Source organism: Muntiacus reevesi, chromosome 15 (genome assembly GCF_963930625.1).
Source record: "Muntiacus reevesi chromosome 15, mMunRee1.1, whole genome shotgun sequence".
Taxonomy (NCBI): Eukaryota; Metazoa; Chordata; class Mammalia; order Artiodactyla; family Cervidae; genus Muntiacus; species Muntiacus reevesi.
Window position 1 is genome coordinate 57,898,775 of NC_089263.1, and position 144,179 is coordinate 58,042,953.

The 144,179-nt window shown below is 42.8% G+C and overlaps 1 protein-coding gene across 6 annotated transcripts; it reads left to right on the forward strand.

The window, feature by feature from the left end:
* The first annotated feature begins 11,028 nt into the window (after positions 1 to 11,028).
* VRK1 (VRK serine/threonine kinase 1) lies at positions 11,029 to 90,387 on the forward strand. 6 transcript variants are annotated; one of them, XM_065906618.1, is made up of 14 exons: positions 11,029 to 11,117; positions 37,721 to 37,835; positions 44,770 to 44,934; positions 49,670 to 49,725; positions 57,414 to 57,483; positions 58,348 to 58,435; positions 62,470 to 62,578; positions 62,698 to 62,790; positions 64,746 to 64,878; positions 65,662 to 65,782; positions 66,072 to 66,130; positions 69,748 to 69,926; positions 85,328 to 85,418; positions 89,989 to 90,387. In XM_065906618.1, the coding sequence occupies exons 3-14, from the start codon at positions 44,775 to 44,777 to the stop codon at positions 90,018 to 90,020; spliced, it is 1,191 nt and encodes a 396-aa protein (XP_065762690.1). In that variant the 5' UTR covers positions 11,029 to 11,117; positions 37,721 to 37,835; positions 44,770 to 44,774; the 3' UTR covers positions 90,021 to 90,387. The 6 variants fall into 6 exon arrangements, with proteins under 6 accessions (XP_065762690.1, XP_065762693.1, XP_065762689.1 ...); XM_065906619.1 differs by lacking the exon at positions 11,029 to 11,117 and adding an exon at positions 11,406 to 11,538; XM_065906620.1 differs by lacking the exon at positions 11,029 to 11,117 and adding an exon at positions 31,911 to 31,929.
* The last annotated feature ends 53,792 nt before the right edge of the window (positions 90,388 to 144,179 follow it).

Here is a 144,179-nt window from a genome sequence, read left to right on the forward strand (position 1 = left end):
CTCAGTGAGGTCAATAATTTATCCAACATCATGCAGCAATTAAATATAGAAAGAAGTTCCAGAATCTGTTTCCTTTGTAAAATCTACACTCCTATCACATTACCATACTGCTTCCTCCTTTTTTTTTTTTTTTAAGGATGTTTGCCTTCACTTTCAAAAAGCATGGAGTGGGAGAAAGGAGGAAAGCTCCACATCACTGAAAGAGTTTGGGGGTGTCAGGTCCAGTATGCAACATGCAGAGTGGAACAAAAAGGGGAGATGGTCTGCAGGGAAGTTCTGAGGAAGCAAACACCAAGTATCCTAGAATTTAATAAATTCTGAGTCTCCCTGGTGGCTCAGATGGTAAGAAATCTTTCCACAATGCAGAAGACCAGGGTTCAATCCCAGAGTTGAGAAAATCCTCTGGAGAAGGGAATGGCAACCTACTCCAGTATCCTTGCCTGGAGAATTCCATGGACAGAGGAGACTTGCAAACTGCAGTCCACAGGGTTGCAAAGAGTCAGATGCAACCAAGTGACTAAAACACACAAGGCTCCATCAGTTGTAAAATAACCCATTATCTTATGTGCTAGCAATAAGGAAGAAATGAAACCAATACCAGTTACAATGGCATCGATTAGTTATAGGACACACTCTGATTTTAGAGACTTTTCACATTTTAGAATGTGAAAAGCTTGCTTGTTAGAATTGATACAAGATGTCATTTATCAGGGTCAGTTCCTCTCCCACATTGACTGGAGTTTAATGCAGGATGCAATGACCATTCCAGGTATTTTAAGCACAAAGGGATTTAATACAGGGAGTTAGGTATTTATAAAATTGCTGAAGGGCTAGACTAGTGGACACTAGTGAGAGCACCACAGAACTGCTTTACCTGGGAAGCCACTAGCTCTGCTACAAGCAAAAAGAGGAAGAATGAGGAGGCGGCCATGGGGACTAGAGAGTTCAAGAACTCTGCCAGAGATCTAGTCACTGGCACAGAACACAGCCCACCACTCTCACTTCCAACAGCAATTGCAAGTTTTGGGGAGGGTTCCCCAAACCACCCTTAGTTCTTCTTTAAATTAATTAATTTATTTTAATTGGAGACTAATTACCTCATAATACTGTGGTGGTTTTTGCCATACATTGACATGAATCAGCCATGGGTGTACATATGTCCCCCATCCCGAAACCCCTTCCCACCTCCCTCCCCATCCCATCCCACTGGGTTGTCCCAGTGCACCGGCTTTGAGTGCCCTGTTTCATGCATCAAACTTGGACTGGTCATTTATTTCACATATGGTAATATACATGCTATTTTCTCAAATCATCCCACCCCCGCCCTCTCCCACAGAGTTCAAAGGTCTGTTCTTTATATCTGTGTCTCTTTTGTTTTTTCATGAATAGGGTTATCATTACCATCTTTCTAAATTCCATATATATGTGTTAGTATACTGTACTGGTGTTTTTCTTTCTGACTTACTTCACTCTGTATAATAGGCTCCAGTTTCATTCACCTCATTAGGACTGATTCAAATGTGTTCTTTTTAATCACTGAGTAATATTCCACTGTGTATATGTACCACAGCTTTCTTATCCATTTGTCTGCCGATGGACATCTAGGTTGCTTCCATATCCTAGCTATTGTAAACAGTGCTGCAATGAACATTGAGGTACACGTGTCTCTTTCCATTCTGGTTTCCTCGGTGTGTATGCCCAGTAATGGAATTGCTGGGTCATATGGCAGTTCTATTTCCAGTTTTTTAAGGACCCTCCACACTGTTCTCCATAGTGGTTGTACTAGTTTGCATTACCACCAACAGTGTAAGAGGATTCCCTTTTTTCCACACTCTCTCTGGCATTTATTGTATGTAGACTTTTTGATAGCAGCCATTCTGACTGGCGTGAGATGGTACCTCATTGTGATTTTGATTTGCATTTCTCTGATAATGAGTGATGTTGAGCATCTTTTCATGTGCTAGTTAGCCATCTGTATGTCTTCTTTGGAGAAATGTCTGTTTAGTTTTTTGGTCCATTTTTTGATTGGGTCATTTATTTTTCTGATATTGAGCTGCATAAGCTGGTTGTATATTTTTTAGATTAATTGTCAGTTGCTTCATTTGCTATTATTTTCTCCCATTCTGAAGGCTTTTCATCTTGCTTATAGTTTTCTTTGTTGTGTAAAAACTTTTAAGTTTAGTTAGGTCCCATTTGTTTATTTTTGCTTTTATTTCCATTACTCTGGGAGGTGGGTCATAGAGGATCTTGCTGTGAATTATGTCAGAGAGCATTTTGCCTATGTTTTCCTCTAAGGGTTTTATAGTTTCTGGTCTTACATTCAGATCTTTAATCCATTTTGAGTTTATTTTTGTATATGGTGTTAGAAAGTGTTCTAGTTTCATTCCTTTACAAGTGGTTGACCAGTTTTCCCAGCACCACTTGTTAAATAGATTGTTCTTTTCTTCATTGTATATTTTTGCCTCCTTTGTCAAATATAACATGTCCATAGGTGCATGGATTTATCTCTGGGTGTTCTATTTTGTTCCATTGATCTATATTTCTGTCTTTGTGCCAGTATCATACTGTCTTGATGACTGTAGCTTTGTAGTATAGTCTGAAGTCAGGTAGGTTGATTCCTCCAGTTCCATTCTTCCTTCTCAAGATTACTTTTGCTATTCAATGTTTTTTGGTATTTCCATACAAATTGTGAAATTATTTGTGCTAGTTCTCTGAAAAATACCATTGGTAGCTTGATAGGGATTGCATTGAATCTATAGATTGCTTTGGGTAGTATACTCATTTCACTATATTGATTCTTCCAATCCATGAGCATGGTATATTTCTCCATCTATTCGTGTCATCTTTGATTTCTTTCATCAGTATTTTATAGTTTTCTATATATGGGTCTTTTGTTTCTTTAGGTAGATTTATTCCTAAATGTTTTATTCTTTTTGTCACAATGGTGAATGTGATTGTTTCCTTAATTTCTCTTTCTGTTTTCTTATTGTTAGTGTATAGGAATGCAAGGGATTTCCGTGTGTTAATTTTATATCCTGCAAATTTACTATATTCATTGATTAGCTCTAGTAATTTTCTGGTGGTGTCTTTAGAGTTTTCTATGTAGAGGATCATGTCATCTGCAAACAGTGAGTTTTACTTCTTCTTTTCCAATCTGGATTCCTTTTATTTCTTTTTCTTTTCTGATTGCTATTGCTAAAACTTTAAAAACTATATTGAATAGTAGTGGTGAGAGTGGACACCCTTGTCTTGTTCCTGACTTTAGGGGAAATGCTTTTAATTTTTCACCATTGAGGATAATGTTTGCTGTGGGTTTATCATATATGGCTTTAACTATGTTGAGGTATGTTGCTTCTATGCCTGATTTCTGGAGAGTTTTTATCATAAATGGATGTTAAATTTTGTCTAAAACTTTCTCTGCATCTACTGAGATAATCATATGGTTTTTATCTTTCAATTTATTAATGTGGTGTATCACATTAATTGATTTGTGAATATTGAAGAATCCTTGCATCCCTGGGATAAAGCTCATTGGTCATGATGTATGATCTTTTTAATATGTTGTTGGATTCTGTTGGCTAGAATTTTGTTGAGGATTTTTGCATCTATGTTCATCAGTGATATTGGCCTGTAGTTTTCTTGTTTTGTGGCATATTTGTCTGGTTTGGTATTAGAGTGATGGTGGTCTCATAGAATGAGTTTGGAAGTTTACCTTCCTCTGCAATTTTCTGGAAGAGTTTGCGTAGTAGGATAGGTGTTCACTCTTCTCTAAATTTTTGGCAGAATTCACCTGTGAAGCCATCTGGTCCTGGGCTTTTGCTTGTTGGAAGATTTTTTATTACAGTTTTGATTTCTGTACATGTGATGGGTCTGTTAAGATCTTCTATTTCTTCCTGGTTCAGTTTTGGAAAGTTATACTTTTCTAAGAATTTGTCCATTTCTTCCAAGTTGTCCATTTTATTGGCATATAGTTGCTGATAGTAGTCTCTTATGATCCTTTGTATTTCTGTGTTGTCTGTTGTGACTTCTCCATTTTCCCTTCTAATTTTGTTGATTTGATCCTTTTCCCTTTTTTTCTTGATGAGTCTGACTAATGGTTTGTCTTTCTTATTTACCTTCTCAGAGAACGAGCTTTTAGTTTTGTTGATTTTTGCTGTAGTCTCCTTTATTTCTTTTTCATATATTCCTGCTCTATTTTTATGATTTGTTTGCTTCTACTAGCCCTGGGGTTCTTCATTTCTTCTTTCTCTAGTTGCTTTAAGTGTAAAGTTAGGTTATTTATTTGATTTTTCTCTTGTTTCTTGATGTAAGCTTGCATTGCCATGAACCTTCCCCTTAAAACTGCTTTTACTGAATCCCATAGGTTTTGGGTTGTTGTATTTTCATTTTCATTTGTTTCTATGCATATTTTGATTTCCTTTTTTTATTTCTTCTGTGATTTGTTGGTTATTCAGAGTGCATTGTTTTGCCTCCATATGTTTGTATTTTTAATAGTTTTTTCTTCTGTAGTTGACATCTAATCTTACTCCATTGTGATCAGAAAAGATGCTTGAAATGATTTGAATTTTTTTGAATTTACCAAGGCTAGATTTATGGCCCAGGATGTGATCTATCCTGGAGAATGTTCCGTGTGCACTTCAGAAAAAGGTGAAATTCATTCTTTTGGGGTGAAATGTCCTATAGTCCAAACCACCATTAGTTTTGATAATTTGCTAGAAGAACTCATGGAACGCACCAGAAGCTGCTGTACTCATGGATACATTGTATTGTGGGGAAAGGATGCAGATTAAAATTACAAGGGCAAAAGCAGAGCCCAAGAGGTTTCTTTTTTTTTTTTTTTTATTTTATTAGTTGCCAAGAGGTTTCTGAACGTGGAGCTCCTCTCCCTGTGGAGTTAAGACAGGTCTACCTTCCCAGCATCAACGTGTGACCATGCATGTGGAGTATCACCGACCAGCCACCTAAGCCTCAGTGTCCAGGGCTTCTACTGGGGCTCCATCACAAATGTCTGATTCATCGTCCATGTGCTGATCTCAGTCTCCAGTCCCTCCAGAGGTTAACCAACAGCATACGACCCAAAGAATCCATGTAATTTGCATTACTGATCCTTCTAGCATGGCCAGCTACCACACTAAGTCATATTGTGGGACAATCTGGTGACCCAAGGCTCCCAAGCAAACATAGACATTCCTAACTGACATTCCAAGGTCTTGGAGATCACCTTGCTGAGGACAAAGACCAGAGCTGTTTTGGGGCAAGGTTAAATTCTTTAGGATGCACTCACAGTTGTACCCACCACCCGTCAACCAGGAAGCTCCTACGGCCACCAGCACAACAGCCTTCTGACATGCATAGCATTACACACATGGCACTGGAACACTGCTGCAGAAAAACCCCAAGACTCCATGACTGTATTGACACTTCACTTTGCCTCCAAATCTTCCTTGAGCAATCTCATGGGAGGAACCTAATTTACATCCAGAATCCTAAGCACTAGCATGCCTGGGAAACACAACTTTTAGATTTGCAACCTCTGCAGCAGGAAATGACAGTAGAAGGCAGTAGAAATGTGTGTGAGTCTCAGTACCATTTCGGTCACTACTCCTGACAGAAAGAAACCCGTCCGCTGGCCAATCACATCATTCCCAGTTCAGGGAGTTTCACCAGCACAGTGTGAAACATTTCAATCACTCAGAGTCTCACACATTAAATTTTTCTGTACTATTAATCTCTCAAATCTCGGGGAAGACAAATAACTATGGCATCTTTAAAACCTGTTCAGGAGATACAAACACATGAAATGATGAATGGTTGGTGCACGGCATGGAGAGCGATTAAATGTTTGGTCTTCTGGATCAGTCTAAATCTTGCCTTAAGGCCCAAATGTATCACTCACTAGCTGTGTGACCTTGAGTGAGTTACTTACCTTCTCTGAGCTTTAATTTCTTTATCTCTGTAGTCAGGGAAGGGAAAATATCAAACTTCAGGGGTTATTGTGAAGATTTTTGGAAATGTTTGTAAACTATTACACAATTCCTGGAAAGTGATTAAAATTTAATAAATGGATGCTGCCATCATCATTATCATTATCATCATCAATGTCATCATTATCAGGATGAAAGAAAGGAGAAGGAAATATTTTCCTAGGACTTTAAAGCCTCTTTCATCCACTTCTGACCTCAATGTGTTAGTTGCTCAGTCATGTCTGACTCTTTGCAACCCCATGGACTGTAACCCTCCAGGCTCCTCTGTCCATGGGATTCTCCAGGCAAGAATACTGGAGTGGGTTGCCATTTCCTTCTCCAGGGGATCTTCCTGACTCAGGGACTGAACCATGGCTCCTGCAGTGGCAGTCAGGTTCTTTACCACCGAGACACTAGGGAAGCCCGTAATCATTGATTATTGTATCATTAAATCCTAAAGAACCTATCTCTTCTATTGTGAGAGTTGCTAGATTAGTTCAGCTGAGTAACTAGGTCAGTGTTACCTTGACTATGAGGTCTGGCAGAACAGTGTGCTCTTCCTGCATTATCAGTGCATGGAGTCTAAGTGCCACCATTCTATCTCATTACATTTTCTAAGAGTCGCAGCTATGATTGATACCAAGATGGATTTAGAGTCAGCCAGCCTTATTGGCTGCCACTAGCAGTACAACCTTGAGCAAGTCATTTCATTTCTCTGGGATTTTGTATCCTTGTCTGGACAATATTACTTACCTCTCAGAGTTACATGGGATAGTTTTCCCAGCATATAATAAATGCTCATAAAAATCATAGTTACTAGAATTTGTTCAGTTCAGTTCAGTTCATTCGCTCAGCCATGTCCCACTCTTTGCGACCCCATGAATCGCAGCACGCCAGGCCTCCCTGTCCATCACCAACTCCCGGAGTTTACTCAAACTCATGTCCATCGAGTCGGTGATGCCAACTAACCATCTCATCCTCTGTCGTCCCCTTCTCCTCCTGCTTCCAATCCCTCCCAGCATCAGGGTCTTTTCCAGTGAGTCAACTCTTCGCATGAGGTGGCCAAAGTATTGGAGTTTCAGCTTCAGCATCAGTCCTTCCAATGGACACCCAGGACTGATCTCCTTTAGGATGGATTGGTTGGATCTCCTTGCAGTCCAAGGGACTCTCAAGAGTCTTCTCCAACACCACAGTTCAAAAGCATCAATTCTTTGGCACTCAGTTTTCTTCACAGTCCAACTCTCACATTCATACATGACCACTGGAAAAACCATAGCCTTTGTTGATCATGTCTATAATCATGTCTGGATTATAAATCTGTAAGGATACTGTAGATTGTATCATTGTATCAACCACTGTATCAAGTGTTTGGCACATGGTAAGTGCTCAAAAGTACTTTCTTAAATGGAAATAGGGGCTCTGGACCATTGGGATGAGATCAAAAGGGGATGGAGGAGTAGGAACCTGGGCCAGGGCACTCAGAAGACTTCTGAACATATTCTGTTCCTCATTCCTCTCCTTTTTCCCTCCCCCCAGGAGTTAATAATTTCTTGGGTTGTTGTTAGGATGCCTACACTGAGCAAGGACACCCAGCAGCTTTGTTTCATGATCAAAGCCCTTCTCAGACACAAGCTCGCCTACCGCTCATTGGCCTTGGGAGGTGCAGAACTGGTTGGTCCAGGATGATTGTGCCCATTCTGCAGATGAAAACAACAAGGGCAAGGACTCATAAACTGACTCATTGTTAGGGCCAGTATCTGCTGAAGCCTGCCAGGGCAGTGTTGCTTATTAATGACATTCACGCTTGTTTGAACTTCACAGACTGAGCTTCAGTTATGATCTAGTATTCTTGCCTGGAGAATCCCAGGGATGGAGGAGCCTGGTGGGCTGCTGTCTATGGGGTCACACAGAGTTGGACACGACTGATGTGAAATTAGCAGCAGCAGCAGCAGCTACTACCAATCTCCTCTCCCTTTCCAAAAGTTCCCTGTATTATTGTTCCCCGTCTGTGTCTTTATCCTCATGTTACCAGGGTTGGAGTGTGCCTGGAAATAAAGGAGGGTACTCCAGAGCCTGACTATGCGGCAAATCAATACAGATGCCATGCATGGATTTTCAGCTGGTCTGCTCTTGCAAGGCAGGTGGAAAAAAATTTATTCATCAGGCCGAACCCACTCATGACTCACCTTGCTTTATCTACCATGATCCATTGTCTAAGAATCTCTTTACCCAACTAAAAGCCAGCATCTTCCATAAATCTCTATCACAGCATTGAAATTATTTCCCTCTAAGAAGTATCCTCATGTACTGAAGCTATACATAAAGGGGCAGTAAAAGAAAAAAAAAATTGGAAGCTGGAAGTAGATTCAGGCAGCCTGGAATCAGGTAAAGTTTTTTATTTTTTTTTCTCTTTAAGAACAGAGATAGGGCATGTGAAAAGGTGCAGTGCCTAATACATAGTAAGACCTCCACAAACAAGTTGGAAACCCCAGAGTTCCCAGAGGTTAGTCCAACTCTTGGTCACACCTGATGTGAAGAGCCGACTCACTGGGAAAAATTCTGATGCTGGGAAAGACTGAGGGCAGAAGGAGAAGGGGATGATTTTAGCATGACAGAGGATAACATGGTTGGATGGCATCACTGACTCAATGGACATGAGCCGTCCATGGAGTCGCAAAGAATCAGATACGACTTAGTGACTGAACAACAACAAACATTTGTTTGAATGGCATATATATTTTTGAATATATGGCAGGACTGTACTCATGAAATTTTCCTCTCAAGTTCAATTCTTAAATCCTAAAGCCCAGACCCATCAAGTCCTCATGGGTCATCTTCTGCAGAACCCTGATCTTGATACCAAGGTATCAATGCATAAACATCCTTCGAGGGCTCCTGTGTCCCAGGGCTGTAACTGTACCTGTAGCAGACACACAGTCAGACACACAGTCTCTGTGATAGCAGTGTGGACTGATGTCCTGCCATGCACCGGTAGGACATCTAAGCACCTGTGGGTGCTGTTGAAGATGTCATCAATTGCCTTGGTGCATGGCTGCATCTAAGCATTGTTTAACAGCAAGTCATCTGAGTGAGGGTGAGGGAGCCATGAGCTGCAGAATAAATACATTCCATTCTCACCTTGGAATACTCCAGGCCCTATTGATTTAAGTGTGTTTCGAGGCCAGCCAGTTTTCAACCCAGTGTGAAAGGAGGGACACTTTGCACATGTATAGTGAGGTTAGGGGAACATGGTGATGGTGTGACAAATAAGTCCTGTTCCAAGACTCCTTAGTATGTGTGTGTGTGTAAATATGTGTGTATACATGTATGTGTCATATGTGTATATATGTGTGTGCACACATGTGTATGTGTGTGCATATGTAGACTATCTTTCTCTCAATGGATTTTGGCCACAGATTCTTGCTGGGGAATTCCACACCCATGAGATGTGTGAATCTTGAGACCTCTTTGCTGACAAGAATTCATTGAGTGCTCACTTTGTGCATGTGTTTCCATCAGAGTCTCCACAAGAAGCAGATGCCACATTTAAACCAGAGTTTATCTGCAGAGGGTTTATTTGCAATGAGACTACTGGCAAAAGTGTGAGGGTAGGAAACCATGGGGATGGAGCACTAACCTTGGTGCAGCAGTGGTCCTGGGGTTCTCAGCTGCAGGTCTGAGGCACAGAGGGAGGGGGCTGTCACTGCAAGCTGGAGAGGGGGGCCAGGCAGCAGTGGCCTTCAGCCGAGGGCCCAGCCGGCTGGAGGGGATCTTGCCAACCAGGATCCAGGGGAATACGTACTTTCAGCAACATCTCTCTTTTCTTCCAATCCTCTGTGGGGTTCCCTACCGGCCAAATCCACCAGGAGCCTGGAGCACAGGAACCTGGTAGTGGCTTAGACAGCTCAACCTCCAGGGGGCGGAGGGCAGGCTGGAGGAGCACCTGGAGCACTGGAGGGTATCTGGAGGGGCAAATGTACCTCTACAGGCAAAGTACTGCACCGTCTAGTGGACAGGGATTCCAGGTTCTGTGAGGCCCGAAGTTCACACAATTTTGGGGGTCTGCTTAAAGACGATCATACAGAAATATCTTACCTTGGAAAAAAAAAAAAAAACCCCACAAAACACAAAAAACACAAAACCCCACTAAAATGGTTAACAGAAGGTTTTGGATGAGACATGTGCTTAAGCCTTATTAGTTTCACTGTAAATCTCCCTCCACCTATGACCTTGGGGAGATTGACCTAGAACAGCATCGCTGCCTTCAATAAGCTTACTGTCTCATGGATAATCAGTTTAGACAACTGATTAGAATTACAAAGCAAACTGTGGCATAAGAGAATTACGGGTGGAATACAAAGATTAGGTAGTCATGGATATAGGCTTTGCCAGACAGGATTTAGACTCATGGCTATGAGTGGACAGAATAATACTCTCTGCTGTTTATTGAGCATCTACTACAGACAAAGCCCTATCTCTAGGCTATCTCATTTAATCCTGACAAAAACAAGATATTGAGACTCATAGGGGTTAAGTCATTTAGTTCACAAAGTTCCAGAGTGGAGGAGCCGGGATTTGATCGCGAGCTGCTTGCCTCCAGAGCTAGGCCCTAATATACTGAATCAAGCGGCTGCGTGACAAGCATGCAGGGTGTGAACCAGGAGGTGGGAAAACGGAAGCACCCCTTGGCCAAACGGGAATATAGGACTTCTTTTACATCCAACTCTTTTCAACACATCATTTAATAAATCAAGCTACTGCGAACACGAGCGATGTTTATTTCGGTTCCTAGGGCTTTGACAGGGACAGCATCTGACCAGAAGAACCGACTCAGAGGCTGTAGACCGCATTTCCCAGAGGCCCACGGGGGCCGAGCCAACGCGATCTCGCTTTGCCAGTGAAAGACTCCATTTCCCAGCACGCAGTGCGAGGGCCGGCCCGCGGCTCCCGGCATTCCTGGGGGGCCGGCGAGAGCCTACGCGGGCTCCGCCCACCCCGCGCGTTCCCGCTCGCTCCGCCTCTCCCTCTCGCTGGAGCCAATGGGAAGGCCCCATACTGCAGGGTGTGATGGGGCCGGCGCCGCCGCGGAGTTGCGAGTCGGCGAAAGCGGCGGGAAGTTCGTACTGGGCAGAAGGCGACGTTCTGCGGCTTGGGGTAGGGCGGCCGCGCGCCCAGCGGTTCGAGGGCGCCGGCGCCGAGCGGGGACCGCGGAGGGGGCGGCCGGGAAGCTGGGCTAACGTGGAGCGGCCGGGCGCCCGTGCTCTCGGGCGGCGTGGAGGGCTGCGGTCGGCGCGGCGCCGGCGTCCTCTACCGCCGGGGCTCCCTCAGGTCCCGCTGCGGCCTTGGGTTTCCTGCACCGGTTGGGCGGGTCCCCGAGGCTCAGTTTCCTGTTCTGGACGGCACGTAGGCCGGTCATACTCGCGCCGCGTCCTGGTAGCTCGAGCCGGGTCTGGGATGGCCCCTGTTAGGCCAGCCTGGACCGCCGGGGTCCTTCCGCCCTCTTGGAGCTCACACTCTGCAGGGGAAACTGAGGAGAAGCAAATAGAACCATCTGCAGATGCCGAAAAGCTCGCTGGTAATAGGATAGGCAGCTGTGGGCCAGAGTGCTAGGGTGACGGAGAGCATCTCAGAGGAGGTGACGTTGGTCCTGAGACCTGAGATGGGGGAAGGAGCCTGCTCCCCAGAGGGTCGCGTTCCAGGCGTTTCTAACCTTTCAGTGTCCGGCTGAGGCCGGGTAAGAGCTTGCTTACAGTTGACCGCAAGGTTCAAGGCTGTGAAGCTCCGTGGGAGAGTTTTACAAGGGACTTTGGCATCCTTCTGACGGTTTTTTGTTGCCCCTCCGTCGCTACGGGGTGGCGTCATTTGCTGATGTAGCCGTATTCAAGGGCAGCAAGTAGTTTTTTCCTTCTGTCGAAATAAATTTTGGCGCTGGTGTCAAAACTCATAGGTGATTTCTTTAAATTAGACAAAAAGCACCAGAGTCTCTGGGTTGAGAGAGAGAGGGAGGAAGGCGACGCAAACACTAGGTTCCTATTGAGGCCACCCGTTTTTCACCTTCCCCCATTTTCTCCCCCTTGCTTTGTGTTGACTCTTGCTTCACCTCCCCCATCTCCTTTTCTTGGAACAACCAGGAAATAACCAGTTTTGCTATTGGGAGGGTGGTGCGTTTAAGGAACTGTTGAAGAGCCTCATTAATTACCGTTTTTTCATTTCTTTCTTTTTTAACTGCAGTTGCCTATCTGTGGAGTCTGAACTTTGCAAGAATTAAAAATAAATGTAGGGCAGCATTTGTTTTTAAGAGTTCAGAATAAAGGCACCTTACTTTTCATGACATGCTGAGTGTGATACTTTGGGGGAAGAATTTAATCTACAGTTTAAAAGAAGTTTCAAAGGGCGGCAGGGGTTCTTCATGTTGTTGTTTAGTCCCTGAGTTGTGTGCGACTCTTTGTGACCCCCACGGACTGTGGCTCCCCAGGCTTCTCTCTCCATGGGATTTCTTTCCCCGGGCGAGAGTACTGAAGTGGGTTGGGTTGCCATTTTCTCCTCCAAGATAAGATGATGTTTGTCAGCTGTCTGTAGAAGGGAATTCAGTAGTCACTTAACTCAAACTTCTCTGCTGAAGCTGCTACAGGTGCTGTTCTCTGTGCGTGTCAGCATTGCTCATCCGATTCCGGGATAATGATAGTAACACAGCTTGAATCTAGTGACAATAAACTTGTGTTAAGGATTACTGCCCATTTCTTACACTAGTATCTAGTGCAAAAGGGCTTCCAGGTGGGTCAGTGGTAAAGAATCCTCTGGCCAAGTAGGAGGCACAGATTTGATGCCTGAGTTGGGAAGATCCCCTGGAGAAGGAAATGACAACCCACTCCAGTATTCTTGCCTGAAAAATCCCATAGACAGAGGAACCTGGCGGGCTACAGTCCATGGGGTCACGAAGAGTCAGATGTGACTTAGCGACTAAACAGCAACAACAGTCTAGCGCAAATACCAGGTTTAGAGTGTAATGGCTTATGTTAAGCACAGCAAAAATTGTGAGAGGATATTTGTTAAACAAATGAGAAAATGAAGGAATGTGACATTCGTAGAACCTGGCATATAATAAGTTAGTAAATGCCCAGGAAATGGTTATATGGAAAGCTTACGCTAAGTTTTATTCCAGGATGCAAGTTGTATATTTTAAAATTAATAGTAGTGCATTCAAAATGTTGACAGACCCTAAAATTAAATTTCTTAAATAGACCAGGCTTTTTCTTTTTTTTTTGAGAGCTAACGTGAAATAATAATAAATAATGTAAGTGAGGGTCCCAGATGTCTTGGAAAGAAAAATAGGATTTTTATTTTGACAACTATATACATATTTTTCCTTAAAGCCATCCCTAATAAGATATGATGTGCTATGAATAGAATTTTGGTTTAAAAAATAAAACTTTGAAACTATTTTTAATTTGATAAATAAAACTTAACTGGAAATGAGGCAAAGCTTAAAAATTTACCTTATATCAAAATGAAGGATGATTCCTGAATTTATGCAAGTGTACAAATGTTAGTATCTTCATAGATCAGCTGTTGAAGCTAATGGAAATTAAGTGCTGCCTCTGTGTGTGTGTGTGTGGCTGAGGCGTTCCTGGAAATTGGTCTTCGTGAGTTTTAAGAGTGGATGGGTTACCGAATAGGCCTGGAGAATATTTTTCAGACTGGTAGTACATTTTGCGTGTTTTCCGAGTTTATTTTTCAGAGTGAGCGGAGATAGACTTGTTTGTTCACCAGATGTCCTGTGCCTACTGTACGTCAGGAACTGTGCTGGGTGCAGAATCAGCTCGCGGTTGTAGTGTCTTGTTGAAGCAGCTTTTCTTTTAAGCTAATAGAGGTCATTCTTTTGAACTTTGGTTATCTAGCACCCAGCACACAAGAAGTCAAGTGTGTATGGCACATTCGAAAAACTATACTGTTAGTTGTAAAGTGTAGAAAACAGGAAGTTTTTAATAAGAGTGTAAGGTTGATATGGAAAAGTAATGGAATCCTGCTTAAAGCATTTAGCTGGGTGGTGTAACCTAGATGTGTTTATACTCTGATACATTTGACCCTTTTGACACAAATTCCTGTGAATATGTTCTTAGTTGCCTTTATAATGATGTAAAGATTCAAATGTTGATGTATGGCGAAAACCACCACAATATTGTAATTAGCCTCCAGTTAAAATAAATTAATTAAAAAAAAAAAAGATGTGAAAAGGGCCATGCCCTTTAGTATCTTGCCCCCTTAGCTTCTGGATGATATTTAAGTACCTAACGTTCCACGGTGGTGGTTTTGAACTGATTACGTGCAGTGCCCCATCTCTCCCAGTGTCACCTTAAACCTTTGCACTCAGACTCAAACGCCTACTCTTCTTTTCTGGATGACATGTGGACAACACTTGAAGAAAGAAAAGCTCTCTAGCGTCTGGATAGGTGTGAAATCTGCCCTTCCCCAGTAATTGGAGTTTGAGTTTTAATATTCACTGATAAATACTAACGACAGGAAACTGCTTCTGGTAACATTCATTGGGAAATTTATCAAGAATTTTATTAGCCACAGTGTCTTTATTAACTTGGTTTGGATTGTATTGTTTGTTTAGTCTTCATGGAGGTACGTGGATTTCCATGATTCTTTGCAGTTAGTCCTGTCTCTCCATGGGTCTCTGACCCAAGAGAAAGGAGCCATCTCCGATTTGAAAATGAGATGCTGTCCGCACTGCCCAGTGTTTGGGGTGAATATTAAACATACATGTAGACTGAAGTGTTGTTAAAGAGGCCGTATATATTAAGTGGGAAGATACACTAGATGGAAGTCATGTAGGTGAAGTCATGTAGTTAAGTTGCAGGGTTTTTAATTTGAGATTTGGGATTATTCTGGACACAGTTGTCTTAACAGAGCTCAGTCCCCAGTCTGGATGAGAACTGGAGAGCCAGTGGGCATAGGGCTGCTCCATCCTTTTCTTTTCAAGACTTTCTAGTTTTCTTCTGTGCGTTTGTTTAGTCTTCTCTTTGCAGACTGCCGGGCTTGCTGCTGTTCACGTTTGGGGCAGATCGTTCCGTTAGTGCTAGCTCCTCGTTTCAAGAATCCCAGAGAGGCTCCATTATCTCTGTCAGTTAGATCCAAAATTTTTTAAAAAATCACAAAGTTAGAAATCTTAGAGCTAAGATAACTACAGCTTTATTTCAGATTAATTGCTTTCCTCAAATTGTCTTACCAAGTATTAATAACCGCTGAACAAATGCCATTGTTTGATAATACTTTGTATAAATGCATTGTGATCACATGGTCTGTTAGAAAGTGCCATTAAGCCTTCAGTCTTCAGAGACTGTCAGGAACATAGAGAAACAAACTTTTGCTGTTTCTGTTGGAATTGTTGCTTTTGTTCCACTTGTTATCACAATTTACTATTTAACATGGTAGCAGCTCGATCACTGTACAGATTATATCTAATTATGCATTCTTTTTTAGAGGTAATAAGGAAGAAAGTCTTTCTTGGGAATCAGGGGAAAAGTTTTAGAAATTCATTAAAAAACAAACAAACAAACAAACAAAAAAACCAAAGCCAGGATGTAACATTTAAGAGTCTTAACCTTACTGGTTTTACAGGCTTTTAGAAAATATTGTAGAAATGGTGACTTTCAAATGCATTACTTCACATGTTGCAGCCCATGTGAAACCGTGCAGCCACTCTGGGATTTAGTTTGATAGTTTCTTAAAAAGTTGAACATACACCACACACATGACCCAGCAGTTGCACTCCTGGGCATTTATCCTCAGAAAATAAAAACTTACGTTCACATGAAGACCTGTATGTGAATGTTCTAGTGGCTTCGTTTATAAAAGCCAAAACCCAGAGACAGCCCCATGCATCCTTCAGTGGGTAAATGGTCAGATAAAATGAGGTTTAGCCATATAATGGAACACGAAAAGAAACAAACAAAACAAAAAGCCATAACAAGAAGGAGCAAACTACTGACACAAGCAACAGTTTGGATGGAGTTTAAGGTGCTGAGTGAAAAGAACCAATCTCAAAAGGTTGTGTGATTAGCATTCCATTATATAACGTTCCTGAAACGATAAAGTTATAGCAGTGGAGAAGAGCTCAGTTTGGTCACAGTGAGGGTTGGGAGTATGATGTTACTATAGCGGGGTAGCCTGAGGGAGTTTCTTTGGGGGTGATTGAACAGTTTTGTGGCTTGGTTATTGTGATGGTTTAATTATCTTTGCATATGATGAAATGTCACGGGATGGTACACACACACACAAGGTAAAAACTGAAGTTTGAATAAGTACTTAATGTTACTAATACTGTATCAGTGAGTTTCCTAATTTTGATCACTATTATGCTCCATGATGTTGGTTTGTAGGATTAAGTATATGTTTTATCCACTAAGAAACTGCAAACTTTCCCAGAGTTGTACCATCGTACAGTCCTGTCATCACTATATGAGTGATCAATTTCTCCATATTTTTACCAGCATTTGGTGTTAGCAGTATTTTTTATGTTAGCCATTTTAATAGGTGTGTTTTGGTATTTCAGAATGGCTTTAATTTATATTTTCCTAGTGGCTAATGATGTTCAACATCTTTCCATATGCCTCTCCTTTGAAGTGGTTCAGAACCAGCTTCCACAAAATGTGTGACTATGGCAAGTGGATTACTTAAAGCCAAAGACAGTGAAGACCCAAAAGATTCTAGAGCTTTTTACCGCCCCCTCAACTGCCAGATTAGTTTAGATAAGGTTCAGAGAGAGCTGTTACCAGAGATAACTTTTAACTGAAAGACCTAACTGTGTGGCATCTAATAACAAACATCTGATCACATGTCTGAGTTACCTTCCTCCTCTTTGAAGTTCCAGCCCCCTGTCCCCATCCTCTGCTCAGGATGGCAAATAAGCCTCAGTGGCCCGCCCTGCCCTTGGGTCCCATATTTTTATGGAGGTACAACTGAATTTGTTTTTCTCCTGTTAATTTATCTTAGGCCAGTTTAATTGGTACAGTAGCAAAAGAACCTAGAGTGAATGGTAGAAGAAAGGTTTTTTTCTCTCCCACGCAGTCATATCTTACTTTGTTCAAATCATTTTCCCGTTTTCTAATTAGCTTTCTTGCTGTTGCATTTGGAGTATTCTTTATACATTCTGAATACCGGTCCTTTGCCAGATGTGTGATTGTAAATGCCGTCTCTCAGCCCGTGGCTTGTCTTTTCCATTCTCTTACAGTGTCGTCTGCAGCACAAAAGGGTTTAATTTTCATGAAGTCCTGCTCAGCAGTGTATGGATCGTTTTTGGTGTCATGCGCGTCTCAGAACTCTTTACCGAACCCTAGGTCAGGTAGATGTTCCAAATTTTCTTCTAAGTGTTTAATAATTTTATGTCTTACATTTAGATTAGTGAATCCATTTTGGGTTAATTTTTGCATGGAGTATGACTTCTAGGTCTTTGTTCTTTTCCTTTTGTGTATGGATGTCTGCTTGTTCCAGAACCATTTGTTGAGAAGACTATGCTTTCTCCATTGAGTCTTTTTTTTTTTTTAAATCTTTATCAAAAATTAGTTGGCTGTAAACTGCAAACAAAATGAAGACAGGAGGAAATGAATAAGCAATTAAGTATGAAAATTAATACAAATGTTTGAAGGTGTAAAGACTCATGGCCTGAGTCTTGAAAAAAAAAATATAGATTTGAGAGGAAATGGGAAAACATTTTAGAGAATAGCATGTGCAAATTTAGGTCCTTAAGAACATAAGAACTGGCTATTTTGGGGTGTCGTGGGAGTGAAGGGGAGGAGGGACATAAGGGGAGGATAATTTGTTCATGTGTCTAGGAAACTGCTGGCTAGTTTATAATCAGTTTATTGGCTGCTAGAAGGTACTGTAGGTTCTGGAGCAGGAAGAAGGATATGGTAGAAATAGTCTTCAAGAGAAGTGTTTTTAGGGGTATGTATGGCAGTGATGGGGCTTCCCAGGTGGTGCTAGTGGTAAAGACCCCGCCTGCCAACACAGGAGACTTAAGAGACGCAGGTTCGATCCCTGGGTTGGGAAGATCCCCCGGAGGAGGGCCTGGCAACCCACGCCAGTATTCTTGCCTGAAGAATTCCACGGATAGAGGAGCCTGGTGGGCTCCGGTCCATGGGGTCACAAAGAGCTGGACACGGCTGAGCTACTAGGCAAGCACTCAGATGGCAGTGCTGCGTTAGTAGGGAGAGCAGGATGCAGTCATGACCCTGACAGTGTTGTTACTTGATAACAGTAAGTCCTTTGTATTTCTTAGAAGGCTTTTGGTAGATTTCAGACTTTTGTCCTTAGTGATGGCTACTGAGAACTCTGCTGGACTTTCTAACTCCTTCATATTAATGCTTCCTTTAGTAAGTTGTGCGTGTTGGCTCATTGTTGACTTTGGATGACATTTGTTATCAGGCCTAAAAAGAGTCCAAGCGATGAGCAGCTGAAATGATGAAAACATAAAGAGTTGAATTGGTCCAATGAGAAAAAGTTAATGGAATCTCCTTTATTTATCAATGGCTAAGAGGAGACTCGGGTTATTTGATCAGAACGTCCTGATACTTGTATTTGAAGAACCACACGGCGAGTGGTGATGACCAACTGTTCTTCAGAGTCACAGAGCACTGAGCAAGGACAGACAGCTCAGATGGCAGGATTCGGGTTTTAGTCTGAGGAGAGACTTTCCAGGCAGTGAGAACATTAGCTACTTCCTGCCAGTGATGGAAGGGTCTTAAGAGGGGGAATAGGAAACCTAGATGTAGTCCAGGAACATTTTTCCTATAGTTGGGGAGGTGACAGGTGACAGCCCTTGAGTCCTAATTTATTAATTTGTGACCAGAAATACTCAGTTTCTACTGTTTTCTTAACAGCCACTTCCTGTTCTTGATTTCTTTCCGTGAACAAATTATATTTCTTTTTCTGTTTACCTTTGGGCATCTCATTTGGTTTCTGCCTTCTCTTGTGCGTTTAAAAGATTATCTTGGATGTAGATTAGACTTCTGTCATTAAAAAAAAAATAGCTTCTCAATAAATAGAACTTTTTTAATGTCAAACTGCTAAATATCCATGCATTCCTACTTTTTAATTTAGAACATGGAAAAGCGTATCATTCCATTTTTATAAAACATCAGTGATGACTTGTTGAGCAAAGGATTTTACTGCATAAGAGATTACCGTGACGTGTATTAATGAAAGATTGGCAGTGTGAGAAGCTTTCGTGCAATCACTTATTTGCCTTCAGAGCAGCTTTTCTCTTTGATTTAATTTTCTTGGTCTGATTCTTTTCTACAAGTCTAGATCTTTTCCCCACTGAAATGTTTAGATTGACCAAGACTGTTTCACTCGTGATTGCAACCCTTCAGTATTAAAACGGATTTTTTTCCCCCCGCAGAAGAGCAGGCTCTTACAGTGCTATGCAGGCTGCCCATTTAAAACGATCACTGCTTGGCACCTGTGCCCTAGTGACAGTCTGACCAACATGTGAGCAGGCGCACTGCCATCCTGCCAGATGGGCGTGCGCAGAGGCGGCCAAGAAACCATGTGTCTGCATCTAGTGTATTTGTTAGGGGCAGGATTCCCAGTCGGGGATGTTCAAGCGTCTGTCCATCCTGAGCGTTCACGCCTGTGGATAAAGGGATGTCATCATTAATCTCAGCCTCTGACTGAGATTCCATGGGTATGTAAGAGCTTCTTGGCGCTTACAGAAGTAGGCAATTGGGGACAATCAGGATAATTGTCCTCTCCTTCATCCCAAGACTACTTAAAATAATCCTTTCCTTTTTTTCCCAGCCAGCTTGGTTTGCAGTGAGTACAAAACTGTTCAGACATGGTCCCGATACTTCTAGAATACATGCTGTTGCATTTGTTTTCTAGAGTACGGAAGCTTTGAAGCCATAAGTATTTATGGTTTGGACAGTGATGTACATAATTGGTTGGAGTCCGGTAGGCCTGAGTTCACAGACTGTTAGCCGTGTGATATCAGGGTAACCTAATTTTACCATCACATCAAGGTGAAATAATAGCTGTTTCATAGGGTGGTTGTGAGAATGGCCTGTGAAACATGTACAGTGTATCGCCTGGGATAATGACCGGTCCACTGTATGTGTTCAGTAAGTGTTTATCATCATCATCAGTATTATCATCGCTGTAATGTACCTGAGGGCATTTTTCTCTGGAGAGTTATCTGAAACAGGAAGTCTTTTTAACACTCATTTCCTATTAATACCATTCTTGAAAGTCATGTATTGGATATCGTCACATTGTTTAGTCTATAATGGAATGCCTGCAGTGACAGGGCGCTCACTGCCTCTAGAATAGGGGTATTCAGTCATGGGGCTGGTGACATTGTAGACGAGTTGTCCCTTGTTGTGTGGGGGTGTTATCTGAATTGTTGGGGGTTCACTGTCCCCGGCCAGGGGGCCCAGATTGTCCCTGTTTGGGAACCACTGCTCTCTCCTGTTCTTCAAATGAAGTATTGACTCTTAGTGAGTACTTTCTTAGATTGAGTGGGAGTCTGTATTTTTCCTACCCAGTTCTGTCTTTTGGAGACATGTAGGACAAGCTCAATTCCTGTTCCACATTGTGGTCTTTCAAATTCTTGAAAATGGTCATCAAGTCTTCTCAGTCTTCTGGAGTTGAAACATCATCTAGTTCATTAACTCTTTCTTACAAGTCTTGATTTCATGTCATTTCACCACATTAGCGACTTTCCTTTGATTTAAGGGTTTTTTTTTTTTCTTTTTCCTTTTTATTTTTCAGTGAGTTTTGTCATACATTGATATGAATCAGCCATAGAGTTACACGTATTCCCCATCCCAATCCCCCCTCCCACCTCCCTTATTTTTTTTTCTTTTTTAAATGGTAGTGCTTAAAATTGAATGCAGTACTTCATGCAGGGCTTGATAAATTAAAAAAAAATTGAGTTGCATCTCTTACTTTAGATACAACACTTTTCTATTAGGATAGGAAAGATTACCTTTCATCATCTACGTACTATCAGCTGTATCTTTTATTAGCTGTATCCTTTTAATGACCACATATGTGGAACCTAGAGTTGAATAAACCCCCTAGATCTATTTAAGCCATGTCTTCTTTAGCCTATTTTTATGCATTAGTTTTGGGGGTTAAGCAGGATAGCTTTTGTTTATCCTGTTAATTTTTTTTTTTTAATTTAGCTAACTGCAATCCAAATTCTTGGTCAACTCTGAAGTTTTTAACTTAAAAGAACAAGTAAGTGATAATGATGCTATCAACTGAGATTGAAAATATGGGAGAATGGTATGTGTTTGTGTGTGTGCACGTATGCATGTGCACATGTCTGAAAGGGGAATTGGGGATGGAAACCTGGGAATCCTGATACTAAGAGGCACCTGGACACAAAGGAGGCAACAGGAGACCAGGAAGGGGTGGGCCAAAAAAGTATGGTGAAAATGAGTTTATCTTGGAAGCTGGAGAGACTGTGTTAGATACTGGGGTAGATCCTTGAATACAAAAGGAATAGGACATCATCTTTGCTTTCTGCTCCTGTTTTATTTGCCCCGTGGTTTAACTGTTCAGTTAATGATATTACCTAGTCAATTATGCCTGAAAACTTAAGAGTTATTCTTTACCTTACCTTCATACCCTCCCTGGTGGCTTAGACGGTAAGGAATCTGCCTTCACTGTGGGAGACCTGGGTTCGATCCCTGGCTTGGGATCCCCTGGAGGAGGGCATGGCAACCCACTCCAGTATTCTAGCCTGAAAAATCTCATGGACAGAGGAGCCTGGTGGGCTGCAGTCACAGATCTGAGATTCAGTCATGCTGCGTACACACATCTGAGATTCAGTCATGCTGCATGTAGTATGTTGTGTGTGTTGGTAGTAGCTAATTCTGGTTAACTGTTACTGTATAATACGTTAGTTTTTTTGGTTATTGATTGCTACCTAACACCAAACTTAGTGGGAGTTAAACAACAACCATATTATTACGCTTATGGATTCTGTGGGTTAGGAATTTGGTTATGGAACAGCTTGCCCTGTTCCCTTACTCATGTGTATGGCACTTTGGCTGAGATGTCATGAAGACCAGGACCATCTGGGATTGTTGACTGGAGAACTTACGTTTTGTTTTTTGAAAGTGGCTGTTTGTTTTTCTAGTGGTATATCTAAAGCAATTTGAATGGAGGCAAAAACTTCTACTTGAAACTTGCTTTGCTTCTTTGCAACTTTTGAGTAGATTGTTTGGAGGGTGTTCAGATATTGCTGCTGGAAAGGGTGCAATGGGGTCAGTGATGGTCTTTAACCGGAGGGAGGTCATCGTCTGTATCCAGAAGCAGAGGTTTCCTTTGAGGCGGAGAGTTGGTCACAGGATAGTGGTTGCTGTAAAGGTGGCTGTGCCCTGGCTGCAGGCTCTCCACGAGGCATTGACTCTTCAAGCATATAGACTGGGTTCCCAGAGGAAGCCTGCTGAGAGTGATCATCCACAGAGGTCACACAGCATCACTTCCACTGTACTCTGTTGGTTGAAATGGACACAAGTCTGCCTGGATTCAAGGGGAAGGAACTTAGACCTCACATCTTTATGAAAGGTGTGTCAAAACTTCTGTGACAAGTTTTAAAAACCACCGTAAATTGTAGCCTCAATTTATCCATTCTGTTGTAATTGTCGATGGATATTGGAATAGTTTCTACTTTGGAGAAGTTTTGAATAATGCTGCTGAAATCATTCTTGTTCCTATCTCCTGGTTCACATGTGTATTCATTTTAGTTGAGTATACTAAGAGTAGAATTGCTAGTCCCAGTGTACATGTATCTTTAGCTTTGATAGTTACTGCCAGTTTTCCAAAGTGGTTGTACCAATTCATGCTTCTACCAGAAAACAGAGTTCCCATTGCTCTTCACCTTCACCTATGCTTAGTACTATCAGTTAAACGTTACAATTTTTTTTTAAACTATTCTGTGATTGTGTTGAAGATCTCAGTGTGGTTTAATTGACATTTTTTTGTTAACTGGTAACTTGAGCACCTTTTCATTTGCTATCAGTCTTTTAAATATCTTGTGTTATAAAGTGCCGATTCAAGTGTCATTTGCCTATTTTAAAGAAATCGTCTTTTTTTATTCCTTATTGAAATGTTGGGATTTTTATGTCTTCTGGATATGAAATCTTTATTGAAAATATGAATTGTAAAAATCTCTTTCCATCCTGTGGCTTGCCATTTCACTCTTGTGTCTTTAGATGAACTGAAATTCTAAATTTTAATCAATTTCAGTTTACTGATCTTCTCCTTTTTTTTTTTTAATATTATTTTATTAGTTGGAGGCCAATCACTTCACAACATTTCAGTGGGTTTTGTCATACATTGACATGAATCAGCCATAGAGTCACACGCATTCCCCATCGCGATCCCCCCTCCCACCTCCCTCTCCACCTGACTCCCCAGGGTCCTCCCAGTACACCAGGCCCGAGCACTTGTCTCATGCATCCCACCTGGGCTGGTGGTCTGTTTCACCATAGATAATATACATGTTGTTCTTTCAAAACATCCCACCCTCACGTTCTCCCCCAGAGTTCAAAAGTCTGTTCTGTACTTCTGTGTCTCTTTTTCTATTTTGCATATAGGGTTATCGCTACCATCTATCTAAATTCCATATATATGTGTTAGTATACTGTAATGTTCTTTATCTTTCTGGCTTACTTCACTCTGTATAATGGGCTCCAGTTTCATCCATCTCATTAGAACTGATTCAAATGAATTCTTTTTAACGGCTGAGTAATATTCCATGGTGTATATGTGCCACAGCTTTCTTATCCATTCGTCTGCTGATGGGCATCTAGGTTGCTTCCACGTCCTGGCTATTATAAACAGTGCTGCGATGAACATTGGGGTGCACGTGTCTCTTTCAGATCTGGATTCCTCAGTGTGTATGCCCAGAAGTGGGATTGCTGGGTCATATGGCAGTTCTATTTCCAGTTTTTTAAGAAATCTCCACACTGTTTTCCATAGTGGCTGTACTAGTTTGCATTCCCACCAACAGTGTAAGAGGGTTCCCTTTTCTCCACACCCTCTCCAGCATTTATTGCTTGTAGACTTTTGGATAGCAGCCATCCTGACTGGCGTGTAATGGTACCTCATTGTGGTTTTGATTTGCATTTCTCTGATAATGAGTGATGTTGAGCATCTTTTCATGTGTTTGTTAGCCATCTGTATGTCTTCTTTGGAAAAATGTCTGTTTAGTTCTTTGGCCCTGATCTTCTCCTTCTTGATTAGTGTTTTCCGTGTCTTATTTACAAAGTTTTGCTACTCTTTGGTCGTGAAGATATTTTCTTATGTTATCTTCAAGAAGTTTTATCCTTTGACCTTTCACATTTGGGTCTCAGTCTCCAGGAATTGATTTTTCGTGTGTGGTGAGGTAAGGGCCAAGTTTCCTTTTCTCCCCATTTGCTCATGTCCACAGCTAGTAGCAGGTAGCACTGGGTCAGGCGAACACCAGCCTGAGAGTTAGCTTTCTTGCATTCTCAGCCTTCGTCTACCTTTAATGCACCTTCTGAACTTGGGCACGTTATTAAAACCGTCTGGCTTCAGCTTCACCTGCAGTATGAAGGATCTGAATGAAATGTTTCTGGTCTTCCTTCTGGCTCTGGTTCATTGCATCATTCTGCCCAGTGTGCAGTTTTATTTAGGCCTGTAAGAACCTTCATGAATCTGCTTTCTGGGACCTAATGTGTCCCCGATGTCCCCCAGCTTAATGTGATCACGAGCTGTGGTGAGCCTGCCATCTGGATTTTCATCTAAGTTACTGGTGAAAGACAACTTTCTTCATCACGTTGGCAAGTCCTTGCCCCGCGTGCGTTCTTCTGATCTTGTACTCTGTCGCTTGCCAGGAGCTCATTGTCCTGTTTTAGTAAGCCGTGGTGCAGGACACCAGTTGCAGGTTTGAATGTCATTCACATAGACACAACTTTTCATTTCATTTGTCCTTTCCTTCAGTTTCCTACTTGAGCTTCTAAGAATCACAGATAACAATGTAGAGTTTCAGGGATCAGCAGAAGTCATTTGTGATCAAATGAGTTTGGTCTTGGTGAATTCTGTCTTCCATGTGGCATTTCCTGCAAATAGCTGTATACTATACTGGCGCCCTTCAGTGAAGCGGTCAGGAACCACACTGGTGACAGAGCAAAATCTACCTTTAGCTGGTTCCTCAGTGTTCTTGGTAGTCTGTGTTGGGGTGATTTCTAACCTTCATTCAGAAAATAGAATGTCTTTCTGCAGAATGTCATTCTTGATATTACATTTTCCCTGTCGTTAACTTTTTTTAAAAAAAGCTTTATTGGTACTTCCCTTGCAATCCAGTGGTTGAGACTCTGCGCTCCCAGTGCAGGGGTACGGGTTCAATCCCTGGTCGGGGAACTAAGATCCCGCATGCCACCTGGCATAGCCAAAAAAAGAAAGGCATTATTGAGACACAGTTCAATTATCATATAGCTCACCCATTCAAAGGGTATTGTTTAGTGTTAGTATAGCCACAGGACTGTAACCATCACCATAATCTAATTTTAGAATATTTTCATCAACCCTAAGAGAACTCCCCCACCAACTAACTAGCAGTCAGTCTTCATTCTGTCCCATACTGCCCAGGGCCCTGCGTGCGTGCTCAGGGTTGCTGAGTCCTGTCTGACTCTTTGTGATCTCATGATTGTAACCCACCAGGCTCCTCTGTCCATGGGATTTTCCCGGCACTGGAGTGGGTTGCCGTTTCCTCCTCCAGGGAATCTTCCCGACCCAGGGGTGAAACCTGTGTCTCCTGCTTCTCCTGCATTGGCAGCAGATTCTTTACCCCTGAACCACCTGGAAAGCACCCCCTGGAGCCCTAAGAGACTACTAATCTGCTTTTGTCTCTACAAATGTACCTATTTTTGAAATTATACATGATTGAGGTCATACAATCTGTGGTGTTTTGTGCGTATCTTCTTTCACCTAGCATGTTGTTAAAGTTCATCTGTGTTGTAGCAGAATCTGTGCTTCATTTCTTTTTATTGCTGAATAAGATCCCAGTGTTTGGGTGTGTCACATTTATCCATTCATCCACCGAAGAACACTTGAGTTGTTTCCACTCGTGAACTGTTACGAGTAATGGTGCTGTGAACATGTATGCACCGGTTTTTCATGTGTACGCATGTTTTCATTTTTCCTGAGTACATGCTACTCTTGGAACTGCTGGGTTACGTGGTAACTCTGTTTAACTTCTTTTTAGGAATTGCCAAACCGTTTTCCAAAGTGACTGCATTTTTTTACATTTTTACTAGCAATTGTTTGAGGGTTTGGATCTCTCCAAATCTTCACCAGTTCTGGTGATTTTCTGTCGTTTTGTTTATATCCATGGTAGCATGTGTGAAGTAGTATCTCATTGCGGTTTTGATTTTTATTCCTCTTAATGACTAATGAGGTCAAGTATCTTTTTGTGTGCTTCTTGGCCAGTTGTTTATCTCTTTTGGAGAAATGGCTATTTAAATCCTTTGTGCGTTTTTAAATTGGTTGCCTTTTTCTTATTGCGTTTATTAACCTTCTGACGTTGACCTTGAATCACCTTGATGTATTTGCAACCAGAAGCATTTTTCCCTCGATTTTCCTTCCTTTATATTTCTTTCCTTTTGTTCAGGGACCGTTTATTTTCCTGAAGTAAGCAGGCAGGTCAAGAAGGTTCTCTAGCCCTTTTGCATTCTCTTGGCAACAGATTCCATTGGCAAAATATGTAACTGTGAAATACCTTAGAAGGGAAATATACATCTGCTGGTTATTGGAATAGATCCTTTTGTAGTTCATCCTACTTCTAAAATGAACCATACGTCTTCCCTTACAAACCGGTAGGTAAAGCACCTGGTTAAACTTTAATTCAGGTCATGTTAGTTAAGGAAAAAGACCTGGAGAAGTTGGGCCTTGTCTCAGTTCATAGCAGGTGGCCCTGGACCATGACTTCATTCAGCCTAGTTTTAGGAAATAGCTGTTGGTTTCTCACCAAGTGATATGTCAGACTCAAGGGATACTGGGGTAAGATGGACTCACTGACGTCAGATTCTCATAAAATACATCAAAAAAGCACAGCGTATATGCAACTCACGGTGACACAGTGTCACAGGCATTGTGAGAGGTGTGCAGGGGGTCTGGTCTGGTGCTCTTAATTCCACTCAGTGCTGAGACTTTCATTTTTCTTTTGCATGTAGGTTTTTGAGTACTTGATTTTATCTGGACCACTCAGTAAGGAGTGGTAACAAAAATGCCATCATCCAGATGCTGAGGTTGCAGAAGAAACTGACTTTATAATATTCAGCGTTTTTCACTGGAATCTAGAAGATAGTTTCTTCGTACTATTTTTATACGGTATTTTCTTAACTATTTTATCATATATTCTGCAGTAGTTTATCACATAAGTTTTTTCAGCTGAATTTTTGTCCTGTTTTGTATTAGTAAACTGCAACTAAAAGCTTTTTTCTGGCGAGTTCTACATCGGTTATTTTGTTACTTTTGTCCTCTTGATCTTTGAAAGTCATCGTTCTTTTAACAGTAGGCTCTGTATTTGTAGTAAGGTGGATATGTTTCTGTTTTGTCTTTTATACTGTTTTTATGACGTTTATATTCTTAGTCATTAAAGCAAATATTTTACCACCTAAAAACTTTTCATTTTGCAAATGATTCTGCAGTATGCACTCTACTGTCTCAGTGCTTCTGTTAATTAACAAAAAAAAAAGGCATTTTTTACAAAAAAATTCTACTTGCCATACGTATTTTTTGCTTCTTAGCCCTGTTGACGTACTGTCCCAGGTTGTGAGACCGGGAAACTATCCAGCGCTCTTGGGGTCGAGTCAGAGGGACGACGGGGTGGCCAGCTGGACGGGCTTCGGTGTCGAGGGCAGAGGAAAGAGAGGAGTGGCCCTGCATCAGAGCCGGCCTGGGTCGCTTGGCCCCGCGTCCTCCCGCTCAGCAGCCAGCCCCACCGAACGCCTCAAGCCAGGCTTCTCCGAGAGCGCAGAGCAAGGAGACAGAGCACAGACACAGCCAGAGTCGCTGCCCTCCGAGGAACACGTGGCTAGGATGAGCGACCACAGCTCTTTTCCAGTTACCGCTCTGTTCTTGTCTCCTCTCAGATAAGCTTGATTGAGATACCCAACATAGAATCCCCCTACTTTCTAATTACATCTAGTTTAGAGAAACTCTGGCTTCCCTGAAAAATGAAAGTCGCTCAGTCGTGTTGACTCTTTGCGACCCCGTGGACTGTACAGCCTGAAATTCTGCAGCCCAGAACGGGTAGCCTTTCCCTTCTCCAGTGGACTTCTTGACCCAGGAATTGAACCGGGGTCCCTGCGTTGCAGGCGGTTTCTTTACCAACTGAGCTATTAGGGAAGCTTCCCTCCTAAACCCTCCCCCGGTTTACCCAAGTACCCAAGCAAAACCCAAATCCTGTCAGATTCTTTTTTTTTTTTTAGATTAATTAATTTATTTTTGGTTGCGCTGGGTCTTCGTTGCTGCGGACAGGCTTTTCTCTCGTGGTGGGCGGAGGCTGCCCTTCCTTGCAGTGAAGCAGTGGCTTCTCGTTGCGGAGCACAGGCTCTAGGCCCACAGGCTCCAGCAGATGCAGCATGCAGGCTTCAGGTGCCCCCAGCAGGTGGAATCTTTCGGGACCAGGCATCACACCCGTGTCTCCTGCGTTGGCAGGCAGATTCCTGTCCACTGTGGCTGGGTGTGCTTCCAACTCACACAACTCGAGCTGTGTGCTGGTGGTCTCTTGCTGGAAGGCAGACACCACAGACAGAGCAGTTTTAGCAATCACAGTAACAAAGACTACAGGGGTAAAGTTTGACAAGGAAAAGATAAATCAGCAAAATCCAAAGTGGGGAACACCAACAAGGGAAAGAAAAAAAAATAGGTGGCACTTGTCTGCTTAAGAGATTCAGAGACATATCAGCCAGTTACAGTGACTAAAAAGTCAACTACAGGCAAAGACTTTTTTTTTTGAGACACTTGGGGATATTTGAACATTTATTTATTAAGTGATATTAAGGAATTGTTAATTTTGTTAGATGTGATAATGTTGATGTAGAAGTAAATACTTCTAACACATGAAATGATATTATGTCTGAGGTGTGCTTTAAAATACTCTTGGGAGGGGCTGTGGATTGGGTCCCCAACTGGTGATGTGCGAATAATTGTTGAAATTGGGTGATGTGTACACAGGAGTTCATTATATCACTTTTCTACTTTGTATGCGTTTGATAATTGCTCTCATTTTTTTTAAGGTTATTTGTATTTCCTTTTCCGTGAATTTGCCCCTCTCTGTCACTTTGGCGTTTTTCTGTTGGATTTTTGTCTTTCTTATAATCTATAGGATTCTTTAATATGTACTGAGAAAATTAGCCTGTTGTCACATATTCTGTAGATATTTTTCATTTGTCTTTTGAATTTGTTTATGGTGTTTTTAAACTGTGGAGAATTTTTATTTTGTCAAATTTATTAATTTTCTTTAGACCTGTGTGTTTCATTTTGTGTGTTGTATAGAAAAGCCTTCTCTGGGATTCTGAAAAGTTTATTATATTTTCATGAAGTATTTTTTAATGACTGTAGTCCTCTTCTGATTTACTGTGACTACTTGGTCATCTTAATTTTCTTTAGAGTATTTAGAAATAGTCTTCCTTGGAGCCCTGCTGCAAGAATATATAAGGAAGGGTGTTGTTCAATCACTATCCTGTGGAGATTTAATAGTGAACACCTGGAGAGTTAAAAAAAAGTAAACAAAGTTTGGTAGTTAATATTGCACCCCCCCCCCCCACTGCCATAGCAGAACTAATGGGAAATCTATCATTTAGCAAGATCATCAAAGTGTGCTAAGTATTATTTAAAAAATTAGCAATATAGTTCAAAACTTCTAATTTTGGAAAAGTTTCAGTGTTTTCTTTACATAAAGAAGCATTCCTTTTAGCTCTTTTTTGTAGAGTTTATGGGTCAAGGAACCAGGTGCCTCCTCCCTTTGATTTCAGCATTTTCACGCTTGCCCCTTTCTTTTGAGTTGATGCCTTCATTGGGGCAGAGCAAGTTTTCCAGGTACTACTGTAGTGTCTTCTTCACGGCTGATTCATGGGGACCTACTTGGTTCTTTTAACCACAGCATCAAAAGTTGGAAGAAGTGCAAAGCAAAAACCGCATGAATTGTTCCTTTTGGGGGGAAGTGGTGGCAGTGAGGTGTCTTGGGCTTGTGTTTTAAACTGTACAATGCTGTATATTTTCCGTTAAATTTAGTTCTGCAGTTAATGTTCCTCTTTTAGAACTTTTGGAAATCATTTAAAGGAAATAACAGTTGATGTATATCTGATACTGTATTTTAAACATTTTATTCACTCTACCAAAACTGTTTATAAAAATCTAATGTTAATCACGGTTTTAATACAAGTTTAAAAAATCTAAATAGGAGGAAATTTTTCTCCTATGAAGATAATCTACTTCATTTTTCCAAGTTAAAAGTTTGAGTCTTCACCTGGTTCTTTGCAGCTTAGGTGTGAAAACACGACTAGTATGACAATTGTTTCTAAAGATTGTGTCACAGTCTTAAGTTTAGCTTAATGTTTTTCAGGAATAAATCTATGAATTGATAGGGTCATTATCTATGGACGTTCACTTCTAAATTTGCATGGATTGTTGTGTTACATTTGACTCAGATAGTGAAGAATCTGCCTGCAATACTGGAGACCTTGGTTCAGTCCCTGAGTCGGGAAGATCCCCTGGAAACCCACTCCAGTATTCTTGCCTGGAGAATTCCACGGACAGAGGAGCCTGGCGGGCTGCGGTCCATGGGGTCACAAAGAGCTGGACACAACTGAGTGACTAACACTAGCTTGTTAGTGTTGCTGAGGGTACCATAACAGCCATGATTAGTTTTCATACTTGTATTGATATGCATGGTTCTCTAAGTGAAACTAGGAGATTGATTGAAAAGTGAAAGTCGCTCAGTCGTGTCCGACTCTTGGTGACCCCAAGACTATACAGTCATGAAATTTTCCAGGCCACAGTACTGGAGTGGGTAGCCTTTCCCTTCTCCAGAGGATCTGCCCAACCCAGGGATCGAACCCAGGTCTCACGCACTGCAGATGGATTCTTTACCAGCTGAGCCACAAGGGAAGCCCAGGAGATTGATTGGGTGTCCCTAACAGGAAGTCAGAGGAAACCTTCCTACTTCTCACTAGTTGATGGTAAATGGTATTGGTAGTAACTCTGCATTCATTCCTGTGGTCATCCTCACAGTCTGTCTCAACTGTAGGATTTGGGGGGATAAAATGAAGTAAATATATGAAAGAGACCCTGTATATTGTTGGGAAGGGTATATAAACTCAAGATTCTATATTTTATTTTTCGTATGATTTCTTCGCACTCATCAGATGCATTAATCAACTTCTGATTAGCTGACTCATTTGTAAGAGAATTGTCTTTAGATGTATTACTTTCAAATTATTCTTGATACAATTTAGCAAAAGAGGTGATGAAGTTCTTATTGACTTATTATCTTCTAGTTGATTTTGTTCTTTGACTTATTGTAGACTGGCAGGAAGCCATTTATACCAAATATGTAATTATTTCTTAATTTCAAAGAAGTTTGAAAGATGAATGAAGGTTTTTGGCTTGGGGTGGGATGGGAAAAAGGTGATTTGGGTGGGGCAGGGGGACTCCTTCTGAATCATTCATTCACTCCTTTATATTTTTTACCTAACTTCTAAAATGAAGGAGACTTTTATTAAAATTTTCTGATGCAATAGAGTTGTATGTAATAGAACCCTTAATTGAAAATGATTGACTTAGTGAGGAAAGGAAGATATGCCAGAACACAGTTGACCTCTATATCCATTGGTTCTGCATCCACAGGTTCAATCAGCTGTGAACTCAACTAACTGTGGATCAAAGATACTCGAAAAAAACTTCCAGAAAATTCCACAAGGTGAAACTTGCATTTGCCATGTGGACAGCTGTTGACATAGCATTTGCATTGTGTTAGTTATTATCAATAATCTAGATATTATTTTAGTATATGGGAGGATGTGCATAAAATATATGCGAATACTGTGCCATTCTCCGTAAGGGACTTGAGTGGATTTTGGTTTCCAAGGGGGTGGAGGAACCAATCCCCTGAGGATGCTGAGGGATGATGTATATAGACCAGTGGTCCAGTTTGCATTTCACAACTGCCTGTGCAGGATTAAAACATAAGACACTGGGGCTCTTGTGAAACAGGGCCTTCAGTGTTTCAGAGTTCTACCGGTAATCATGATGCGTAGCCAGGATTGAGAATTACTGCCTCCCACAATGGTAGTTATGTAATCGAGTTTATACTTTTCTTTTCAACTTCCTGCCACTCAGTGAAAGGGGGGAAACAGGAGTTTCATAGCTCTTAATGGCTTAAAAACTTCCATCACTGGAAGAGGCACTTTTTTCCCACCGTGAAACTAATAAAGGTTGATCTTGTAGATGTCTGCAACTGCTCACTTTCTTTAATAAATAGTTTTTATCAAAGAATTGAGAAACATTCTTTACCTGGCGAGCTTTTTATTGATCCTTGTTTGAAGCTGATGATATAATATTAAATCCTATGTGATGGTGTTTCTGCATGAAGCTAAGTGCAGCTTCTTGAAGTCAAAGGTTGCATTTTATTTGTGTTTATATTTGTAGCCCCTAGCACATTTTCCAGCACATATACTGGAGGTGTTTTATAAAGGCCTTTGGAATAAATGAGTTCAAATGTTTCAGTTCCTGGTGAATTAACTTGCCATGAGATAGAGCTTAGAAAATCTAGAGTAAGAGATGATTAGCATGTTTCCTAGACCATCTGTCACTAATATTGATTGTTTCGACTTGGCACTAGAGACTTGTTTTTTTGGGAGTGGGTAGCTTGTATAAAGTTAAAAAAAAAAAGTTGGAAAAGCCTCCTGTTATTCTGTATCCCTCTCTTTGGTGGCTTAAAATCAGTTTTTAGAAACTTGTCATTCTCACTAGTCAGTCAGCATGAAGGCAGGCCTTGGTTATTCCAGCAGCCACACTGTTCTAGTAACTGGTAGCGGTTTCTGCCTTGCCCCCTTCCAAATCTGTTTGACGTGCCTGCCAGAGTGGTCCTTTGAAAACCTCCGTCAGAGCACACCACTCCTCTGCTCCACACCTTGCTGTGATTTCCTGCCTCGCCGAGGTGCAGAGTCAGAGTCCTCGCAGTGGCCTGTATCCTGGACGTGGTGGCTGCTCCTGGCCGTCTTCCGTGTCTGGCATCAGCCAGCGCGCTCTCCGCCAGCTGCGCCGGCCTCCCTGCTGTGCCGGCGGGCCCTGGCCCTCGGCCTTTGTGCCTGTGGCCCCCGCAGCGTGAGATGCTGCTCCTCTCCATCACCGCCTGGCCGGCTTCCCTTGCTTTACCTTCCAGTCTTTGCTTGTTGTGTAGTTGCTAAGTCGTCTCCGACTCTCTTCGATGCCATGGACCACAGCCCGCCAGCCTCCTCTGTCCGTGGGATTTCCCAGGCAAGAATACCAGAACGGGTTACCGTTTCCTTCTCCAGGGGATCTTTCTGACCCAGGGATCGAACCCACATTTCCCGCACCGCAGGCAGATTCTTTACCACCAAGCCACCGGGGAAGCAGCAGTCTTCGCTTAAGTGTCACTCTCTCGTGCTGCTTTACCAGATCACGTCTCAGTGTCAGCCCGCTTCCCCACCCCACCCTTTTCCCCCCTTTGTTATTTTTTCCGTTAGTATTTGTCACCATTGGACATGGCACATATTTCAAATTTGAAAAAATTATCTCTCTCCTCAAATAATGTATAAGCTCAGTGAGGGCAGGATTTTTGTCTGATTTGTTCACTGCTTTATTTCCATCTGCTGGAGCAGTTCCTGGCATAGAGGTAAGCATTTGTTGAGCAAATGAATTAGTGAAGCAGACACTGTATATTGTAATATAGAGTTCTGTTGGGACTCAGTATTATTTTCATTTTAAATTTTAAGGGAGGTGTAGCATAGTCAAGTTTTGCATTTCCCGAAGCTGTACCTCTTACTGGGGTAGCACTGCCACGTGACTTACGTGCATGTTAAAGGGAGGATGAGGTCTCGTCCTAGTCTGTTCTGTTGAGAAATGAATTTCGATCCTTTATAAAACCAATCCTACCTCGAGGTGACTTTAATGACAAAAGCACTTAAGGTTTTAGATGTATATCAAGTTCAGCTTATTGATGAGATAAATTATGAGGGTGGAATAATTCACAATAACCAGAAATATTTAAAAAATGTAAAAATTTTGGTGAGAAATTGGTCAGGGGGAGAATTCTTGACTTGGGTAATCAGAGTATGATTTTCATCCTGACTGATATGAAGGATTGTGAATCAAGGTGCAAGTATAATACCTGTTCCTAGTATCATGTTTACCCTTTTGCTAAAGTCAGAAGAGTCTTTACAGTGGCCCCTGGGGCCCCCCTTGATCTGATGCTCCTGTGTTCCTTCTCTGACTTCTCCTTTCCCCTTGCTCACACCACACCAGCCTGCTGGCACCCTTGCTCTTCTCTGCTTGCATGGCACACTCCTCACTTGGGGGCTTTGCACTGCTCAGCCGTCTGCCCAGATACTTGTGGCCAGCTCTCCACTCCCCTCCTGTCCTTGCTCGGATCTCCCCTTCTCAGGGGGGCTGACGGTGACCTCTCTGTTGACACCACATGCTGCCCCCAACCTCCGTGCTCTCCCTGTCCTCGTCCCCTGACATGCTCTTCTTCTCTTTAAACATAGTGTGTACCTCCTCTAAAATATTAGATGATTTTCCCATTATGGTAGGTTTTATTATCTTTCTTCTAGAATGTAAGTGTCAAAGGCAGGACCTCTGTTTGGTTCCTTGGAGAGCAGTGAAGAGCTGGAGGAGGACTAGAGCAGTGCTTGGCATGTGGCAGGTGATCAGTGCATGTTTGCTGAGTGAGTGAATGAATGAGCAGATCATTCCTCTCCTTCACAAGTTCACATCATTCAGTTGACCTTTATTTACTGCTGTGATAGTGGATAGATTTGTGTAATTAACATCTATAGGAACAACCTTTGAAATAGTACCACTGGTCTTTGTACCTCCATGTTGTAACTTGGGTTAGAATTCACTTCCTTTTAAGGCTGCAGATATCATATGTTTACACCACACTGTGTGTATCCACCCATCCGTGGGCAGACACCTCAGTTGCTTCCACATTTTGGTGGTTATGAATGGTGCTGCTTTGAGTATGGGTGTGCACATACTGCTTGAAGGCTGTAAACTCTCGAGATCTGTTAGCTTAAGGAAATCACATCAATCAGTTATATTTTCTGTATATGCCTCCATCTTACTTAAAGTTAAACCTCTTAACTTTATTTCCAGAGGTCTTAATTTTACTTAACAGCATGTCTTTCTTTTATGTAATCTATTCTTATAAAATTTGTATGGTGGTGTAAGCTGTGGAAATATAGATGGTCTGCTTTTTTAGAGTGATACAATCCTGGAAAAATATACTTCAAAAAGTGGAACAAGTTCCTTGAAAGAATGAGCAGGTACTCACTGTTGTGTCTCCCAAATTATCGAGGCTGTGAGGGCTGGAAGCAGTAGAGTGAGAACCAGGGCAGTGTTCTGTTGAGAAAGCAAAAGCAAGAGAAGGAAAGCAAAATGCAAGAAAAGCAAGAGGAAGCAAAGAAAGGAGGAACTGCAGTGTTGAGCGCTGCTGGGGAATGGGCGGGGCGATGAGGTGATTTGAAGGGTACTTGGGTGTAGTACCCTGAGGTGAGAGGGGTCGGAGTGGACTCGTGGTCCAGATGGAGTGAGTTGTGGTGACAGGGAGGAGAAAGGGTACATTAGTAAGTACAGATGAGTTTAAGATGGTTGGTACTGATGACAGCAGAGGGGAATTTAAAAGGTTTTGGTTTTTTTTTTGTAGGCCTGCCATGAGCATATTTAAAAGCTGATGGGAAGGCTCTAGTTGAGGGAGATGTTGAATATTTGAGAGAAGGGTTAATTAATAGTTTTAGTCAGGACATAGGAGGGGATGGGATACAGGTGAAGAAGGAGCTGGTGTTTGATGGAGGAGGAGGATGGGATGGAGGCAAAGTTGGACTTGTAGTGGATGCAGGTGGTTTGTAGGTTTGAGTCTTGGAAAGATAGAGGAACTCCCACTGAAGTTTCTGGCTTTTTTCTCTAAACTAGGAGATGAGGTCATCTGTTGAGAATTGCGAGTTAGGAAGGGGAATTACAGTTTTGAGGAGACTAAATAGGGTTTGATATGGATTTCAATTGCTGGGCTTTTCGAAGGAGTGGCACTGTCCACTCCATTTGGATGTATATTAAGCATAAAGTTAGATGTCAGATACTTGAGGAAAGAATAACTTATTAACCTTTTGCTGTATAACTTGACATATATATTGAATTCTTACCAAGTGCAGTGTATTGTAAGACAGGTTTCATACTTAGGGAGCTCATAAACTTATAGAGAACATTTATCAAATGCAATAAACAGTAAGAATAGGACTGAAACCTGAGAGGTCATGTCTGACTGCAGAAGAGCTAGATCTTTGTGTATGGAAAAGATTTTCAGCAAGTGTATATGGGGAGTGGGGGCGAGAAAGTGCTTCCTGCTGCAGAGTAGAGCTAACAATATGTTGGTACCATGTTAATGGCCTGATGAATAGCCCAGGTTGTTCAAAATTATCCTGAATCAGTGTGTCTCTGTGCAGTTTAAAAGCGTCAGAGAACTTACGACTTGAAAGAAAATTTCATAAAAATATATGACCCCCCTCAGAGAAACTCAAGTACATACCTATTTTAGGGAAAATGTATGGCTAGCATCCAATATGTGACAAGCTTTATACAGCATTGTAATTTCCCAGTTTGGGTGATGAATTCAGAGCTCATTGAGTGTAAGTTGCATTATTGGATTCATTCAAGCTTTTTTTTCTCTATTCAACAGAGGATTAAAAAAAATTGCAAATTTGAATCCAGGACTTGGAAAATGCCGGTTGTCTAAATACAGTACCATATTGTGATAAATATAGCTATTGAAATTTTAAGAATCTTTTCACAAAACTTTTAATATTCATAGCAGAACTTTTTTTGGAATGTTATCTGAAAAACAGAGGACCATTTTATTATCAGAGCTGACTATTAATTAGGGTATTGTTTCAGATATAAAAGTTGATCTGCCACTGAGATTCTATTTGAATATGTATAGTTCCAAGCTTGCTTTGTGTATTTAATAACTTTAGTACCATAATTACTCTGTTTACAATTAAGTTTTGGTGAATATGCTAATATGGAATATACCAGCGAATGAATTCAGTAAAGGGCGATGTTGATTTACATTTTCATGTGCTTTTTACTTGAATCTGAATTTCATTTAATGTCAATAGGAGAAGAAGTGGTCAGGTTATGTAATGGTTAGTGACAGTAAACTTTCTTTTCTTTGAAATCTCTCTCTTGGATTGGCCATCATAACTTGGATTTGCTTTGCTCCAGCTGGGCAGAAATTATGCAGAAAGATTTAATTTGGTGGAGGTTTGTTCCCTCTGGTTTATTCTTTTAATAGAAACCTTAGTGTAGGTATTGGTTTCATTGTTAGGAGAAACCTACAATATACTAAGGCAATTGTTTAATTCCAATGAGTATTTTAAGTTCTTTACTGAGGCAAATGCTTATGGTCATGTTATTTATTACAGTTTTTGACCAGAGACTTCTGATTTTAAGTACTTCTCCTTTCTTCTTTTCAGAAATCCTCTTAAAAGGACAAGGAGATTGAGACATACAGACTTCATATTCTCTGAAGCTCGGAGACGTCTTTCACTCTGAACCAGAGAATAAGAGGAGTGACCAAGTGGAGCAAAGGTCAGACAGGGTGCGGGGGTGCCAGGAGGGGGCTCCCTCAGGTCTGAGGCCCGATGAGGTCTCGGGCAGAGCTGGCAGAGTCGGGTTCTCCAAAGGAAGCGGCCCGCCCCGAGGGCACGACCGGTAGCCTTTGTTGGGAAGCACAGGAGTGGGTGGTGGCAGAAGAGGGCCCAGGGACACTTGATGGTGTGAAAATGTTCCAGTGTGGTTGGTGCACAAGTGTGGATGCGCGTGCAGAGATCTGTCAGCCTTTGTGGAACATTTATGCAGGTTATCAATTTATTGCCTCTCAGTTCCATAAACATCTTTCTTTGCTCTATTGATGATGCTTGAAGTAGACCCGGTAAGCCTTTTTTCCTCTCCAGCACGATGCTGGCTGAGTCGGTAGAGGCTGAGGGAGGGACACCGCCGGGCGGAGGGGAGGGGCCTCTCTTGCTGTTGCACTGTCCTTGGTCCCCCCCCCCCCCTTAAAGAGCGGATGAGCAAAGCATGCTCATCCTCCATGGCTTTGTTCGGCCTCCCACTAGCAGTTATCTGGTGTCCACCAGCACCCCAGCAGGTGGAGTGCTGTGTCCAGCAGGCGCCCTCGCGAGCTCTGCCGCCCAGTGGGCTGCGGCCACAGCCCGTCCAGGGCGGGGTTCCTTTCCGTCTTCTCTCCTTTGATCTTGTAGATTGTTCCCGCCCCCTGCCTTTGCTCTTGCTTAGGGTTCTCTTACTCCTTTTAATAGTCAGCTACCTTTTACAAATTAATGATTTTTTATTGTAAGTTTTTTTAAGTGATTTATGCATTTTAACTCCTGATTGGATCCTGACTGTTGTAACACTTAAGGTTTGTGTAATCAGCTGTTAATTTTACATAAATTTAAAAATAGAATGAAATAAATCATGTGTATAACTTGATTAGTTTTAATGATGTGAACATACAATATAGACATTACCCAGACTGGGGTGTGGGACAGGACCAGAGCCCCAGAAGCCTTCTAACTCAGTGATCCTGCTGTGTGACTTCTGTCATTATGGAGTGGGCTTCGCAGGTGGTGCTAGTGGTAAAGAACCTGTTAGCCAGTGCAGGAGACTCAAGAGACGCGGGTTCGATCGCTAGATCGGGAAGATCCCCCGGACAAGGAAATGGCAACCCACTCCAGTATGCTTGCCTGGAGAATCCCATGGACAGAAAAACCCGCTGGGTTCCAGTAGCACATGGCGTCAAAAGGGTTGCACATGACTGAAGTGACTTAGCACATCACGGATTAATGAGATGAACCATAGAGTATGTTGTCTTGTGTCTGGCTTCCTTTTATCAGCATACCATTTGGGGGGGTGGTGTTACTCAGTCACTAAGCCATGTCCAACTCTTGGCAGCCGCATGGGCTGTAGCACACTAGTCTCCTTTGTCTTCCACTGTATCCCGGAGTTTGAGCAAATTCCTGTTCATTGAGCTGGTGATGCTGTCTAAGCACCTCATCCTCCGCTGCCCCCTGCTCTTTGCCTCCAGACTTTCCCAGCATCAGGGTCTGCCAGCGAGCTGGCTCTTTGCGTCAGGTGGCTAAAGCGGAGCCTTTATTGGAGTCTTAGCTTCAGGATCAGTCCTTCCAAAGAATATTTAGGGTTGATTTCCTTTAGGATATGGGCTTTTCCTGTAGCTCAGCTGGTGAAGAATCCCCCTGTGAGTCAGAAGACCCCCCGTTCAATTCCTGGGTTGGGAAGATCTCCTGGAGAGGGACAGGCTACCCACTCCAGTGTTCTTGGGCTTCCCTGGTGGTTTAAACGGTAAAGGATCCTTCTGCAGTGCGCGAGACCTGAGTTCCATCCCTGGGTTGGGAAGGTCCCCTGGAGAAGGAAATGGCTACCCACTTCAGTATTCTGACCTGGAGAATTCATGGACAGAGGAGCCTGGCAGGCTACAGTCTATGGGGTCTCAAAAGGTTGGACACGACTGAGCGACTTTCACTTTCCTTTAGGATTCACTGGTTTGATCTCCTTGCAGTTCAAGGGACTCTAAAGAGTCTTCTCCAGCGCCACAATTCAAAAGCATCAATTCTTCAGCACTCAGCCTTCTTTATGGTCCAACTCTCACATCAGTTCTCACTGAAAAAACGATAGCTTTGACTATATTGACTTTTGTTGGCAAAGTGACGTCTCTGACGGTTCATCTATTGTATTGTATCTGTTTTCCTGTTGATGGACATGTGGTTTCCAGTGTTTGGCCATTCTGAGTAAAGCTGCTGTCATCCTTTAACGTGGGTTTGGTGGATGTGTTTCTGTCTCTCTTAGGTGTGTGCACAGGAGAGGAGTTGTTGGGTCGGGTCGCAGCTACGGCACAGCAGATTTTCAGTGTGGTTGAAACGTTGACTCGTGTGTGAGAACTCCGTTTGCTCCGCATCCTTACCAGTAGCTGGTTTTGTCAGGCTTTCACAGTTCAGATCTTCACAACTTTTTAGGAATAGATAGTTTAAAAGCTGTTTAAACTCTTTATATTGTGGTAAGAGAAGAAAACCTTCTAAAGCCTTTTTATGAAGTGAGCGTAACCAGCTGCATTTGTTTCAATCTTTTGTTTCTCCTCACATTTTAAAAGATAGGTTATTCCGTGTGTAAACTAGATAGCCGGGGGAATTCGCTGTGTGGCTGAGGGCACTGAGACTGGGGCTCTGACAGCCTGGGGGGTGGGATGGGGTGGGAGGGAGGTTCAGGGAGGAGGGAACAGACGCACATCTGTGGCAGACTCATGCTCATGTTTGGCAGAGACCTGCGCAACATTGGAGAGCAGTTATCCTTCAATTAAAAGTCAATGTTTTAAAAAAAGGTTAGTGACCAGACGCTTGTTTATTAATCCACTGCCATTGTCAACCCTCTCACACCCAGCAGAAGCCAGCTCTGCGCACTGACATGGCTGTTGGTTGTCTGTGGCCCACCTAAGATTGTAGGACTGGCTGGAGGGGGACCGCAGTATCTTTTTCCACAAAAAGCCACTGGAGGAAAGGAGTTTCAGTTAGGATTATTCTAAAGAAAATTCTGTGTTGTAGTGGCCCCTTTCTGTCAGAGCAGCAGAGTATATTTCATTGACTTCTTCACATTCACGTGGAGTATCTAGAGGTGTGAGGGAAGTTTTAACCCAAGGATAAGGTTAGTTTCAGATACTAACTAGTAACCAACCTTCCATTCCATTGCATTCCAAAGCAACTGGTGATACAAAGGACCTACATTATACAAGTTAGATGAATTGTTTTCTGTAGTTAGTTTACTTGGATTCGTTTGATATATATGGTGGTGGTTTAGTCGCTAAGTCGTGTCTGACTCTTGCAACCCCGTGGACTGTAGCCCACCAGGCTCCTCTGTCCATGCGATTCTCCAGGGAAGAATACTGGAGTGGGTTTCTCCAATACTTGTGCATCTTCCTAATATGTATGGATGACTAAAGGGGAAAAAAAGCTGCGTTGCCACCTCTTGTCTTATACCAGTATAAGTGTAGACGGACAGAAGAATTAGCAAAGAATTTTATGAAACCATAAGATAACTAAAGGAAAACATGGGAGATGTTTGAAAAAAAAAAAAAGTTTTACTGGGAGAGGTCTTTCTAAGGATGACATAAAACTCCAAAACTGAAAGTAAACGATGTCAAAGGCGGATAAATTGGGAAGACTAGTTGCAATGCCAGGAGCTAGTTTCTCTAACGTGCATAGTGTGTAAGGGGCACCTGCGAATGAAACAGCAGAAGGCCGCCAGTACTTCACAGGGAGCGAAGTATGGGTTTTACTGTGGAGTCTTTTTTTTTTTCTTTATTGTGTGTGTGTGTGTGTGTGTGTGCGCGCGCGCGTGCGTGATTGGACCAAGCTCACGAGTATGAAAGGATTTCCAGTTTTGATCTCTTGGTGATTATTGTTATAGGAACAGTCATTTTTTAAAGTTTAAAAACCATAAAATATGTCACAATTCAGAAAATCTTATCATGCACATACAGATATAATGAATCAGAGGAAACTTCTATTATAATCACCACTTGTGTCAAGAAAAATGTGCCCACCACGGGCCCCATCTGAATCCCAACTTTCTTGTGCTTCCCCAAAGTCACCTCCAGCTTCTATGCTAATGGCTTTCTTTTCTTTATAGTTTTATCATTCAAATGTGTATCCCTCAACACTGTGGTTTAGATTTGCCAAATTTTGCTAGGTACGTTTTAAAGTCTTTTAAAATCTAGTTTTCTTCTCCCCCATGTCTTTTTTCCTCCTTTATCTGTTGTAGAAATGGGATCTTATGCACCGTAAGAGTTTCCTTCCCAGAGTTAGAATTCTGCTGATTGCATTCCTGTGTCATAGTTTATCATATTCTTCTGGTCCTTTCATATCCTGTGAATTGATTGGCTGAATCAGATGCAGGGTCTGTTTGTTTTTTGTTTCTTTTTTGGCAGGATTTCTTCATGACTAGTGGCGTGTTCTTTGATCAGGAGGCATGTACTGTCTGAATAGTTCTCTGCTTTGGATGTTAGTGTCTGTCAGTGGTCAGTGTCTGGATCCATTAATTCATTAGGAGGTGGAAGTGGTGTTAAGCCAAAACCATCTTTACTATTAGCTGAGATTTTTCCGTGTAAGGAGAGATTTCTCTTCATCTTCTATTTGGTTACCTGGTGGTGCAATTCATATACGAGAGGAAGGACAGATGCTTGATTGTTCCCCTTTATTCACCGCTTTTCAAGTTTGAGTGGTGTCTTGCTATCCTCTGGAGGTGACCACTTAAGTTTTCTTACCGTTATAAACCCTTCGATTTACCCATTTTGTGTGTTTTAATCCATTATGGTTATTATCTTCATTGACTCAAATTGACTCATCTTTGGTTAGTGGTAGTATCTTCCAGGTTGACTCCTTAGACATATTTGACGTAACTCTAGTAGTTTTTGATAGCTTCCTTGACATCTAGAAATGACGAGATCTCCCAAGATTATCTTGTACATTTCCAGCTCCAGACCTGAAATCAGTAATTTGTTCAAGGTGCCGTTTTAACAGGAAATGGTATTCCAAGAATACGGTGTGTATGCTGTGTTTTCTTTTTCTAAGCTTTTTTATTTGTGAACGGGGCTTGGGAACACAAAGGTGTGTGTCTGTGTGTGTTTATATATATATATATCCTTTTTGTAAAAGATAAAATACCTTCTGAATTAAAAACAATGCTTCCAAATATAATCCTGCCTCTTCTTTCATCTACATCCCCTTCCATATTTGAATCCTATTTTTTAAGGCCACAGCGATGGTAGAATTAAAACATCACATAATTATTCATTTGCATTATTCCATGTCTGTCTACAATATCCTTAGTTAACAAAACCAAGGATCATCACAATATGAGCGAAAGTTGATTTTTTTAGCTTGTTTTCCCGTTTTTTTGCAGTTGTGCAATGTCTGCATTGTCAGAACATATCAGAACATATACCTGTTGTATACTCTATCATCTCCTTTGTTACCCTTGTTGAGACTCAGTTCTGCAAATAATTATCTATTTACTGCTCACTGTCAGTTCTTACAGTGACGTTTCTTTAGTCATTTGGGATATTTGAAACTTGTTTTCTAGTAGATTCTTACTCCTTTCCCCATTTCCATGTTGATAACACTTTGAAGTCCTTAGACTTGAAATTTAATTGAATATAGACTCTTTGGTTTGTATTTTCATTCCTTGAATCTTAAATATGTTACTTCCCTTTTTTCCTGGCATAAAGTGTTGCTGTCGATATCATGACAATATGATTTTGCTTTCCTTACAGAGTATCTTCTTTTTGGCCCGGAAGCACAAAGAATATTTTCTTTATGTATTAATTTCAGTAATTTTACCAGAGTAGGCTGTGTCTTAGAGCTGGTCATCCTGGGTTGATTAGTATGTAGGTGTGATCTTTCATTTTGTAGTTTCACATTTTTTTTAAAAGTTCAGGAATCTTCTCTAATTTTAAATCATTTAAACTGTTTTGAATGCTATAAGGAAATTATCGAATAGGAGATTACTCTCGTGGTTTGATTAAGTTGGATAAAGTTTAGAAGGCATTCCTTTTAGTATTTGACAGTACTGTGTGTTTTAGTTATTATACTCTATCTACTTAACTGTAGTTGTCAGAATCACCTTTCTTTGGTGTTTTGAATGTGGGCTATTATGGTTGCACTGAAATTCCATTCAGGAAACTCTTTCAGTGATTACAAACACATTAAGAGAATTAATTGATATGAAGAAATAACAAGCACATTCATTTATTTTGAAGTTTTTTTGTTAACTTAGGATATAGACAATGAAGATATATATCAATACCCGGTCGGGAAAAGTTAAATTTAAAAATTCCCAATAAATTAATAAAGAGCATTTGCATAAATGGAGTTTGTGTATGTAGAATGATAGTGGGTAGATACTTGCTTAAATTTTCCAGTCTAATGTGATGTGTATGTATTTAGAATATCTAGGCTCAAAACCAAGCTACTTACATAAATTGTCAAATCTTAACAGACATCGTTTATCTGAATAGCCATTTCAGATGTTGCATACTACCTTACAGCTTTTTATCAATCTCTTTTCTTTCTGTACTGTATCTATAATATAGTTTTAAGGAACTATAGAATCCTAAAAACTGTTTGTTTTAAATATTTTTCAACTAGTAGATTAAAATAGGTTATTCTTAGAGTTTGAAATCACATACCACCCCCATACACTGTTAGCATTAAATAGCATTTTTAGTCATTGATAATTTTATACCACTGGAACTTGAAATATTTTCTTGCAAGTAATTGCATGGATCATGTTACTTATTGCTTCCTCTTCCAAGTTAAGAGATAAATAGAATTGAACGCTTATTAGTCCTTTATTTAAACTTTGAAGTAAGTATGAATTTGAATAGCATCTTTGCATTGAAAACATTTTCAACACTTCCAGGATTATAATTTTGAGTGTGCTTTGTTTTATATTATAGTGAAAATGCCTCGTGTAAAAGCAGCTCAGGCTGGAAGACAGGGCCCTGCAAAGAGACGTCTTGCAGAACATTTTGCAGCTGGGGAGATAATCACTGATATGACCAAAAAGGAATGGAAACTGGGGTCTCCCGTTGGCCAAGGCGGCTTTGGTTGTATATATCTTGGTGAGTATACCACTACTTCTGATTGTCAGTCCAAAGATTTACAAGTTTGTCATAAACATATTTTCTTAATTGCAGACTTTTATAGGATGCTCCTAATAGTCTACATCAACATAATATTATTAGGCAAAAATGCCTCTCTGACATGTGAGTGGAGAAGATGGTTGATTTAATCACAGTAGAAAAAGAGGATAAAACATCTCTAACATTGCCACTAGTGAGCATAGGCTTTAGATTTCTTAGATATTCTGTGTGATGTTAATCTCCTTTGAGACTCAAAGAAAGCCATATCTTTCTTTCTGCACCTCCACCCAATTAGGATATATTCCCTTTGTTTTGTGTAATTTGGAGGTTTTTCATATCTTTAATAGGTAGGGCTATTTCTTCTTTCTATGCAACCTTAATAGTCATCATGGTGGAATTTAGGAGAATGACCTAGAAATTGCATATTAAGTCTGAAATGTGCTATTTAGTTAGCACATTATTTAAATTTTAGGGGACCCACTGTGGAACCCTGAGATACTGTAAGTTAGCTAATTTGTTCATTTGAAAAATATTTTACCTGATTGCTTCTAAAGCTATTTCTCTCAGAATGTTAGTATTGATACAGTGCATTTAATGATTGCTTTTACTATTTCTCTGACTTTTCTATTATATATTCTTACTCCTTCTCTAATCTTTAATTATTAAATTTCTGTATGAGGTTTATAAAATTTTGTTTTTAGTAGTGAACCTTTCTTTTGAGCAATGTCTTCCTCACAATACTAATGTTAATACTAGATTAGCATCATGTGAAAGCTTGTTAGAAGTGCACACTCTTGGGTCCCACCCTAGACCCACGAATCAGCAGCTGGAGGGAGAAGGTGTAGCCGTGTGTGTGAAAAAGCCCTGCAGGGGGTGCAGCTAGACGCCTGGGAAAGTTTGAGAACCACTGACGTAGATGAAAGAGCAGCTGTTCTTAGTCAAGAGGAGTCTCACTGAACCAGGACCAATGAGTTGTAGTTGGTCAGCTGCAGTCTCTAGATGTATGTTCATGGAACATAATTTGAAAACCAGCACTTTACTGTATTTTATAAATACAGTGTCTCTAGATCAGTGGCACCTGTCTTAGGGGAAATAAATTGATTCTTTAGTTTTGTTTAGAACCAAACCCATCCCAGCGATCTAGACTATCTGACTTAAACTAAAAGCCTTCATAAGTCATGAAAGGTTAGTAGCTATACTAGCCGGGTCTATATTTTTGACCTTGTAATTTAGAAATGGCAATTCTGTAGGCTCACTCTACTGCAGAATGTGTATACTGAAGACTTCCCATATTAGGAATGGGAACTTGTCTTAAAGCAAGTAAATTCTTCACTTTGTGTTAGTTAAGTTGCTTTTGTAACCTTTGGCAAATTTGCAGCTTGCTTTGCATGTGTGCTAGCTGTTTTATCTGTATTGGTATTTCTCATCAGAAAGTGCCATCTAATAGTAAATTTAATATCCAATGGTTTGACAGATTTTTGTAATAAAGTTTTCACTTTTTAAAAACTAGATTGATCTGGAAAAGGAGTTTTCTTCAGTATTGTGGCTTTATCTCTCTGTTCCCACTGACATCAAAACAGCCATTTTCAAGATCATCAGCAGTTTCTGCTCACTGATGATATTCTGCTGAAAGATTGCTTTTTTGTTTAGATACTTCCTACAGTGTTTGATAGGGTTTACCTTTCCTCCTCATGAACATTGCCTCCATTGTCTTTCATGATACATACTCTCACCTTTGGTTTTCCTCCTGCCTATTGATGTGCTAAGTCATCTTTGTAGGCACCTCTGTGCTCTCTAGCTCCTTTTCTCAGCTTACTTTTCCTTCTGTGTAGTCTCTCTGAGTGATCTCATTGAGTCTCTTGGCTTCTGTTGTCTCTTTTTGTTGATTTCCATATCTTTTATTAGTAACCGAGGACTTGGTCCCTTGAGTTCAGGCCCATAGCCAGTGACCTACAACGATATCTGTTTGGATGACCCACAGGCATTCTAAAATTTATATCATCCTTTTCCATCTTTTGATTTTGTCAGGATCAGGAGAGGATAATCTGATATTCACACCCCTCAAACCAGACACTGGAAGCCATTCTCAAGTGTTATTACACTGATATTCCTGGCGTTTCCTCTGGTGTTGTTGCTTTAGCTGTGAGACTTCTCAGATACATTCATTTCTCCCTCTCTTGCTGGTCCTACCTGGGTTCAGGTCAGTTTCATGTCTTGTCTGGAGTCTCACGGTAGCAGTGAATTTTCTCTGCTCAGCCCTGCCCCCTTGCATCCTGTTATTCACATTATGGCTTGAGTGATCTACTCTATTTATTACCCTTCTCTGATGGCTTCCCCAGGGACCTCAGGATGAAGTGCCAGACTTTGAGAATGGCATCCCAGACCTTCCACTTAGTCTGGTCCCTATGTTAACTTTTTCCTTCATCCCTTTTATTTCCTCAGAATCTGTCTTTGACCATCATGCTGCCCTTTGCCTCTTGATCTTTGTATGTGATGTTTCTTTTGCTTTATTTGTCCAAAGCTGAACTTAGGGCAGGTGTTATCTGATTATAATGCCCCTCTGTTAACCCTTTCGTAGTATATTTCATGCTGCACTGAAATTACTTTTGTTTTTTCCAGAATAAATATGTCCTCCTTGGCAGTTAGACAACTCTTCCTATTGTTTCCTGGTATCTGGCATATTTTTCAGTATATGTTGTTTGAATGAATTATCAAACTTCCCTTTTCCCCTTTCCTCATTTGAATCATGCCGTGTTACTGGGATACTATCCTCATTGTAATACTTTGTGCATTAAATGCTTATTTTAAAAAATCTAACTTTGCTCTGTTGTTAGTTCAGCGTCTGGGTGATGTCATCACAGCAGTACTGTTCCTTAAGGAGCTCAGGCTTACTCTTTTGCCCATTTAGCCGTTTTTATGACTTGGTGTTCCTTCTGTCGTCTAAGTGTTCTAGCTACAGCCTTTTCACAGTCCTGCTGCTTCCCAGCGGATGGGCGTTTTCTCCGTTTCCTTCGCCTGTCACTCTTCATCTCTTCAGCTTCTTATGTGAGAAGGCCTTAGGACCCAGTCCTGGGATTTCTTCTTTCCTCTGTCTACACTCATTCCCTCGGGGCCCTTCCAGTTTCATGATTTTAAATGAATAGCATTTCTGTGTTGATGACTCTCAAATTTCTTTATCCAACTTGGACCACTCTTCTGAACTCGACTTGTACGTCAGCTGCCTGTTTAACACCTGAACTTGGATGTTCAATAAGCATCTCAAACTTAAGACACCCCAAAACACCAGCTCCTCCTGCAGTTTTCTGTCATGGCAAGTAGCAACTTGCTCTTTCCGGTTGCTCAGGCCAAAAACCTGGAGTCCTCCTGACCTCTCCCCTCTGACGCCCCCTTACCCTCTGTATCTAATACATCAGCAAATCTTGTTGGCTCTTTAAAAACATGTCCACAGTCCGACCGCTTATCTCCGCCTCGAGTGCTCCTGCCCTGGTTCGCGCTGCCGCCATTCCTCACCCAGAGGGTTCTGATAGCTCACTTACCTCTCTGCTCTGCTCTTAGTGTCTGCCTTCCATTCTCCACAAAGCCGCTTGCAGAGTTCTTTAGAAAATCATTCTGAGCTTACCATTTCTCTTCTCAGAACCTTCCAGTGGCTCGCCATCTCATTGATAGCCACAGCTTTGGGTCACCTATTTTTGTATTTGTTCTCGGCTGCTTTTCTGATCTGTACCCTGTTACTTTGCATCACACTTGTTCTTCTCCGGCACATGTAGGCGTTTGCACTGGACTGCCTGGAATGTTCTCCCAGCTTATTTCCATGGCTCCATCCCTCACTGTCTCCAGACCACTGCTTCAGTGACACCCTATCACTGAGGTTCCTCTTACTAACTTGCAACTCTCTATCTTCCTTTCCTGCTGAATTTTTCTTTCTCTTGTACTTACTGCCATCAAACACACTTTATATTTTAATCGTTGTCTGTGTCCAACTACTGAAATGTTAGCATCATAAAAGTAGAGATTGTTTGCTCCTGTTCATTGCTAAATCAATTTCTTAGAAACTGGCATGTAATAGTTACCTGGTAAAAAAAATATGTGTTTAATGAGTATGGGAAACTTTATTTTCCTAATACAGCATTTAAGGGCAACTCTGCTTCTTATTTGTACAAAATAATATGATAGCCACATTAAAATTACTCTGGATGGCATTTCAAAGGTCTAGTGCCAGTCTCCTGAACCATTGATCTAGAGAAGTTATCTTTACCCCAAACGAGTGCTTTTTAGAACTTTAGCTCCCTCTCTTCTTACCTTCCTACCTAATGCTACTTCTTAAAAGGATTCCCTAGTTTGTTAAATTTAAGAAATTGTATCAGTTATCATCCTCTTGGGAATTCAGAGCATATATTAGCATATCAAAGACCGTGAGTACTTTTGAATTAAATAAATCTTTAACTCAGTTTTCTATACTTAATTGATGATCACATTGAAGATAGCAGCAATTGTACAGTGCCTTCCAATTTCAGACATGTTAACTTGTGGGAAAAAAGTCTTAAAATTGATGAAATATGCAGTAATGATATCCTGAGACACATATTTGGGAACTGAAATTTATTCTATGAAGAGATTATAGATATACAGATCTAAATATTAATAAAGGGCTAGTAATAGGCTATAATAGTGCTACTTCTTGTTCTGATATTATATATGTCACTTTTTCAAACAGCTGATATGAATTCTTCAAAATCCGTGGGCAACGATGCACCCTGTGTTGTAAAAGTGGTAAGGAAATGTTTCTAGCTGATTTTTTCTTTTCTGTTGATTTAGTTGTAGTATTTATTTTGTAAAACATTCTTTTTAATAACTAGAATTAATTAAACCATAAGGTACTGCATTTTTAATAATGTTTCATAATTATTAAATGAGACAAAACATAGATTTATACTTTTAAATTATTTGAATTCAAAAATTCTCTCTCCTCTCTTTTGAGTTTGAGTGGCAATAGTATTTGTGGAGAAAATTAATGAAAGGCTGGAGGTTTGCAGGTGTGGAATAAAAATACTCAGCTCATTCTTTTTATAATAGCGAGGTGCTTTTTTTATATCCTTTTATGTACTTTAATGAACTTTATTGTATTTTGTCATGCATTTACTTCTGAACTTACACTTGGTCAGTTTTTCTTTTCATTTCCCGTTATCTTTCCTTCCCCTTTCATTTTAGTAAATATAGTTATTTATTTGTGGTCACTTTGAAACTTCTTTTTGCTACACTGACGTTGAAATTAGTTTGTAATGAGTAAAGGTAGACAATATCTTGTCTAACACAGACATACTCTGAATAGCCAGGTCAATTTATACATTGGCACTAACAAGCACTTTAACTACAATTTGTTAGTAAGTGAGGTTGTGTGCATCTTTTTGGTTACCAACATTTGTAACTCCCCTCTCAAAATTCTTTATTATGTATGAAGAACATGTTTTTGTTAAATAGAAGAAGTAACAGGGTCTGTTATTTGGGCAAGTTACCACAAAGTCCCCCAGCGCTGCTTTTTTTCCCTAAAGGCTATAGATTTCTGGAATTAGAATTACCTCAAGGTTTTTTGGCTTGTTTTATTTTACTCTCTTTTTTAAAATTTTTTTTTAAAAAAAGAATATATTTGATCCCGTTTGAGTTAATAACGCTTTTGGATCTGAACTGCTTTTGTGATTGTTTTCACCAAGTTTTTATCCACGTGTAGTTTTTATAAGGAAATAGCTATGAAATAAAAAATTTGAATCCTTTTTGACAAGTGCATATGCCTGTATAATCCTACCTCTGTTAAAATACAGAGCATTTCTATCACTCCCAAAAGATTCCTGGTGTCATTTTCTGATCAGTGTGGAGGAAACCACTTGTCTGAGTTTCCTTCCTCACTGTGGAGTGTTTCTAGAATGTCCTATAAATGGTGTTTATGCAGTGCGTTCTGTTTTGTCTCTTGACTGCTTGTGCTCAGCATAGTGTTTTAAAGGCTCTGGTATATTGTTGGCATCTCAGTTGTTTAGTCAGTCTTTATGTTGTAGTATTATATGGTAGCCATATTAGAGTTAGTTTCTATTTCCTGTTGATAGACATTTGGATTGTTTCCAGTTTTGGGCTCTTATGAATAGCCCTTCTGTGAATACTGTGGTCACTGTTTTTCTTGGATCAGTACCTAGAATTACTGGTTTATAGGGAAGGTGCATGTTTAAATTTATAAGAAAGTACTAGCCAGATTTCCAAAGTGGTTGTTACTGTTTTATACAGCCACCAGTAACATGTGAGAATTCCGGCTGCTCTGTGTCCCCTTTAGCACTTGAAATTGTCAGGTATGTTGTTGGTTTATTGTGACCGTGATATCAGAAGTTTAGTAGTGTCTCATAGTTTTAGCTTATATTTACTTGCTGACTGGTTTTGAGCACTTTTTCATTATGATTATTGACAATTTATATATTTTCCTTTGTGGAGCCTCTTCAGTCTTTTGTGGTCTACTGGCACCGCCCTCCCCCCTCCTTTTTTAATAACTCAGTTTTGCTTTTTATAATTCAGTGTAAGAGTTATTCTGTGTACAAGTCCTTTCTTAAATATATGTGTTGTAAATCTTTTCTCCTACTTTGTAGTTTGCCTGTTTATTTTGAATACTTTTTCTGCATCTTTTGAGATGAATCATAGGATTTTTTCTTTTATTTTGTTAATGTGGCATTTATATTGATTGATATTTGAATAGTAAACTGACTTTGTATTCTTAACATACACTCCAGTCAGTTACGGTTGTATTATGCTTTTTGCATAATGCTGGAATTGATGTGCCAATATTGCATTAAGGGTTTTTGCATCTTTGTTCAGGAGGGATATCAGTTGTTAATTTTTCCTAGTACTCCTGCAGTGAAAGCGTTTCTGGTCTCGTGTGGGTCGGTGTCAGGCTTCTTGGCGCGCTGAGCTTGGCCTCCTCTGCTGGCCCCACGGCATCTCAGGTGTCCTGTCCTGGGGCTCATTTGCTTGTCTCCTGTCCTGTAGAAGTCACAGTCCTCTACTGCCTGTTTTGTCTGATGTCTGAGAATAGTAATTTTCCTGTTTTGTCCAGTGTTCATATTTGTTTATTGTGAGAGGGCTAATTGGATCCCAGCTATTCCGTCATGCCTGTGAGTGGAAGCAACGTGGGTAACTTTAAAAGTGAGTGTGATTGGTTTGTGTCCCCTGCCATTTCACTTTTCTTTATGCCTTTTCATTTTGGATTTTTCTTCTTTCTCGTGTATTAAATTCCTTTGAAATACTTAGTTTGCTGCTATATCAGAGGAACAAAAGTTTGTACTATTAAATTGGGTCATTTGCATGGAATTTGCATGGAATATTATCTGCATTTATCTTTGATATGACAAATTAAAATATTAAAATCTATGGGTAAGATTAGTTTCTTCTTAGGATCTTTAAATAGTTTGCACTGTGGAAAGAAAGCAAGTCCCCTTAGGAACTTGTCATAATAGTGAGGTTCAGAAAATGCGATTACCTCTGACCACTTGGCATCTGGTTCACCTGAACGGTTATTTCTGGGTCTTGGAGGAAATTCCCTGAGCCGTGGCTTGTAGGTGGGGCTGCTGTGTAACCGTGTCTTTTTTTGTTCTGTATAACTTTGGCTTCTTTAAATTATGTTTTATTTTAGACTTATAATATTCTTCTTCATTATGAGTAGTTGTAAGAATTTTATTTGTTATTCAGTATCTTTTTCGCTTACAGAATTAGGAAAGAAAATGGATAGAAACAAGTATTTCCTAACTGCGTAAGGTGGCAGATTACACTTCTGAGTTAAAAGCCATTTGTTACCAGCCCTGGTTAGTAGTCTGTGTCTCCTGTCTCCTAATTTAGTTCTACTCCATTAGCCTATATTACGTCTTCTCTTTGTAATTAGGACGATAATAAATATTCAGCTGATTTCTTTCTTGCATTTAATATTTCAGTAACATTTTCAATGTCCTGGTTTGTCTGTGATCCTGGAAGAATGCCATAAGCAAAATAATGTTGACTTTTTTTTTTCCCTCTCTAAGAGGTGGTTTAGTGGCTGCCGTTGGTCGTTTCTCCCCTCATACCTGTCTTTCCTGAACTCCTTTAAACCCCTGTAGCCCCCGTTCTGTATATTTCCATTTGTTTTACAGTTTCACTTGCTCATATCCTTCTTATGGCACTATTGTTTTAGCTTTTTATGTGTTAATTTTATCTCTCTAACTAGATTTTAAGGACCTTGTTTTAAAGTTTATGTCACCTTTAAATGTCTATTTTATCCTTTTCAAAAGTTTCTGGCCATAATTGCTTACACTTTGCAGCTTGCTGATTCACCTGTTTCTGCTCTTGTCTGTGCCTTTCAGCGTAGGCCTGTCTGATTTGTCTTCACTGGTGCTAGGCAGCGCCATAGCTCTGTTCATTACTTATCTGCAGTTCTTTTATTCTCATAAAGCTTTGTAGAAGTCAGAATGGTTCATCAGATACAAACATGTGAAATGATTATCACCTCTTTCCAGTATTAAGATCAGAACTGTTTATAAACATTAGCTGTTTAAACATCAGGAGCTATTAAATATCATTTTTTTCAAAGAACAAGTACTATTCTTTAGGGAAGCTTCATAATTAATTACCAGAAAAAGCAAGATATAAAACTATAATATAGAGGTAACTTTATAAGATAGCTATATATAGAAAGAAAATATAATATTTCCAAAATTTTCTAAAGTGAATTGATATTTTATCTTTAGAGAAAGGAAAAAGATTATTTAAGAAATATTCAAAGACAAATTGATTTTTAATGTGAAATTAGACTTAATAATTTAATAGCATATCAAATAAAAAAGTGGTTTTCAGCTCCGGTTACATAGGATGATTACAGTCTCCAAGTGCAGGGCTGGGTTATTGGTATTTTTAGTAAAGTCTCCCCAAGAAATTCTGTTGTGCATCAAGGCTGAGAGCCACTGGTGGGGTCTGGCACCTAGAGCACCGTAGTTCTCTTCAGTGGAATCCTGTGCGCATGCTCCTGCTTACCTTTGCCTGGGGATCCTTTTATTCACGGGGGCATCAGGTTCCCTGTGCTTTTGGTAGGGTTTCCATCTCCCTGTGGAAGACTGGTTAGAACATTTGATTACTGCACTTGCAGTGTTAATGGGTATGCACAGGAGCTCCAAATACTAATCCACGCATTTCTTACATTTGGTCTTGAAGCGAAGTTACGACTAACATATTTAAGATAGATGTTTAGGTGTATACTAGGTAGTCTCCATCCTCCTCAGTGACCGTGTCTGGTTCTGTTTAGGACCTTGATCCTTATTGACTTACGGGGGCAGTCTTGAAGTCATGGTGCTGGGTCACCAGTGATGGTGAACTTGTATTCTCTGCCTCTGGATAACTGAGAGACACTCTCTGTATTTTATTTCAGGAAAGGAAATGTGCAGAGAGAAATGGTAACTTGGTTTTGTGTGTGTGTGTTTTTTAAAATACGTATTTATTTGCATGGGGTCTTAGTTGTGGCCCTCGGGCTCTTCTCTTGTGGCAGGCAGGTTTCTCTGTGGTTGTGGTGTGTGGGCTCAGTTGCCTTTCAGCATGTGGGATCTTAGTTACCTGACCAGGGATTGAACCCATGTCCCCTGCATTGAAAGGTGGATTCTTAACCACTGGACCACCAGGGAAGTCCCTCCTTTTGTGTTTTCTTGTTAATAGATTGTATACTGGATTACTTCCTTCAGTGCCCCTTTGTGGTCATGTCAGTGAGCTCGTAGCAGAACTGGGGGTAGAGGTCAGGCTTTAGGATCTTACGTTCTAACAGTTCTGTATGTTACAGTCTGTTTCCAGCATGTACTGATAGATATCTGTAGTCCGAAGTTCTCTGGAAAGAAGTTGAAGACTGATGTTTAATTTCCCACACTGATGTTATGAGAAGTGACCTGAATTTTCAATTCATATATCATAATTTTTTGGTAGGAAGGAGAAACTTTATACAGCTTCATTTTTAAATGGCAGCCAGTTGCTTTTAGATGGTGCCGTTGAAATATATCACATTTTAATTTTTTTTCTGTTGTCATCTTCATTTTGACACTTAGAAGTCTTAAAGAAACGTTTAGTGATATTCTAGTTAAAATGTCAGTCCCAATTTCTTTTCTAAATCTTGGCTATTATAGAGTTGGCAAAGTATTTTAGATTTGAAGTATGTTAATAAAATTTTTAGTTATGAGTTAAGGTATTTTCTTCAACAGAAATAGCTAGCTTTGGCTGGAGTGCAATGCCAAGGAAGTAGGTCCTTTATTTTGTTATAATGGAATTTTATTGAATTAGAAAAAAGGATGAAATGAGATCAAAGAGTCTTTATTGTAATGGGACTTTCAATATAATAGCTTGATTTATATAGGTTGATTCTTATTATTATAAGTTTAATAAATTATTGCCTGAAGGATAGCTTGAAAATTAAAGTTGATATGACATAGGTTGAAACTGAATAAATCAGAATTTTATACAGATAGTAATAAGCCAGGAATGTGTCTTAGGAAACTCCTTTCACACCTGAGTTATGAGCTACTCTAAAAGTTAGCCTTTGGAGAGTAACTTCCCAAAATTCCTCTCCTGAATTTCCATTTCTTACACGGAGTCTGTTGCTCCTGCTGCAGGCCTGTTCTCAGCCATGGGCTCTCAGCATTCACAAGTGTCTGTCTGGCTCCCATTGCTGCAAGGGAAGGAACTACAGCTTATGGCGAAACTTGCGGTTGTGAATCCACAAGGTAGTGATTTGGCACACCTTAGTATATTGGTTAGTTTCTACTTCTTAAGACGTGGTATACAACCCTTGTATATCATGCTCTCCCAAAGCTTGCCTGTGACAAATAAGGCTAGCTTATTTTCCGATTCTGATCCCAGTGTTGTATATGTTGCTCGTTTGGTGTGGAATACTTATTCTTAAGTACTTTAACTAGGGATTTCTGTTCTTCTGAATAACAGGAAGTCTGAGATACTAAACTTTGTATTTAGAGTAGTTTTGTTTAAACTTTAAGGAGCAAAATTAACTTCTGACAGTGAGTGTATCTTGAATAAAGAAAAAGTGAGCATATATTAAGTATTAGCTTATTTGTGGAGATCTACATATTTCTACAAATTTTCTCTCAGATAAGGTAGTAGACTTCTCTTAGCGCTTCTTCTAATGCTCCGCTGACCCTGAAACTCCAGTTACACAGACACTCTGTCTGAAAAAACTTTCCTCTTGAACTCCTCCAAAGGAAAGCAGCCCTAGAATTAGTTTAGAAATATTAACCTCCTTATTTGAAAATTTGGTACTTTTCAAAATTTTTCAGACTCTTAATAATTAAGATAATATCAATGTAAACTATCAAACATTAAATAAACACTGATCAGTTTTATTAGACAAAATTTACTGTTTAGAAAGTTCACAAAATTATGTTTCCCACTATCCCAGATTTATGTATTTAGGCACAACTCCCAACAAGCTGATGCTGACGTTGCTTATTTTTCAAGTACTTTTTTGTGAATATAAGCCTCTTTACAAATAATTTTAACTGTTCATATCCCTTAAAATATGAAATGAGTATAGTTCACTAACGTTGGTGGAAAACAGTGCTTGTTGAGCCTCATTTCCCTCTGAACTTTAAATTTATCATGCGGGGAATAAATTGTAGGGTTCCCTCTTTGAGAATCATAGGAATCAGTGTCAACAAAGGATCTAGTCACGTGGACATGCTTGCTTGCTCTGGGGTTCCAGAACACTTGTCTTTGTGATAAGATTGGTTTCCTGCCAGTTTTGATGCTAGATATAACTGTAATGAGAAACAGGAAAGGAATGGGATTTTGCCACTAATGGGTTAAATCAGGTGCTGAAACTTTTGTTAAATCTCAGAAATAATCTTATAGCTCCTTGGTGAAACAGTTAACATGGTTGTTGATCTTTGCTTAAGAGAAAGTTTAATAATGGTTGAAAATAAGGTTAACAATTTTTCTTAAATTTCTGCAAAGATTAAGCTGTATATCTGATTTTGTATAGTTTACCACATGTAGAAATGAACCTTGAGAAATACAGGAGAGAAATACAAGACTTATGGACTCTACTGAGACTATCTGAAGCATTTCCAAGCGTTTTACTTAATCTCAAACATAGTTTATAAACTGAAATATCAAAATCATATTGTTGGAAGAGGACTTCCTAGATGGCTCAGATGGTAAAGAATCGGCCTACAATGCGGGAAACCCAGGTTCGGTTCCTGGGTTGGGAAGATTCCCTGAATAAGGGAATGGCTACCCACTCTAATATTCTTGCCTGAAGAATTCCACGGACAGGGGAGCCTGGTGGGGGAATAGTCCATGGAGTCACAAAGACTTTGGAAAGAAAATTGATTTATTAGTGTTTTTGAGGGTTCATTGAAAATTACTCAGTAATTTTAACTACTGTGTGTACTAATGAACTCTTTTATTTTAAGGAACCCAGTGATAATGGACCTCTTTTTACTGAATTAAAGTTCTACCAGCGAGCTGCCAAACCAGAACAAAGTAAGAAATACAGTACACATGTGTTTGCACTTTTAAAATTAGCACTGGTTTTGTTGTTTTGTTTTAAGCCAAGATTAGAGCACTATGGTTTTGTTATTTTTTTACTTTATAGATAGACTGTATTTAAATGAGATTTGTGTGAAAGAATTTTGATCTCTTAATGGATTTGTTATGGTAAGATTTCACTTATATTGATAATACAGAGTTAATAAATAATATATGATTTAGGACATAGTGTTAAAAACTGAGAGTTAGCTCTAATCCATGAGGATGGCTCAGGTATCTCCAAATCTGCTTTTGAGTGTTTTCCTAAGTTCTGGAGACTATGACTTGCAGGGTTGCCATCACGATGCACTAGAACAGGCTGCCAAGGGAGAGGGCAAGATCTCTGCGGCTCCCCTGACCCTGCCTGTCCTCCTGTTCCATCCCCTCTGCAGATCCAGGGAGTCTCCTGGTAGGCTGGTATTGGGTTTGGGAATCTCTCTATAAGCTCTGTTTCTCCTCGAGCTTGATTTCCTGACGGAGGACCTTTAGAATGAGGTAAAAAGTAAGACTCTGTGGAAACAAGTAGACACTTAGGTAATTGGAGATATTAATCTTAATTGCATTACTGTGGTTTGACTTCTTAAAAAAATGTCTTGCAGATTTTTCATTTTAAAGACAATGTTTAGGGCAGGATAGCACAATTTTGTAGGTTAATAAAAATGTTTCAGTTGTAAAGTACTTTCATTTATTGGTTATTATGTACTGTTCACTTGTTTTTTGTGAATTAAGGTGGAATCTTACACATTCTGTTCTTGAAGATATAAAAACCTGCTTATGTATAACAAAACTGAAATCACAAGCATGTGTTTTAACTTGTAGTTCAGAAATGGATTCGTACCCATAAACTGAAGTACCTGGGTGTCCCTAAGTACTGGGGGTCTGGTCTACATGACAAAAATGGAAAAAGGTAAAAACATGCGTGTTTCGTTTTTCTCCTTCCATTTTGAGCGTTTATTGTTCAGTTTGTGTAGTCGAGAATTGTGTACAGAGCACCTGTCTCAGTGCTGCCTGGCCTTCACCTGCGTTGCGTGGAGTGTCTTCTGCCGAGATGAGCAGGGTGTTCGCCCTCGTCTGGGGGGCTTGTCCCAAGTGGTAGCAGCTGCCTGGAACCCAGCTGACGAGTAGGAACACAAAGCCAAACGTGCCTGCCTTATTTTTTTTCCCTTAACGAACAAGCGAAGAGAAAACTTCATGTTGCGTATGTCAAAGGGAGCCCTCGGGCTTCAATATGGCATTTCCTGTTAGAGACATCTGTATAATCTGCCCACCTTGATGAGGTTTCAGTCTAGCTGATGAGAAAAAGCAAACTTGTTTGAAACAACCAGAGGCCAGTTTCCTAAGTGCCAAATTATGTAATTCTGCCTCGTGTGTGTCTTAGGAATTCAGAGAGGAGAGGACATTGCTGGCAGAGTTGAGTTGGAGGAAACCTCCAATGCTTTTGATGCATAATTTGACACTAAAAAATATTTGATTGAATGACTAGAGTGTCATTCAGGAGTGCTGGTAGCTGAGATTTGGAGAGTCGATTTGGTTGGAACTGGGGTGGACTGGTTAGGATGCTCTCAGCCGCAGGTAAAGAGCAGACTGACGCAGCTCTCTTTAAGTCACCCATCACGTGCTCGGGCTGCTTTACCTTGGCTTTGTTCTCTGTTAACTCTCCACCGTGCAGTCTCACAGTGACTGCCCGTTTCTAGACTTCGCATGCAAACAGTCCCCCGTGCAAACAGCAGAAAATAGGGTTGCTTCTCGTGAGTTTCAGTTTGCTGGCAGGAAAGCCATTCCCAGGGGTCTTGTGGCCGACGTGTTTTCTTTGTTGGAGTTTTATCAGTGCTCATTCTTAAACCAGCCACTGGCAAGGGCAGGGTGGTCACAGCCATGAGTCGGGGGAAAGGATAGAGAGCCTGAACCCCAGCGGGGCTCCGCCGGACACGACGGAGATCACAGGAGCTGCTGGTGGGCAGCCAGCACCCTGCATCGGGACGTTCCGATCTGGAACCCAGGCACCGCCCAGGGAGCCCGGCAACTCGGGAATGGTCAGATAACATTTTGTTACAGTTTTGCTGGGACAGGCTTCTGTAGTTTTCATGGATTTTTTAGACAAACAGTGTAGAGCGGACTAGAGGCAGACCCTTGGTTTCACATCTGTGTTTGCCTTAAGATGGTGTGCCTGGGTGTGCTCCTCCCGTCTGCCCGTGGCGCCACATGGGTGAGGCGGAGTCAGGCCTCCCCACGTGATAAGACCATTGAATGTGACGCTGTCAGAATATGTGTAAGTGTTGGCTTTACTGTCACAGGGGTCTTTAATCTCTCAGATATTAAGGACTGCTGGTTTAGAAAAGCCCTGCAGACAAGGAATAGCATCTCAAGCGGGGAGTGACCTGAACACAGGGGCAGAGTAGGCTTCTGGCCTTCGGGGTGGCCTTGTGGCCATCTTTCTTCAACAAGGAAAGGGTGATTGTACACATACGAGGAAGAGAAGAAAATGACTTGGAGAAAGAGGCTGAGGCAGGTAATGAAGACACAGATGAAAGGGCTGTTTGGAGCCTGTGTGCGGTAGGTGGCTGGAAGCTACTGCAGGTGCTCAAACAAGGAACAGACACGTTTGAGGTACAGCTGACCTCCCATTGGCTCCTGGTGACCTTACCACTGAACCCGTGTCTTCTGTGACGTAGAGTTGGCTGCAGATATCTTGTAAATGGGAAGGTTCATCACCTGTAAGGTAGTGATTTACTTTTTAGGTTGAAACTTTTAAGAAATAATCATTTTAGTTCTGACAAAAGTAAAAGACTCCTTCCCACCCTCCTCCCCTGCCAGAAATCCTTACTTCCTCCTGTAACTCATCTGAAGTGATGTGAATATAGTGCTTAGCACAGTGTTAGGCTCGTAAAATTGTTAGCTGCTATCGTTAGCTGCTATCGTTATTAAATCATTTATGCTGATTTATAGATTGCCATTATTTGCATTGTTTTATTCAAGTCCCCAGGAAAGTATACATCAGTGGTTTTACTTGAGAGAAGTTACTTGGAGGTACCTTTTCTTTCAGTGCTCAGTGGTAGAAATAATTTTGTGGAAGAACGTGGTGAAGATTTCTGTGCAGTGCACAGAATCTTGCTTCATTTGATGTGGATAGTTCAGACATGGTGAGAAGATGGAGGGATTGTTGAGAGTAGTGGTGGGGTGATCTGGGAATAAAAACAGAGCCCCACGTCCTGTGATGTGTTAATAGATCTCCAATGGAATTAAACCACGTGTGCTTCAGCTCCCTTTCAGGGTGTCAGCAGAGGCTGTAGTTTTGTTACCTATGTGTTATTTTATAATAATTATACAATCCCATCACTTATTTGTAAAAAAACAAGCACATCCATGTGTCCTTGGTTTCCTCCCTCACCTCTCAAAACCTATTGTACAGAGGAAATCAGGAAGCCAACATTACTGTTCCCTCTTTATTATGTTTGAGGTTGGGGTACTGAAGGTCTTAGAAAAATGAAGGCATTTTGCCACTGACTAATTACATGACTTTGGACAAATAACTTTGCCTCTACAAATGTTAATTATTTTATTAAAAGATATTTAGAAGGATCTCTAATTCTTTTTCAGTTCAAGAATAGGTAGAATTTTGGATGTTTTTTTTGGCGTACTGCCTTTTAACTGTTAGCTCTTCCTTTCCCTGTAGAATTGTCATACTGCATTTTTATCTTAGAAATCTAAAATATGTAAGTAAGATTTTTGTGTCCTACTTATGTTTGTTTATTTTGATATATTTAGTGTGGTGGTCAAAGACGTAGATTCACCACTTCCTAAAGGACAAATTACTAATGATCAGTTTTCTTCTGCTGTAAAACGGGGCTCATGGGGGTGCCTGCCTCATCAGGGTGATGGGAGGTTTAAATGCACTGACATTAATACCTCTAAAGTGCTTAGAATAGGGCCTTTCTCATATTTCAGTAAATGCCAGCTGCTGTTGTTACAGTGATTATTAATCTTATTCCCATTAGAAGATAGCTTGATAGATTTTGAGTGTTTGATACATCTTGGTTTTTTATTGATTTATTGAATGGTTTAACTAGACAGCTCAGAATGTGGAAAGCTCTGAAAAGGTAAAAGTGGTTTACAGAGCAAAAGGTGAGCCAGTCGCTGCGGCGAGGGATGCTTTTCAGCGCCCTGAGTGCGCTGTGCACTGGATGCACAGTACACGGAAACACACGCACAGTTCCTGAAGTGGAGAGTTGGGTGCTGGAAAAGACCCTAGAAAGCGTGAGGCCCTGCTGTCTCGTTTGACACCCGTCTACGGAAATTGGGGCCCAAACAGAAAAGTGACTCGGCCAAGGTGACAGGGTTGGTTTTGTGGCAAAACTGAAAATCTTTATGTTTTTCTGGGACATTTACTGTTCCCCAAATCTTATCTGTTGAGTACTTGGTATACAATTCTTTTATTCCATTTAAGCAGTTTTATTGCATTTAACTATTATTATAGCATCTCTTGACAGTCTTGAATTTAACAGAATGTTAATACTGCTAAAATGTCCCTTAAAAATAGAGAACAGTCACAGATTCGAAGCTAATATCCAGAGGCATAAATTAACTTTAACTATGACAAAAATCAGTGATATCAATCTCACTCAGATTATTTATCTTTATTATCTTTACTGTAAAGCGTCTGTTGTCTTCTCTCTGGCTGTTTTTTCCTTGCATTGAATGCTGTCTCATGTGACTTGTTGAGACCAGGAGGCCCCTAAGATAAAAGGCGAATCAGGACAGCTCTTGCAGCTCTTGAGATTTTTCATTGGAAGAACTAGTTTCAGATGTCTTTCTTTCCTTTTGCTTTCTACTTTCTTACTAAACATTGCCTTGAAAAAAATTCGTTTGAAAGGAGAGTGCTCATGGCAAAGTAGGTTTTCCTGAGTTACATTTTGTTCATTGACTTTTCTTATTTGTCTTTAGTTACAGGTTTATGATAATAGATCGCTTTGGGAGTGACCTTCAGAAAATATATGAAGCAAATGCCAAAAGATTTTCTCGGAAAACTGTCTTGCAGCTAAGCTTAAGAATTGTATGTGAGCTACATTCTTCTCGTTTTTAATCCAGTAAAGGCTAGTTGTGTTGACGCTTGGTCCTCTGCTGGTTGGTGTCAGGTACTGCATTAATTTATTGTATATGATGCTTTCATAGCTGGATATTCTGGAATATATTCATGAGCATGAGTATGTCCATGGAGATATCAAGGCCTCAAATCTTCTTCTCAGCTGCAAGAATCCTGACCAGGTAGCTTTATAACTTTAATTTCTACTGTTTAAAACCTGTTGTTTGAAAACAGACACAGTTGCTCTGAACTTCTGAACCCATGCAGAAGTTTTACTCTTTGAAGTAGATATGGTAATAATAATGTTTCTTCTTGACACTTTTATCTAGTTAACATTCTACATTTTTGATGCGATTTGTTGGCACTTTATCAAGTTGGCTATTTTGCCCTAAATAATATTCAGAAGACATACTTGTGATACAAAATGAATTTCAAATAGCTATTTGGGGGTGGAAGCTTAAAATTACATAGTGCATCAATGAATTATGTTTGCCTGTCTGCTTTGTCATTTTTTTTATTTCCTTTGTTCAAGAAATCCATCAAATGTAAGTGTTCTGTTACTTGGAAAATTTGGTCTTTAACATGTTGATTATTGAAATCAATTGGTTTACAGAAATATCTTAGCTGTCTAAATTTGTATAGGGTTTGGAATTCAAATATGCATGTTTTAAGCTTATTACATTCACTTTGTAATTTTCACTTTTTAAGGAAAAGAGAAAAGCTGATGTTATTATACCTGTATTTGGCTCAATTTAATTGGAGTTAGAGGGGTTTATAGTTTTCTTGAAGCTGACTCCATGATTTTGGTAAGAGTCAGGTTTAGTTGAAGTCATAGTTGGGCCTCTGTATTTAATCCATTTTATGTATGTCTCACTTCTTAACTTGAGCTCATAAAAGAAAGGGATACTTAGGTATTTTATGTTTGTTAAGTCAACATACTGTACTTACTTCTTCCTTGTCTTAGGCCTGACTTTGACTTCCCCTTGCTCAGCTTCCCCTTTCTCCTTTTGCTCCCCTTTCTTTTCCCGTCCTCCCCTTCCCTGTCTCTGTAAGGACCTCTGTAGGTTCCCCAGAAGGAAGTTGCTGGTTAGAGCAGGCTAATGGAGCAATCCTAAAGGCAGCCACAGAATTCCCAGCCAACTTACTTTATTTGCATTTAGGTCAAAAATAAGCAAGCACACAAACAATACACAGCTAAGAACCTGAATGGTAAGGATTCCGTTAACTGAAGTCAACCAGACTTATATAATAAATACAAATATAATTTCTTTTTACAGTTGACTAAAACATGCTGCCTTTTGTTCAGGTGGAAATATTTTTGCAGCTTGGTTGTCCTTTGGGCATACGCTTTGGATGGGATAATTTTTTTAGTATTAGATGTATGTGCTCAATCCAGACCCATATTTTTACTTCACTTCCCTCCTGTGACCAGATGCATACATCTGCGAGACAGTTACCCGGAGTTGGAGATGTAATATGTGGCTCTGGAACAGAGTAAAGCCAGATTTATTAGCTTTGTATGCTAATCAGATGTACATGTACATGCCCACAGATGTGTGTATGCATTATATTAAAATTTAGTTTCAATTATGAAGACTTGACTTTAACATATAATATTTAAATGTACCTAAGAGTGTCATCTAAAAGTTCTTCAGGTCATCGTTATAATCTTGAAACTATTTCTGTGAAGTGAGTTGACACTTGATCGCCCTACGAGTAAAGAGCAAGAACTAGCAGGCGGCGTGTCCGCTGAGTTAGCGCCTGCTCGCAGTGTGGCAGGTGCTCCGCGGCCAGTATTGATGGTCTGCTCCGCTCAGCTTCCTTTCCGATGCCATGAGAAAAAGTGTATGATTTAGGACCCGTGCTCAAAGGGAGGAGACGAGATTATCACGAGTGAAGCGCATACTTGTGTAAGGAAGTCAGGTGGTATGATCTGCACTGTAGCTACGTGGTCATTTAATGTTTTTCTTTAAATAAAAGGCACTGCAGACCTAAGTACCTGGTGGTGTTCGCGTGCCGGATCAAACTTGTGTGGGGTGTCGTAGTGTGGGTTTGTGGGTGATCTGCCCTCCAGGGACGGTGTTCTGGTTCTGAGCTTTACAGGCTTTAATTTGTCTCCGTGCTTGGACGTTTATAGGTGTACTTGGTAGACTATGGCCTTGCTTATCGATACTGCCCAGAAGGCACTCATAAAGAATACAAAGAAGACCCCAAAAGATGTCACGACGGCACGATTGAATTCACCAGCATCGATGCGCACAACGGTGTGGGTACGTCCGAGGCACCTGCACTAGAGCTGCGGCCACAGCGCTCTCCGCTGAGCTCCTGCGTGGCTCTTCATCCGCGTCAGGAGATAAGCGGACGGGTCAGAACTGAGGAGGCAGGACGGGGCCGGGGAGGAAGGGGGCGCTTAGGCTCCTGCATTTGAGGAGCGGGCGCCTGTGTCTCCCCGTCTTCCTCTCACCCTTCAGAGGTCATGACGGGCTGGTGGCAGAAGTAGTTTGGTCAGCTGCCCTGAGGCTTCTTTTGCTTTTCTTTAGCTTAATTGGAATGCTAGGGCCTTCCCCCTTAAAGGTCTGTGGTTTCTTATGCAGCTACAACTTTGTAACCAGTAGACTTACTTTGTCACCCATTCAGCTGGACTGTTTCTTCAGCTGTCGTTTCTTTTTTTTTTTTTCTGTGTCCAACACTGGAGGAGCTAAACACCCCAGTTTTCAGGGCCTCTTAGTAGCTTGTGGCATTTTTAATATCTTCACATTTTCCAAGGGCGCTATTAAATGTATCATTGCTTTATAATTTATTTCATAGACTAGTAGTCTCAGTTTGAAACTGTAGAGTTTTGCCATTTTGGGTTATTAAGTAAATTATTAGCCAGAGGTAAATGAATTCTTTGATATTGCCCAGTGTTCAGTGCTTTTTTCCAAAATGGAGTCAAGATTGTCTGATGAAAAAGAAGACTTAGACTTGACTCTTAGCTTATTGCTTTAGATAAACCTGAAATTCTGCCTTAAACATCATTTCACTGTGCTGAATCCTCTTCTTTTGCTTCACAGCCCCATCAAGACGTGGTGACTTGGAAATCCTTGGTTATTGCATGATCCAGTGGCTTAGTGGCCATCTGCCATGGGAGGATAATTTGAAAGATCCTAATTACGTTAGAGATTCCAAAATTAGGTAAAGGAAAACTTACAGTAAATTATTCTGGGCAAAATGATGAGGCAGATGTTTGGTCAGAACTTCTTCACAAGGACTATAGCTTTAAAAAACTGACACTAATGTAGAGATAAGAAAGTACTTGTTTAACAGTAAGATTCCTTGGATTTCTTTTTGCTGAATTTATTTTAGAAGCATGTTCGTAAGTGTATTTAGGATGTAGCACAGTGCTGCTTAATGTGCTATTTACTGATATTAAGTATTAATGACTTTCCATGGCATCAAACAATCATTCTTTAATTTTTAACAGATACAGAGAAAATATTGCAAGTTTGATGGACAAATGTTTTCCTGAGAAAAACAAGCCAGGTAAGAAAAGGCTTCTTTAGTGTTCATAAGGATTTTGTTTTCTGAGAGGAAAAACATCCTGAGGTCCATAGACTGACAACCCTTCATGTAAGAGCTTTGGAATTGCTGGGTAACCATCTCATTGGGGCCTGCTCGAGTAGGCCTTTCCACAGGTGGGCCTTGCTCAGTTGGCATTCAGTGCTTTCAGTCAAGGAACCAAGTTTCATTCAGTAATGCCACTGTTTTCCTAGTTGAGGCTTTATTTTGTGCCTCAGACTCTTACTAGGCACTAGGGATACATCAGTGAACAAAATAAATAAAATCTCCTGTCCTCATGAAACTCTAGTTGGGAAAGGTAGACAGTAAACAAGTGAGTAAATTTCACAGTTTATTGCATGGTTAGTACTGTGGCAAAAACGAAAAACACAGGAAATAGAATTGAAGGGATGGGGTGGGTTGTTACTGTAAATCGGGTGGCCTGGGATGGTCTTCCTGCGGAGGTCCACTTGAGCAGCTGTGGGAAGGAGACAGCGAGTGAGCTTTGGGGAAGAACGTGTCCATGCGGAAGGAACGTGAGTGCCCGGTGATGCCTGCTCCTAGGCCATCATGGGCTTTGGACTTTTACTTTGAGCAGGAGCGCGTGAGGTGTGGAGGAAAGGAGGGACGTGAATTGTCTGTCTTTAAGGGAACTCTCTCCAGTTCCTGTCTTGAAGATCGACTGCTAAGGAGGCAAGGCCGGGTACAAACAGGAGCCAGTTAGGAGCCTCCTGCCATGATCCGAGCAAGGGAAGTAGCAGTGCAGGTGTGAGCAGCGGTCAGTTTGGATATTTTTAGAAGTCTTTTCAAGCCTTGGCTCAGTTGTCTCCTTTTCAGGGAGGTCTACCTTGAGCTTAAGCTGTTTAAATTTGCAACCTATCAACCACATCTGGAAATGGAATGTTACAGCTTTTTTAGATTCGCTCCCTGGTGCCTTCTTCCAGTCACTGGCCTCTCCCTCTGACCTAATGAATCTCTACCACGACTTCCAACATCAAGGATTTCTCTTTGAGCTATATGGAAGTAGAATCACAGAGTGAACAAAACAGATAATTTCACGAAGGCAGGGATTTTTAATGTTCTAGTTTCTGGTGGCTTTCTTTTTCTTTCATTCAATACTGCATTTGTGAAATTCATTCCCACTGTCACATTTTTTAAATGTTTTTATTTTTTAACTTTATTGAGGAATAATTGACAAATATAATTCTGTAATGTGATGATTTGCTATGTAGGCATACCTCATTTTATAGCGATTCACTTTATTGCACTTTGCAGATGTGTTTCTTTTTTACTAATTGAAGATTTGTGGCAACCTATGTCGAGTAAATCTGTTGGTGCTGTTTTTTCCAACAGCATTTGCTCACTTCCTGTCTGTGTCAAACATGGTGGTAACTCCTACAATATTTTAAACTTTTTCATTATTATACTTCTTATGGTGATTTGTGATCAGTGATATTCTTATTGCAAAAAATTATGACTCACTGAAGGCTCAGATAATGGTGTTCTAGCAATAACGTGTTTTTTTAATTAAGGTATGTACATTTTTAGACACTGTGTTATTTCACACATAATAGAGTACAGTACAGCATAGACATAACTTTTCTGTGCACTGGGAAACCAGAAAAGGTACCGTGACTTGCTTTATTGTGATACTTGCTTAATTGCGGCAGTCTTGAGCTCACCTGCGATGTCCTCCAAGATCTGCCTGTACATGTAGACTGGCGAGTGACTGCTAAGATGAACCTGATTTAACACCCCTATCACCTCGCATAGTTAACAGTGGCGTTTCTTGGAAAGACCAGCCTTGCTCTGTGATGCCCCCTTTGTGTTTCATGTGCGGATCTGTGAGTCTGTTTGCCACACTGTCTTAATTACTATAGCTTTATCTGGTAGTTTAAGTCCTCTGGCACCTTTTCTTCTTTAAACTTGACTTTGCTGTTTTGCTTGATCCTTTGTATATTTGTACACTTTAGAATCACCTTCTCAGTTCCCACACATATCCTCTCCCTCTGCAATGTGCTGAAGTTTTGAGTGGGATCGCGGGGACTCTGTCGACTAAATGGGGAGCATTGGCATCTTTATACAATCGATACTTTATAGCTTCCATTTAATTTGGTGTCAGTTTCTCTCACCTGTGTTTTATAGTTTTCATTTGGAAAAAATCTTGCCCATCTTTCATGATATTGTAGGTATTTGATGCTTTTTGATGCTGTTGTATGTGATATGTTTTTATTACTTTTCTAATTGCTTGTTGCTGGTGTATAGAAGAAAAATAGGTTTTTAAATACTTTATATCCTGTGATCTTGTTAAATTTACACACTGGTTAGAAGTTTTTTGGTAGATTTCTTAGGATTTTCTGCAGACACTCGCGTGCCTGTGAATAAACTTCTACATCTTCCATTCCGCTCAGTGCCTGCTGTCTGTTTCCTTGCCTTACTGGACCAGCTGGAAACTGCAGGACTTTCAGGCAGCACAGGCGTGGTGCAGATGGACGTCCTTGCTGGTTTCTTCTCTCAGAGGGAGGTCTTCAGTATTTTACTACACTTGGTGATGTTTGCTTTAGGTTTTCTGTAGATCCCCTTTATCAGATTAAGAAAGTTGAAAGGATGGATTTTCATTTCTTTTTTCTCAGGTACCCAAGTATTTAGAATCATGCTTGACATGTGGTGGATACTTAAAATGTCTGAATGAATGAATGTGTGTGTAGCACTGACATGATCTCTTGATTTATTGGATGTGGGAAGAGGATTTGAGGAACTGGGAGAATGGGATTTTCTATAATTGAAACAGAGAAAACCACAGTGTGAGCAGGTTTTAGGGGTTGGTCAGGAGTTTGGATTTGGTTGGGATGTGAGATGCCAGTTACAGAGCCAGTATATGAGTCAGTGGAAGTCAGTGGATCTACAAGTCTGGAGGTAGGTGGAAAGGTTGTACTGGGCATATACACATATGAGTTATTAACCCAAAGATGGATTTTTAGATGGGTGTTGAGAGGTGTTGATCTTGACTAGTAAGATTTCTTTTTATGGGTTTGGTTCTGCCTCAGTGTACAGTAGACCTTTTATCATTCACAAGTTACTTTTTCTCTTTTATGGGACAACCAGGCCTTGCTTGTGTTTCTCTTTTTCAACCTGTTTTTTGTGTTTCATTTTTCATTTACCCAAAAAATGCAGCTGTATTCTCTAGAACTAATGGCTTCTGTGGCAAAAAAAAAAAAAAAAAAAAATTCTGGCTATGATATTTATTGTACTTAAGCACATTTTACTTCATAATATTTATTCTAGGTCCTTTTAAAAGGTAGTTTTAAAATTATATTAGTAATTATTTTTATATATATTAAAATTTTAAGCTTGTCTTCTTTCTTACTGTCACAATTAAAAGATATTTTTTGCACTGTATCTAAAAATACATTTTTTTATTTGACTTATCTGACAATTCCTGAATTCAAAAGCATACTTTCAATGAAGACGTGATAGAAAGACATATTTAACAAGCTGTATATTTGCATTCTAATGTTACTGTAGTTGTGGATCATTTTCTTAGAAGAGATAAGTATGCTGTATTTATGATAAAAACTAGAAAATAATTGTCATTCTTTTAGATGAAATTGCTAAGTACATGGAAACAGTGAAATTACTGGATTATGTTGAAAAACCTCTTTATCAAAAGCTACGAGATATTCTTTTGCAAGGACTGAAAGCTATAGGAAGCAAGGATGATGGCAAGCTGGACCTCACTATTATGGAGAATGGAAGTTTGAAAGCAAAACCAGTGGCAAAGGTGAGTTTTGTTATTGAATTTTCTTTTGGGTTTCCTGTAACTGTTTGCAACAAATATAGACAAGTAAATCAGTAGCTCAGTAAAGAAAATAGCAGATTGCTCTGCAGTTAAATATTTATCATCATTACATAAAAGCAAACTCTATGATATGGAAAAATACATAGAAGGTTTTAGAAAAAGGAGTATGTATTTCTTATGTCTGGTAGCAAGTTAAGAAATTCCCTAAAAAATTCTAACTTGGGAAACTAATATCTAGCAGGGGAATTTTGGGGTGGGGGGGGTGTTCAATTCACATACTGTCTGTCCTTTTCTGCCATGTTACCCCTTTTGGTTGATCCCATGTTTCACTTTTTCCTTGTTCATTGGTGTGGTCCAAGTATTTGCCATTTGAAAATTGGTTTTGGAAAATTATCATTTGAAAATTACATTTGAAAGTTTCCTTATCTGTTGGTGTGGTATATTTCCCATTTGAACATTATTTTGCTCTTTACAGAAATGTCACTTCATAAAGCTGTGTGTATGTATATAAGAGGATTAATTTTTTGGGAAGAAATGTTAAATAATAAACCTATGGTAGAAGTATTGTTAATTTTAATTGGAGAACGAAACGGCAACCCATGCCAGTATTCTTGCCTGGAGAATCCCATGGATAGAGGAGCCTGGCAGGCAACAGTCCTTGAGGTTGCAAAGAGTCGGACACGACTGAAGCAACTTAGCAGAAGTATTGTACAGACTTGTAGATAACCTCTGGTATTTTAAAATTTAGATTTTAAGGTATGCATTATCTTACTGGTTATTTTTAATAATTATTGATTAACTTTGTCCTTTTTTAATCTGAAATTGTGTTAGTTTTATATGAAAAAGGAAGACTACTTTTAGAAGAAAAAGATGTTTTTACATTATTGACTTTTAATTATCATTAACTGTATATTCCAGTAGATTTTTTGGAAGACTTATATTGCAAACTATGAGATAAAGAGTTAAAAACAGATTTTCTCCCTTTAAAATAAGCAGCATATTAAGTCTTTCATAATTTTTTTAATTTACAGAGGAGATAGGAATTTTGAAATTGGATCATAAATTTGACTTTTTTGGCTAATAGTAGATTTCTTTATAATTTCATCACAGAATCTGGAATTATACATATACATCTATGTATACATCTTCTTGCTTTCATAAATTTTGTCTCAATTGCACCTACTCCATTTTTGTGGTCAATGACCACGAGGAAAACCATATCCAGTTTTATGTGAAGAGGATAAATTGAAGGCTGAGTGGAATTTTTCAGGAAAGTGGTAAACTTAGAACTTGCATATATGTATAAATATACAGCTCACATCTTGCTCAGGACAGATTTTTGTGCATTAATATTTATAGCTGGCTTCTGTAGTGTTTTGCTCTAAAATTTTGCTGATTGAAAAATAAAGATCTCTGTTGTCCTGAGAACTTGTCCAGTGCCATCTCCCTTCCCTTTGCAAATCACTGTTGTTTGTAACTACATGCTGGAGAAAATTTCGTTTCCCCAGGTTGGCTGACTTTACAGCTGAATAGGTCAGTCTGCTGCAGAGCTAACATCTGTGACCTTATAATTCTCTTGTGTCCTTGGATAGTTCAGAAAGCTGGAAATTTCTTGTTAGATCATCCCCTCCATGAATAAAGCTTCATTTAGGGGAAGAACATGAATAAAAAGCCGAACTGTTAGGTTTCCTTCATTGGCTTGCTGCCTTTCCCCCCACCCCCCCACCTCAGAACTGGCACGGGACTGTTTTTGTATTAAAAAGAAATTAGTCAAAGTTAAGATTAGGTAAGATCCTGAAGCTGCTTGTTAGGCATTTAACTGTAGATTAATTGTTGATTTTGTTAGCCTTTTGTTTTTTATTTGTAAAGTGAAAGAGTTATTTTTTGTTTTTAAGCATCAGAACACTTTCTTCAAATAAATTGTAAATATACCACATCTAAAACAGATAAAAGCAGAGCTTCATCCAACTTTTGAGTCTGAGGACTTCCAACAAGAGAAAGCTTTCTTCTCTGAGAAATTAGTATATCCCATCTCTTTTTTTAGGAATGTGTATTTAGTTGAAATTCCTCTTTTCTTTTTTTGCTTTGGTTTTCAGAATTTCAGAGAATTTCAGAGTTGAGTATAATGCTTCGTCATAGAAACTGTATTAATCCTTATAATTGCATATTTATTTATTCTTTTCCTCTGTCATAGTTTTTTTAAACACTTAAATAAAAGTGTACATTCTTTGTATTTAGGACACTTAAATCTCTGAAAGGGATGAGTTTAACCAGTTCTATGTATATTTCTCTTTATATTCCTAAGAGATAAGGGTTTAAAAAAAAAATCTGTAAAAATTGATCAGCAGTGAAATGAAGCAAGGCTTCTATCTAGTTTTTTACAGCCATGCTTGATTGTGGTACAGTATATTTGGAAACTAGTGAAACATGAATGTATCCACTTGGAACTGTTTTTGGTCTCAGTAACCTAAGGGTACTATTTAAAGAACAGAATTTGGGTTTGACATAAAGCTGAAGTAGAAAGATACTAAGTATTAGTTTCTCCTTAAAAAGTACTGCAGCCAAAGATTTCAACTGTTGATTAGAACTTGACACTTAGAATCTGTCAGTATAGTTCCAACAGTTATTGGATTCACTGTGTACTCTTAAAATCACTGTTCAGCAATTACGTGTAAGGTCTAATTTATGTACCTGATCTTGGCTAGGTCCCTGGGGCTACAGGGATCAATAACATGTAGTTCTGTCCTTAAAGAATTTCTCCCTGTCCCATCTGGGTTTAGAACAGCTTAATTTACTGGAAAGAACTCAGCAAGTTAAAAGACATTAATACCTCGATTAGCTATTTTTTTTTTTATAAGGTTTTGATTAAGTTGCTTGTCCAAGCCAACGAAAAGAGCTGTTCATTAGAATCTCTTGAGTCTCATCCCTGGAGATCTGCTGACTAGGTCTAGAGCATGGCCCTGCAATTTGTATTTTTTTTTTTCCAAGCAATATTATATTGTTGCTCCCTGTACATGATGTCCAAGTACCCTTTTTTCTAGTTTCCAATTTTTTGTTTTTCTAAGTTATGTTATGCTAGTTGACCTTTCCATAGTTCCTCTGAAAAATCATTAACCATTGTTAAAGAAATAATAAATTCCTGCTGGCACTCAGCCTGGAACATGGTACGGAGAACTGAACTAGAGCAAAAAAAGGTCTTCAAGCTCCCATCAGTGGTCTGCAGCTGCTCTTGTGGACAACTTCCTGTCTCTTTGAGGTGACCACACCTCAGCATCATTAAATTTACACCGTGTAGCCTAAAATTGAAGTCAGATTGCTCCAAATATACCATCTAAATTTGGTGAAGGTCTGTCTAGCTGTTTTTGTATGATAGAATAGCAGAAAGTGAAGTTGCTCAGTCGTGTCCAGCTCTTTGCGACCCCATGAACTGGGGCCTACCAGGCTTCTCCATCCATGGGATTTTCCAGGCAAGGATACTGGAGAGGGTTGCCATTTCCTTCTCCAGGAGATCTTCCCGACCCAGGGATTGAACCCGGGTCTCCCGCACTGTAGGCAGACGAATAGCAGAAACTGTATTTTAACTATATAAATTTAGATTGTTGCAGTTGATACATTTCTTTGGTTTTTAATGGTAGTTTGCTCTTAAAGCTATATCTAAATGGATTTGGTGTTTACTAAGAATTCCTTTTCCTATAAATGCCATTCAGTTCAGTCACTGAGTCGTGTCCAGCTCTTTGCAACCTCATAGGCAGCAGCACGCCAGACTTCCCTGTTCATCACCAACTCCCAGACCTTGCTCAAACTCAAGTCCATTCAGTCGGTGATGCCATCCAACCACCTCATCCTCTGTTGTCTCCTTTTCCTCATCCCTTCTGTTTTTTCCAGCGCCAGGGTCTTTTCTAAGGAGTCAGTTCTTCACATCAGGTGGCCAATGTATTGGAGCTTCAATTTCAGCATCAGTCTTTGCAGTGAATATTCAGGAATGATTTTCTTTAGGATTGACTGATTTCATCTCCTTGCTGTTCAAGGGACTCTCAAGAGTCTTCTCCAGCACCACAGTTCAGAAGCATCAATTCTTCAGTGCTCAGCCTTCTTTATGGTTCAACTCTCACATCCACACATGACTACTGGTAAAACCAAAGCTTTGACTAGATGGACCTTTGTCAGCAAAGTAAGGTCTTTGCTCTTTAATATGCAGTCTAGGTTTGTTCTGATAACTTTTCTTCCAAAGAGCAAGTGTCTTTTCATTTCATGGCTGCAGTCACCATCTGCAGTGATTTGGAAGCCCAAGAAAATAAAGTCTGTCACCATTTCCATGGTTTCCCCATCTATTTGCCATGAAGTGGTCGGACCAGATGCCGTGATCCTAGTTTTCTGAATGTCGAGTTTTAAGCCAATTTTTTCATTCTTCTCTTTCACTTTCATCAGGAGGCTCTTTAGTTCTTCACTTTCTGCCATAAGAGTGGTATCATCTGCATATCTGAGGTTGTTGATATTTCTCCCAGCAATCTTGATTCCAGCTTGTGCTTCATCCAGTCTAGCATTTCTCATGATGTATACTGCATATAAGTTAAATAAACAGGGTGACAATATACAGCCTTGACATACTCCTTTCCTGATTTGGAACCAGTTTGTTGTTCCATGTCCAGTTCTAACTATTGCTTCTTGACCTGAATACAGATTTCTCAGGAGGCAGGTCACATGGTCTGGTATTCCCATCTCTTTAAGAATTTTCCAGTTTGTTGTGATCCACACAGTCAAAGGCTTTAGCATAGTCAATGAAGCAGAAGTAGATATTCTGCTGGAATTCTCTGCTTTTTCTATGATCCAACAGATGTTGGCAATTTGATCTCTGTTTCCTCTGCCTTTTCTAAATCCAGCTTTCACATCTGAAAGTTCTCAGTTCATGTACTGTTGACGCTTAGCTTGATGAATTTTGAGCATTACTTTGCTGGCGTGTGAAATGAGTGCATTTGTACAGTAGTTTGAACATTCATTGGCATTGCCCTTTTTTGGGATTGGAATGAAAACTGACCTTTTCCAGTGCTGTGGCCCCTGCTGAGTTTTCCAAATTTGCTGGCATATTGTGTGCAGCACTTTCACAGCATCACCTTTTAGGATTTGAAATAGCTCAACTGGAATTCCATAACCTTCCCTAGCTTTGTTCATCGTGATATTTCCTAAGTCCCATTTGACTTCGCATTCCAAGATGTCTGGTCTGGCTCGAGGTGAGTGATCACACTGTCTTGGTTATCTGGGTCATTAAGATCTTTTTTGTATAGTTCTTCTGTGTATTCTTGCCACCTCTTCTTAATATCTTTTGCTTCCCTTAGGTCCATACCATTTCTGTCGTTGATAAATCAATAAATCCCATTATATCAATAAATCCCATTATTGATTTCTTTACTTTGAATATTGTCTTATTTGGATTTTGTCAAGTATCTTTGTCCCTAGTTTTTTTAAAAATCCATTAAAAATAAGTGAGATTATGATATCTGTGCAGTGAAAGTCATTCAGTCGTATCTGACTTTTTGTGCCCGCATGGACTATACAGTCCATGGAATTCTCCAGGCCGGAATACTGGAGTGGGTAGCCTTTCCCTTCTCCAGGGGATCTTTACAACTCAGGATGGAACCCAGGGCTCCCGCATTGTGGGTGGATTCTTCTCCAGCTGAGCCACCAGGGGAGCCCTGTCTGTGCAGCACAGTGCACAGATCAGTGGGAAATTTGAACTTCACAAAAGTGAACACATGCATATAAATGTCCCCTAAATCAAGATGTGGGTCATTCATTAAAATCTCTCTCAGCCGTGTACCCCTTCCTTAAGCATTACCAACATTATGACTTCTAACATTGTGAATTCATTTTGCTATTTTAAAAAACTTAGCAGTAGCACCGTATGTTTTGTATTGTACACTTTTGAGTCTTTGATTCATTTGTATTTCAAATTTCTGTGCTGTTGCAAGTAGCAAGAGTCTTTTGGTTTTTGTTCCTGTATAGCACTGTGTTATATGACTGTATGATGGTTCATTTGTTTCTGCTGCTGTTCATGGATGTGTGCATTGTTTCCAGTTTTTGGTGTTTGCAGTTATACTGTTAAAAGCACTCATAAATTCTTTTAGGAAACACGTATAATCTATTCAGGTTGGGTGTGTACACAGTAGAGTTGCCAGGGCGTAGGGTTTTGTATGCTCAGTGGCTTTAGCAGATCCTGCCAGGGCTCTTCCACTCTGCTCTGCCACCAGCAGTTTGGGAGGGTCTCAGTTGCTCACTGACACTAGTAATTGCATTATGTTAATTTTATCTACTTTGGTAGATGTTCACTAGTATTTCTTTATGGTTTTAATTTAATATCCTTGGGAATATTGATTTTGAACACCTTTTCATGTGCACATCAGTCTTGATTAACCTTTTTTTTTGTGAAGTGCATTTCACGTCCATTAAAATATGTCTGGGTTGTCTGCTTTTCTTTGATTTGCTGAGTTAAGTACTTTGTATATACACAATATACGTATTGCACATTTTTTTACAGTCTGTGGTTTTTCTTTTCACTCTCTTAATATCTCTTAACATCTTTTGATGAACAAACGTTCTTAACTTTAATGAAGCCTAATTTATCAGAGGATTTTTTTGTGTGCACATTTGTTTATGGCTAGTGCTTTGTGTATTCTAGTCTAGAAAGATTTTGTTTACTTCACAATCATTATTTTGTCAAGAAATTTTATTTTGTCTTTTTTGCTCTGGTCCGTAATTTAACAAAGTTTGATTTTGTGAATGCTGTGGATTGGTGTTTGTTTACCCTCTGGTTGTCTAGCTGATCTGAACCGTTTGCTGAAAAGATCATCATGTCCCTCGAGCAGGAAGCTGGTTCTCAGGGGGCCACCCGTGTTTGAATTGGCGTCTAGAGGCTCTGTTCCCTGCCACTGGGCTGCTCTTCTGCCTGTCTCAGTGCCACAGTGCTTGGACTACTGCTTTGTGGTAATATTTGATAGTTAACTTCTACAGATTTGTTCTTCTTTGAAATTGTCTTTCTATTTTTGGCCCTTTGACTGTACCTATAAATTTTACTAATTTCCACAAAAATACTTCTGGGATTTTGATTGAGATTGCATTGACTTTTGGGAAAAACTGACATCTTCACAATATTCTTTTCTGTTCCATGAATATGGTATACCTCTATACTTATTTAGGTGTTCTTCCACTTACCTCAGTGATGTTTGTAGTTGCATCTGACTGTGTAAGAATATACGCATCTTCCATGTCTAACTGCTTACTTAATTCTTGGTCTGTTTCTTTTGCATCATCTGTAATCATCCCAGCCTTTTCTTCATGTCATTTAGTTGTCAGCTCTGTGGTTTTTGAAATTTCTAATATACTTACAAATTCTATAATGATTATTTTTCTGCTTATTAGCTATCTGGTTTCCTCATTATTTCTTTTTTTTTAAATTTTCATCTCTCATTTCTTTAATCATTAAAATCTTTTGAGCCTCTGGTTTACTTTACAGGTTTTCTTTTTGAGGGGAGGACTATGTTTTCTTTCGCAGTGGAGTCTCCAGCAATGTACTGCATGCTATGATCTGGGAGGGCACCGTACCACAGGTACCTCAGGTGATTCTAATGGAAATGAAAAGGCAGGGAGTGGCCTCCTTGACTGCATATTAAAATCACCTGGGAGCTTTTAAGAATTTCACTGCCTGGCTTACACCCCAGACCAATTAAACCAAAAGCTATGGGAGTGGACCTAGGCCTCAGGAATTTTAGGTGATTATCTTGTGCAGGCATAACTGAGAACCACTGCCAACCAAAATTTGAGTATCTTAGTAGCTTCCGTGTGGAAAGCATTCCTTTTGCGAATAGACAAAGCAGATATTGGGCATTTAAGTCTAAGACTTTAAATAATAGCACTTATCAGCCTCATGACCAGTTTGTATTCATAGACAGTTATTCATACATGCCATGTTTTGATTTTTATGGAAGAGATAAAAAAAGGAAATTTGGCATCATATAACTGCTTTGAATGGTATGTAGGGAGATTTATTTTTGGACGTAATAAACAGATATGCTTATAAGATATGTTCAAAACTTAGATCTCAAAAGACAATATTAGACTAAGATTCCATTTTTCTGTGATATCATGACTAGTTTTTAGTAATTATGTTAAACATTTGTGTGAATTTATTTTTAATAAGGGATGAGTTTTTTACGTTATCTTTCTGTGGAAATAATAATATTGCCTATCTTGCTCATAAGATTGTTGTGTGGATTAAATGAGATTTAGAAATTGCTTAGAACAATGCTGAACACATGATAAATTAATCAGTAAATGTTAACTGCAACATTAATGCTGTTGTTTCACTGACTACATTTTCTCAAGTCTTTCTGGTGTCTGTATGTCAAGAAAATAAAGATTCAAATGAAATAATTTTTATTTGAATCGTTCAACACCTTTTGAACTAAGATCATATATCATTAAAGTTCAGTTTATGCAATTAAGTATATCGGGCAGATGTGAATGAAGACTGGCTTACATTGACTTGGTGAGTATGTGTGTTCAAGTTGATTGTTTGGAATAGTAGATAATGGGGAATGGGTAGAAGTTGATTTTGCAACAAAGACAAGATAATAATACTGTGAAATAAAGGTTCCAAAATGGAGCTCCATAACTCACTCATGTTAAAAATGGTTAAATTAATGAGTTTAAAGTTAACTTTCTTCCCTAAAGCTGTTGATTGATACTAAAGGACCAAGGCAGTTGATGTAAAGCAGAGGACTTCTGATGTCAGAGGATTCTGTATTCACCCATGTTGTTTAGGGATTAGAAATGTTGTGGCATAGATGTATTGGGGGGAGGTCAGTCTGTTTTTAATTGGAACGCTAATGCAGCCTGGTTTATCATTAAGAAACTTGTTCATGAATGCCTTGAGAGTGTTTAATTCCCCACCAGTACATAGAGAGGGTTTGGTTTTCATTGAAATATGTATTTTTATAAATATTGGCCCCTTTAGTTTGCAATATTACAGTTTCAGAGTCTTGTGCTTTTAATTCTTAGTTTGAAATTTACCCAGGGGACCTGAGAGTGCTCAGTGCTGGTTATATCAACCGTGGGTCTCCTTGGAACATTTATGTAGTACTCTGTAGTCTGTCCGTACTTTTACGTTATCTTGCATATACTTTACAGCACTGATATGAGATATATCTGCTTTCAAATGATGGAAGTGAAAATCAGAAGTTAGATGAATTGTCCAGAGCCATACAACCATTAATTATTATTATTATGCATTTATATAGTTTTTTTCCTCATAGGAACTCAAGGCACTTGAAAATCTCCTAGTGGTTTTAGATATAAAATATTAAAGACAATTAAAGCATGACTAGCTATGCATTTGCCTCTCCCTGTAAGTTGCCCTTGAAACACCGTGACTTTGCTGGAGGTTTTGACATTAATGGTACAGGCCATGGAAGCCTCAGGTCATATTGATTCCAATACAGAAGAGAGTGCTGTCATGCGTTAGTCTTTAGACCTCAGCTTGTTGAATGTCTGGACACAACTCTCAGTTGTTCAGTGATCACAAGTTCGATCACATTTGTGGTGGTTGTGATGTGAGTGAAGACAGAGTCTCAGAAAGACACTGTTGCCAGCACGGTGGGAGATGGATTTACTGTTTCCCAAAGTGCTTGCATTGGGAGATCTTGCCAGGCTGTGATTGCCGTTACTCCTTGATGAGAGTAAGTTCTCAGTTACGTAATATTCCTGAAGATCACGTGATCAGATTCAGCTTGTTCTTCAGCTCGTTATCTGCTCAGTGGCTCAGTATTTCCCAGAAGCGTGGATGACAGTAGGTCCCTAAAGCAGCTTGTTTCTAGGTCTTCAGAAGTAACACACATCTGCTCCAGATAAGCAAGTGGACGTTTATGCCTACTTTGTGAAAGTGATTTTTGTGAAAAAATGTGTTGCAATCGCGTGTGTTTGCCATCTAGATGCAAAGTTTTCACTTGTTTATTTATTCTGACAGAGTTTACAGCTGCATTGGTTTTATTTGCTAACTCATGAGTTAGCAATGATCTTTGCTGCACCATTTTCATATAATTACAGGCAGTGCTTCATTCTTCTTGGCATAAGAAGTGTGGTAGCTTGAACTGGTGAAGGACGTAGATATTCCATCTTTTGTTAGCCATGTAAGGAAAATCAGGGTTTGGCCATGTGGTGTTGCCTGTGTCATTTTACCAATGGATTAATACTCTCCAGAGTGAAATTCTATATATGTGGGATTACATTGGACTCATTTACGGGACTCTGAAATGACTTTTCTTATCAATGAAAGTGTTAGTTGCTTAGTCGTGTCCGATTCTTTGTGACCCCATGAACTGTAGCCCACCAGGCTCCTCTGGGGATTCTCCAGGCAAGGATACTAAAATGGGTTTGCCATGTCTGCCTTCCAGGGGATCTTCCCAACCCAGAGATCAAACCCAGGTCTCCCACACTGCAGTAGATTCTTTACTGTAGTTTCCATCCGAGCACCAGGGAAGCCCAAGAATATTGGAATGGGTAGCCTGTCCCTTCTCCAGGGGGTCTTGCCAACCCAGGAATCAAACTGGGATCTCCTGCATTGTAGGTGGATTCTTTACCAGCTCAGCTACCAGGGAAGCCTGGCATGCAGTAGGTGCCTAGAAAATACATGATGGGGTTCCTGCTTCTTTTCCAGTAGAATCAGGGTTACCATGGAAGGAAATTATAGCGTGTTTTATACTTATCACAGCCTGTAACACACAAACTCATTTAAAATAATAAATCACTTTGATGTATTATAACATTTAGACCATTCTTTACATTCATCTGCCCTTCACTTCAGTCACTGACTCACTTCCTAACCCACCTCCCATCTTTTCATCTCTTCTCTTCCGTTATGTCTGATCTTTTCCTACTTTTTCTCAAAACATTTCTGTAACTACTTAGTGTCCATTTACATGGGTTTTGAGGGGCTTGCGTTGTCAGCTCTTTGCTTTTATTGGAGTGGTGGACTAGTTGCTCAACAGGTGCAGACCCCCGGATACGTGCGCGTGTGTAACATGCATAATGGCAGGTGCTCTTGCCCCCAGGAGGGTCCAGGCTGGGAGGGCAGCGTGGGCAGCGGCTGGTCAGGGACACACGAATGTAAGTGCTCGCTGGCTCTCCAGGAAGGGGTCTGTTACAGTGAAAGCACCGCATTGGTAACCATCACGTCAGTCTAAGAAGTCCTGTGGAAGAAAGTTCTGATAAGAACCACGAGCTCTGAGTCCTCCTGGTCTCAGCCCCACCAGATCAAAACACAGAACAGGTTCTCCCAGCTTTCTTCTGTCCCAGCCTTAGTTTTTTCTGCCTAGATAGTGAAATTTAACGAAGATCCACTGGTTTTATAAATATTGTGGTGTAGCACATAGGTTTCTTTACGGTCATAGAAGATACATTCTGTCTTTTTCCTTTTAGTTACCACTAGTAACAAATATTCTATTTCTGGCTACTATTAAGGAATATAATAGTAATTTGTTAAGTGTCTACATTTGCCTGATGATTTCAGTGGGCTTCATCAAAGAAGTCCAATAAGATTAACTGTGTGTTGCAATGTCATGTTTGTGTATAGAGTTCTTTGACACATGTGCAATACCAAACATTTAAACATTTTAAGCTGGGCATTCTAAGTTTATATAATAAACACTTTTTTAAAATATGGTTTCCTGTGAGGAGGGGAGGGAACAGTAATTTTTAAAAAAATGTTTCTATTTCATTGCACTGTGTCTTCATCACGGTGCATGGACTTTCTCTAGTTGCAGCGAGCAGGGACTACTCTGTAGTTGCGATGCACTGGCTTCTCATTGTCATGGCTTCTCTTGTTGCAGAGCGCAGTCTGTAGGCACGCGGTTTTAGTAGTTGCAGCAGACGGGCTCAGTAGTTGTGGCTCGCAGGCCCTAGAGCACGGACTCGGTAGTTGTGGCACTTGGCCTTAGTTGCTCTGCAGCATGTGGAATCTTCCCCAACCAGGGATCAAACCCGTGTCCCCTGCATTGACAGGTGGATTCTTATCCACTGTACCACCAGGGAAGTCCCATATAATAAACATTTACGACTTTTGTAATAAGGGGGGGAGCCCGACAACAGTCCTTGAGCACGCATCTCCTTTGCTGTAACCATGAATCTGATTGGCTTCTCTTAGATGCTGCTGAAAGTATTTAGAGGTGATCTTTGGATGTTTGAGTTGGGGTGCAAAGAATTGGTCCTTGGTTTTTGTCTCTGAAGACTTTTCTTCTCTTTTCCCTTAAAACAGCTTTAAGTCTGTAACTGGCCTTCATTCATTTAGACTGTTAGTAAATTATCAGTTCAGTGCATCTAGCTGATTTGTCTTCCTGTTTTTAAATTAGAGGTGAGTAGCTGCTAATTAAGTTTTAGCCTAGCATATCTAGGCACTTCAGAATTACAGTGTGTAATGTATGCATTCATGCCCTTTGAAATAAACCTAATTTTTAAAAGATATTTTAGCCATGCTGAGTTAAAAGAAAGGTTTATCCTAAGTTTATGAATTACTCTTGTATGTCCTGCAATATTTTGGTTTTGAAAGGGACCTGTGAGACCTGATATGGAATATGTCAAAGTCAGAGCTCAGCACACTTTGTGAAGTTGCTTTCTGTTCACTGAGAACCAAATAATGCGCTCTCTGAAGCCCAGGGTGCTGTCGGGTGACACAGTGAAGCACTCGGTGATATCAGGAGAAAGAAGCTGGCAGCACACTGTCAGGAAGTTTACTATTTGCCTTGTAAAATGAGTAACATACTTAGATATTCTCTAACGTGAAGGTTGTTGTTGCATTAATTGGTCTTAGTCTGTAGACTGTTGGTCCTTTCCATCCTCACTTCATGCATTGTCAGAAGAGGTGGGCATGAGACATCCAACTGGAGTGTGGATTCATGAAATTCAGTGCTTTCCCCAGTGCATCCTGCTCAAACACAGGTGTTTCTTTTGTGGGGTGAATACTGTCTGATTTTCATGCCTCTGTAATTTACCTGCATGGGGATAAAGAAAGCTCCTACTTATTAAATAAGCTTGAAAACAAGATGAATGCACTGGGTTCTTGGGTAGAACGTACTGGATAGCTCCCTTTATAATGAGCATTTAAAAATCTGCCCTCCTAAAACTGGAAAATGCATTCTCTCCCGTATGGGAAGCAACATAGTACTGAAATATTCCTCCTTAATTTTGGTCCGAACGAACAAAAGTGTCTGTGTTTATTCCTGCCTAATGCATCACAAATCTGCTGACATGCTAACCTTGGAGTCTTGGCTGGCGTTAATCAGGCCTGTGCACCGGCAGGAGAGAGGTACCTAATGCACTCCATCAGTGCAGTTTGCATATGGAAGTTCTCACAGGGGAGCTGCCCTGTGCCAGCTGAGGGTTACCTGCCCACTGCAGTTATTGTATGTAATTATCGAACCAATCTGTTCAGCCCAGCAGGGTTTAGATGGTAATCATGAAGCAACACTTTGGAAAAGAAGGATGTAAGGCACTCTCCCCTTCTCTCATCAGTTATATGAAGTTACAGCCACTCTTCCAGCAATTTTTGAGAAGCAATACCTCCATATACAAATCTGCTAAATGAATGACTTTGAAAGTTTCTTAAGGTTTAGTCAAGATATTCTTTTTATATTTGCGACGCATTTTCTTCAGGACTGTGGCGGGTATGTCTGAGTTCTCGTCTTTCCACAGCCACCCTCAGCGTGTTTTGGGACAGTGGGATTAATTGTGATGCGTAGATAGCAGCACCTCTGACCACTGGGCGGTTTTAAGGTGCTGTCGTTTGAACAGAGTCGTGCTTTCCTGTGTCTGGAACAGAGCCCAAGGCTGCCATTAGGAAGAAGAACTGTGGCCCGTCAGCAGGCGTTATGTTCTCTCAGAGTGTGCACAGTGTGGCCTAAAGCGGGGAGAATTCTTTTTTCAACAAAGCTTAGCTAAAAACTAATTGTTAGGAAAATATAAATGAGGACCCATTGATATGTTGTGATCCAAGAAATTTGGGAGGTATCAGATGATTTTCTAAATGCTACAAACTTACTTTAGGAAGCTGAGAGAAGCTCTGAGTTCTGATGTGGATTTCAACACATTTATATTTGAGACTGCATGGGATAAAGCTGTATGAAAAATACAGTTTTCGGTTCATTACTAATGTCCTTCCATAGGTATACCTACATACAGAGATGTTACGAATTTTAGGGAGGGGATGTGTGTGTGTGTGTGTATATGTATATATATATATGATTGGAGAAGGAAATGGCAACCCACTCCAGTATTCTTTCCTGGAAAATCCCATGGGCAGAGGAGCCTCGTGGGCTACGGTTCATGAGGTCACAGAAGAATCACTTAATGACTTAGTGACTAAATAATAAAAAATGTATATAATTATGACTGATTTGTGTTGATGTGCAACAGAGGCCACCACAACATTATAATTTTCCTCCATTTAGAAAAGATAACCAGATCACTTTCTGTATACCTGAAACTAACACAATATTGTAACTTAACTGTATTTCAATAAAAAATAAGATTAAGAAAGTAAAAAAAAAGAATTTAAAAATGTTTTACACAGTATTGAACTAGTTAGAAACTATAGTTGTGATAGAAAGTAAGAAAAATAAGTTATATCAACATTTGGAAAGAATGGGTGGTGAGAGAATGTAGGCATTAGCTCCTAAGTATTAATAACACTTGACTAGAAAAGTACATAGAAAACAGGAAAGGCCTGAGAGAGTATTAAAAATCCCAACCTGTTTCTGAGATTTTAGGAGCACTGTATACTTTTAAGATTCTTCCTTTACAGTAAGGTTTAAGGCCCTCTTAAACTTAAAAAAAAAAAAACAAACCACGTTTATTGGAAGTCCAACTTATAGGGTATAACCACTGATGCAATACATGGGCCAGGTATATATTTCCCTATTAAACTAATTTACTCACCCCTGACCCCGCACACACAGTGTAAAATGGCGAAAGTAAATATTGGCTTGAGCAAGTCGTGGTACCAAATTTGTAGAACACTTTGCTTTCAAAAAGGGTTTTTGTATAATCAGTCCAGGGTGGCTAAAACATGACTTTCAATGATAAATTACATGAAGCATAAAAAGGATATGGCAAATGTGCCCATTCCCAGGCTGACTGTGTGGGTAAAGTTTCTCTTTACCGCATTTTCTCTCATCCCTCACCCCTTCCTTAGGTGACCCCCACCCATGAAGTTGTGTGTATACTCCTGTATGTTTTGGCACACCCAATCCTGTATAGATACATCTATGCTAATACCTGGTAAGCTTGTATATTTATTTAACCATTATGCCACATTTCTTTTTCTTTTATTTTTTATATGTAAGAAGAGAAAGAAAGAAGCTGAGGAAAGTGTAGAATGTAGTGTTGAAGATATGGAATGCTCGGATAAACAGACTGAAGAGGCTACACAAACCCGTAAGTTGAATGGTCTATTAGTTCTTATATAATAAACACAGGTTTCTTCCCACTGAATAAAGGGTTAACTGTTTGGGTCATACATTCTCATTGTATAATTTAAAAAAGGTAAGAGAAGGTCTTATACGCCATCTATCAGATTGTCCCTTGTTCGTGCATTGTTATTTATTCTCATCAAATTTCCAGTAATCCTGAAGTTGGGAGCAGGAGTTGGTCTCATTTTGCAGACACGGAGCCCAAGACACAGAGCATTTCCATGACCGAATGTTGGGAAAGGGGTAGACCTGGAGACCAGAACACTTATTTCTCTGGCGGCTGTCTGTCCGTCTCCCCACACTTAACCACAGAACTCTGGGCTTGAAGGGGCATGTCGGGTGAGGTGGTTAGTACATGACTTACTCCCGAGTCTGCCAGCTCTTCTGTCAGCAAGTTGGGCTGCAAGGAGTTAAAGCCTCGAGTCATCACTTTGCCAAGCTCTTTGCAGGAAGCAAGGTATAGAGTCGTTTCTTCAGAGGCTCCACGCTGGTGCTGAGAAGTGACGGCTGGAAGCGTGGCTTGCAGAAGTGAGCGTAGCAAGGCGGCACCTGCACGGGGCAGGGCGAGGCTGCACTGGGTCTGTTAGCCAGTGACCGGCCTGTGGTGTGCCGGTGCACCTGTGGGGCTTAGAGAACCGGGATGGTCCAGGGGTCAGCGGAGGTGGGTTACCTGCCCCGCTGAGGAGAGATTCAGAGCTGGCTACGGCTCCACTCTTCACCCCCGCAAATCTCTCTCCTCTCTGTCTGCCTTCTATTTGTTAGTTTGTTGGCCCTGAAATGCTTCTGATTTCTGAAAGAAAAGGCTTATTTGGGGGAAATGCCATCAAGTGTCGGCGCCCTGTAGAGCCAGGCCAGCGCTGTGTCTTCCCTTCCCTTTGACAAGCAGCCCTGGTGCGTGTTTGTGGACGGCAGAAACTGAGAGAGAGGCACCTTCACCCTGATTTTACCACCATTTTCTTCATTGTACATTGTGGGTAGTTCGTCCTTAGGCTTATCTGAACTTACCCGAGAGAATTCTTGAGACATCCGAAGAGGGAGTGTATAACATCACTCTGGAAGCTAAAGGCTTTGAAACGGTGCCTCTCACCTTTCTGCCGCCGTCTTCCATTCCCTCCTGCCTTTGTTTCCCCCTCCTCCCCTGTCTTGTCCATTTTGTTACTAGGAAGTGAGGAGTCCCGGGGAGCAACACAGGGAAGTATGTCTCAGCCAGAGGCTAGTGGCGACAGCTATGGTGGTGACTGGGAGCCAAATTAAGGAACATTTATAATGATCGAGCAATATTTTTACCTAAAGAAATCCCTTACATTTAAAACAGGCAGTTTTAGTTTAGGAGAGGGCCTGCGTTGTTGTAGTGAGGTTGATACCCATGTAGACCGAGGCCAGTTCCTAGCTGTGCCGGGGAAGCCTCCTGCCTCCCTTCATGCAGAGGATCGTTAGTTCTCTGAACTTTGCTTAATGAACGTCTGAGATATTTGTTTTGTTGCTGATTTTCAGTTTGACTGTAATTATGAAAAGTGTTTTTTATACCTAAAATTTTAATTTAAGATCCTTATACTGATGGCTTTTTACTATAAAAAAAATATATTAGTATCTTTGTTTTATTTATTAATGACAAAAGAGAATAGACTCCATAACTAATTTAAGAATAATCCAGATTTTTTTTGATGTTAAAAAAGTGAAGATAATAGATTCTCTTTTATTCATATAAACTCTGAATTGCTTTAATTAAATGTTATTTTCCCATTGTAATTCTTTTTCTCCATTAAAATATAAGGCTGGTTAAGGTATTTTGCTATCTAAATATTCATAAATGAGAGAAATTTTACCTGAGATAGTAACATGTTCTTACTTCTTGCAAAGAAAAAAAAACCATCCAGGGGTTCATGAAAATGTATGTATGTGTATTCATCAATTTAAAGTAACTTGAAGGAGAAGGCACATTATTACATTTGAATTTTTTAAAGAAATACATAATACGATTCAGTGAATTCTGTGTTTCTAGAGCTTTAAGATTTTGTGTAAGAAACATGTTTCAAGAATGGTTACCTCTAACAGCTGCTTTAGAAATGTCAGTTTCTTCATTAACAATTTTATTTTCAAACACAATTTATGGTTTACAATATGGTAAGAGATTTTTCTCACTGTGTGATCTTTCAGAATGCTGTGCCTAGCAAAATGGGAGCAACTTTCCTTTAATATCTATTTAGACCATTTTAAAAATGTGTATAATTTTCTTGATACACCTAAACTCATTTTGACTAGCTGGGGGTCTATTGTGTAAGAACACTTTCTGAAAGCTTTCAAAATGTGTATTGTGTAGGTTTTCTTGAAGAAAGAGAGGGGGTGACGGGGTGGTTTTCAGGAAGAACAGAGGCCTCTAATCCTTTTATTTTTATGCAAGGCATAATTTTTACCAATTGAGGAAATTTGGTAATTTGCTGCAAGTAATTTTTTTCCCCCACAAAATGATAAACCTTTAAAAAACCACATGTATTCTGGCATTTCAAAACCATGCCAATATTTCAGAATTGCACTAAAAGTTAGTTAATATAGCCATGATATTTATGGCTAGTCTACTTTGTCCCTACTGTTCATACACTAGACTACTCAACAGCCTACTCTTGGTAATGGTATTTTTGAAGTACCTTGAATTTTGGACTATTCCTGAGGTTCTTTGAGGAAAGCATGACATGTTTACCCCTTGAAGAGTTATGGTCTAGTAAAGGAAGAGATATTTCTAAGGCACCTTGCAAAGAAATTTCCCACTTTTTTTCCCCTTCTGCATCATGAAGAGTATCCCAATCTTGTATATTTAAGTTTTCAAATATTAAATTTTACACATTAGTCTTATGATTGGGCCTTTTACCCATAGTAAAATATTAAGAAAGTGAGTATATATTTTAAAGGGATTGGAGGAGAAATAGGTTTTTTCCTGCAACAGTCAGAATTGATTATTAGGAAACATTTTGGATTGATACCTGTAGCAAGGTGTCTTAAGTTGCATAATACTTATTATAGAATAAATTCCAGGTGGTGATGGCATTTTTAGTTGCAATGAAAAACTTCAAATTGAATGGGAATAAGCAGCAGTGGTATTTAATCTAAGAGTAGAATGTCAAATTAGGACATTAATGAGAAAGTAGTTATAATTGTTAACTCTAGTGTCCTTTGTAATGTGGCAGTAGATTCAGATTTTATTGAGGGAGATGTATTCCCTTTGACCTTGATTTTGTGGTATTCTATTATGCCAGTTTCAGACAATGACAGCGGTCTCAGTTTTCTATGCAAAATTAATTTCAAAGTTGTTATAGTAAAAACCTAAAAATCTGCCATGGGATATTTTTAAAAGAAGCCTGTATCACAAAAATTGAAGAAAAACTCTTAAGCCCACCATAGTATGTAGGCTGAGCACTATGAGTGGTGGTGAAAAAAAAGGCATTTATATAAGATTGAAGTTTGCATGATTTGAAATGTATGGCAACTGAATAGAAACTAGAACCTGGAAAAATTAAAAAAAAAAAAAACAACCAACTGATCTTCCAATTAAGTACCTAAATAAACCTATAATCAGAGAGCCTTTAGAAACTGTGATTAGACACGTGTGGTAGATATTTTGTCCCAGATTCAAAGGATGTTTTGTTCACTTCAGAAAAGAAGTATTGATCTCTTTGTTGTTCCGTGCGCTCATTGATCACTTGTGGGCCCCTTGCCGCCCTCGCCCGGTCCCGCTGCTCTCTCCTGGCGGAAGGCCGCCCGAGGCCTGGGAGGCACACTCCGCCCGCCAGCACGGGCGGCTGCGATGGGGCCGGGCTCGTCCTCTGGCCTCTGCTGTGTGCTCTGCTGTGCTCGAGGTGGAGGGGCCTCGGGTGTAGGGGCCCAGAGTCTCCTTGGGGAGGCGGATCCGCGTGCCCTGGGTAAAGAAGCGCTGGTTTCTCCCAGCCGAGGAGCTGTCCGGAGGCACGCAGGCCAGTGTCAGATGTGATGCTTTTCTAGAAGGCGACTGGGTTGGGATCTACTTAATCCCTAGTGGACAAGACTTCGCATTTCAGAATAGCCCACTGCTCTCCTGCCTGAAGAGTAGAGGGAGCAGGCTTTAAAAAGCAACGCATCTAGGCAAAATTCCTGGCTTTTCATAATATGCAACTCAGTGCTTTCCCCCAAGGAACACCTGTCTCGTTGGTATAATTTATATTAGGAGTTAATGTTTTAAATTGTGCAATAAAAATTTGGGGGAGAAATAGTTCATGACCAGTGTAAATGGGGTATATTTTACCAGTGGATGCATTCTCATATGACCTCAAAGTAGAAGGTGGACTTTGTTAGCTTGTCTTTTGACGCACTAAAAAATGACACAATTTCCTGAGATTTTCAGGGTATTAAGTTATAAATTGGTGTGTGAATTTCATCTCCACAATTTATCGTAGTCAGTTAGATTTTAAATATTAGTAACTGTATATGGAAATACCTATATATCTGTTATTTTGCTTTTGTAAATTAATGATTAATGATTTAAATCTCTTTGTTTTCTCTTCAAGGTTCAAAAACCAGAAAGAGGGTCCAGAAGTAAATACTGTGAACTGGCTTTTCTTTTCTTCCTTTCATTTGGTTTTCCTCCTTTCAATTTGACCTTTTCCTCTTTTTCTGTATTAAGTGTTTTATTTTCATGTGAGTCTTATGGAAATGGGGGTAACAATGAAGTACCTATGTGTTTGAAAAGCAGACTTTTTTTAATTAAATAAATACTTTATACAATTTATTAAAGCCTAATTTATAAAATTTAACAATTTTAAGGTTTTATCCTTTCAGTTGTCCCATGCAGTTTGTTTGCACTTTTTAATTGTTGTATGTTTTCCAGAGTATAAATGTCTGACAAAAGCCTTACTTTTAAGGAAATACACAACTTAAAATAAAGGTCTTTTCTTGCTTGATACAAATACACAGTTTGTTGTGACCATAAGATTTTAGTTTGTATTGATTTTATTCAGTTTCGCAAGCATTTATTAATCACCTGCTATATGAAATGAGAGGTACAAAAAGAAGGGAAAGGATTATGGAAGAAAACAGTAAGTATATCAGTGAGAAATGAAATATGTATTTGAAAGATTACATGAGAGTTAGTTAAGTGTGCAAGCTGTATGATAAGAAAAGAGTTACTGCATGGTGGCATGATCAAAGATTTTATAGACTGGCTTCCTTTAAGGAAATACTGTCAAATATATACATATGACTTATTGTTCATTTACAGGAGATTATTTTTCTTATAAGTTTTTTATTTTTTGTAGCGTTATATTTGTACAGAAAACCAAACACTTCAGAGTTTTAAGTGATTAGAAATTTTAAAATGTGAACTTTTTATAGTTGCATTAGAAATAAAGCTTGGAATTTAAACATAAACAATTTCAAGATTGACTTCATTAGAGAAATTGGAATCGGATTGGATTTTCTAAGGGTGGTATGCCTTACGACTTGTAACCTATACAGTGTTTTTAGATGGTCTTTTATTTAAATTTTTAAGCACTTATTTAATATGTATTCAGAATATAAATAGCACATTAAACTGGCAATTTCTCTTAGGACAAGGCTAAAGTAGGTATTAGAGTTTTTTCAAAGAGTTGATCTGAAGAAAATATTAACTAAATAATAGTACAGGTGGATGTAGACATACTAGAAATTGTTAGGGTTGTACCAGGTTTGAGCCACTCCGAGACAACACAAAGACTTTACCCTTTGCTCTCCAATGTGGGTATTTAGTTGTCACACAAAGCGTTTTTCACTGTGGAGGTTGGATATTGAAATATGCAAAGCAGATCTGCAACTTTCCTTTGAAGGTTAATCTTTTAAATGCCTCCTGAAGTTCTTGGGCTCTGTGTCTTTACAGAATAGAGAACTAGATTTTGGGCAGAACCGCCTCCAGTTTTCTGTAGAGTGCTGGATTTTAGTACTCATCAGTGCTATGGACTCAAGTTTATTTGTAACACCTAAAATCAACTCTCGAGTTCTGTTTCAAACACATTGACGCTTAAAATAGGATAAAATGTGTGTGGCGTGTTTTTGTGTATATGCCTTAGCCTTTTTTATTTTTCAAAACACAAAAACATAGCAAAAACCTGTTGGTTAAATATTAAGAAAACAAATATTTCCTCACATATTGTTTCTAACAAGTGCTGGCATTTTCTCGAATGCTACTCTATTGGCAAGGCTGCAGAAATGAAAACCCAGTAGCCGCAGTAGCCAGTTTGATTCCTCGGCTACATCCCCTCGTTCTGCTGGTCTTCTGTTCCTACCTCTCTCTGGTTTTTCTTACCCCATATGTTTTTCTAAAACGTGGTTAAATAACCTCCTTGTCATTCGGGGCTAGGCTCTTTATCCTTGACTTTTTCAGTTCCATACTTGCTGTTTTCAGTCTTGTGTTGTCTTTCCGGTCCCTGCATCCAGCGGGTTCACCTTTCTTCCTTCTCCCTTCACCGTCCAGCGTCCACGTGGGTTGTGTTCCTGTCCCCACCGTGGCCTGCCTTCCCCTCTGTTTTCTTAGGTCCTTAGTGATGAGCGAGGGTTTCAGCTCTGTTGAGGACCCACACCTGTGCCAGGCACTTGCCTTCAGACAACGGGAGCTAGAGGTGCTCTGTATTTTCTAGAAAACAACCGATAAATCTTAGATAGCCATAGAAGCCCTGGTGTAAAGTAGCTCCTAGGTGTTCTTCAATAATGATCTTTAGGACAAATCAAACGCTGTTGGCCAGAGCAGCAAACTCCACCCCCGCCCCCGCCCTTCACCCCCCAGTTGCTGCTTTGAATTTCTATCTTAAATGTGCTTATCAAGAGCTAAGTTGCGTAGCAGTAAATAATTGGTGGAAATGTAAACACTTCATTGTATTTGTGTGTCTGTGTGTGTATGCTTGTTTATTCTTTAAAATTCTGTTTTTAGTGCTCTATTTTCTGGTCATCATAGTATGTGAGTAATACATGATCACTGTAGAATATTTAGAATATACAGAAAAATGTCTAGCCATATTACTACCACACACAGGCAACCCACTGTTAATATTTTGACACATCTTTTCTAGCCTTTTCTATGCATTTTTAAATATCATACTTTACAAATCTTGATATTCTGCTTTGTAAAGTGAACATTAAATACTTACCATGTTATCACAGATACTTTGTAAATACGGTTTTTGTGCTTCCATAATACTTTTTTCTTACGAATTCGTTAAACTTTCATGACCATTTCCCTCATATTGGACATTTAAGTTGTTTTCACTATTATGATATTATAAACAATACTCTTGGATAAAATTGGGCAGAAGTCTTTGTCCGCATGTACAGGTGTTTCCTTGGTGGTGGTGGTGGTGGTGGTGGTGGTTTAGTTGCTAAGTCGTGTCTGACTCTTTGTGACCCCAGGGACTGTAGCCCACCAGGCTCCTCTATCTAGGGGATTCTCTAGGCAAGAATACTGGAGTGGGTTGCCATTTCCTTCTCCAGGGGATCTTCCCAACCCAGGAATTGAGCCTGGGTCTCCTGCACTGCGAGCAGATTCCTCACCGACTGAGCTATTAGGGAAGCCCTAAAGTACTCACACAGAGTGGGACACGCCTGAGCGACGTCACTTTCACTTTCGAAGGCCTGACTCACATGTCAGGGTCTGGCTCGGCCTGGCAGTGTTTCCTTAGATTTTCAAAAGGCAACTTCTGGGTGAAGGACTAAAAATGGAAGGTTATTGGTGCATGTTGTCAGCTTGCTTTGCAAAACGACACCAGTTAACACTTTACCCAGTAAATCAGTGCTCAACTTAACGTTTTTGTCATCCTACTACTATATTTTTTACACTTTACTACTCATTTCTACACTTTAAGGTAATTTTTTTTAATTGCTAGTGAACCTGAGCAATTTTTTATTTGTAAACTAATCATTCTGTTCACTTTTTGAATGTGTATGTTTGCACTGTTTGTATAGTAATGATCTTAACTTTTGTCATGTTTGTTGCGGACTTTTCCTTTTTTTTTTTTAAGACTTAAGTTTTGTGGCTTTCATCTGTTGATCTTTTTCATCGTAATTTCTGCCACTGTTTTAAAATATTTCCCATCCTGATATCAAATGTTTACCAGGGCTTTTTTTTTTTTTAATGCTTCTGAATTTTTAATCTTTATGAAATTTAGTGTGGTATATGTATATCATGAGATGAGGATCACCAAGGATTTTTTTCCAAATAGCTAACCAGTTGTTTGACTACCATTTGTTAAATTCTCTTCCCACCCCCTTCCCAGTCTGGTCTGTTTTGCCTGTTTCATTACGTGTTAAGTTCTTATACCAGGATCTGTTTCTGACTGTCAGTTCAGTTTCATTGATCTGTCTTGTCTGTTCTTATGCCAGCACCACACTGATTTAATTAGTGCCATTTTACTTATTAATTCTTATTTACTGCCCAAACCACAGTAACAGAAATCAAAATGAAAGAAAAAAAATTCATTTATGATCTCTCCACTGCCACAAAAATAAAACTCTTATCCTTTTGTTGTAGTATTTTTCAGTCCTGTTTCGCGTTTATATAATTTTTCCAGTTGTACTAGTTGGCACTGGTGAAGTTTTGCGTATGTGTCTTTTAAAGTCCCACAGTTTATTCTATATACCCCATTCGTTAAGCTCTACTGATATAAAAAGTACAAGATATACTGAAGAATTAACATTGGAAAGGGGTTCTTTAGGTAAATACAGTCATACCCACTATATTAGCGATTCTGTGTAGTATATTGTTGCCCAGATGGTTTAGGCAACTCTTACCACTTGGTTGTTATTTTACAAATAAAATAGCTACTGTTTCCACTGTATTAAGGCTGTGTTATTCATATATTGGTGAGCTTTCTTTTTTTATAGCAGTAGCATTTTGCAGCTGATGAGTAGTAATCCTGAATTTTTGTAGTCTTGACTCGTCTTGAAATTACGTGTAAAATTTCTCCGTTGAGCAAAGTACAGATTTATTTGTGATTTGCAAAAGCCTCTTCAGAAAAACTCTTTTCTTCTTGTCTTGGTTAGGTCCACCATTTGTCAGGATCTGAGTCATCAGTGGAAAAAAGATAATCTTTGTGGTTGGAGTACAGAGGCAAGAAGGAATTTTAAAGGCACGAGTCCAGCCTTGGGGAGGAGGTGGGACAATCATCTGAAATCTGTTTCCATTTTTCTGTAGGTTGTTTTCTGCTTTTGGTGTCTTTTAGAAGCAAGTGGTCATGATTTAGAGATGTGATCTCAGTTATGTAAATAAGCATATTTTAACACCTGGGCCTCAGTTTGTTTAATAACTAAAAAATTGCTGCATTTTACATTTTTTCTGACCTTAACACAAAATTCATAGTACAGAAGTTCATGGTGCATCTTCTTGGTATTCTCAGATGTGAGAGATGTCTCAAGCTTGCCTCACATGGGTTGTATTAGTACTTAAAATTCAGAGTGAAGCAACTGAAGGGTCTGCTAACACTAAACACTGTGAAGTTCCAGGGCTGTATATCTTGGAAGATTACAACTGGAAGAACACATTGTTCTGTTAGATTGGCCAAGAGAGTAATGGTTCATTTCTTGAACTTTTCAAGGTAGAGACCTGTGCCTTTAAGATCCTTAAGAAGACATTCATGTTCTAGGCACTTTAGATTCCACACAGCACTGCCCCCACAACCCCTGGGGGGAAAAAAAGAGCTTTTTTTTTTTTTAATCTGCCTGTTTTTTTAACTCCTGTAGAATATTTTGGTGCTGACCCATGAGTCAGTCTACCTGGAGGAGTGCTATGCACCTGTTTAGAACTGGTTGCCAAAGTGTGTGATGTGGTCTACATGTAAACGCTCCATCACCTTCTACCAGCCACCGAAGTTGTTTTGTTTTTTGTCCCAGTTTCACTGAGAAATAATAGACATCACTGTGTAGGTTTCATAAGGTGAAAAGCACCTTTTAGGTTTCTCCTCCAAAAATTCTTGGCAGATGTTTAAAAACTTAAGACCAAATACATAACTTACCCTATGATTTTATCATTTAAAATAGGATCATTTAGACATTTCTTAAGAAACACACGCAGTCACAGTGGATCCCCCCCCACCACCCTTTCTTAAAGCTCCTAACTGTACTTTTGAAGAAGAAGTCTGTATTCCAGGTGCTGCAAGACCCCAAATAAGTCTTTGATATGTCATGCAAAGTGTTCAGAAAGCAAAGGCGGCTGAAATTACATCAAAATGATTTCCAAGGCCCCTTCTGTTCGTGTGGAGGTCAGAGGAACCGCAGCCTGCAGAATCACAATTCAGGGTCAAGAATCCGGAACCCCCGCTGTTCCCAATGAACTGTGTGATGCTCACAGAAGATGTTTGGAAGAGAGGGTCGCGCTAAGGGAACAGTCCTGATAATACCTGGTTGGTCTTTTAGCAGCAAAATTGGCGGGGGGGGGGGGGGGGGGGGGGGGATGGGAGTGGAGGGGAATATGAAACTTAAAAATGGTGGTTGTGGGTTGTTTTTTTTTTTTTCCTGGTGTTATTGTTGATGTCCCTATTTGAATGTAAAGTCCCTAACAAAAGAAGCAGACTGCCTTTAGACTGCATTTACTGCTCTTGATGACTCCAGTTGTGTGTAAATATTAGAAAACAGCGGGGTCCTGCATTCCAAGAATCACTTGAGCAGTGCCACGAAGACAAGTGTCCTGACTGGTATTGTAGTCATACTCCCCGGCTCTCCTGCTGTTTCTAATCTGTGCGCACAGCCGTGAAAAAACTGGACTGACATTTACAGACGCAGCAGGGAGACACTTGACTAGGGAATGTTAAAGACTCCGGCACCTCCGATTCAAAGTGGCCACCACACACGGTAAATCTTCACAGGAGAGCTAGTCTGCACTTTCCCGATGCCGTAATGAGAGTTTCTGTAATGAAGCAAAGAAGTGGAACATTCACCACCACCACTATGTTCCGTCCACCCGCTCCGCCCTGCCCCCAGCTCAACTTTTTAGCAGTCAGATATTTATTGTTGTCTCTTTCAGACCTAAATATCTAACGGGAGAATCTCATTCCATGTCATGAAGGCTCTTTTCCTTTTGAACTGCTTTCTGGAGTCTGTTTGCTTTCGTCCTCACTCCTCACAGGGTTTTACCGGGAGATTCCTCAGGAAAGACCACCTCCCCATCAACCAAATAAAAATAAAATTTCCCGGAACCTGTCGTAACTGGTATGGAGAGAAGGGTCAGTTACTTTCTGCCTCGGGTTGAATAGACTGCCTCTTCTGCTGTGTCCCAGCGAGCTGCCAGGTTTGTATGCCATAATACCAGTAATGCAATTAGGTTGGCTGCACCGTCTCTGGTTGACTTCAGTTAAGAGTTTCTTTCCCTTTGGGAATAAGACCAGACAGACTGTCATTTGCTATTACTAATTCTGCTTAGCATTATCACTGGAGCTTTTTTTTTTTTTTTTTTTTTGTAATTAGCTATCTTAGTTGGCTCTTAAATTTTAATAGCCAATTGAAGCTACGTTTTAGCCAAGTTCCATATCTAAATTGCATTCAGTCCATTAACAAAGTTGGTTAAAAGGCTATTAAAACAAAAGCCAATATATGGTGGTTCGCACTTGTGTCTCTGAGGTAGGAGCAATGCCAGCCTCCCCCAGCTCGCTCTCTAAAGGAACTTTCTCTCCCTCAAAGTTATACATAAGCTGGACTCCCACTTCCTTCTGAGTGGCAAGAAATCAACATCAAGATTTTTAGTATGTTAACATACTAGAAAATGTCACTGTCGACCCCCTTTTCCTTTCTGTGAGTGTTCTTTTGGGATTTGGTTTTATTTGGTTGGTGGTGGAGGAAGAAAAGGGGCATTTAATATTCCAACTTAAAATTGACAGGTTTTGAAAAGTGAATAATTGAAATGATGCTTTTCTCCATTTCAGCTGATCAAAATTATTAGCAAAACCATCTGAGGCACCTTCTGGTAGAATTGTAGTCTTGCTGGGTTTTAGTTTGTAAAACATTCTGCCAGACATTTAAAAAAAAAAATTGTAGACGAGCCAGCACATAGGCTCAGAGCCCTCGTGCCTAATTGATAGTCGCTATTGTTTGTGTTTTTTAATTCAGACCATTTCTAACACTGACACCCCCAACCCTTTGCAAATTGGTTTGCCACAATTTTACTTTCTATGTGGCCTGCCCCCTCCCTCCATACTGGGACAGTGCATCTGTTTTCCATTTTCAAAGATCCTTAATTTCAAAATTTTTTTATAGTTTGTGAAACAGGCTGTCAAAAGAAATTAGACTAGCACAGGCACATTCAGTTGACATTTCCTCTGCATCGTCAGGACCCTGGGAATGAAGATGTGGGGAGAAGCTAGCAGGCAAATAGGTCCTGTCACCCTGACTCAGAGGAGTGCATCCAAAGCTCGTCCCCACCCCCAGCCTGCCCATCTTGCCCATGCCCTGTTTTGAAATGAATAGTTGATCCCCATCAAAAATGTACAGGTTTATTATTTTTTTTAACTCCAAATGGTGGCTTTTTTAATTTCCCCATTCAGAAGGTATTAGAAATTGTAGTTTAATCTTAATTTTTAAAGCAGTAAGCATGTTTGAATACTTTCCACTCCCCAGTGTCTGGCTGTTACTTGGGTTAGCTTTCACTCTCAGAACTGTGAAGCTGCAGCTTTGCTGGTGCTATCCTCCCTACTGAAGGCCACCTGGCAGACAAATTCTAGTGAAACCGAAGCATTCATTATAGTTACATTTCCACTGTAAGTGTGTTTAGTAGTCCACATTCACAGACGATCTTTCATCTAGATTTGCTCCTGTAGCCTTTGGCTAGATGACTGGGCTGCCATCTGAGAGAGTGGCCTCCTTGACTAGGGTGAAGAGCTTCACCTGTCTTAGCAGAGGACCAGAAATGCTGGAGGGCCTCTCTGGTGGCTTCTGTCCTCTGCTAGAAGGTGACAGAAGAGGGCAAGGTCATTTTATCCTGTGTTAGATTATATACAGTCACATTTTGTTGTTGAGGCACTCAGTCACGCGCAACTGCAATCCCATGGACAGTAGCTCGCTTGTCCTTCCCTGTCTCCCAGGGTCTGTGCAAACTTATGTCCGTTGAGTCGGTGATGCCATTCAACCATTTCAGCCTCTGTTGCCCCCTTCTTCTTTTGCCCTCATTCTTTCCCAGCATCAGGGTCTTTTCTAATGAGTCAGTTCTTCCCATCAGGTGGCCATAGAACTGGAGCTTCAGTATCCTTCCAAAATAGTCAGGGTTGATTTCCTTTAGGGTTGACTGGTTTGATCTTGCTATCCAAGGGGCTCTCAAGAGTCTTCTCTAGCACCACAATTTGAAAGCATCCATTCTTCAGCACTCAGCCTTCTTTATGGTTCAACTCTTAAGTCTGTCAAATTAATATACTATTAAAAATGTATATGTAACTAATTGACTTTTGATAAAAATAGAACTGGCTCTGAAAATCAGGTCAAACTCTTTAGAGGTCAGGGCTTGATAATGGTTTCTCCTGCAGCGACTGAAGGCAGAAACAGCCCTCCTGTGGTTTTTGAGGGGACCCTGTAGCTGTGGATGGATGGCCTTTGTGGGCTTTAAGTGAATGTCTGCAATATATGTTAGACCTCCCTTATCCATACATCATTTTAAACTAATTTTTAAGAAATACTCATTTTGAATAGGTAATACATGTAATGGTACATGATACTAAATAGAAATAATAGTAATTATATAGCACTTCTGTAACTTAAATAATATTGTATGTCAGCTATACTTTTTGAAGCTGTATAGAGAGGATGATGGGAAAAAGTGATTGGCAGGAATTTTAAAATAGCACACCATATAACATTTGGGAACCTATAGTATATTACATACATATGCTAAAAATTAACTGCAGCCTTCCTTCTTGCTGTGTTGAATGCCAGTTAGTCCCTGGGTTTCTGCAGAGCGCTGCATGTAGAGCATCTCCTGGTGGTAACACTGAACTCCGTATCACTTCGCTGTCATGTCTCTTCTGTTTTGGTTTTTCAGCTCCTCTCTTGATACTCACTCTTACTTTGCACTAGTAATCCTCCGGAAGCTTCTTTAAAAACATGTGTGGGAGGTTATTATAAATTTTTAAAAATCCTTTCATGTCTGAAAAAGTATATATTTAATCTGTCTTCATATGTAATAGATATTTAGCTAGGTATAGAAGCCTAGGTTGAAAAGTCTTTTCCTTCAGATTTTTTAGAATTTTGCACCACTGCCTTCTGGCATTTAATGTTGCCAAAGGGATGTCCAGTGCGTTGGTTCCCTTTTCTCTCTCAAACGCTTAGGATCTTCTAACTTTGCTGTTATAACAGTTCACGGCTCATCGAGGCAGCTTGTCATTTGCTGTATTAGGAAATCAATTATCTGTCAATTATTGAGGATTTACTTTGTCCCAAGCACTGTTCAGAACACTGGAGATGATGTGTGAATAAAACAGATGAGGTTTTCCCTGTCACAGAGCTTATAATCGGGTAGGGGAAACTATAAGAAATACACAGATAGCTATAATAATTTCACATAATGACAGAACAGTGAAGAACGTAGAAGAGAAAAATGAATTTGGAGGACGTCTGTGGGACAGTGGGCGCTCTATGAGTCAGGGTGACCAGGGAAGATCCCTCTCCTTCTGATGAGATGACGTCATCTCATCAGCGGAGACCTGGGGAGTGAGGAGGAGGAGGCCATCCGGAGAGGATGGTTCTCGACTGGGGGCGAAGGGAAGAGTGCAGGTCTTGGGCTGAGCGTTTCTGACGGGCAGCGAGTAGGGTGGGCGAGGGGTGGACGGCTCAGCGGATGCCACACCACACAGGGCTGTAGGAGTGAGTCTGGCTTTTATTCTTGAAACGAAAAGTCCTTGGGACGTTACACACACAAAGAGGAGTGGTCGGCGCCACTTACCCCTTTAAAAGACCACCTGAAGCGCTCTGGGCGAACAGGCTGCGGAGCAGAAGCCGGCAGTGACCCCCGGGGAGGCCGTCTCAGACTCATGATGTGACTTGGAACCCACGGCCTTTCTGACCAGAGGCTTTGTTTCTCAGTTCTGAGAAGCGTTCTTGTAGTCTTTATGTCCTTCTTTCCAGTTTCTCTGTTTTATGTCTTAGCAGTTACTTGTCCATGGAGATTCTCCAGGCAAGAATACTGGAGTGGGTTGCCATTCCCTCCTCCAGGGGATCTTTCCAACCCAGGGATCGAACCCAGGTCTCCTGCATTGCAGGCGGATTCTTTACCAGCTGAGCTACCAGGGAAGCCCCTAAATACAGGATACCTAGTTATTTCTCTAAGGGATGCTCAAAGCTCAAGAGAAGTCTAGAGTCAGGAGTACACGTCAAATGAACCGAGCCATCCATGCATTGATCTGCACCCTAGGGGACAGCCAGGATGTGCTAGTATGTGATGCTGGGAACGTTTGGTGGTTTTTGAGTAACCCTGAAAAAAGTAAAAAAATAACAAAATGGGCAAATCTTCAAATGTCATCGTCACACCATATTCTGGGGTTATTTAAACATGATGCTGACGTAAATCTTTTTTTCATTTTAAGCCTGCCTTCTTTCCTCCCGCCCTTCCTCTCTTCCCTTTTTCCTTCCTTCCCCCTTCCTCTCTTGTATATTTCCTATGCCAGTAGTTATGAGGAATAAAAAGAGTGAAACTTTATTTCAGCCAAACAAAGGGTCCTGGGAAAAGTGCGGAACTGTGGACATTCTTATCATCAGGTGGAGTCATGCCTGGAGGGCAGAGACCCCGACAAGTCCTCACGGTCCGGCTGTCATGCTCAGTGCTTCTCTCCACATTTCCTTTGTCTTTTACGTAAAGACCTAAGAACCTGCTTATCACGTCTGGCGTTGAGTCGCTCAGTCGTGTCCGACTGTTTGTGACCCCATGGACTGCAGCACACCAGGCCTCCCTGTCCTTCACTGTCTCCCAGATTTTGTGCAGACTCATGCCCATTGAGTTAGTCATGCCATCCAAACATCTCATTCTCTGCCACCGCCTCCTCATTTTGCCCGAAGTCTTTCCCAGCATCAGGGTCTTTTCCAGTGAGTTGGCTCTTTGCATCAGGTGGCCAAAGTATTGGAGCCTCAGCTTCAGCATCAGTCCTTCCAATGAAAATTCAGGGTTGATTTCCTTTAGGATTGACAGGTTTGATCTCCTTGCTGTCATTATTTCTTCTGTAGACATGTTATTTTTTTGGAGCCCCCAAAACGTCATGTCTACAGATGAAATAAGTTACTAGCAACAGCAGCTTATACTTTGGATGATATCAGGAGTCAGAAGAGTCTGGACAGTCTTTCTGGTTATCAGTCCTTCTTCAGCAGCCCTTGAGCCTTTGTAGCCTCAGTTCTCAGCACAGCATCTGGCACATCATTGATGGGGGATAAATATTTGCTGAATGAATGAATGAATGAATGACCGGCTGGAAGTTGAGGAAAACTGGGAGATGAAATTAATCTGCCAAGCATTAATACTCAGGGGAAAAGTATTGGTTACCAAAGAGTATCAGCTTTCCAGGTGGCTCTAGTGGAAAAGAATCTGCCTGTGATGCAGGAGACCTCGGTTCAGTTCCTGGATTGGGAAGATTCCCTGGAGAAGGAAATGGTAACCCACTCCAGTATTCTTGCCTGGAGAATCCCGTGGACAGAGGAGCCTGGCAGGCTACAGACCATGGAGTCACAAAGAGTTGGACATGACTGAGCAACTAATACTTACCAAGAGCAGGATGAAGAAGACATGGCCCAGCAGCAAGTCATAGGGGAGGGAAGGTAAGATGCTGACCGTCCCCTGGGCCAGGACAGTGGGAGGGCAGTGACCAGCCAGAGAATGCTTGACTGATACACTCTGCAGCCAACAGACCACACCTGGGTGCCCCATTTGCATGGACCCAGACAAAGGGAGGTGCTTCCAAAGAGGGTGGGAAGGAGAGAGGATGGTTAAGAAACCATGCCACATCAGGAAGCAGTGGAAAAACTGGGATAATTTTGTTTGGAGAAGAGGATAGAAGTGATCACAGGGAGTATGGTGGAGAAGGTCTGTGTTGGCAAAGAGCTGAAAATCTGTCTTGTGAACGAACAATAGAAGTCCTTGGAGACTCCACAACCCAGCCTGCCATGGGAAGAAGAACTGGGAATACTTGGTCAGCAACATGAGTGGCATTCATTCCTAAGCAGGAGGGAGTTGAAAATAACAAGTTACTGGCATCAGATCATGACATAGCAATATTAAGTAATGAGAGCTGAGTTTCCTTGTAGCTTATGGAAGGCAATCTTGTTTTATAATTACCAACAGGCTTCCAGGACAGCCTCAGTCATTAACTCCCTTGGGTGCAAGCCTTGGTGGCCAAAGGTGAGCCATGATAGCACTGATCCTATAGTCAACAGAAGTGCAGAAGCTTTTAGATTCCTGCCCCCGCCCCACCTTTCTTTTGGTGTTTGGTCCAGGAATGCAGGTGAGACTCCATCAAGCATTTTCTCTGGCTCTCAGTCTCCTCTCCCCTCTCCTCTCTCGTCTCCCCACCCCCCACCAACTTTTCAGATAGAACGTGGCCCTCTGCCCCTGTTTGGAAATCAAGCATCAAACCAGAAGTAAACTTAGAAAAGGCAGAGGTTCTTAACTCATAGCTCCCCTCTGTTTCCAGAAGAACGTGGACATGATGGGCAAAGTGGCAGGATTTGTCACGGGGCAGTAGTTGAGATCACTTAGAAGATGTTCTAAGTGATTGCTAAGAAAGTGTTTGTCACTGTCATGTCCACCTCTTTGCGACCCCATGGACTGTAGCCCACCAGACTCCTCTGTCTGTGAAATGCTCCAGGCAAGAATACTGGAGTGGGTAGCCATTTCCTCCTTCAGGGGATCTTCCTGACCCAGGGATTGAACCCTGGTCTCCTGTGTTGCTACCATCTGAACCACCAGGGAAGCCCTCCAGATGGCAAAGCCATGTTCAATGTGTGTGGAGCTTGGGGGGGGGTGGGGGGGGGACTCTTGCCTCCGCTTTCTCCCCACTCCAGCAGCACCTCTAAAATCTGTGCTGTTGCTAAGCTGGGAGTTACTTGTTTCAGGCCCTGCTCCAGCTTCACTCATAAACTGCCCTCCCCTGGTCACTGCGGACAAGGAGTTAAGAGTTGGCCAGGAGAGGGGATGGACGTGACGCATATCTTCCATAACCCAGAATTCAAAAGCTGGCTGCCGCTGTGGCAAGTTGAACCACAGGTTTCTCTTGCTCTTTTTGATTTCTGAAAGTTCCCTAACATTATGGTTGCTGGATAAAATATAGGACACATGCTTAGTCACTCGGTTGTGCCCAACTCTTTGCAACCCCATCGACTGTAGCCCGCCAGGCTTCTCTGTCTATGGAGATTCTCCGGGCAAGAAAACTGGAGTGGGTTGCCATACCCTCCTCCAGGGGATCTTTGCAAACCAGGGATCAAACCCAGGTCTCCTGCATTGCAGGAAGATTCTTTACCAGCTGAGCTACCAGGGGAGCCCCCAAATACAGGATACCTAGTTATTTTTGAATTTCAGATGAACATGTAACTTCTTCGTATGAACATCTCCCCATTATTGCCTGGGACATACTTTTTCTAAAAGTGATTAATTATTTATTTGAAGTTCCCATATAACTGGGTGTCCTGTGTTTCTACTTGCTAAACCCCACCTGAGTTGCACCTGCTGCTAATTTTCAAATGATGTGAGACCAAGCTTGGGAAAGCGCCCTGCCAAACAGCCAAGCGGAAGCAATGTCTCAGTCTGTCTTCCCGAACACATCATTTGGGAACCAGTGAGGTGCACGACGGAATGCTGAAGACAAATGGCTTTCATCTGCTTCCAAGAAAGGCCTGAAACTGCGTCTTGGGTTACTAGAAATCCTCTTGATTAGGCTCCACAAGGAGAGACCCACAGCAGCGTGCCCACTCCAAGGGAACAATTACCCCTCAACTGTAGCTGGATGCAGATAGGGGAGGGTAAATCTAATCCGCTCTCTGCTACAAGAGCGTGATGCCAAAAGCCAAGGCAGACCTTTCCACCTACTAGCGGGTAGTCTACAATGGAAGCAAAACGGAGTGGTTCTAAAGAGGTGGTTGAATTGGACTCATTGGTCATTGAATACCTCTCCTAGAATTCTCTGTCTTATGTTTCTGGTGGCAACAAAGAAGAAAAACTGGGAGTGAAAGTCTTGTGTTTGGATTGGCTGGTTACCTGTTTCTCTGTTTAATGTGGCCTATTCCATCTTCCTTTGTGGCTCAGCTGGTAAGGAGTCCGCCTGCAATGCGGGAGACCTGGGTTCAATCCCTGGGTTGGGAAGATCCCCTGGAGAAGGGAAAGGCTACCCACTCCAGTATTCTGGCCTGGAGAATTCCATGGACTATGTAATACAGTCCATGGGGTCGCAAAGAGTTGGACACGACTGAGCGACTTTACTTCACTCTGTCTAATCACTTGGCATGTTTTTGAGCCACTGGGTTCTGGGGAAGTAATCCCGTTCTCACAGACCACCGTCTGAGAGCCCTTTCACTCATGCAGAGAGATGCTTTGGGCTGGGCGCTGGTCTCCTTCATTCTTTACAATAACCTGAGGGACTCATCCCCACTTACTAGACGGGGACCCTGGGGCTTAGGTCCCAGGCTGTTCTGGGAAGAGGTGTCCTCTCCACCACGTTGCAGATGCCCTGGGCATCCTGAATTCCATGTAACAACCCAGAATGCATTTGAGAAACAGAAGGCTCACTGTGATCAGGTGAAGTGCCTGAAGTCCCCGTGTCAAGGTAGGGTTAGTGTGCACCCACCTAAAGTCACCCGGTGTCCAGGAAAGGGACGGGGTCTTGAGGCAGGAAGCGCACTGAGTGTCTGGGGACCGACAGTGGGGCACGCATGTAGGTACTGGTTTAACAACCACTTCCTGGTGGGGAGGAGTCTTGATCTGCAGTTTGCTAATTTCCCTGGGGTAAAAGTCCCCCCATGGCTGATTTCTAGCCGCTGATGTGACCGGAGGCACGGTTGGGAAGAGGTGCCTAGGATCGTACATCAGCGCCCATGGGTACTGAAGGAACGAGCCAGGCGAGACAGAGGATGAGGTTAAACCCCGGTGTGGTCATAGGCAGGCCGCGGCAGCTTCCCAAAGCGAGGCGCTGGCCCAAGCCTTTGTGCTCTGCTGCACGCCCTTCCCTGGATCACCCTGTGTTTAAACGTGGGTTGCCCTTCCTCTGTCTCCACAGCGTGGGGGTACAGCCCTCCCAAGCCCCCTGCCTACAGCGTGGCCACGTCTTCTCACTTGATGCTCCTCACCGGCAGGAGATGCTTTGAGCTGGGCAGGTCTCTGCTTCACCTTGCATCTCCCATGCCTCTTGGCATCTAGAAGGTACTTGACAAACATCAGACCATGAAGCAGTGGATGAACCTGTGATGGAACACGTGTTCAGTAAAGGTCTGGGAACCACAGTCCCAGTCCAGCTCACATTTCAGGCTCTTGGCTGCATTTTTTTTCTTTCACTTTTTAAATTAATTTGCTCCTTTAGGAAGATCCACATTAGAAAGACAGGAAGTATCAGCTGCCCAATCTGCATCATTAATGTGTGTGTGCGCTCAGTCATGTCTGACTCTTTGCAACCCCATGGGCTGTAGCCCGCCAGGCTCCTCTGTCCGTGGGATTCTCCAGGCAGGAATACTGGGGTGGGTTGCCATTTCCTCCTCCAAGGGATCTTCCTGACCCAGGGATCGAACCCACATCTCTTGTGTCCCCTGCACCAGCAGGCGGATTCTTTACCTCTACACCATGCTACATCATTAGTGGAAAGTAGCTATCTGAAGAATATTAGAAATATTAAGACCATGAACTGCTTCCTCGGATTTTTCATCCCGCTCCTGTGTGCCGCATCCACAGAGGACGGCTGGTCCAGGGCAGGACTCCCCAGGAAGAATCTACTCTGACTGTGTGCCTTGCTAACTACAGGGGAAGGAGCAGTGAGCTCCGTCTGTGCAAAGTTCCTTGTCTGACATGAGGGACCTTCTCTTCATCTGTTGTATGAATCTATTCAACCCTTCACCTAAATGACCCAAGAGCCACCACAGATGACCCTTTGGTGTGTGTGTTCACACATCCAGAGAGGGAAATGGGATTGCAGAAACCAGCATCTGCCATTTTTCCTGTGATGGTCAGAGAGGTGCTTCCTGTGACCCCTGGATTCTTGTTTCATCAGCACTTCTTTTAAAAAAATAAAATTATTTATATGGCCATGTAGGGTCTTTGTTGCAGCATGCGGGCTTAGCTGCCCAGAGCACATGGGATCCCAGTTCCCTGACCAGGGATTGAACCTGTGTCCCTCACATTGGAAGGCAGACTCCTAACCACTGGACCCCCAGAGCAGTCCCTCACTGGTTCTTCCAAAAGCTTCACTGTTTGCTGTCTTTCAACTGCTATCCATCTCCCTAGAAACCTCTGTTATCCTGACTTCTGTATTCTAATCGTGGCTATTTCATAGAAAAAAAAAACGGTGTTGACTTTTAACACTGATGTCACCATCATACCCTCAAGGGAAGAAGAAGGAAGACTCAAGAAGGAGCTCTATTTACCGCACAGAAAAATGAACTGGAAAGAAAGTGTTTGCTACTCACAGTTCATGACAATGTCATGCATCTTAAAAGGCTGGCAGTTATTCAAATGAGCTGCTCGGTCAATCTCCATGTCTTTGCTCAGGACACTCGCTGCCCCCAAAGCCCTTTCTTCTCTTTTGCAGGGAACTAATTCTTTAAAATTGAAAGATAAAAACCATATGATTATCTCAATAGATGCAGAGAAAGCCTTTGACAAAATTCAACACTCATTTATGATTAAAACTCTCCAGAAAGCAGGAATAGAAGGAACATACCTCAGCATAATAAAAGCCATATATGACAAACCCACAGCAAGCATTATCCTCAATGGTGAAAAATTGAAAGCATTTCCCCTGAAATCAGGAACAAGGCAAGGGTGCCCACTCTCACCACTAGTATTCAACATAGTGTTGGAAGTTTTGGCCACAGCAATCAGAGCAGAAAAAGAAGTAAAAGGAATCCAGATAGGAAAAGAAGAAGTGCAACTCTTGCTGTTTGCAGATGACATGATCCTCTACATAGAAAACCCTAAAGACTCTTCCAGAAAATTACTAGAGCTAATCAATGAATATAGTAAAGTTGCAGGATATAAAATTAACACACAGAAATCCCTTGCATTCCTATATACTAACAATGAAAAAACAAAGAGAAATTAAGGAAACAATACCATTCACCATTGCAACAAAAAGAATAAAATACTTAGGAGTATATCTACCTAAAGAAACAAAAGACCTATACATAGAAAACTATAAAACACTGATGAAAGAAATCAAAGAGGACACAAACAGATGGAGAAATATACCGTGTTCATGGATTGGAAGAATCAATATTGTCAAAATGGCTATTCTACCCAAAGCAATCTATAGATTCAATGCAATCCCTATCAAGCTATCAACGGTATTTTTCACAGAACTAGAACAAATAATTTCACAATTTGTATGGAAATACAAAAAACCTCGAATAGCCAAAGTAATCTTGAGAAAGAAGAATGGAACTGGAGGAATCAACCTGCCTGACTTCAGACTACTACAAAGCCACAGTCATCAAGACAGTATGGTACTGGCACAAAGACAGAAATATAGATCAATGGAACAGAATAGAAAGCCCAGAGATAAATCCACAAACCTATGGACACCTTATCTTTGACAAAGGAGGCAAGGATATACAATGGAGAAAAGACAAGCTCTTTAACAAGTGGTGCTGGGAAAACTGGTCAACCACTTGTAAAAGAATGAAACTAGAACACTTTCTAACACCATACACAAAAATAAACTCAAAATGGATTAAAGATCTAAATGTAAGACCAGAAACTATAAAACTCCTAGAGGAGAACATAGGCAAAACACTCTCTGACATAAATCTCAGCAAGATCCTCTATGACCCACCTCCCAGAATATTGGAAATAAAAGCAAAACTAAACAAATGGGACCTAATGAAACTTAAAAGCTTCTGCACAACAAAGGAAACTATAAGTAAGGTGAAAAGACAGCCCTCAGATTGGGAGAAAATAATAGCAAATGAAGAAACAAAGGATTAATCTCAAAAATATACAAGCAACTCCTGAAGCTCAATTCCAGAAAAATAAATGACCCAATCAAAAAATGGGCCAAAGAACTAAACAGACATTTCTCCAAAGAAGACATACAGATGGCTAACAAACACATGAAAAGATGCTCAACATCACTCATTATCAGAGAAATGCAAATCAAAACCACAATGAAGTACCATTACACACCAGTCAGGATGGCTGTTATCCAAAAGTCTACAAGCAATAAATGCTGGAGAGGGTGTGGAGAAAAGGGAACCCTCTTACACTGTTGGTGGGAATGCAAACTAGTACAGCCACTATGGAGAACAGTGTGGAGATTTCTTAAAAAACTGGAAATAGAACTGCCATATGACCCAGCAATACCACTTCTGGGCATACACACTGAGGAATCCAGATCTGAAAGAGACACATGCACCCCGATGTTCATCGCAGCACTGTTTATAATAGCCAGGACATGGAAGCAACCTAGATGCCCATCAGCAGACGAATGGATAAGGAAGCTGTGGTACATATACACCATGGAATATTACTCAGCCGTTAAAAGAATTCGTTTGAATCAGTTCTAATGAGATGGATGAAACTGGAACCCGTTATACAGAGTGAAGTAAGCCAGAAAGATAAAGAACATTACAGTATACTAACACATATATATGGAATTTAGAAAGATGGTAACGATAACCCTATATGCAAAACAGAAAAAGAGACACAGAAGTACAGAACAGACTTTTGAACTCTGTGGGAGAAGGTGAGGGTGGGATGTTTCAAAAGAACAGCATGTATATTATCTATGGTGAAACAGATCACCAGCCCAGGTGGGATGCATGAGACAAGTGCTCGGGCCTGGTGCACTGGGAGGACCCTGAGGAGTCGGGTGGAGAGGGAGGTGGGAGGGGGGATCGGGATGGGGAATACGTGTAACTCCATGGCTGATTCATGTCAATGTATGACAAAACCCACTGAAATGTTATGAAGTAATTAGCCTCCAACTAATAAAAAAAAGTTAAAAAAAAAAGTCTGGCTTCACTTCCTCCAGGAAACCCTCCCTGATCCCATCAACCTGGCTTAAATCCCATCAACCTTCTATTTGCTCCCTGTTTTACCTTTATGAACAGCTATTTTTATAATTATGTATCTGCTATGTGGTCTTTTTCCAAAAAGTTCACAGAAATACGGGAGCAATGCCTAATGTCTACAACATAAGAGACATTTAATAAGTGATTTTTGGTGGGATAACTGAATTATAAAGTTGTTTTTAAAAACAGAATGGTATTGCTGCAGAAGAGACTTTGTGTTTGAACGGTAAAGAACATTTATTTGCTGAATTGGGCCACAGAGAGACTGGGTACCCAGCAGAATAAAAGGAGATTGGGGTATGCCATGTTCACCCATCTTATTTCGAAATCTGACTGAAACAGACACAAGTCAACAAAATGTAATTCATTCAAATAAGAAGCTATGTGTGCTCCCAAACCTAATGGTGAAATTTATACCTTTTGAATCTTCATAACGAAAACTCAAGAGCAAAGAGTAAAAAACAATGATTGGTCACATCACTTAAGTATGAAATGAAAATAGAAGATTTGCATATGCGTGATGTTCCCTTCTATTGGTACAGAGGTTGCTTTATATGTAATAACGTGGTGGGGATGGTGGCATGAAGAATTTTGGCATTTTCTGCAGCTAGAGGAAGCATGAAGTTCTCAGCATCCCGAGACGCGCCCCCTGACTCCTGCGCAAGCCCTGAGGGTCCGCCACTCAGAGTAATATGTGCTCTTCCACATCTTCCCAGTAATTAGGCAATTTTTATGTACGAGATGGTTTATAACACGCACGCCTACATCATTCTGACCTTTCTTGCATTTACCTGCAGCGTGTGGTATTTTGGGAAGTGAACTTTTCCTGGTGAATGACGGTGTCACCCTGCTCGTCGGCGCCAGGGGAAAGCGGGGCAGCCACCCACCTGGTTGCCCTCGGGAGCGAGGGGGACCAGAGCCCCCACCCAGGGACCTCAATCTGGAATTCCCAGGCTGGAAATGCCAGTCCTTCTCTCTGCTACCCTCGGTGGTCCCGGCGTTTTGTTTTCAGTAGTTCACAGCATGTAATTCCGAGAGCCAGACTGGGCATCCTAGAACAGCAGTATCCTCCTGGGGATGGGGGGTCCGGGCTGGAGGCTCACACACCAGCCTGGAGCAGGGGGGCACCCCCACGCTTGACAACACAGGCAGAATCTTGTGACTCACACACTGGCCTAGAAGTGGGCTCTGGGTACACCTATCTGGATTCAGGATCCTGTTCCCTGGAAAAAGATTTTGTCAACATTTTTTAATGGAAAATGCTTAGCTACTCTTCCCAGCATTGTCTGCATACAAACTGTGTCTTTTAAGCACTCATCAGACTTTTGATAACAAACATCCTGTATTGTCTGTATCTCAATAAGTATGTTGTCTGTCAAAGTAAGCAGAACCTCTTATAGCTCTCTGAACCCCAAACCAAATCTTGGGGTCCTAGGCTCCTCTGACTGGCCTTGAATTGCAAATGAAAGTGACCTGTTTAGGCAAGAGTGAATAAGTTGGCTAACTCCCAAGGTGGGGATGAGGATAGGACCAGCTTAATAATCCCACTAAATGAAAGACAAGAGCCACTGATGGATACTCAGGGTCATCAGCGTTTGGGCACCAGGTCCCCTGCCCATTTCTTTGAACATGCACAGTGCAGAGATCATCATCATCAGTCTCTGAGGCTGGATTTAATGTTTGGAGACAGTTCCAAATTCTTTGGAGCCAAATCTAGCAACAAAATGGATAGTTGTGCTGAGGAATATAGCACTTGGGATCAAAAACGTTATATTACTATAAAAACAAAACTGTTATATGGCTTACAAATGGACTCCAATGGCAATTTGAAAACAAGACTCCAAACATGATTGGAGTGTATGCTTCCCCAGAGGATGTCATGGGATACTTGCATGAGGAGCCATGCGAGGAGAAATGGATAACGTGTTTGCAAAACAGTCTGATAGCACGTACCTACAAAACTGGATGTTGTCCAGGCCAGACGCTTGAGGTCAGTCCACTCTGCATGCCCTTGGCATGTGGGTCCTGGGGAATTTCTTCCTTTCCCTGCAATAGACAGCACATTTGTTTGCTGCCTTAACTGGGGTGCCTTACCCCTCTCCACCAGGTTGATTCCTGGTCACCTTTTAAGACCCCACTGGATTTTTACCTCCTTAGTGCCCACAGAGCTCCTCTCCTTTCAGCCCCATCTTGCATTTGTATCAATCCTTATCGTATAGACATTCCTGCTGCTTTAATACAGTTTGTTTCCTCGCTCTCTCTCCTGACCCACGTCCCCATCAGCATTGTGAACATCGTACCTAAGTCGTGTCAGTATTTCTGGCTTGGCATACAGTAGGTGTGTAATAAACTGCATGGGGGAAGGACTGATCCAAATTTGAACCTCAGTTTCCTCATTTATCACTTGTCCTTCTGAGCTTTTTACCAGATGTTGTAATGTGGGAGGAAAGCCGTGGGGATTCTGTTTGTGGTTGCGACGTGGATCGTGCCATGATTTCTGTCCACTGATTACTGTGCGCGTGTGGCTCATGGCTCATGTTTCTTGAGCACTTGCGTGTGGCAGGCACAGTTGGGGGTGGCCCAGATCTGCAGAGTTGGCTCCCCTAATGAAATCCACTTCTAGACCCGTTGTGTAGCTCAGCCCTGCCATGAACACTCCCGCTTAAGTGCGATAAGTAACTAGTATTTGAAAGTCAATTACCAAAAGGACCCCACTGCAGAATGAAAGGGAACTAACTGTAGAAAATTAGAAAGCTGCACAGAACAGTCTTTAGTCTCAATTACCCAACGTTTCCCCGTCTCCCAGCAGCTGAACTCAGGGTGCCATTTGAGCAGGAGCTGGCGCCTGGCAGCTCGAGGCCCTCCGTTGCTACTGATGTCCTCAATTATGCAATAACGGTAATCATGGATCGAGGGCTCAGTGGAGAATGTCTGTTTCCCTGTGTCTAGATCTCAGTAATCATGGGGGCGGAGGACGTTAGAGCAGGATTCGTTGATTTCAAATTATTGTTTGAGCAGGCGTTGAGTGAGACTGGGCTTTTACAGCCTGGATGATGTGGACTGAGGATGAGAACGCCACCCCCCACCCCAGAAGGATGCTGCAGGCAGAGGCAGACCATCCCCTGAAAGAGGGTCTGCTCTGACCTGGCACTCCATCCCCCAAAGTTTAAGGACCATTTGAGACAGAGCAGAAATCAACCTCTCAGAATAACTGATTTTTATGGCAGAGAACTGGGAAGTAAGGTGCAGGGGAGGGGAGACGGGCTGATTTCCCATTTCTCACACCCCAGAGGGCTCCCAGTCTTCTAGCCAATCTGGCCATCAGCAAAGGCTTTCTGACTTCCCTTTAGATGCCTCTGGCCTTCCTGGAAGAGTAAGGGCAGCAGTACATTTCAAAATCAGCCCCAAATTCTTCCCCTCCCATCAAGAAGTATGGTCTCCCTCTCTATTCCTTGAAGCTGGGGTGGCTCTGTTTTGGTGAGTAGAATATTATTAAAATGAGGCAAGCAGGGGCGTGGGAAGTGCCTCCGCGTGGGGCCTTGCTTTCTCTTTCTCTCTCGGGAGCTCTACGGCTGCCTCCACATAGCGAAGCCTGAGAGGGCCTGCTGGAAGAGAAAAGAGACACACACCCAGGTCCCCCTGTGAACAACATGTGATCGTGGTCTCTGATTGCCAGCACACGCACGAATGAGTCCAGCCAGGCCAAGCAGAAGAACCTCATAGCTGACGTCCATCCAAATTCCCAAAGGGCAGAATCATGCCTTATATAAACGATGGCCACTTTAGGTCACCCCTTCTGGGAGTCTGTCACAGAGTAAACACTAACAGATACACAACTACCCTTCCCCTGTTGTTCAGTCACTAAGTCATGCCCCCCCCCGCCCCTCCCCCCCCCCCCCCCCCCCCCGTGGACCGCAGCACATGAGGCTTCCCTGTACCTCACTGTCTCCCGAAGTTTGCTCCGTCCATTGAGTTGGTGATGCTATCCAGCCATCTCATCCTCTGTCACCCGCTTCTCCTCCTACCTTCACTCTTTCCCAGCATCAGGGTCTTTTCCGATGAGTTGGCTCTTCACATCAGGTGGCCAAAGTATTGGAGCTTCAGCGTCAGCATCAGTCCTTCCAATGAGTATTCAGGGTTGATTTCCTTTAGGATGGACTGGTTTGATCTCCTTGCTGTCCTAGGCACTCTCAAGGCTCTTCTCCAGCACCAGAATTCAAAAGCATCGGTTCTTTGGACTTTCCTAAGTGCCAGGCACTGTTCTGGTCACAGTGCGTGTTAACTCATTCCCTGCTCACAGAGCACCACGAAGGACACGCTATTATAATTCCCGTTTTGCACATGAGGAAGATACGACTCAGTGACCTGCACAAAACTACAAAAAAGGGCTGGCCTGAAGTAGGATCAGGAATCACATGCTGGCAACCTGACTCCTAACCATCATCCACTCCTGCACATCTGAGCATGTCCCAACTTGGCTCAGACCCTCATGCGGTCGCCACAGTGCCTCGGGAGTGAGTATAAAAACTCTAAGTGATAAGAAAACATTTTGTCATTGTTTAACTGGCAGATTTTGCCACCCTTTCTGGGATGCACATGAAACAATGGTTTTTGTCTGTCTGACTTCCTTCACTCTGAATGACATCCTGTAGGTCCATCCACATCTCTGCACGTGGCACAATTTTGTTCCTTTTTGTGACTGAGGGAATATTTGAATACCTTGGGCTGATTCACTTTGCTGCACAGCAGAAAGTAACACACATCGTAAGACAACTGTATTTCAATAAAAAGTAAAAAAGAAACTTTGGGGCTTCTCCCAATGAAGCAAGCCCTCTTTTCAGGAAACCCTGTGTTGACATTGTAACACTGCAGTGAACCACCCAAGGTCCCTTCTGGGTCAGAGTGAGAATTCCTTGGGTCTATAAAACCAGGAGTGGGGTTGTTGGAGTCTTGGGCATCTAATTTGAGTAAGTGGTGCCAGAGTCCACATCACTGCCAATACCTGGGATTACTCAGCTTTCTGACTGTTCCCAATTTGCAGAGTGTACAGTGCAGGATAATTAGCATCTTCCTGATATTAGGGCTTCGCTGGTGATTCAGACGCTAAAGAATCTGCTGGCAAGGCCGGAGACCCCTGTTCAATCCCTGGGTTGGGAAGATCCCCTGGAAAAGGGAATGGCAACCCACTCCAGTATTCTTGCCTGGGAAATCCCATGGACAGAGGAGCCTGGCAGGCTACAGTCCATGGAGCTGCAAAGTCTGACACGACTGAGTTACTTAGCACTTTCACTTTCCCCGATATTGATACTTATGTGCCTGAGCATGTCTTCATTGGCTTGTTGGTCCTTTCATTTTCTTCCTCTGGATGTTGCTTGTTCTTTTCTCTTATCTGTTTTTCTGTTAGGTCTGCTCTCCTTTTCTTACTGATTTGCAGGAGTTTCATGCCCATTCTGGATACTAACTAACCCCACACTAGCCTAGGCCTTTCAAATGTATTTTTCTTCCTGTCCTCCAGAGCTCTTTGTAAATGGCAACACGCCTGCCAGGAGTTGGTTAATTAAAGGCTCTCCAGGTGATGCGGAAATGATGAGATTCACCTTTCCAAAGGACCACTCAGCCATGACCTGGCCCTTGGATGCACCTTGCCTTTCTCTAAGTCAGTTCTTCAAGGAGCTGTGTTTCGAGAGAGCCCTCACCCTGAGCTCAGAGGACTCGCTGCTGCAGAGGCTGGCGCTATTCAGCTTTATCTTTACCTGTGTCTGCCCCTAACTTTCTCGATCAAGTCAGTTGTGTCTACGGCCGTACCACCCTGAACACGCCTGAGCTCATCAAGCAAGTCAGCTAGTATTTTCTGAGTGTTGAGTAGAAATTAGGCTCTGCAGGACTTCTCTGGTGGTCCAGTGGTTAAGGCTTTGCTTTCTAATACAAGGGGACACAGATTCAATCCTTAGGGAGCTGACATCCCACATGCCTCAGGGTCCCCAAACCCAAAGCATAAAACAGAAGCCATACTGCATCAAGTTCAATAAAGACTTAAAAATGGCCCATATCAAAAAAATCTTTAAAAAAGAAGAAATTAGGCTCTGGGCTTTTACTGATGAATGAGAGAAGTTGGGGGGTGGCAGAAACATGCAGAACCCAAGTGAATATTGTGAGAGGAGCAACAGAGATGAGGATGGAGGAATCAGGAAGGCTTCCTGGAGGAGGTGGCATTCAATAGACCTTGAAGTTAGGAGGCATTTCCTGCCTTTCTTCCTTCCCAAACTGTCAGGTCCCCAAACCCTGTTGGTGGGTTCTGCTTTTTCTGAAGACCAGCCGAGACTCCCAGGTAGAGAGCCCTGACTTTTAGAGATGGCCACGCATGGTGGCCTGGAGAGACTGTGACCCTCCCCCTGCCCAGGGGGATGAGCCCACTTTGTGGAGACTGGCTCTGAGGCTCTGCTCTCAGCCTGACTCTCCTAGGTTCTGAGGCTGCTTCCACTTGTCATCACTTACAACTGCTCCCTTGACCAGAGCAAGCTGTCCCTCTGATGGGGGTGTCTCCAGGGTCACCCACTTCCTCTCCAACTTAGACTTATGGGCTTGCACGACCCACCGAGTCCCAAAGTTTGGGGCAACCAAGAAGACCGACCCTGCCCTGTGTCCCCATGGAGCCCGGTTCTCATTTGGCAGGTGGAGGGTAGAGGAAGTGGGGTCTCCGCAGGTCCTGAGGATGGGCTAGGGAAAGGAGCCTCAATTCAATTCCATCTTGCTTTTCCTTTCCAAGAAGTCAAAGACATGCTGGAGTTTAGCACGCGCGTTCTCCTCAAGTAATAGTGTGGTAGAGAAGAATTCAATCGTGTTAAAAGAAAAAAGAGTCACAAAAGATACACATCGATAGAAAAACATATTGCTGAAAATAGGAAAAAGTAATGAATAACATTCCAACATAATAGTGACTAAACGTGAAGTAGTCCTCGGCTGTGGTTACAAGTTGAGTTCAAATTGAAGGTGTTTTGTAATGCTGATAAAATAGCTGTCCTTTCCAGGAAAAAAATATATATTGTACTGTATATTACAGTGGCTCAAAGAGGAGGAAATTAAATAGGAGGAAAACAGCTTCAGGAGGACGCACGGGTATCATGAGGTGGGTGAACAGTGATGTTTGCCAGTTTCTTCCTTGGTCAGCGTGCTGCTGTTGATTTTGGAGAGGAGCCATGACAGGAATGCAGGGATTGATCGAGAGTGGTGAGGTGCTTTATCTCCATCCTTGTGCTCCTTCTTATGGGAGGTGGGCACCTCTGAACCTGCATGCACGCATGCTCAGTTGTTTCAGATGTGTCTGACTCTTTGCGACCCCATGGACTGTAGCCCGCCAGGCTCCTCTGTCTTGGGATTTCCCCGGCAAGAATACCAGAGTGGGTTACCATTTCCTCCTCCAGGGATCTTCCCGACCCAAGGATTAACCTTGGTCTCCAGCATTGGCAGGCAGATTCTTTACCGCTGAGCCACCTGGGAAGCCACCAGTGAGCCTACTCCTGGGCGGTTCCCAGGATCTTCTTGCTCACTCCCCATGGAGTGGGGCTTCCTGGAGCTTGGGGGACGATGCTGGCTGGGCCATGGAGAGTTGGGCATAGAGTCCATCTCTGCTCCAGTTAGTTGACTAGGAACCGTGTGTGGCTCATGCTGGCTCTTTCCCAGGGTGGCCTGGATACCTCGGATTCTTCCTCCCTGCAGCCTCTATAGTGCTCCACCTTGAGCTGGTCTTGAATGAGGCTGTGTGCTAAACATGGCTGGCTGCCTACCCCTCACCCTTGTTCACACTCCATGCTGGAGGCTCAAAAATCCTGGCAGTCCCTGTGCTCAGCTCTCTTGCAGCTAGGGCAAGTCATGTCTTCCTATTCTGGAGTATGAGTTGCTCAAGAAGGCTTCTGAGAAAAAGTTTCCTTTCTGACAAGAAGAGGGAGGTATCTATGGGGAACTCCTTTTTGCTGGAGTCCTCCTTTTTCTTTGGATGCTACAGCATGAAGATGTAATGCTTGGGGCTATAACAGCTGTCTTGCAATCACTAGGGAGAAGCTTGATAAAAAGAGCCAAGTCAGTGAGGGTGGTGGAGCCTAGGAGATAGCATGCCTCCTAAACTGGCCTGGTCAGATTGAAAAGCCAGAAAAGAGAGTCTGTATTTCATAGCTGGAGGAATATTAGTTTTTAAATCCCTTCTCCTTGTCCTCCTTGGTGTGGTGATTGCCCTAGCAATCCTTTTATTCGTTCTTGCCTGGAGAATCCCATGGACAAAAGAGCCTGGCAGGCTACAGTCTATGGGGTTGCAAAGAGTCGGACATGGCTAAGTAACACACACACACACACACACACACACACACAGCATTGTGATTGATGGAATGATTAGGATTTCCTGATGAGACCTCTGGGCACTGGTCTCAGCATGGAGCCCTGGAAAGCTGGAGGTCTCCCTGGCCCCCAACCCTGACCCCTAACACTCTGAATCAAGGTTGGCACTTGCAATGCAAAAAACTGCAATGCAGTTCCTCCTAGCCCCAGTGGAGGGTGAGATGGTAAGAAGTCAGAACAGCAGCCTGGAGCAGCAGCAGAGCCTCCCTAGAATCAGAAGGGTCCTCCTTTTTAGCCCCAGCTGGCCCTGGAAAGATGAAATCTCCCTTAAACTCAGACAGACTCATGGCATTGCCTGGTCAGCATCCCTATTCAGGCATCAAGGGGAGTTGACTTGCTTCATGCTAGTCCAGAGACCATTCCTCCGCAGCTTCTCTGCCCACCTGACCCAGCCTTCATTCTGGCCCCAGGTCCAACCACTATCTTAAAGGTTCCGGAGCTCCCCAAGCTGGGGGTGGTCCACCCCCGAGAGCTTGGATTGGCTTGGGAGGGTCTGGAGGCCTGTGACTTAGGTCACATTGTCTAACTGACTCAGAGTCTGGGGCAGATGGCAATGGGGACAGGTGGCCCCTGCAAGAAGATCTCCTGTGTTCTTCAAGACCTTCACCGCTTCCCTCCGGAGCTGGAGTCAAATTCCCTTCCCTTTGAATCTGGGTGGGCTTATGTCTTGGTTTCCTGAGGCTGAGAAACACATATCCAAACTGGAGAAAGCAACAGGAATTTATTCTCTTGATGGTTATTCAGGAGCATCAAGGGTTCGAGGTGTTGGCTGGGCCACACTCCCTACGAAGGCTCTAAGGGAGACTCCTTGTTTGCCTCTTCCTGGTTTATGGTGGTGGCCGGCCATCCTTGGTGATTCTCGGGGCTGCAGCCCTCCAGCCTCTGCCCCTGTCTTCACCCCCCTCCCTGCTGTGTCTCCTCCGTGTCTCTGCATCTGAACCCTCCTCTCCTTATTAGGACACTCTGTCATATTGGACTGAGGGCCCACTCTACTCCAGTAGGACCTCATTTTTAAAAATAAATGTTAATTTATTTATTTTTGGCTGTGCTGGGTCTTGGTCACAGTGCAAGGCTTTCTCTCGTGGCCGCGAGTGGGGACCAGCCTCTAGTTGTGGTGCACGGGCTTCTCACTGCCGTGGCCTCTCTTGTTGCAGCGCGTGGGCTCTAGGTGCATGGGCTTCAGTAGGTGTGACGTGTGGACTTAGTTACCCCGTGGCATTTGGGATCTTCCCAGACCAGGGATCAAACCAGTGTCCCTGCATTGGCAGGCAGGTTCTTAACCACTGGACCACCAGGCAAGTCTAGGACCTCATTTTAACTAATCACGTCTGCAAAGGCCCTATGTCCAAGTAAAGGGACATGTGGAGGTTCTGGCTGCACGTGGATTCTGGGTGTACACTCTCCTACCCGGCACGGTGCGTGACGTTTGACCCACGGAAGGAGCGAACGTGATGCCCTGCCTGACCGCATACCTGACAGCTCGTTGGCTGCTCACCTGGGTCAGGGCCCTGTGCTGCCAGCTAAGCTGTCCCACCTCCAGGGGAAACCCGAGCTAGTCCTCGTGGAGAGACCCCCAGCGGAGCCCTGAGACTGTGTGGAGAGTCCTCACGCGCTCCAGCCTCCGAGGCTCCATCTCAGCCACCATCTGACTGCTACAGCTGGAGAAACCCTTGGCAGAACTGCCCGCTGGCAGCAGAACTGCCTCCGAAACCCCCGTACCTAAGAATGTGACTGTATTTGGGGATCAGGTCTTTAAGAGGCAATTAAGGTTCACTGAGTTTATAAGGGTGAGGCCCTAATTCCGATATGACTGCTGTCATTATAAGAAGAGGAAGAGGCACCAGAGATGTGGGTGCACAGAGGAAAGGCCACGAGGGGTCACAGCGAGAAGGTAGCCATTTGCAAGCCAAGGAGAGAGGCCTCAGGAGAAACCAGACTTGCTGACACCTTGATCTTGGACTTCCAGCCCCCAGAACTATGAGAAGGAGAGAAAACAAAATCCCTGTTGTTTGAGCCACTCAGTCTGTGGTATTTTACTCTGGCAGCCCAGCAAATGAATACAGATAATAATATGGTTGTTATTGTTTTAAGTCACTAAGTTTGGGGGATATTTGTTATGCAGCAAGAGTAACTGATACAGAATGTACAGAGCTGGGAAACTGAAGAGGGAGAACTCGGGGGCCTGGGGTTCGCCTCCTGGCTCTGCCATTGTCTCACTGGGTGCTTGTGGCATCCCTTTCCTCTGGTCCTTGGTTTCCCCATCTGTAAAGTGGGCTGATCAAATTGCTGCTAAGATCTCTCACGGCTCTATGATGAACTAACTGTCTGAATGAATTCTGGGAAGAGTTTAGTTTGACAAAGGAAAAGATTTGCAGCTGTGTTCCTGGAGACTTCTCTGGCTTAAGACACACTCACTGAGAGCCTAAGTAATCTACTAACAGTAATACCTACTGTTTAAGAAGCTCCTTCTGTGTCAGATTCAGGGTGATTTACAGACATTATCCCATTAAATTAAATCTTCAGTAATCCCCTGGGGAAGGGGCAATCTTTGAAGCTAAAGACAACTGAACAGAGGAGTAAATCATCTTGTCCAAGTTCACACAGCTAGCATGGAGGAAGCCAGGGTCCAATGACAGTCTGATTCCCAAGTCCATGTTGTTGCCTTGGGGCATCTCCAGTTGATACTTAGGGCAAAGGTGCATGAATGTCATCTGTCATGTCCCGTCTAATTCCAGCTACGAGGGCTTTTATCAGCTCCACCCGCGGCTGAAAGTGACCGTCCCGTTCCAGCTCTCTCAGATGGAGGGACAGAGGGAGCAGGCGGCGGACCAGCCATCTGTGAGGGGTCAGGGCATAAATGCCAGTATTGTTTCCTAAGTAAGAACAGACGGATTGGAATGTCAAGGCCAAGCGAGAAGAGATGAGATCTGCCCTTTGAGGTCCTCTTCAGGCCAGACCCAGGACAGATGGCAAACTGTCGCCGCTCGATATAGAATGAGGCCAAGTCGAAGTTCAGGTTGAGAGGCTGTAGTTCAAGTTTCCAGGCAGCTGTCAGGAAAGTGAGCTCCCCTGATGAACGGCCTCTACCAGCTACTCAGATTCCCTTTTCTTTTCTGAAAACCGCGTTTGTGTCTGACAGCTCCTTTGATCGTGGGAGCACTGCTCAGTTGCGGGACTTATGATGTTCTGGGCACCCAGACAGCACATCCCCTTTATCAGGGTGCTGATATTAGATGTGGGACACAGGTCAGGGGTGCAGCGGACACAGCCCAGGCCTGAGTGAGACTCTGATCTCTGCAGCTTGGTACGTCTGTGATCCTAGTGTTTCTGAATCCCAGGCTCCTCCCTTGTCTGGGGTCAAACCTCAGACCCAAGGGTGTTTGTGAGAGTGAACGTGAGCACGTGACTGTCCTGCATAGGAAGCGCTCATTTAACGCTAATTCCTCCTCCCTGCGGCTTCCCTCCAGAGAGTGACGTGTTCATTGCTTTGCTTGCTTATTTAACAGGCATTTATTGAGTGCCTACTGTGTGCGCAGACCTTTTTGGGGTGCTGTGGCTACAGGGACACACCGGTGAACAAGACCCGCAATGCGGGAGGCGGGCAAGGGATCAAATGAAGATTCTTTCGGGGTGGCCTCGCTGTGCCTGGGACCCCTTCCTCTGAGGTCTCGGTTTCTCTGCCGATTGAGTGTGATGCTCTCATATGCAGGATTCCTCCATAACAGAGCCCCTCCCCAGTCCTTCCTAGGATAGCTTTCCAATTTTTTAAAAAGATATTTATTTATTTGGCTGCACTGGGTCTCAGTTGTGGCACACCAGATCTTTGTTGTGGCGTGTGGGATCTAGTTCCCTGACCAGGGATCAAACCCTGGCCCCCTGCATTGGGTTCACAGAGTCATAGCCACTGAACTGCCGAGGAAGTCCCTCGTTTCTGATTTTTTTCTTTTTAGCAGGAGATCTGATTGCAGTTCTCTTCACCTCCATCAAGAAGTCTCCTTTTTCCCTTCTTACACCTGTTCCAAATTTCAATTACACAAAGTACCTTTCACGCACGGTTCAGCCAGATTCCTCAGGAGGAGGGGGAAAAGGGGTGCTGTAAGTATTCATAATGTGTTTGCATTATGGAATAATTACACATAATTGCTCTGCCTTGTAAATAAGTGTAAAACATTTACCAGTCTCTACAGTGGGAGAAACCGTGGGGCTGCCGTCTCCCACGGAAGTCGCCCCTGGTGGAAACACACCGGCAACTGGCAATCTCTCCAACCCACTGGGCACATGTGTCATTTGCATCAGCAAGGAAGGTGAGTGGTCATTTCCAAGCCTCTAAATATTATGCCAGCCTATTGGTTTACATGGATATATTCTCTGATTCTTACACTGACTCCCCCCACACGAATGGGACCCCCACAAGATGCAAGAAACTGGGGACACCAGCAATAGTTACAGTTCTGGTTCATCTGGGGCACCCCACGTGCGTGCTTAGAGCATCTTACAGACTCTCAGAGTCACCCAGTGGGACGGGGACCGCGACTTTGGTTCTCATGTAGCAGAAGAGGGAACTGAGGCTTATAAGGTTTAGGAAAACTGCCTGTGTTCACCAAACACAGTTAGTAAAAGATGGAGCCGGGGATTCAAGCCCAGACAGCATGGCCAGGCACTTGACTGCTCGTCGCAATGAATCCACAAATGCCACCCTTAATTCCTCTTTTCTCCCTTCTAACCTCCCCTGTGATAAGTGGTGGACTGACTTCTGGAAGGATCCGCACCCTCTAGCTGGTTTGATGTGAGGAGGAGCTAAATCAACCCATGTTGTTGTTGTTGTTGCTGCTGTTCCGAGGTTACAGATTGAATTGTGTCCCTCTCACAAGACATGTTGAAGTCCTAACCTCCAGTATCCCAGACGGTGATCTTCACTGGAGTCAGTCATTATGGAGACAGTTGAGTTTAAATGAAGTCCTCGCATCCTGACATAAAGGGGAAATCTGTACACAGAGATACCCACATAAGACAGATGAGAAGACCCAGGGAGAAAACCATCTACAAGCCAAGGAATATGAGGATTCCAGAAGCTGGGAGAGATGCAGGAACAGATTTCTCTCACTTCCTCATAAGGTTCCCTGGTGGCTCAGCTGGTAAAGAATCTGCCTGCGCTGTGGGAGACCTGGGTTCGATCCTTGGGTTGGGAAGATCCCCTGGGGAAGGGAATGGCTACTCACACCAGTATTCTTGGGCTTCCCCTGTGACTCAGCTGGTAAAGAATCTGCCTGCAATGCAGGAGACCTGGGTTCGATCCCTGGGTTGGGAAGATCCCCTGGGGAAGGGAATGGCTACCCACTCCAGTATTCTGTCCTGGAGAATTCCATGGACTGTACAGTCCATGGGGTCTCAAAGAGTCAGACACAACTGAGGGACTTTCATTTTCACTTTTCCTCAGAAGGAACCAACGCTGCTGACACTTTGATCTCAGACTTCCAGCTCTCAGAGCTGGGAGACAATGCGTCTTGGTTCACTTAATATACCCAACTTGTAGCCCCAGAGTGGTACTTTGTTATGGCAGCCCTAGCTGACTGATACATTCAGAAACCACCTTACCTCCCCCCAGGGATGAGATGCTATCACCATGGTGACATGACAACTCAGGGTGATCTGGGGCTAACAGACCCATGATAGGGTCCTTTGCAGGTGGATTTTAAAGGTCTAATTGCTGACTCATTTCTCTGCAAGGCCATCAGCAGATGGACCAACAGGTGCCCAAAGAGGACCATGAGAGATCCATGACCGCAGAGTACAGAATGGTGGATGTGGGATGAGAGCCAGCCAAGGGCTCCCCTCCTGCAGCTCTTCGTCTCCTCCTGCCTAGGAAGGCTGTGCAGAAGAAGCAGGAGAAAAAGAAAATGTGAACCCACATGGGGAGGCCACCATGCCAAGGCCAGAGCTGCTAATGCTACACGAAACACGTCTGGACCTAGTTGGTGGGCTTGCTGGGAGTTACAATGTGCCAGCCCCATCCAGAATTCTGAATAAAGCCCAGTTGCCACTGTTGGCTGGTGGTGGGTCCCATGTCAACTGAGCCTCACTTCCTGGGGCTACCAGCTGGGTGGGTTAAAACAATGGGACTTTATTTCCTCCCAGGTGTGGGGGCCAGAAGTCCTAAATGAAGGTGTCATCAAGGCCGTGTCACCTGCAAAGGCTCTCAGGGATCATCTTCCTTGTCTCTCCCAGTGAATGGGGCTCCTGGGGATCCCTGGCTTGTGGCAGCATCACTCGTCTCTGTTCGCACATCATCCGTCTTCCCCAGGTCTTTCTGGGCCTTCAGTCTCCTTCTGACTTCCTGTTATAAGGGCCCCAGTCATGGAGGTAGGGCCCACCCTAACCCCAGGATGCTCTCGTATGGAGATTCTCAACATAATTCCATCTGTGAAGGCTCCTAACTCATTTTCAGTAATTTTTAAAAAGTATTACGTGAACCATTTAAAAAAAAAAAAGTCTGTATTGGATTTGTTACAAAATTGCTTCTGTTTTCTGTTTTGGTTTTTTGGCTGTGAGGCATGTGGGAGGGATCTTCGCTCCCCAACCAGGCATTGAACCCACACCCCCTGCATTGGAAGGTGATGTCTTAATCACTGGACCACCGGGGAAGTCCCATGAAGACTCTTAATTCTAAGTAAGTGTCCATTCACAGGTTCTGGAAGTTAGCACTTGGACGTATGTTTTTGGGGGCGTTGCAAAAGAATCAGACACAACTTAGTGACTAAAGAACAACAATGTCTCAGTAGCCATCTGAAAGAAATAATGAACACAAATTGAAAAAGTATGTTCTGATTTTATTCTTAAATAACCACAAAAAGTCAGTGTTAGTCGCTCAGTCATGTCCCACTCTTGGGACCCCATGGACTGTAGCCCAGTAGGCTCCTCTGCCCATGGAGTTTCCCAGGCAAAAATCATGCAGTGGACTGCCATTCCCTTCTCCAGGGGCTCTTCCCAACCCAGGGATCGAAACTGGGTCTCCCGCGCTGCAGGCGGATTCCTTACCCCCGAGCTACCAGGGAGCCCAGGTGCTTCCTGATGGAGTGTGTGCTCGCTATGGACCCTGCAGAACCGGAGCCCGTGGGCAGCAGGTTGGCGTCTCCCGGGTGTCTGCCAGGCGGGCCATCTCAGCGCCTGTCTGTGGTCTCCTGGTGTTTCCCTGTGAAAAGTCTGTCCAGAGTCTTTCCTTTCAACTGTCCCCTCCCCGCGCCTCCCTTTTTGCTTGCTTTTACTGATCTGTAGACCTTCTTCACATACCTTCTGATTTGTTGACTTGGCTGGTTATGTGAATGGCGGGTATCCGTGGTTTGCCTCTTCTGCTCTTTTGATGACCAGAAATTTTAAATTCGAGTGCAGTTTGAGCTCATCGTCTCACACGTGTTCCCTTGACCAGGCGGTCCCTGGGCTAAAATCCCCACACAGCCCCCCTCCTCACCCCCACCTCTATCGCCTCTCCCGACCCCTGGCTCACTCTGCCCCCGGCATTCTGTTTTGTTTTGTGCCCCCCCCCAGTTACTGGAATGTTCCAGCTTCCTTTCCTGTTTGGTCTGTGTACACGCTCCCTCGGGTCACCTCCTCCCGGCAACACCCCTGTACTCACACCGCCCTAACCGGCTCATCGCCTCCATGGCTACCCCCTCGACCCCACCCCAGGGCCTCCAGGTTCGGTGTCGCGGTCTGTTAGGGTTCTCGGTGTTCATCAGTCTTGCGTGTTTGCTGGCTTTCCCTGGTGCGTCTCCTCTGCCAGCCCCGCGACAAGGGAGTCTCTCGTCCTGCTCACTGCCCCTGCCCCAGTGCCCAGAACACGCCCAGCACGTGGTCAGGTCTGCCTCCCCCACAGCTGGGATCCCCGCAGTCAGGCAGGCCAGGCAGGACCCTCCCCGCCGGGCTACACCGCTGGGACACCGGGACTCACCTGGTGCCCGCAGGAGGGTGGCAGCCTGGGGCCGCCGCGGTTTTTGTGGTCTGAGGTCTGGCAGGGGAGACCTCCTCCAGGGGGTGCTCCTGGCAGGGAAGGGAGGCTGAGCTCGAGGTGGGTGGGGGGCGAGGAAGGGGGCCCCTGGGAGGAGGAGAGGGGCTGGCGGGGGATATATTTGCATCGGAACTAGACTTAAGGGGGACATGAGTAGCGCGAGCAGTTGCCCAATGGCAGCTCTGGGATTCGTCTTCAGCATATTTCCTCTGATTTCCCCAAACGCTTGAAATTAATTAGGTGGACCAGAGCCTTCGAGAGCCTCTCTCTCGGTGGGAGTCTCACCCTTGCCAGGGCTGGGTTTGGCAAGCCTGCTGCAAGAGTCCCGGGCCTTCTCCCGCCGCCCTGCTCTGTCGTGCGTCTGCCCGCGCTGCTCGCCACACTTCTGCCACGTCGGGGAAAACCTCCTAGGTGAGTCTGAGTTTGCACACCTGCCAGACACAGCCGTGGGACGGTTCCCGGGCTCCTGACCTACTGGGACCAGAGGGCGAAGCCACGCCCCCCAGTGGGAGTGGCTGATTCCGCTGTCAGTCATCCTGCAGAGAGGCCCACTTTGGGGACGAAATGAGGGCTGGACAGGTGGGCATCCCGCGGAGGAGCGTCGACTCTGGGCTTCCTGGGCTTGGAGCTGCAGCGGCGCAGGGCGTGCTCCCGTGGTGTGGGCTGAGCGCCCCTGGGCGTGGAGGTGGGAGCAGCGTCCGGCAGGGCCTGTGGTCCCCAAGGCCCCCATGTCTAGAAGCAGATGCTCGGGTCTCTCTGTTATGCCCCAGGCTTCCCTGATGCCTTGAAACAGCTGAAAGCCTGGCGTCAGGGGTGTCAGATGGAAGAGGCAGCTGCCTGACTCCGAGGCCAGAGCGCAGGACGGGTGAGCAATGAGCGCCACGGGAAGGAGTCGGCTCAGAGGATAGTGACCTGCTTAGGGCTCTGGGCAGCCACAGCTGAGACGCGGTGGCTTCACAGGAGACCCGTGAAGACCTTCGTAGGAGAGGCGTGAGAGGGCAGCCTGGGCCTTCTCATAGTGCCAGCTGGGCTCATGGGGTGTGTGTGCGTATCCAAGTTCTTGCAGGGGTAGGGGAGGCTGCAATTAAGGTTTTTACAAAATGATTTAGGAATCTTTTGAATAGGTCATGCATTGACATGGCTCATCGCTCCAAAGGTGGGAAGGGGAGCCGGGAACACGGTCCAACCTGCCGGTTTCTCAGCCATTCACCCTCTTCCTAAGGACAGCCAACGTTAGCCACAGTGAGAATCAATGCATAGATATCTGGGTATTGAATTTCATAAGTGACTTTTTAAATTGAAGTACAATTGAAGTGGACTGAGCCTTCATAAAGAAGGCCGAGCGTTGAAGAATTGATGACTTCGAATTGTGATGCTAGAGAATATTCTTGAGAGTCCCTTGGGCAGCAAGGAGATCAAACCAGTCAATCTTAAAGGAAATAAGTCCTGAATATTCATTGGAAGGACTGATGCTGAAGCTGAAGCTCCAATACTTTGACCACCTGATATGAAGAGTTGACTCATCAGAAAAGACCCTGATGCTGGGAAAGATTGAAGGCAGGAGAAGTGGGTGACAGAGGATGACATGGTTAGATGGCCTCATCGACTCAATGGGCATGAGTTTGAGCAAGTTCTGGGAGATAGTGAAAGACATGGAAGCCTGGTGTGCAGCAGTCCATGGAGTTACAAAGAGTCAGACACAACTGATCGACTGAATAGCAACAGCATAGTTGATTTACAATAATGTGTTCTTTTCTGCTGTACAATGAAGTGAATCAGCTATAAGTATAGATGTATCACCTCCCTCTTGGACCTTCCTCCCCTCCCCCCATCTTACCCCTTCAGGTCATCACAGAGCACTGAGCTGAGTTCCCTGGGTTATACACAGATTTCTACTAGCGATCCATTTTACACGTTAGTCTGTATATGTAAACCCTACTCTCTCAGTTCATCCCACTCTCCTTTCCCCTACCCTGTGTCCACACATTTGTTCTCTATGTCTGTATCTCTATTCCTGCCCTACAAATAGATGATTCCACATATATGTGTTAATATACAATATTTGATTGCTTCTCGGCCTTTTGGCTTAGATCAAATGTAACATGCAATATTTGCTTTCTCCTTCTTACTTCACTCTGTATGACATTTTCTAGGTCCATTTGTGTCTCTACAAATAACCCAATTTCATCCCTTTCTGTGGGTGAGTAATATTCCATTGTGTATGTGTACCATATCTTCTTTATCCATTTATCTGTCAATGGACATTTAGGTTGCTTCCATGTCTTGACTATTGTAGAGAATGCTGCAATGAACACTGGGGTGCATGTGTTTTTTGAATTATTGTAAGGGACTTCTAAATGAATGGTTGACCAAGAAGTTTCCTGGAGATGCTCCCTGGAACTTGTGGAGCTATAGATGCACAGGAATTCTTTGGAGAACCTCTGTGGAATCTGCATCTTTCCTTGCAGCCCAGGTGGTGTATGATCCCCAAATCACCTCCCACCGCTAGACCCTCACAAAGAGCATCCAGGCTTTCTGCAGCTCTCCATGCCTCTCCTCTGCTTTTTTTTTTTTTTTTTTAAATCACATTGGAGCTCTGGGGAATCTTTGCTAAGAAGATCAATATATTAGTCAAAATTCACAGGAGGCTGTTGATAATCTTGAAAACCCAGAAATAACCTAAGTGCCCAACACAAGGGGATATATTATGTTATTCATGACATACATTGAAACAACCATTGCCAACGGGATTAAAGAAAAAGGATAAAGGAAAATGTCTATGATACTTTTGCTGAGAAAGATAAAGCAGATTACAGGATATGATCCCACTGAAAAAGAAATGGAGATCTGTATGTGGAGAATGTGTACTACAGAATTGTACAAGGTCGCTCCCCTCGGGTCCTTTCTCATTTGCAGAAATATAGTCTTTGATTACAGTGATCTCTTCTACTCTTGCAACTTCAATTCCCACTAATGTGCTGAGGGCTCCCAAATCCACTTTTTTGGTTGTTTTTTTTGCTGAGATTTCAACATTTATAAAATGTTGCTACAACTTGCTCTTTCTCTGTACTGCTGTCTTGGCCACTGGTTCCACCATGCTACCAGAAACCTTGGAGACATCTAAAATTTCTATCTCCATTTTGTAAATTCAGCCAGTTAGCCAGTTTCTGCTGATTATTTCTCTTGAATGCCCCTTGTATCTGTCTACTTCCCCTGATCTCTTTCAGCACTTTATCTTGGAGTTTATTATCTCATACCTGGAAGATTTCTGCAGCCACTCTCATCGACCCCCACTGATTACACACACTGAAGCCAGTGTGATCTCTCCACCATGCAGATCTGGCCATGTCACTCCCAACTTGAGAGCCTTCACTAGTTTATTCACCACCTTGGACAGTCCATGCTGTTACATGACATTTGACTCCCTCAAGGAGCTGTCCCAGTCATGCCTATGAATTCATCACTTCCTATCTTGCCTCTGTGCCCACCCATCCGTCCGTCCACCTAAACATCCATTCACTGTCCATCTATTCACCCGCTTTTCAATCTGCCCATCTATCCATCCATCCATCTATCCATCCATCCATCCATCCATCCATCCATCCATCCCTCTATCTATCACCCAATAAAACCCAAGAGTACCTCTTTATGTATCCCTGTGACTTGAGTATAAAAACATCATTGTGCATTAGGACAAAAAATTCCAGAGATATAATATGGGAAATTAAAGGCAACAAAAAGAAACAAAACAATAGGGGATTCTATCTTCCTTTCTTAATGCTTCCTATTTTTTGTGGACTCTTGATCTAATTTTCATAACAATACCTCTTACCTGCTTGCTTGCTCTCTCTCTCTCTCTCTCTCTCCCTCTCACAGTTTGAATTTTGCTTGGGGTCAAAAGACAGTCATTTGCACTGGAGACCAAGAGGAAATCTGCTCTTTTGGTGCTTCTGTGAAACGTCTGTGTGTTGGCCTTTGCTTGGGAAAATGGACTCTCAACGTGCTCAGAGAAACATTTGCACCAGCACACAGAGGGAGAAGCATTTCATTCTGGAGTGTGGATTTCCTTGATCTTGGTAGAGTTAAAGGAAGAAACAAAGAAACCAATCATGAATGTGGAAGAAAAGGTCACAAAGACAGGTCTTATTTTAAGCCCTCAAAAAAAAAAAAAAAAAAATCACAAACACTTGGATTTCTTTTTAAAAAAAAAAAAAAAAAACCCAAACAAACAGAAAGAGCTTTGTCCGTGTGTTGTTCATTTAGGAGCTTATTTATTATTTATTTATTGTGATGATGGAAGCCCCCATCCAAGGAGGCGCAGAGCCCTAATGAGAACGCGGTATCGGGAGCGCTCCCAGCACTCTGCCCTCAGCCCCGCGCGTCCCGAGGCGTCCTGACATGCATATGCCTCATTACGGACACATGCCCTGTCTTGTGTTATTCCTCACTTAGTGACAATTTGTCACTGTCACCCTTGACATGTCACTCCTCGGCAGACGGATTTGACTCCGATGCCAAGTCTGACACCCGGATGAGAGGCAGTCGTAATCTGAATTGAAATAACGGGTCGAGGGTGGCTAATTTCACTCTGACATAATTCTGATACCACGTAAAAAGAGAGAAGTGCTGTATTTAAAGGGTTTTTTTTTTTTTTTTTCTAAAGCTCCCCCCACCGCCCTCTCCCTTGCTCTACATCTGAGTATTCAATTATTCTTTAGGATCATGCTTTTATTTTTGAAGGATTAAGTCTTGCGTTTTAATAACATGCATTTTCAATTAAGTGCACTAAGATCCGCAGATATAACTATTACTTAAACTATAAGTAATGGTTGCATGTAAAAATTAGGAAACACTGTGCTTTAGATAAATGACATTCAAATTAGTTCTTATTATAAATGGGATAGAAAATGGATTTTTTCAGCTCTGGCTGGCCAAAGAGCCAACATTTGTATCTACTTCATTTGTTTAAATATATTTCAAGCCAGATTGAAATCCATACGGCCTGACATTAATTGAATGCTGCCGCGTCAATGTACTCAAGTTCCCTAAATCACTGAGGAGTGAGTTTTTACTGGCTTGAATTAGAAATATTCCATCCCTCTTACACTAAAATAGTATTGTTTATGTAGCAGTTCTTTAAGCCATCATTAAATGGTATCAATCTTAATAAAATGCATTTAAATAGACCATATGTGGGGTATGACTGGGGTTTTTAAGGACCTGTATTTATTTTTTTCCCCCTAAAGAGATGATTACTTTTTTTTTTTCCCTGTGGGAAGAGATTCTTTTGTATAGTATTTTCCAGTAAACACGGCTTTCCTTTTGCTAAGAGATGAGAACGAGATGGGAGGTTAGTGTAAATTTCCTCTTCTTCCCACCTTGCCTGCCTTTCTGGGGGATGGGAGGAGACAAAAGAAGAACCATTTCAGTATTGGTCCTGGGAGACAGGATGGTAGCAGGCACACATGTAGATTTCCTGCAAGGCAGGAAACCCTTGGTTCTGTTTTTAGGAAACCAGAATCCAATGTGCTAGTTTACAGTGAGGATGAGAAAGGTGTGGATCGGAATTCTTGAATGATGACCAAGAAGTTTTCTCTTCCTGGGCAGAGATGTGGGGTCTTTATTGGAGGGTTGCTCGGTGCTTGGGGAACCAAGGGAGGGATTTACAGAAATTCAACATCCGGTAGCATCAGACCACGCCAGCTCAACGTGTGCTCCTGTGCAAAATGCACTCATTCAACCATCATAGCCGCGTCTTTACTGACTGCCTGTGCTGTGTGGGGATCCTGCAGTGAAGGAGCTGAGGACTGCGAGGAGCTGACGGTCATGATAAGTGGTGCAGATGAGGGAGATTGATGCCAGGAAAATGCAAGGCAGGATGGGAGCCTGGTCACAGCAAAGAGGAAGATTGGCCTTCCTGGGAGGAGACCTCGAGGCAGAGGTGGAAGGCCTGGGGAGGAGAGACAGGTGTCTCAGGACGCCTGGCCGTGTTGGGAGGAAGCTGGAACAGTAGGTGGCCGGGGTTGGTGCTCAGAGTCCACGAGGTAATGGAGGAGCTGGAGGAATCAGAGGGACCGGCCATCGGGGTGTCGCTGCTCCACATCCACTGACCCGATGGGCTCTAGGATGACCTTGCCCACGGAGGTCAGGCCTCTGGCTGGGCCTCGGCCTCTGCTGGACTGTATATCAAGGGACTTGAGCCTTGCTTCTAAAAACTGCAGGCTCTGCGATCACCCATTGATGACCGTCTCCACTGTACGTGGGGCATTGAGTTTGTTATAAAGAGATCGTATCTTTAGAAGAAGTTGCAGACACCTGCACAGAAAGACCATTCAGGAGCTGAGGAGCCTCTCCCTGGCCTGCTGGCCACCATGTTCCTGGTCGGAGTTCACTTGCTATAAGCTCACTTTCTTACCCGTTCTTTGTTATTCATTTACTCATTCAACATACAGCCAACGCCATTGCTGTGCCAAGGACTGGACAAGTGGTGGACACACAGTCAGTAACTCACCTGGATCTACAGCTTAGTGGGGATGAGCAGTGATGCCTTAATGAGAAAACAGGTGCTGTGGGCCCAAAGCCCTGGAGGAACGGACATGAAACCCCAAGGGTGGACAGGGGTCACCTGAAGGGGTGGGATGCGAGTTGGGGAGGATTTGCGGGTGGACAGGGGTCACCTGAAGGGGTGGGATGCGAGTTGGGGAGGATTTGCCAAGTTATGGGGATGAAAGAGGTACTAACAATCTTGGAGCCAACACATGGGGTTCCCACCCCAGTTTCAACAGGTAAGTTCACAGACCCTGGCTGAGTCAGCTGATGCTGGGGCCTCTGTTTCCTCTGTAGAAGGGTGATGACAATGACGGGACCTAAGTGGTACCTGACAGGCAGGGCTTAGTGAGGGTTAGGTTGGACTCTGAATCCAACACGACATTTTCTATGTATTTAAGGGATGGCAGAAAGTCAGGTGGCAGAGCAATAAGTACTGATGACCAGCCTCAGCCATTACAGTAAATATCAGGAGCTGTGCATGAAACCTGTAAGCCATCATCCCATTTCACAGATGGGGAAACTGAGGCCCAAGACGGGAAGCAGCTAGCTTGGGGACCCACTGAGTTAGGAAGGACCGTGGCCAGGGTCTTACCCACACGTGTCTATCCTTGCTCATTGGCGCTCAGATATGAGCCATTCTGCCCTTGGGAGAGGTCTGGCAAGGCATGGGGGCATAACAGGGCCAGGGCATGAGAGGACCACAGTGACTTGTATTTCCTGAGATAGAGTTTGAGGAGGCCTGTGGCGGGAGATGAGGCTGGAGGTATAGAATGAGGCCTGTGTTATATCCAACGGAGCTTGTGTTTCAGGTAGAGGGCAATAGGGAGCCGTCGAGGGATCGTGAGCAGGGAAGGGCTGTGACCAGATATGCGTGTTCACTAGACTGAGAGGTTTTGTGAATTTTTAAAAGAAAATATTTGTTTATGTTTGGCTCCGTCGGGTCTTACCTGAGGCACCCGGGGTCTCTGTCACTGCACATGTAGTCTCCTTATTGCGGTGTCTGGGCTTCTCTCCCATTTTGGAGCCTAGCTCAATTGCACCATGGCCTGTGAGATCTTAGCTCCTCCGATGACTCAGCTCATCTCCTGCCGGTGCAGGAGATGCTTGTGTGATTCCTGGGTCGGGAAGATTCGCTTGGAGGAGGAAATGACAACCCACTCCAGTGTTCTTGCCTGGAGAATCCCATTGGCAGAGGAACCTGCCGTCCAGAGGGTCGCACAGAGTCAGACACGACTGAGCACATATGCACACACATGTAGGATCTTACTTCCCTGACCAAGGATCGAACATGCATCCGCTGCCTTGGAAGATGGATTCTCAATCACTGGACCACCAGGGAAGTCCCGTGGCTATACTCAGAGTCAGACAGGGGGCTCTGGAGAAGAAATCCTAATCCCCACCCAGCTGGGAGGAGCTCATTCATTTGCCTTCTCCTTGGCCGTCCCTCGGGGCTGATCTTTCCTGCGTGGCTCCATGTTTGTCCTGGACCCATCCTCCAGGTCGCCGGGGACCTCTATGAAGACTCTGCTTCTGTGAGCCTGGCCCTCCGGGGTCACTGTCAGGGCCCGCGTGATCGGAATGGACAGTTGGGATCTTGAGGATGAAAATTGATTCCTGGCCACCGAGGGGCCTGGTGTCCACTGCTCAGATGGTGGACACGCTGGCCTTTTCCAGGGAGGGAGAGCAATTACCTCATACCAATTTAGCTCCCCTTCCAGGAGCTGGCCTGAGAGTCGCTTTGCCACTCTGTTTTTTTAAGCCTGGGGTTAATTGGGGACTGCTGTATATTTAATAAGGGGCCTCTGAGACAAAGCTGTGCAGGTTCTCTGTCGTTCAATAGTCCATTAGGCAGGGCCTTTAGAGTCGAAATGGTCATATGAATCTCTGGAGAGAGAACTCATTAATGGGACAGTAAGTTCCAATTAGTGGCTCGGCCCAAGAGGACCGTGGTGCAGAAAACACGGCCCTCAGCCCCTCTCCCCAAGGGGCACCATTGTCCAGCTGCCCGCCTCCCGCTGGGCCGACGTGGTCACAAACAACACATACTTGCTCCGAAAATCCACCTTTGTCATCTGCATCGTCAACCGGAAGGAAAAACAAAAAAGTGAAACCCTTCCAACCATTTAGAGAAAATAAGAAAGGCCCATTTGCTTTCAGGGGGCCATTTCTTCTCTCAACAAGGAAAGAGAAAGCCCATGGGCGGGCCTTGGCACAGGGCATCTTTTTGTCTGGCGTGGGAAGCTGAGAGAATCCCAGGTTTGGAATGAGGCATGTCATCTACTCATCAGCGGCTCCTGCTCTTGGTTCTGCCTGAACACCCCCGGGAAGCCCCCTGCTGGCATCTGGGGCAGGCTCCTGACTTCCTGCTGGCCCTGGCAGGGACGGTATGCAGGATGGTTGCCCAGTTGAGGAAGGAGATATTTCTCCCTAGGGAGGTCGGACCGGAGTCTTGACTTTGCAAAGACCTGATTTGATCTTCTGAAGCGCAGACAAGTTAGGGAAGCATTCTGAGCCTCCAGGGGCCCCTCTTAAGAATGGGGGTGCTTATGGCGCCTGGTGGGCTCCCCAAGTGGTTCAGTGGTAAAGAACCCACCTGCCAGTGCAGGAAATGCAGGAGACGCGGGTTTGATCCCTAGGTAGGGAACATCTCCTGGAAGAGAGCAGGGCAAACCACTCCGGTATTCTAGCCTGAAAAAATTCCATGGACGGAGGAGCCTGGTGGGCTACAGTCCACAGGGCTGCAAGGAGTCAGATATGACTGAGCGACTGACCACGCCTACAGAGCGCCCTTGCAGACACTTAACACGCACACACACGAGAATCGGCCACAGTCAAGGCAGTGGGTACGCTGGCGCTTTTACTACACTTTCCACCCATTCATTTGTCCCAAGAGCCCATGCTGTGGGCAGTGTGAATTATTCTCACCATTTTAAAGGTGAAAGAAGTGAGGTCCAGCCAGGGGCACTGGTTAGGTGAAGCCTGGGCCCTCCCATCATGAGGCATGATGCTGGCTTTTGCCAAGTCCTGAAGCTCACATCGGTTCTGATGAGTCCCGAAAGCTCGGGAGAGAACCCTGCCATGTGGCCTTGTAGCAAACTCGTATCCTGGGAAGTCAAGGGTTGAGAGAAGAGCAGAGCCCCGAGAGATGTGAACTTCTCAGCAAAACTGGCTGAGTGAGGCAGGGCTGAGGACGGAAGGTCAAGCTGACAGGGAGTGGACCCTGGACCCATGTGGACCGTCTCAGCTCCTCTGTGAGCCCACTGGGGACAGTGGAACCCATCCCTTCTGGTTGGGTAAGCTCTAAACAAGTTCTTGTTTAGTAACGGGAACTCAGAAAGCAGGAAACAGTGGCTGTTCTTCTCTCTTCATTGATTTGGAAAGAATGGCTTAATGGATTGAGTGCTGGGAGAGGCACCTTCAGGGAGGTTCCCCTGCTGCCTTTGCCCTGATCACCCTGATCACCCTGTGTATTTCCTTTTGGCATCTTCATCCTGGACTGTGGGCTCTGTGAAGGCTCTGTGTGTTTGGCTTTCTGCTGGGTCCCCAGGCAGACAACGGAGTTTATCCACGGCCACTGCTCAGTGATGGCTCACCCAGCAACTGCATGAATGAATGGGCCGCTGACCTTTCTGCATGTTACTGACTGACCATGCCTCTCCAGAGAACAGTGGCCTGTGTCTCAAGGCCTGTGTCTGCCGCTGCTCTAAGGCCCCCCTCCCATCACCCCCCACCCCTAGCAGGGCCCCCTGTCTACGGCTCATTCCAGAGCCAGAGGCTCTGGGTTCCAGTCTTGGCTTGGTTGGGTGGCATCTTTAGCAAGCCTCTTTCTCTCTGTTTTTTGAATAAAAAGGCTGAACTTTGTGATCTCTATGGTCTCCTCTGAGGCCCGACCATCTGTTCTGTCGGAGAGCACTTGGGTTTAGGTTAAAAATGGGCAACGTGTTAAAATCCATCTTCTCACGCTCGGGGGGCAGAGGTCTCTCAGCTGCAAACGTGACAGATTCTGAGAGAAGATCCTGGGGGCTCTGTGTCCACTGGAACAAATGCCTGGTTAAGCCAGCTCATGTGCCCCAGTGCATCAGATGCTACCATAGAGCTGTTCCGTTCCGTATTGTAACTCTGCTGTCTCTCCATCGCACGGCCATGATAATGGACACTGAATATTACCATGACATGAAATTATGTTTAGTGATGCAGCAGAAAAAGAAAATTAATTTCATTCATTGACAAGCTTGTCAATTTACTCATATTGACTTTTTGATGCCTGCTCCACAGATGGCAAAGTTCATATACTATGAAATACATCATTATTAATATTGTCTCAAGCCATTGTAAGTCTTTGGGAGCTGAGAGATAGGGGGCCATTTCTTCAAATCAGATAAGTATTCAGGAATATAAGATCGTGCGTGTTTTATCTTTATTTTATATTAAAAACACCAGAGTCATCATCACCATGACTTGAATAAGTCATCTTTACCCCTCTTCCCCCTCATCCAATCAGTTGTCAAGTCCTGTCAATTCCACTCCGTATTTCTTAGTTCCATTCCTTTCTCTCTATCACCGCTGCCTTTGTCCTGATTTAAGCTGTCATTTCTTTATGCTTGCACTGCAACAGCACCCCAGGAGGACTTAGGCCTCCAGTTTCTCCCTCCCAAGTCCATCTTTCCCCTCCATTCATGGCACTGATGGTACTGTCCCTCCCCCCAAAGTCTGCATGCCTTTGGATACCGTCCAGTGAACAAGGGTCACAGTGATCCATCTTTAGCCTATCACCCCCTTCCTGTCCCTTGCTAAACTTGCAGGTCTCTCCAGAGATCTAGTTCTGCATCTGAATCGTGTGCCATGATCTGGTTAGAGATTCCTGAGCCCATTCCTTGTAGATCCTTGTAGATCCCAGGAAACTGCATGGCAAATGGGATCTGATGTGGTGGATCCATCGTCCTGCTGATCTGCTCAGACCCAACCAGCCCTTGGCCCTCGTCTGTTTCCCTGGCCCCCCTGTGACCCAGGGGAGGTGGATTTGGGGTGTCAGGGTGCCGCCTCATGCCCTCACTTCCTCAGACTGACCTTGAGTTTTCAGCAGTGAAATCGAACTCTCCCAAGAAGTTAAACTTAAGCATGGCTCTTGCTCAAGACTTTCTCTGCAGCCCCTTCTACCTTCCTGTGGGAGGGGTGACTCTCCAGGGGCAGAGCCCCCTGAGGAAAGCCCCTTGGGCTTCTGTCCCATAATGGGGGGATTATGCATAGTGTCACCCTGGGACTCAAGGCCTGGGGGAGCCCTGAGATCCATGCCTTCAATTAAACATCTGCCCTCTTCTTCCTTCGATCCCAAGATCCTGTGGGTTTCACCTTCCACTCCCACATTCACAGAGCGTGTCACAACACCCTTTCATCTGTGGTGCTTCTGCCAACTTGGATCAAAGTGGCACCTGGAAAAAGTCTCTAAGTGTAGTCTTGTAAATCTGAATGGATTCCAGCAAAATTTGGCACCTGGGGCTTCCCTAATAGCTCAACTGGTAAAGAATCCTCTTGTAATGCAGGAGACCTGGGTTTGATCCCTGGGTTGGGAAGATCCCCTGGAGAAGGGAAAGGCTACCCATGCCAGTATTCTGGCCTGGAGAATTCCATGGACTACAGTCCATGGGGTCACAAAGAGTCGGACACGACTGAGCGACTTTCACCTTCGTTTGCTAATAGTGTTGCCAAATGTTGTAAGAGGAGAAAGTGATGCTGAACATCTTTTATCCATGAATAAGGAAGACAGTTTACAGAAGCCAAAGTGGGCATCAAGGACAAAGCTGCATTTGCAGGTCACCTCCTGGGGCCCAGGATGGAAGCCATGTCTCTGTCCATGGTCATGACCAATCACCAGCCATTACTTCTCTCTTAGTGCTGGTGACTCTTCTTTATAAAGCAATTTTATTTGCTTATTTTTTGGGCTATGCTGGGTCTTTATTGCTGCTTGGGTTTTACTCTAGCTGTGGTGGGCATGGGCTCATTTGCTTGGTGGCATGTGGGATCTTCTAGGACCAGGGATTGAATTCATTTTTCCTGCATTGGGAGGTGGATTCTTTACCACCGAGCCACCATGGAAGCTTTGGTGTTGATGACCTCACTTCCCCAGGGGTTTCTGGCCTGGTGGGGAAGTGGTGAGTGAGAATGTTAGGACAAGGAGACCGATAGAGGCTGTGGGAGTGGCCCAGCCATACGGAATTGTGAGGCAGAGAAAACTGCCTTTCATGTAACTGCATTTGCCAAGCCAGTTTTTATTTTCTTCTTTCTCTCTAGGAATTAAGGGGAAATGCTTCCTGGGCTCACTCACATACTGTACAGAGTGGATTGGAGTCCTTGTCTTGACTCCCAGCTGAAATGGTTCTCTCGTGGTCCAGCCATGCTGATTCCTCCTTCGAGGTTGGCTGAAACTCCCCAGAAGGCTCTCCCTGCATCCAGGAAGGGCCGATCATTCTGTCCTAGGCTCCTTGCGAGTTTTGCTTAAATTGTCTATTGCTTTATATTATGACAGTTCACTTGGCAGGGGCTTAATGTTATTTATCTTTGTGCCCCAAATGTGAGCACTGGGTCCTGAACAGACCGAAGGCTCAGAAGATGTGTGCTGGGTGGGCAAACCTCTCCCCAGTACTGTCCACCTGCCCAGAGCCTGGGGTCATTTTCTCTCCATCTCCCCTGACACCCGCCTTGAAGATAGCAGCCCATGGGGCCCCACTGGCAACCACCATGTCGTCTGACCACCCTGCTCCATCCTCTTGTTTCTGGGTCCCTGTGCCTAGTCTGGCCTTGCAGACCTTATTTCCCATGAGCCTGTGGTGGAAGTGTGACTCAGATCATACTAGTTGTAGTTAAACTGCTGCCTTTTTTGTTTTTTCCTTTCTTCATTTGGTGAGACGTTCTGAACAGTTGCTGTTGTCTGGACCATTTTAAAAAAAAAAGGTTATTTAATTACTTGGCCGTGTCAGGTCTGAGTTGCGGTATGCAGGATCTTTGTTGCATCAGGCAGGGTCCTTTGTGGTGGTGCACAGACTTCTTAGCTGCAGCATGCAGGCTGAGTGGCTCTGTGGCAGGTGGGATCTTAGTTCCCCGACCAGGGATCGAACCCGCGACCTCTGCAGTGCAAGGGGAATTCTTAACCGCTGGACCACCAGGGAAGTCCCTGTCTGGACCTTTGAAGATGCCTACTTTACTTTGCTGTTTGAAAAGCACTTGCTGCCCATGTCTGGTCTCTGTTGTGTTCCCGCTTCTGGATATTTCCATACCCAACTTGCCCTCTCTCGAGGCTCCCACCAAAATCTTTCTTGTGCATTTACTGTGTGCCAGGGACTCACAGGCCTGTGGGGTTGGCATGAAAGTGAAGTCGCTTGGTCGTGTCCAACTCTCTGCGACCCCAGGGACTGTAGCCTACCAGGCTCCTCTGTCCATGGGATTTTCCAGGCAAGAGTATTGGAGTGGGTTGCCATATCCTTCTCCAGGGGATCTTCCCAGCCCAGGGATTGAACCTGGGTCTCCCGCATTGCAGGCAGACGCTTTCCCGTCTGAGCCATCAGGGGTGGCCTGACTGTCCCCATTTTACAGATGGCGATCTGAGCGCAGCTAGGTGAGTGACCTGTTTGAGGTCGGAACCAGTAAAAGCTGCAGGATGGATTGAAGCCTGGAGCAAGCTGCCTCTTGTGATGCTGTGTTCCCTTTGGTCTGAAATCCCTCATTACCGATGTCAGGGGAACATCTGGTCGGGTATTCAGGGCAACAAATCTGCGAGAAGGAGCCCACCCTGTGATTTATTTTTCTCTGAGGTTCCCAGGATATTTTTTTCCCCTCTCCTTTCAAAATGCAGTCCTGCCGTATTCCCCCCTGAGGTCATTAGCCTCAGCACAGGTTAAAAACAAAGTGTTTGTGTCCATCCGTCTAATTGCACAGAAACCATCAAACCCTCATTACCATCAGCCTAATTATTTTGAAATCCAGCATATTATTCTGTTGAACAATTAGGCGAATGCCAAGCCCTCGCCCCACCTGCCCAGGGATAGGAGGAAAACCAGGCAGGAGAGGGGTGGTGAGGAGGGCTGAGGGGCTGCTTTGGGAGAAGGGGACCGTCTACACCTGCAGGCCTGAGACGAGGGAGCGAGCAGGCACCCACCCACCTGCTTCTGATTATTTTCTGTCCCCAACTTGCAAAGCCACTAACGAGAGATTCACCTTAATGAGCAGGGAGGATGGGACCCGACCGGTCGGAGGGGACATCGTTACAGAGCTGGATCCTAATTGTCAGCACTCAGCTTTCTGGGCATAAATCAAGTGCTTAGCTGGGTGTGGTAAACAGACCCGGCTGGAAGGTTTTCTAAGAAGGGTTTTAAATCTGAGTACAGACTTTTCCTCCCTGTGGCCTCCTTGCCTCTCCACGCCGATGGGCTCCATTTCCAAGGCTGGGAGTGACTGAGGGGACAGTCCCGTGGGTGGGGGAGGACTTTGTCCACGTGGAAGCCTGCAGGCACCACAGCGCTGAGACAGTCAGAGTGGAAGGGGGCTTGGGGGACAGCTCACCTAATCCCCTTGTTTTATCAAAAAGCGGGATTGTCCACGGGGGTAAGATCCTTTGCCTGAGAGTCGTGCACCAGGCGTTCAGAGCTGGGGAGTTGGAAAGAGGATGGACCCATGGTGACAGGGTTAGTGCCGTTTCCTGAGCAGTCTCCACGCCTCTGACCTTGTTCTGAGTGATTTATGTGGGTTTCAGCCACACGATGCTCCTGTGAGTCACTTAATCTTTTTTTTCCTTTTCTAAATTATGAAAGTATGATAACATATTTACAGGAGACATGGACAATACAGAACAAGGTGACATCCATTTCCACTCCATATTACAATTATTTTTAAAGTAGATAAATTTAGATTTTTAGTTGGAGTTTCAATATCAAACCCTCAAAAATTAATGGAAAGAAGATACAGAAAAGTAGAATGATATAGTAGACCTGAAAAGCACCATGAACCAATTCAGCATAATTAAGTTTTACACAATTTTCACACAACAACAGCGTACAGAGTCTATTCAAGTTCGCATAGACTATGAACCAGGAGACACTCAGACGTATCCAGGGACATAAAACAAGGTGCAAAAATTTCATGATTTAAAGGTATTGAAATCATGCAGTCTGTTCTCTTATCACTGTGGAATTATGTCAGAAATCAACACCACAAGGTATTAAAAAAAAAACCCACCTATTTTCAATTGCAGTGTGTGAGTCACTTATTCTTATTCTCTCCATTTTACAGATGAGGGAACAGAGTTTAAGCCACATACCCAAGTTTGGAACCCTATTAAGTATTAGAGTTGAGGTCTGAACCCAAACAGCCCAGCTCTATGGCCAACAGCTCCGATTATTACCTAAACATCCCACGCACCTGCCATTTCTACCCAAGCACCAAGCAGCCAGTGATGGGGCTCAGGCCACCAGGCAGGCAAAGTTGTCCCCCAAGACTGTCCCTGGGCTCATTTCCAACACGCCTGCAGAAAGAGACAGCTCACTGTGCTCCCCCCAGGAGCTTTCATTCTGCCGGGAGAACAGCGCCAAGACGTTTATGACCCAGAAGAATAGATGTCAGAGGATGCAGGGCCTGTGTGCACTTAGCGTGGCTGTGGAAGGTCTGGGAAGGGTGGTGGTGCTGTCTGAGCTAAACTTGAAGGAGATGTGTTGTTGATCCGGGCCCAGGCACACAGCTCACATGTGAGTAGTCTGCAGGGGTGGGATCGCGGCTCTCTCCACCTGGCCTCTGCTTGTTCCTTCCGCCTCCCCAGCGTCTCCTTCCTTCTCACAAGGTCCCGACTCTCTTCTGGGTGCACTTGTGACTTGGTCCAGCTGGAAGCCGGGAGAGGATGGGACGCAGTCTCACCAGGATGACTGAGAAAAGTGTGGGGTGGGGGGCAGAGTGTGGAGCTGGTGTGTGTCGGGGGGAAGGAGTACTGTTAAGCCAGGGATGGTCGTGCACGATTCAGACGCAGCCAGGCACCGGCCCCAGACCCCAAGGACAACATCATGCTCCTTGGAGCCGGTTCTCCATCCTTCCTTGTTCTTTGGAGGAGGGCCACTAAGTCAGCCTCAGCCAGGGCTGTACAACCATGTGCAAGAACCCCCCCTTCCGCTGCCACCCCCAGGCCCTGCCAACCTCGCTCCGGCCTGCATGAGTGCAGAGGGCAGCCCTTTGGGGGCTGGTTCTTGGAGGACGTGGGAAATCTCCCACAACGACCTGAACCGCCCACGTTTGGGTTCATGTTTTCCTTGGAAACCTGTTAGGAGCAGATCTAAGGAGAGGAGGGATCACAAGAAAAGGACTTGACTTTCCTAGGGGGCAGAAAAGCCCAACAAAGGTGTGGGCTTTCTCGGAGGCTAGTTACCAGCTCATTACACAGGCCCAGGGGCTTCCTGGCCTCAGCTCTCCAAGGGGTGTCAGCTGGAGGGAGTCTCTAAGCTGTGTCTCTAAGGCCCTTTGTTCAGTCCTCGCTCAGGAAACCACAAAACCACAGATGCCAGTTTCCCACCAGCTCAGGTCGCTGGGGACCTAGGGTCTGCCTGGGCAGGTTCACGGCCTCCTCTGCCACTGACCAGCCCAGAGCCCTGGGCAAATCTTGACTTCAGCCTCTATTTCTCATCAGTGAAATGGAGACAGCTGCATTATCTGCTGCATGAGTTTCCAGGGGCCACAGCTGGGTGGCTGAAGACAGCAGAGATTTCTTGTCTGACATTTCCACAGGCTGGGAGCCTGCAGTCAAGGTGTTGGCCAGTTCGCTCTGAAGACACCAGGGAAGGATGTTCCATGCCTCCCTCCCTGTATGCCTGTTTGTCTCTGATTGAAAATTTTCCTTGGCATAAGCACACCAATCATTTTGGACCAGTGGCCCACCCTGCTCCAGTGTGACTTCATCCTAACTTGACTAACAGCATCTGCAATGACTCTGTCTCCAAATAAGACCATATTCTGAGGTTCTAGGAGTTAGGACATCAACACATGAATTTGGTTGGGGAGAGGGACACGATTCAACCCATAGCATCTGCTTTCCAGGGATTCTACACCTGCTAGCTGAGGTACTGGAATTGAAATCAATTCTTTAAATTTGAACTTGACTTATGCTAGCACATGACCCAGCAGTCCCATTCCTGGGCATATACCTAGAGAAAACCACAAGTACAAAAGATACATCCAATGTTCCAAAAGATGCATGCAAAATTCCAAAAGATACATGCTGAATTCCAAAAGATACAATGTTCATTGCAGCACTATTTACAATAGCCAGGACATGGAAGCAACATAAACATCCATCAACAGGGGAATGGATAAAGAAGATTCCATATATACAATGGAATATTACTCAGCCATAAGAAGGAATGAAATTTTGCCACTTGTAGAGATGTGGATGGACTTAGTGACTGTCATACAAAGTGAAGTATGTCAGAAAGAGAAAAATGTATTGAACATTAATGCATGTATATGGAATCTAGGAAAATGATACAGAGGAACATATTTGCAAAGCAGAAATAGAGACACAGACGTAGAGAACAAATTTATGGACACCAAGCAGTG

What these genes read in the sequence shown, in the direction of transcription:
- VRK1 (XM_065906616.1), top strand. Translation starts at nt 11,418, where the DNA reads ATGGCCCCTGTTAGGCCAGCCTGGACCGCCGGGGTCCTTCCGCCCTCT. An exon ending in TCCTGAGAAAAACAAGCCAG is followed by an intron (nt 66,131 to 69,747) that starts GTAAGAAAAGGC and finishes TCATTCTTTTAG; the next exon opens with ATGAAATTGCTAAGTACATG. An exon ending in AAGCAAAACCAGTGGCAAAG is followed by an intron (nt 69,927 to 85,327) that starts GTGAGTTTTGTT and finishes TTTATATGTAAG; the next exon opens with AAGAGAAAGAAAGAAGCTGA.